The 138080-nt window shown below is 58.2% G+C and overlaps 4 protein-coding genes and 1 long non-coding RNA gene across 8 annotated transcripts; 4 read left to right on the plus strand and 1 right to left on the minus strand.

The window, feature by feature from the left end:
- Nucleotides 1–2525: 2525 nt before the first annotated feature.
- TACC3 (transforming acidic coiled-coil containing protein 3) lies at nt 2526–15960 on the minus strand. The gene is made up of 17 exons (XM_066279258.1): nt 15565–15960; nt 14281–14425; nt 14025–14187; nt 13720–13862; nt 9953–10870; nt 9221–9296; nt 8468–8603; nt 6471–6523; nt 5981–6084; nt 5440–5551; nt 5148–5234; nt 4708–4796; nt 4382–4425; nt 3848–4008; nt 3124–3230; nt 2926–3046; nt 2526–2741 (listed from the first exon to the last, which is right to left on the minus strand). Exons 3-17 carry the CDS (start codon nt 14184–14186, stop codon nt 2676–2678), a joined length of 2379 nt encoding a protein of 792 aa, XP_066135355.1. The 5' UTR covers nt 14187; nt 14281–14425; nt 15565–15960; the 3' UTR covers nt 2526–2675.
- Nucleotides 15961–16089: 129 nt separating this feature from the next.
- On the plus strand, nt 16090–22044 carry TMEM129 (transmembrane protein 129, E3 ubiquitin ligase). Its single transcript, XM_066279259.1, has 4 exons — nt 16090–16421; nt 19005–19479; nt 20213–20372; nt 20512–22044. Exons 1-4 carry the CDS (start codon nt 16217–16219, stop codon nt 20758–20760), a joined length of 1089 nt encoding a protein of 362 aa, XP_066135356.1. The 5' UTR covers nt 16090–16216; the 3' UTR covers nt 20761–22044.
- Nucleotides 22045–22999: 955 nt separating this feature from the next.
- Nucleotides 23000–34980, plus strand: SLBP (stem-loop histone mRNA binding protein). The gene is made up of 8 exons (XM_066281264.1): nt 23000–23158; nt 23241–23357; nt 25895–25999; nt 28204–28263; nt 28566–28703; nt 29530–29679; nt 31573–31657; nt 34075–34980. The coding sequence occupies exons 1-8, from the start codon at nt 23100–23102 to the stop codon at nt 34189–34191; spliced, it is 831 nt and encodes a 276-aa protein (XP_066137361.1). The 5' UTR covers nt 23000–23099; the 3' UTR covers nt 34192–34980.
- A 4936-nt stretch (nt 34981–39916) lies between these two features.
- FAM53A (family with sequence similarity 53 member A) lies at nt 39917–53493 on the plus strand. 2 transcript variants are annotated; one of them, XM_066280645.1, is made up of 6 exons: nt 39917–40595; nt 40703–41072; nt 46038–46278; nt 48515–48572; nt 49682–50328; nt 52647–53493. In XM_066280645.1, the coding sequence occupies exons 3-6, from the start codon at nt 46201–46203 to the stop codon at nt 52953–52955; spliced, it is 1092 nt and encodes a 363-aa protein (XP_066136742.1). In that variant the 5' UTR covers nt 39917–40595; nt 40703–41072; nt 46038–46200; the 3' UTR covers nt 52956–53493. The 2 variants fall into 2 exon arrangements, with proteins under 2 accessions (XP_066136742.1, XP_066136744.1); XM_066280647.1 differs by having other exon boundaries at nt 39918–41072; nt 49685–50328.
- A 40120-nt stretch (nt 53494–93613) lies between these two features.
- On the plus strand, nt 93614–103927 carry LOC136306159 (uncharacterized). 3 transcript variants are annotated; one of them, XR_010725613.1, is made up of 5 exons: nt 93614–93746; nt 93984–94193; nt 94296–94351; nt 102957–103101; nt 103735–103927. It is a non-coding gene; the product is annotated as an uncharacterized lncRNA (long non-coding RNA). The 3 variants fall into 3 exon arrangements; XR_010725614.1 differs by having other exon boundaries at nt 102970–103101; XR_010725615.1 differs by lacking the exon at nt 102957–103101.
- The last annotated feature ends 34153 nt before the right edge of the window (nt 103928–138080 follow it).

Genomic DNA, 138080 nt, shown 5'->3' on the forward strand with positions numbered 1-138080 from the left:
GCGTGGGTGGCTGGGCCTGCCTGCAGGGAGGGGCGGTGCTCTGTGAGGAAGGAACACCTATGCTGAGGCCTGGAGCGTCCCAGCCGCAGCTGGTTTGGGTTGGAGGGTGTCAAGGATGCCTCCTTGAGAAGTGGCTTTTAAGCAGAGAGGTGACGGTTTGGGACAGTATCCGGTTAGCCCAGCCCAAGACTTGGCACTTATACCTGGAGCTGGGAGCCACTGCACTGTGGTTCTCAGCCAGCAGTGCCCCCTGGTGGCACCCAGGCGTGTCACTGCTGCCCCGCCTAGGGCCAGTGACGGGAAGGGATGCTGGGAGCCAGCCAAGCTTGCTGGCCGGCCAGAGTCTTGGCCCTCATGGGCAGTCTGACTGGGCAGGTCTCGGCCCTGGTCCGGTGCAGGGACCCCTTCAGCGTGGATGAGAGAAACTATCCCTTTGTTGTGAGCGGCGCCTCAGCTCCAGCCAGGTGGTGCTCCCTCCCTGCCCTGTGCCCGCTCCTCCATGGAGCACGGCAAGGTCTGGGCCCGGCAGCGCCAGCCTTAGGCCTGCCTATGCCTCTGGGTCAGCACTCAGGAGCCCTGTGCCCTCCCGCTGGCTCTGGGGACCTAGGTGTGAGACATGGCTCCAGGGCTCAGGGCCACTCTCAGCCTGTGACCAGTGTTCAGCCAGCTCTGTGCCTGTCCGTGTCCAGAGGCGGGGCCCTGTGGTGCCCCTGTGTTCAGAAGGGCGCCTGGGGCTGCCTCACCCCTGCCGCTGCCTGTCCTAGGGCTTTGCTGCCACCCTGCAAGTGCACCCCCTCTGGGCCCCATCTCCTGCACCACATGGTCAGTGACGCAGGGTCCAAGCATGTCAGACAGGCTCCTCTGGAGCAGGCACTGTGATGCAGCCTGATGCCCCATGGGGACGGGCGTCCACTCAGACATTTGCTCATGAGCTTTCAGAGATCCTGTCGCCAGCTGCAAACATCTGCTCTGGTTGGTGCTCTCCAGAGCAGATAGCCAGGAGACCCCTCATCTCGGCTGCCGGGTCTGGCCATCCCGGACAAGCCTCATTTGGCACAACTGGCTCGAGATCATGGGGTGCAGCTGGGGAACCTGAGGTCTGCAGAGCAGACAGGCCTCCCCGGGGAATGTTTTGCTCTTAGGCATCACGGGACTGGACGAGGCCACCACAGCAGCCAGGACACTGCTGGTCCAGGTGTTAATCAGCCACAGCTAGCAAATCCCTTAGCGACCAACATGTCAAGGAGTGTTCTGTTCACGGGGCCGTAACCTGGCCAAACAATCCAGGGCTGACCACCCCCTCACCTGTTTGCTTTTTTTCTTTTTCCAGAGACAGAGAGTCAGAGAGAGGGACAGATAGGAACGGAGAGATGAGAAGCATCAATCATTAGTTTTTTGTTGCGACACCTTAGTTGTTCATTGATTGCTTTCTCATATGTGCCTTGACTGCAGGCCTTCAGCAGACCGAGTAACCCCTTGCTTGAGGCAGCGACCCTGGGTCCAAGCCGGTGAGCTTTTTGCTCAAACCAGACGAGCCCGCGCTCAAGCTGGTGACCTCGAGGTCTCGAACCTGGGTCCTCGGCATCCCAGTTCGACGCTCTATCCACTGCGCCACCGCCTGGTTAGGCACTTGTTTTACATGAAAACTTCAGCCTGACCTGTGGTGGTGCAGTGGATAAAAGCGTCGACCTGGAAATGCTGAGGTCGCCGGTTCGAAACCCTGGGCTTGCCTGGTCAAGGCACATATGGGAGTTGATGCTTCCAGCTCCTCCCCCCTTCTCTCTCTCTGTCTGTCTCTCCCTCTCCTCTCTAAAAATGAATAAATAAATAAAAAATAAATAATTAAAAAAAACAAAACAAAACTTCAGCTCAGTCTGATTGGCAGTGGCGCAGGGCCTAGACTGTCAACCAGGACACTAAGGTCCCCACTTCTAGACCCCAAGGTTGCCGGCTGGAGTGTGGAATCATCAACATGATCCCAAGGTCACTGGTTTGAGCCCAAAGGTCGCTGGCTTGAAGTCCAAGGTGGTTTTGGCTTGAGTCGAGTTGCTTGTTTGAGCAATAGGGTCACTGGCTCAACTTGAGCCCCTCGGTCAAGGCACGTATGAGAAGTAATCAATCACAACTAAAGTGAAGCAATACAAGTTGCTGTTTTTCATGTCTCTCCTCTCAAAAAAAATACAACAACAACAAAAAATAAAACTTGAGTCTACTGAATTCTGACTGGCCAGGAGGCAGACGGAATCGGCAGACGGAGGAGGCTACCCACCGAGATGGCAGCTCAAAGGTGTGGACGACAGCGCTGTGGCCATTCAGCCAAAGCTGGAAACCTCTGTCTTCATCAAGACAGCAACTTAGGTCCTGGCTGGACGACTCAGTAGGTTGGAGCATCGTCCCGAAGCACAGAGGCTGCCAGTTCGATGCCTGGAGTAGGTACATACAGGACCAGCTCAGTGTTCCTGTCTCTCCCCTCCTCCTTTCCTCTTGCTAAAATCAATAAACATTAAAAAATAAACACTTCAGTGTTAAACTTAAGGGAAACTTTATTTAGTCTTCTTTTTAAAGTAATCTAGTTTAAAAACAAACTGAGGTTAAGAGAGAAGAAAGAACACAAAACCTTCTAACAAAGACAGCACAGCAGGCGGGTGCAGAAGTGCAGGGCGGGGACCCCCACATCAGATCTTCTCCATCTTGGAAATGAGGTCATCACAGATTCTCGTCAGTTCATCGTTTTCTTTGGTCTGAAGGAGAAATGCCCAACCTCTTGCCGTCCCAGTGCTCAATGGCATCAGCACCCAGGTGGCGCCTGGCCCAGCCCCGGACAGGAGCCTGGGAGGAGCACAGGGGCCCAGCCTGGGACTGAGCAGGCCGCAGTCCCGCACCAGGGGGGCCTGTCCCTCCCGCTCCCCAGGGCCTCAAGCTCACCTTCTGCTCCACAGTCTTCTCCAGAGAGTGGACACGCATCTGCTCCTTCCTCAGGCTCGCCTGGAAGGCCAGCGCCTCTGCCTGGGCCTTGCTCCGGACCTGGGCGATCTCCTCGTTGGCCCTGGACGTGCAGAAGGTGGGCTGAGCCCCCAGCCCACCCCTCCCCAGCCAAGCTGCCCACATGCTGCCCACACTCACAGCTGGAGTTTCTCCTCTGCATGGGCCTTCAGGGCCTGGTACCTCTGGCCTTCCTTTTCAATTCTGACAATGTAGTCCTCAACACACTTCTTCAGGGACTCTTCATTCTTTAAGGAAGGAGGGAACGTTACTGTCAACAGCTGGCTACCCTGGGAGATGGGACCCAGGCTCAGGTGCGGACAGGCCACTGGTGTGGCTCTCGGACGTTCAGGAAGCAGCAGCTCAAATGAGGAAGGCCACAGGTAACCACACGTCCTACTTTTCTTTTGGAAAAGGCCCCTCCATAGAGCCCAGGCCTCCCCATCTCTGGGCACCTGGACTGACCCCTGTCCTCTCTGGCCACCACTGTCTCCTACAGGCTCTCTGTCTGTCCCCTCAGCCTGCTTTGCACTGGAGCTGTCTCCCGCCCGGAAGCCCTCTGTGTGGTCCTGACTCTCGCACGCCCCCTCAGGGGGCCACTGAGGTGGACTGGGCCCTCCTCCAGCCCCTCTGTGCATGAGTCAGGCAGACAGGACCCCCACCCACCCCAGGTGAGACTGACCTCACAGCCCCAGCACAGGGCAAGGCTTGGCCAGGTGCTGAGCTTAAGGGCCAGAGCACGGTGGGGAGGGAGGGCAGACTTCAGCCTGACGGGCAGGGGTCTAAGCCATGACAGGGCCGCCCAGCGTGGTCACTCACTGCTGCCCACCAGGCCCCGTGCGGGAACGGGCACAGCCCCACCTACCACACGGTAGCCTTCAATCGCCTCCCTCTGCTTCTCAAACCGCTTGAAGAGGTCAGAGAACGACTTTTCCATGGAGCTCAGATCTGCGGTCAGCTGGTCTTTTTCTTTCAGAACCTTCTGGAGCTCGGCTTTGGCAAGTTCCTTCTGTTTCTGAGCCTCCTCTTGGAAAGAGAAAAGCACAAGAGGTTAGGGGGAGCCCCCATGCTGATGCACAGGTGACCAAGAGCAGGAGACGGTGGTGGGGTGGAGGAGAGCTGGGCAGCACCGGCTGCAGCACGCAGAAGTCCTACTAGAGGAGGGTCAAGGCCCCTTCCTACCCTGCTCGCCTGGAGCAGGGTCTGAGGGCGCAAGTGCCCAGAACACAGCCACTCCCTCAGTAACGGGTCCACATGAACAGCAGCGCCTGCGGTGACACCTGTCCCCACATCTGGGGGCCTCTGCAGCTCGAGTCCCTTGCCTGGAGAGACCAGGTGCTCCCACCATCCAGCCCCAGCCTGGACATGCTCAGAGCTTGATCCGTTCCCCCACACTTACCCATAGCCTGGTACACGGCGCTCTCGAACCCGTCCATGACCTTCCTGCGGGAGGAGCAGAGGCGTGAGCACTGCAGCAGCCGCCCGGGCCCCATCACCCCATCACCCTGCGGCCCCACCCCATCACCCCGCCCCATCACCCCGCCCCGCAGCCTGCGACCCCATCACCCCTGCCCCAGGGTCCGCGGCCCCACCCCATCACCCCGCGACCCCATCACCCCCGCCCCAGGGTCCGCAGCCCCACCCCATCACCCCGCCCCGCGGCCCCACCCCATCACCCCGCAGCCTGCGACCCCATCACCCCCGCCCCTGGGCCCGCGGCCCCACCCCATCTCGAGGTTCTTCTCCTGCAGCTCCCGGCACTGGCTCCGCAGCTGCTGGTTCTCCTTCTGCATGGCCTCCACCTGCGCCTGCACCTGCACCAAGCACACCTCGAGCCTCAGAGCTGCTCGTGCCCAGGCTGGCCCCTCACGCGGCAGATGTCTGTGGGCAGCGTGACCTGGGGGCCCAGGCCTGTGTGCAGCTGTGTGGCTAGGGTGCTCCTCGCTGCAGGCGGTGCTGGGAGGGCAGCGTGGGGGTCGGGGGCAGTGAGGCCAGGGTCGGACATGCTGCCGGTGGAGGAAGTCTGGGAGCGCCCGCTAGCTGGGCGACACGGGCTGAGTGAATGGCGCCCGCGGTCCCACCACAGTGGCACCGGCACTCAGGACTGCAGCCGACAGGTGGGGACGGCCTGACAGGACCCCTCCCTCCCCACACCCCGCCCTTACCGCTGCGTCTAGGTCCTTCTGGCTGTACTGCAGCACGTCCACAATAGGCCCCACGGGCCTGAGGACACATGGAGGTGGGCCCAGCACCTGTAGGGCAACAGAGACCAGCTGGGCCAGAAGCTCCTCGCACAGTCAGCCCTGCCCTGTGGTCACGGAGGACAGGTCCTTGAAGGCAGGAGTCCAGGACAAGGCGGTGACCAGAGACAAGGAGCAGCCCACCATCCGCCCACTGACCTCTGACCCTTCAGATCCCTTAACGTCAAATACAGGCCCTCAGGGCACGTCTCCTTACACAACCGAGGGCGGGGGCGCCCCCAGGGAGGTCCGGGGCGCCCAGGAAGTCCAGGTCCACCAGCTTGGCCTCGGGCAAGTTTCCCAAGGAAGGGGTGTTGGCTTCCTGCAGACTGAAACCAAAGCAGAGGCCCATGTGCCCCTTCTCTCCAGAGCAAGGTCTGCCCGGGCTTCCCTCATGGGCCAGTCAGTGCTTTAGGATTTGTGGCCACTCGGCCTGTTGCGTCTGGTGACACTGCTGTTCTAGGGCAAAGGCAGCCAGGTGGACGCATGTAGGAAGGTGTTGCTGTGCCCCCAGAGCTCATGCAGAGCAGGCGTGGGCCGCTGTCCTGCACGCTGGCCGTCTGTCACTGTGACTGTTCTGGGTCAGGCCTCCCCACTCTTCAAAGTCACACGTGAGGTGGCATCGCCCTCTCGCACCTGAGGGACGTCGGCTCAGAGCCTGCTGTTCAGAGGCTGAGTCATGATCACCCCTAGTCTGGAGTCTCTGAGCACCGGCACACCTGCTGGGGAGCACTGAGCCCTCCAAGAGGGCAGCCTACCTGCTGGTCTCGGGGGCCACGACCGCCGGTCTCTGAGGGCTGTCCTTCAGGAGAGGGTCAAACTTGAGGTACAAGGACTGCTTCCTCAGGGCTGACTCCTTAAACTGCAGAGGGAGGGCTTGTCAGCAGGGTCTCCTGTCGCCCCCGACGCACACAGCCCTGAGCGTGGGTGACCAGAGGGCCCGGGAGATCAGTGCATACCAAGATGCCGCCCCCGTGGGGCTGACCCCAGCACAGAGCGGTGTGCTCTGGAGTTGGCTGTGACCCAGGATGGGGCTCTGCTGGGGCCATGGGATGTGGCTAAGAAAGTGGTTGCAGGAAGAGGCCCCGAGAGGCCCAGACAGCCAGGGTGCCACCAGGCCCAGCACAGCCTGGCGTTTGGGCTGAAGATGTCCATGCTGCTGAGGTGTGACCACAGCATGGGCTGCTCTAGAGGAAGCCCCTCCTCGAGACACACCCTCAGGAAAGGCTGTGGCAGGTGCACACTCACCAGGGACGTCCCGAACTGCTCCAGGTAGTCCACGTCGGCCCCCGTGCCTAGAACTGAGGGGCGCGCGTCAGCACTGTCTGGGCTCTGCCCGCACAGACTGCTTCCTCGGTGAGACAAGGCCAGCCAGCCACGTCGTCACTGCGCGGCGTGTCCCCAGAGCCCCGGCACTCAGACTGTGCCAATACTGAGCTGTCACCACCGCTCACTGCCCATCTGGACTTGGGTCCCAAGGTCCTAGGCTTTAAACCTGGATTTCTGGCCTCGCACTGATGACGCTTGGGCTAGACCAGAGTGTGTGGCTGCCTCACAGCAGGAATAAAGGGTCAAAGACCTAAACGTAAGAACTAAAACTATACAATTTCTAGAAGAAAAAATAAGGCTAAATAGCCTGGCCTGTGCTGGCACTGTAGATGGAGGGCTGACTTGGGACACTGAGGTCTCTGGTTCGAAACCCTGGGCTCAGCCGGTCAAGGTGCATACGACAAGCAATCACTGAATAACTAAAGTGAAGCGACAGGAGTTGATGCTCCTCATTCCACCCCCCCTCTGCAAAATCAATAAATAAAATCCTTAAGAAAAGAAAAAGTAAGGGTGAGTCTTCATGGCTTTGGCTTTGAAAATGATTTCTTAGACTGGACACCAAAATCACAAACAAAATAAAAACGTAGACTTCAAAATTAACGCCTTTGCTTCCAAAAACATCAACAAAGTGTAAATGAGGAAACCCACAAAATGAGAGAATTTGTGCAAATCCGGATCTCACCAGGGAGCCTTCTCTAGAACATGTCAGAAGCCCAATAACAAAGACAAACAAAGACAAACGTGGGCTAAGGACGGGAGAAGATGTTTCTCCAAAGACCTGTGACAGGCCAGCACGCACAGGAAGGGCACGCAGCACCGCCGTCCCCAGAGGCAGATCGTGCGCACACCCACGGGGACACGGGAACCCAGAGGCCAGGACGAGTGCTGGCGAGGACGTGGAGAGCTGGACCCACCTGTCCAGGATGGGGTGAGGCCCCCCGGGGACGCGGGAACCCAGAGGCCAGGACGAGTGCTGGCGAGGACGTGGAGAGCTGGACCCACCTGTCCAGGATGGGGTGAGGCCCCCCGGGGACGCAGGAACCCAGAGGCCAGGACGAGTGCTGGCGAGGACGTGGAGAGCTGGACCCACCTGTCCAGGATGGGGTGAGCCCTACGGGAAGGTGTTATGTGGGTGCAGGGGCTTACACCCTGCTCACAGAAAATGCAGGTCCACACCCCACATGTGCACGCACGTTCACGCAGCTGACAATGGAACCCCACGAAGCCTACTGCTGGGGAATGAATAGCAAGCCGCTCTGTCCACACGGCAACTCGTTCACGCTACAACGCGGGCCAAGCTGGCATGCTCAGCGAGAGAAGCTACTCAAAACCTCATGATGCCCGACTCAGGGTCCCCTGGGGGTGCCAGGCCAGCCCCAGCAGTCTCTCCATGGCTCACGGCACACCTGTGTGAGGACGCGTGCTTGTCCTGCCAGGCGAACCTCACCCGTTTCCCCACACCTGCAGGTTTCCAAGTAACCCACACGGAGACCCTGGTGGGCAGCCTTACATCTTTTAAAGCATACAGTCATGTGTTCCCACTGGAGGCAGCTTTGGTCAGCAACCGCCTGCGCCCCACGCGGAAGCTGTGAGCTCCTGTCTCATCGCCATGGGGGCGTTCGTTTCCCGTTTCTCCACGACCACTGAGGCCCATGTACCTGTAACTGGCACAGCCTCACTCACACGCACTCTTAAGTGGCTCCACAACCCCATTTCCAGAAGTCATTCACACCAAAGACACCTCCTGGAAATGCCAACCTTGAATAAACCAGTTTCCACATGAGTGCCTCAAACTCGGAGCTGAGCGGCCTGCAGAAGGCTTGCCCGCAAACACCGCTCAACACACGTGCTCATGGGACACGTTTCAGATGAACCTACAGTAGGGACAGATGGGTGACGACCTAGGGACAACGTACCCTCAGCTGGGTCTCGGAAGTGCTCCTCACTCAGGTCCAAGGTAGGCTCTGGGCCCTGCAGAGTAGGAGCCGCTGGGTCAGCAGGCAAGGCTGTGGGCTCACTGCCCAGACACCCTGAAGAAATTACAGTTCCCTCCTAGAAGGAAGGTGACAGTCACTTGGGTGGCTCAGTTTGAGCATCTTGTGAAGCTGAGGGTTCTGGGTGGGGCCTCTGTCTTGTCTAGTCTCGTCAAGAGGGGAGTGTGGGCCCTGGCTGGTTGGCTCAGTGGTAGAGCGTCGGCCTGGCGTGCAGGAGTCCCAGGTTCGATTCCCGGCCAGGGCACACAGGAGAAGCGCCCATCTGCTTCTCCACCCCTCCCCCTCTCCTTCCTCTCTGTCTCTCTTCCCCTCCCACAGCCAAGGCTCCACTGGAGCAAAGTTGGCCCAGGTGCTGAGGATGGCTCCATGGTCTCTGCCTCAGGTGCTACGATGGCTCTGGTTGTAACAGAGCGACGCCCCAGATGGGCAGAGCATCGCCCCCTGGTGGGCGTGCCAGGTGGATCCTGGTCAGGTGTATGTGGGAGTCTGTCTGACTGCCTCCCCATTTCCAAATTCAGAAAAATACAAAAAAAAAGGGGGGGGAGTCTGGAGATAGGGTGGGGGCAGCTGTGTGTCCCACCTGGTCACCACAGGTCTCCCTCCGCTTTGTTACAATACGCAAACAGTGGCTACCGTGTGAAGATGTGCTCATGCCTAGGCACACACACTCCGTACCTCTCCCGCCGTTCCCGAGGTCCCCGCTGTGTTCTGCATCACAGGTGTCCCATCTCCCAATGCTGGAGGCACCTGCCTGAAGAGATGGGGTCAGCAGGGCCTGCGCACCCTCTGCCTGGGCACTGACCTGCCACCTCCCGTGCACCCTCACCTAGAGAGCCCGGCACTGGGGCTAAGATGGGTGGCCAGCTTTGCTGGCCTGTGAGAGAACCCAAGCCTCGGAGGAGGACTCAGAAACAGGCAGGAGACCCGAAGGCCCTTCAATTAAATGGACAGCGGCCCCCGCAATTCACCTATCCTTTTTCTAAAAAAACTGGTCAAGAAGCCCAATGGGCAAGATAGCAGCCTCTCCGGGCAGTGCCAGGACTGGGGAGCAGCTCTGTGTATGGTGTGAGTACTAGGCACTGGCTAAGCTGCTCTCAAGACCCAACGCCTGCGGCCAGGAGGCCGCGGTCCCCAGAGCAGTGAGCAGGGCGAGGCGGCCACACCGGGACTCGAGCCCGAGGAGCCCCACGCACAGGCTGACAGCCCTCGGTGGCTGGGAGCCACAGCATGTTCCCTACTCGAGGCACCACCACAGGGGCACAGGGGTCGGGGGGCTGGTCTTTGTCCTGCTGCCTCACAACAGTCCCCACCCCAGGCCCCTTCTCCAGCACGTGAGTGGCATTTCTGGTCCCGGGCCCCCCACATGCACCATGGAGCAGTCACCCTGACACTGCCACCTTTACTCACTGGCTCGGAGGTGTGTCCCCTGTGGCCATAGGCCCTGCCGATGCGTTCTGGGGCCATTCTGGAAGCCGGGCCTCTCCGCTGCCTCCAAAAGGGTTGAAATTTGGGTCGTCCAGCTTGACCGAGTCCAGGTCCAAAGACCTCTGGGAAGGAGCAGGACCCTTGTCCCCCTCCTCGGGGGCCTGTTCCTGCCTTGCCTCTGGTCTCTCCCCCAGTCTGCTTGGTTGGGGTGACCTTTTGTGGGCAGCAGCATCAGAGAAGTCAAATTCTAGCCTTAGGGGCCCATTACTCAAAGAGTTGGCCGTGTGGTCACTGGTCTCTTCCTTCTGAGGACTTGGGGCTGTGGCCATGCCAGTCTTCAAAGGGCTGGCCGGGGCAGTGCTCCCAGGACCAGAAGTGTCCCCAAGGCTGGCCGGGGCAGTGCTCTCAGGACCAGAAGTGTCCCCAAGGCTGGCCGGGGCCCCGGGCAGGTCTACGAGTGGGCCTTCTCCGAAGGCTGCTTCGGGGTGAGCGGCAGGGGGCGAAGCAGGCCCAGCCGGGGAAGCAGGGGCTCTGTGTGGGCTCCCCTCTGTGGCTCTGTGAGGGTCCTCTGTTCTGTCTGGGCACACGACCCTGGGAGGATCCTCTACGATCTCGGAAGGGGACGTAATGGTCTTCTCTGGAGAGTAAGAACTAGTGTTTTCCTCCAAGCCTTGCCCGGGGCTGTCAGGCATTCCTTGTGGAGATGCCGTCTGGTTTTCAAGACTCTCCGGGGTCTGAGTACAGCTCAAGGGGTCCAGGTGGGCCGGTGGAGTGGAAGCAGGCCGGCTGGAAGACCCATCTTCAGAGACTGGTCTCAAGTCCTCTAGAGGGGGGTGGGCGTCAGACACTGCTGGTTTCTGAGGAATCCCATCAGCATCCACTTCCTCGGTAAACTGTTGGCTTTTAGAAACAGACTTAATTAACTCTAATGAACTCACCAGTTTTTTAAGTAGATTTTTGTCTGAAAACACTAGCTAGAAAGAGAAAAAAAGTGTTCACTGAATCTTCTCTGTGGGCCGTGATTTCACAAGTGTGTTTTCCCATAAGTCACTGCCAGTGGGCAGGGTCTGCCTGGGGCACAGTGGTCACTGAGGCAGTGGGCAGGGTCTGCCCGGGGCACAGTGGTCACTGCCAGTGGGCAGGGTCCGCCTGGGGCACAGTGGTCACTGCCAGTGGGCGGGGTCCGCCTGGGGCACAGTGGTCACTGCCAGTGGGCGGGGTCCACCTGGGGCACAGTGGTCCCTGAGGCAGTGGGCAGGGTCCGCCTGGGGCACAGTGGTCACTGCCAGTGGGCAGGGTCCGCCTGGGGCACAGTGGTCACTGAGGCAGTGGGCAGGGTCTGCCCGGGGCACAGTGGTCACTGCCAGTGGGCAGGGTCCGCCTGGGGCACAGTGGTCACTGCCAGTGGGCGGGGTCCGCCTGGGGCACAGTGGTCACTGCCAGTGGGCGGGGTCCACCTGGGGCACAGTGGTCCCTGAGGCAGTGGGCAGGGTCCGCCTGGGGCACAGTGGTCACTGCCAGTGGGCAGGGTCCGCCTGGGGCACAGTGGTCCCTGAGGCAGTGGGCGGGGTCTGCCTGGGGCACAGTGGTCCCTGAGGCAGTGGGCGGGGTCCACCTGGGGCACAGTGGTCACTGCCAGTGGGCGGGGTCCACCTGGGGCACAGTGGTCACTGCCAGTGGGCGGGGTCCACCTGGGGCACAGTGGTCCTTGAGGCAGTGGGCGGGGTCTGCCTGGGGCACAGTGGTCCCTGAGGCAGTGGGCAGGGTCCGCCTGGGGCACAGTGGTCCCTGAGGCAGTGGGCAGGGTCCGCCTGGGGCACAGTGGTCCCTGAGGCACAGCAGGAATATGAGAGTAAAAAGGCCCCAGCTGGACAGCTCGGTTGTCTAGAGTGTCACCCTGCAGCACAAAGGTTGCTGGTTTGATCCCTGGTCAGGGCACATACAGGAGCAGGTTGATGTTCCTGCCCCTCTCTCTAGCACTTCCTTTCTCATTAAAAATCAGTAACAACAATAACAATAGAAGATGTGAGAGATCAAAGGTAAAATTTTCTATGCTAGCCTACTTTCTTCTTCTACACAGTCAGGGACTGGCAAGGCACCTGAGGGTCAGCTTCTCCCTGAAGAGAGGAAGGAAGGACAAGAAGGTGGCCTTCAGCAGGGCAGGGTCCACCCCGCCCCCACCGGCTGCTTTCCCTGGGTCTTCTCTGGTCCTCCCCTGCCTCTGCTCCATGGCCCTCGAGGCAGGTCAGACCCGAAGCCAGGGGCAGCATCAGACAACCAGGTTTCCCTTCCAGGGTTGTTGTAGAAGAACAGTATCTGAGTCACTTTAATCTCCTTCAGCTGAGTTTCTAGAGAAAAGTACTAAGCGAAGTTGAAAAGTGAAAAGGAAACCCCAGGAGAGAAACACTCAGGTTCGAGAAGCTGCCCTGGGGAAACGGGACAGGGCCCTGAGCAGGTTTGCTAAGTTAGGTGAACGGTACATCAGTGCTACAGTATTTTGCTCAAATAACCTTCTTTGTATGTGTGAAGTCTTTTTAAAGAAAAACAAAATTAAATTGTTATTGATTTTAGTGAGAAGGGGGGAAAGGGAGGGAGGGGGAAGGGGAGAGGAGGGGGAAGAGAGAGAGAGAGAGAGAGAGAGAAGATAAAAACACCAATCTGTTCCTGCCTGTGCCCTGACTGAGGATTGAACTGGCAACCTTTGAGCTTTGGGATGATGCTTTAAATAACTGAGCTATCTGACCACAGCAGAGAAAGCAAATTTTAAATAGCTTAAGTCACCTGGCTTGTGATGGTGCAGTGGCTGTTAGTTAGAAGGGGTTGGGGGAAGGGAGGGATGCTGAGGTCACCAGTTTGAAACCCTGGGCTTGCCGGGTCAGGGCATATAGGAGAAGCAATCGAGGAACGAGTAAAGTAAAGTAACCATGAGTTGATACTTCTCGTTCCACCCTGCCCCTGCTCTCCTCTCTCTGTAAAATCAATAAATAAGATCTTTAAACAGCTTAAAGTCTAGCAAATGTCAGAATAGAAATGTGTCATGAGGCCACTCCCACTTCGGATGTAGGGTGTCCTTGACAGCCCGTTTGATCAGTTCAGCCTAACTCAGGGAGCCCCACTTCCAGGTAGAGGCAGAAAAGCTGTGGCATCTGCTTAGTTGACCACCACCCAAGCCAAACACCTAACGCCTGGTAAGGCTGCAAAGAAAATCCTTCTCATTCAAGTGTTTAAAATCTGGTTCGTAACCCTGGGCTTGCCTGGTCAAGGCACATATGGGAGTTGATGCTTCCAGCTCCTCCTCCCTCCTCTCTCTGTCTCTCCTCTCTCTCTCCCTCTCCTCCCTAAAATGAATTAAAAAAAAAAAAAAATCCAATCCCTCAGGCCACTGGATTCTGACCAGATTACACACAGATAATTCCTCTGCCTTTGAAAGCGAGATCTGTGTGCTTTCTCCAAGGCCTGATGGTAAAGAACCGAATTGCGAGCAAAAGGGAGACCCCAGGGGAGTGCAAGACAAGAGACAGAACCACACTGATGTGGTCAGGACACTGTATGAAGTCTGAGAAACAAACACTGAGGCTGATTTGTTGGCAAGGGCACCGTGATGCCGAGTGCCCCAGGCCACATCCTGCACAGACTCAGAGCAGAGGCCAGGAGAAACCCCACTGAGGTGACGGACAGCAAAACAAGGATCCTGCCAAGTCTGTCAGAGATGTTACAAAGCACAGGACATCAAAACCATGGACACTTACTTGTCTTTTTGGGTCCTTATTTGATAAGAGTTTTGTAATTCAATGGTGTCACCCAGAGCAAAACAAGGCTCAAGTTTGCTGCTCATGCTAGGACTTAAAATCCGGTGTGTCTGTGGATCCCGACGAGGTGTCTGAAAAGTCACCTGTTGGGGAGGGAGGGAGGAGAGCACCTGTTCAATAATTCAAGTCTTCAACCACTACTGTCACGCCACGCTCGGCCCTGCCAGCTCAGTTAAGTCGCCAGGAAAGTAGATCCCAGGGTGACCTGACAGAGGGTCAGTCTCCCGTAGGCAAAACGCACTCACCTTCACAGCTCTGGCTGTGCTCTGGGGAGGCACGTTTTCCCTCTGTGACACCCGGAGGGCAGGCGACCTTCTGAGAAGTTCCGGTGGTGAAAACAGGAAGTCACAGTTTTCTGTACTTTTGTCACTAGTGACATTTTCGTCATTGAAGATTAGCAGACTCATTCTGGAGAAGCAAACAGTTTGCGTCAGCGTGGGGGCCGCATCACCCGGATGCACAGACGTGAGAGTGAGAACCGGCCCGCAGGGAGGGTCGTACTTCAGGCAGTGTCCTCTTCCAGGCAGTCTCTGTCCTGCTTCGGGGGACTATGAGTCTTCAACGGGGCCGGGGAGCTGCCACCTCCCACGACCAAGGGCTAGAAGTGCCAAATGCAAGGAAGAAGAACCAGGTTCTTAATCAAACTCTGTGGGCAAAAATCAGGAGACAAGTAAGTGCTGGCCTGGGAGAAAATGGGAGGAGGCAGAGGAATCCGTGGCTCCTCCACAGGCCTCAGCGGGAGGAAGCCTCAAGGCACGGGCTGGAAGGTGGGGCCAGAATAGACAGACAGCAGGAGGGCTGAGGCTCAGAGGAACTGGAGAAAGAGCCGGAATACTAGCCAGGGAGTCAAGGAGCTTCTTCTACATCCAGGCTCGGAGTCTCAGAAACGCATCAGAGGCCCAGATAGTTCGAGAACGCCCCATGCTGCCTTCCCAGTCCTTGGGATGGTCACGGACTGACATTCCCAATCTAAGGAGTCACCATAGCGCTAAGCATTGACCTGCCTGGGGGGTGGGGAGGGTATGACGGGTGGGTGGGTCGCTAGCTGGGGGCAGTGGGGGCCCCGGGGGACTTGGGCTGGAGGGGCAAAGCGAGCAAGGGAGGCGTGTAAAGAAAACGGGGGTGAGAGCGGGCGGGACAAGAGGCCTTGGAGGGCGTGGGGGTGGGGCGGGAGTGGGCAGTGGGCTCTGAGGAGTCAGCCCGCTGGCCACTGCGCTCGGCGTGGAAGTAGGAGGAAAAACAAGTCCAGGGTGACTCGTTTAACCCGGTTAGAGGAGACAGAGGCCCCTTTCTGGCAGTCCCCGGCCGGTGGAGGGGGCACAGCGCTGGCGGCCTCTGCTGCCGACAGGGACCACGGAAGAGGCTGCCGAGCGAGCAGAGGCCGTCCGCGTGCCGCGTGCTGCGGCGGGGAGGGCGTGGGCCAGGTGGCGTGGCGGGCGCAGCTGAAGCCGGTAATGAGGTTTCGGCTTCCAGCTGGGGACGGGGGGCGCCGGCGGGCGCGGAGACGTGTCTTCGCGAGTCTGTAGCAGCTCCATACAGAACCTGAGACCGAACAGGCTCCCCGGGGAGCGGGGGAGAGGGGTGGAAGGCCCGCGGGCCGCCCCCGCCGGACAGACCCTCCTGGAGGACGACAGAGGAGACGGAGGAGCCGGGGAGGAGCCGCGGGAGGGGCGGTTCCCATCTGCGGTGGACGGTCGGCCGAAGACCCCCCCGCCTGCCGCCGGACGGGACGGAACGGAGGCTGGGCCAGAGGAGCCCCAAGCCCGGGAGCTCCCGCCGCCTTACCTGCTGGTCACCGCACGAAGCCGAGGACGGAGAAAAGACACCGAGTCCTGGAGGACGTCCTCCCGCCGTCGATTCAAATACAGACGGTTGGCGCGTGCGGCCAATCAGCGCGCGGCCGGGGGCGGGACAGACGGGGCTCCAGCGGCCAATAGGAGGGCGCGCCGGCGAATGTGCTTCCGGGGTGGAGCCACGCTGGGCGCGGCGGGAGCCGCAAAGTGTTTTGAGAGCTGAGGCTCCGGGAGCACGCGAAGGCGAAGGGCTGCTCGCGGGCGGGGGTGGCTGCGGAGCCCTCTGCCCACCCGGCATCTCGGGCTCTGCTGCGGGCGCGGCTGCGCAGAAAGGACGGGGCCTGAGGGCCGCCAGCCCGGAACTCAGTTTACCCAGCTGTAAAATGGAACCAGGTGCAGTACCGCCCTCAAGGCGGGTCTTGGGGGGGGAGGAGTCAAACACTCGCGAGGACTCCATTTCCCGTAGTGCTTTGCGGGGACTGCACCTCCCAGAGTGCTTCTCGTCGTCCGGTGGCGGAGGCGGGACTCCGTCCCCCAGAGCACCCCGCGCCCGGCTGACGCCTACCGGATCTGGACGAGGGCCGGTTCCCAGCTCCGTGGGCGGTGGCCTCGCCGGAGGGCTTGGTGGTGGTGGCGGCGGCGCGATGGACAGCCCCGAGGTCACTTTCACTCTGGCCTATCTGGTTTTCGCCGTGTGCTTCGTGTTCACGCCCACCGAGTTCCACTCGGCCGGGCTCACGGTGCAGAATCTGTTGTCAGGCTGGCTGGGCAGCGAGGACGCCGCCTTCGTGCCCTACCATCTGCGCCGCACGGCCGCCACGCTGCTGTGCCACTCGCTGCTGCCGCTGGGTGAGGCCTCTACCCTCCGGGCTGGTGTCCCCCTGGGTAGGCGGAGGCGGCCAGCCGGCCGGGTCGGGGCTGGCGGTGCAGCTCCGGGGTCTCAGAATTAGCTGGGCTGCGGGGTCACCTCCCTCTGGGGAAGAGTCGAGGGAGGGGTCCCGGACCCCCCATATATCCCCGAGAACCAGCCGCTCGTGTGTTCTCAGCCGGCTGCAGCTGGTCATTTGTGGGTGGCAGAAACTCCGGCTCAGAGCCCCGGGGAGGGGGTGCTTCGCCCAGCTGAGGCAGGTTGTGAGCGGTCAGAGGGGGTGGCAGTTCCCAGGAGAGGGGCATCAAGTTGACTGATTCCAACAGAGGCTCCCAGGCCTTGGAAGTGGGTGTGAGAAGGGCTGGCAGTGATGGATGACCACGCGGGGTGCGGGGCAGAGGCGGATTTAACTGCGGGCGCACCCGGGCGCGCCCTGGGCCCCGACTTCTGAAGGGCCCCGCAAAACGCCAACTTGACACTTTTTTCTGATGACACCAAGTTTGGTTTCAAAGGTGCAATTTTAACATGAATGGTACATAATGTATTTTATTTATTGAAAAATATGGTTGACCTGTATTTTTAGTTTTCCTTTCTTTTTTTTTTAAGGGGCCCAATATTTTCTTCTGCGCTGGGGGCCTCAACCGACATTAATCCGCCTCTGGTGTGGGGGGTGTCACAGGTGCAGAGACTGGAAAGCCTATATTTGGCCACGTTGCTCAGGGGCTGTGCTGGGCAGTGACCCAGGTGCTAGCTGGCCTCTGGGAGGTGAGCCTGTCAGCTGACTGGTCGGGGACAATTGGCTGAAGAGTGGGGTGGGGGGTGCCAGGCAGGGGATCTGGAGGACATAGGGTAGAAGCAGGTCTGGGACAGTAGGTGGCTGGTGGCTGCGGCCCCCCCCCCCCCATTCCGTGAACACAGGGAGAGGGTTTCACTTGGCAGCTGGATGCAGCAGCCATGGTGGGTATGGAGGGCAGCCAGGAGGAAGCTGGGCAGAGCCAGGGAGTACATGAGGGCTGTCTGTGGGAAACCAGAACTTAGGTAGTACAGTGATTCAAGGAGGCCACACCTGGAGGAGTTGATGGAGCCTATCTTAATACATTTTCATTTTTCAATTGCAGTTGATGTACAATATTATAGTAGTTTCAGATGTACAATCTAGTGGATAAACATTTATGTGGTATGCGATATGATTACCTGTTAAGTCTAGTACATCTGACACCATACCTAGTTAATACAATGTAATTGACTATATTCTCTGTGCTGTGTACTTTATAAGGCCCCTGACTATTCTGTAACCATCAATTTAGTACTTTTTTTTTTTTCATTTTTCTGAAGCTGGAAACAGGGAGAGACAGTCAGACAGACTCCCGCATGCGCTCAACCGGGATCCACCCGGCACGCCCACCAGGGGCGGTGCTCTGCCCCCCAGGGGGCGATGCTCTGCCCATCCTGGGCGTCGCCATATTGCGACCAGAGCCACTCCAGCGCCTGAGGCAGAGGCCACAGAGCCATGGCCAGCGCCCCGGGCCATCTCTGCTCCAATGGAGCCTTGGCTGCGGGAGGGGAAGAGAGAGACAGAGAGGAAAGCGCGGCGGAGGGGTGGAGAAGCAAATGGGCGCTTCTCCTGTGTGCCCTGGTCGGGAATCGAACCCGGGTCCTCCGCACGCTAGGCTGACGCTCTACCGCTGAGCCAACCGGCCAGGGCCAATTTAGTACTTCTTAATCTCTTCACCTTTCCCCCCTGACGGCCTCCCAACCCACCTCCTGTCTGGCAATTGTCAAAATGTTGGTGAAGCCTATCTTTTGGCCAGACACAGGCCCTTGTTTTTTTATTTGTTTGGAATAGCTCTGAAACTTTATAGATACAATATCTACTGCAACACAACAGATTATGCTAACGTGTAGTCGTGACTTGACTAACAGCAAATGTTTACTATTAATTTTGCAATCTCAAACCTGCCTGCGCAGCCCTTCACTATCTACCTCATTCATTTCTCCGTGCAAATTGGCCCTGGTCTGGCCTGTCACGTGCCAGGCATTGGTTTCCGTGTGGTGACATGCCACCATCCTTCTTTGCTGTCCAGCACGTGATCTCCCAGCTAGGGTGGGACAGGACTGACTGATCTGCCTCCTCAGAGGGGTGGGGTCAAGAGGCCAAGAGGAGGGCAGCTCTGTGTTGGGTGACACCAGAACCTTGTATGTATATATGTATGTAATCTTTCTTTTTTCCCTTGTATTTATTTTCTGCCTTTCTAGGTTTTGCTTGTTTTTTTCAGTACTCGCTCGTCTGTGTAAAACTAAAGTGGCAAGTTAAAAGTGCTTTTCCCTTGCCTATGTTGTCACTGCTAGGGGCATGGGCTGAGCGGGGCCAGCTGTGGAGGTGGGTGAGACCCACCTGGGCTGGGGTACTGACCAGGGCAGAGGGCCCAGCTCAGGGCTGGGAATAAGAGGAAGTGGTCTCCTAGGAGGTGCAGGAGCAGTACTGTGGCCTTCAGTGGGCACCACCAAGGCAGGATGAGGGCCTGGCCATCTGAACTCGACTGAGACTGCCCTGTCCCTTGCAGGCTACTACGTGGGCATGTGCTTTGCAGCCTCAGAGAAGCGGCTCTACTCCCCAGGCCAGGCCCCAGAGACCTGGCGGCTCTTCCTCCTGCTGGCAGTGACCCTGCCTACCATTGCCTGCACCCTGATCTACTACTGGTCCTGGGACCAGTGGGCCCGCCACCCGCTGGCCCGCACCCTCGCCCTCTATGCCCTCCCACAGTCAGATTGGCGGGCTGTTGCTTCTTCTGTCAACACTGAGTTCCGGCGGATTGACAAGTTTGCCACAGGGGCACCAGGTGCCCGTGTGATCGTGACAGACACGTGGGTGATGAAGGTGACCACGTACCGTGTGCATGTGGCTCAGCAGCAGGACGTGCACCTGACTGTGACTGAGTCGCAGCAGCACGAGCTCTCTCCAGATTCCAACCTGCCCGTGCAGCTCCTCACCATCCGTGTTGCCAGTGGCAGCCCCGCTGTGCAGGCCTTTGACATCCGGTAGGTGTGCCTGCGGCAGGGGGCAGTGGGGCTTCACAGTGGCCTTGTGCCCAGATTGCACTGGGTTCTGGTCTTTGTGTCCCTCTGGGACATGATGGGTGGGAGTGGCCCCTTCAGTACGACCCTCACTTAGCGGCCCCACCACCTACTCTGGGCCCCTCCCTGGGCCCCTGTTCCCCTGGTGCCCTCATAGGTACCTCCCACTTGCCACAGGTACCCCGCTTCCCCTTTGTTCATGCTGTCCTCTGAGCTTCCTTCTGCCACTTCTCAGGGGAGCACAGTGGGTGTATGGGGGCCAGGTGGGTCATATGTTTGGTGGCTGCCTGACCTCTGAAGCTTATGCTGGAGTTGATGTTCTCCTATAATACTATTCAAGCCTTGGCTGGCCTGCTGGGCCCTTCCTAGGACATGCCTCAGTCCTGAACCTGACAAGGGTAAGGTTTTCTGTCCCAGCAGTCCTACTTTCCCTGCGTCTTGGGGTGAGCAGGTGGTGCTGGATCTGTGGGCTTTGGCCTTAGGACCATTTTGGCGGCTGGTTTGTATCAGGCAGCTGGGCTGTGCCAAAGCCTCCATGTTTTATTTGGTTGTGAGCACCATGGTCACCCTCAGGGTGCAGTCTTGGCCTCCCCGGAGCCTGTCCCTGGGTCTTCATCAGGCCTCTGAGGAGCAGGGTCCTGCCCTACAGAGGGGCCTTAGACCAGTGGCCTTAGCCCAGCAACCCCCACCTGTGCAGGCTGAACTCCACGGAGTATGGCGAGCTGTGTGAGAAGATTCGGGCACCCATCCGCAGTGCGGCCAACGTGGTCATCCGCCAAAGCCTGGGCGACCTATTCCTGGAGACGTTTGCCTCCTTGGTGGAGGTCAACCCAGCCTACTCCGTTCCTAGCAGCCAGGTGGGGGGCTGGGTAGGTGGGTGGGATTGTGGGTGGGTTTCCACTGCAGGGCCTCCTTGGGCCAGAACCCCAGGGTGGGGGCAGGGGCCCCTCAAGGTTGTCTGAGTGGGCTCCTATGACCCCCTTGGGCTGCCCACAGGAACTGGAGGCGTGCATTGGCTGCATGCAGACACGCGCCAGTGTGAAGCTGGTGAAGACTTGCCAGGAAGCTGCCGAGGGCGAGTGCCAGCAGTGTTACTGCCGTCCCATGTGGTGTCTCACCTGCATGGGCAAGTGGTTTGCTAGCCGCCAGGATCCACAGCGCCCTGACACCTGGCTGGCCAGCCGTGTGCCCTGCCCCACCTGCCGTGCACGCTTTTGCATCCTGGATGTATGCGCCGTGCGCTGAGTAGTCCGGGCCAGGGTGAGGCAGCGGCTATGGGGTCCTGCCAGCGCTTCCAGTGCCCCCATTGCTGCCTCGGGGAGCAGCCAGGCCTCCAGCCCAGAGCTCCTTACCCAGCTGCAGAAGGGCAAGGGCTTTTGTTCAGAAAGGAAGTTCTCTGCTTAAGTTCGAGCAGTGGCAGTGGGATGGGTGTTGAGGGCCCTGTCTCCTTCATTTCCCACTCATCTGGATATGAGTGGGTATAGGTCACAGAGCATGGCTTGGGTTCATCTCCGGAGTGTTCTGGGCCCCCTCAGCTGTTTTTGGGAGGCCCTGGGGGCTGCTCCAGATAGCCCTAACCTGGGCCACTTGCCTTAATTTTATGGAGCACATCTGCTCCTTGGCAGATTTGTCCAAGGCCAGCTGTGGTCATTTCTTCCCCTGTTCCCAAGCTAGCTGCTGGCTCTGGTGCCTGCTCTGAGGACCTGGGGCAGAACCTGAAAGTGGAGGGGAGACCTAGGGTACCACTCCAGGGCAAGAGCACTACCTGGGGCTTCCTCGGGGCAGCTTCCGGATGAGATGGCCCCTACTTGCTCCCTGCTCACACAGACCCTGGCCTTCCCATCAGAGGTTGGGCAAGGGACCGGCTGCTTGCAGTCACCTATCCCTTAGCTGTGTGCTCCTGTGGCCGCTCACCCCCCTGGAGGGTCATTGCCTATGTGCCTTTTGCTGCCCCCAAGAGTCCAGGGAAAAGCCAATGTTCAGATTCCTGGCCCCCGGGAGGCACTCAGCTGCAGACCAAGTGCTGCAGTGACATACTACATCCACACAGGCTTGTCAGGACATAGCACAGGACTGGCCACAACTCCACAGGGCTCCCCTGGTTCAGAAGGGGTCATGCCCAGTGGTCAAGGCATTGATGGGTGTGCAGGTGGGGAGTGGGGAGGGCAGGGCCAAGGCCCAGCTCTGACAGGCATGGCTGCTGGAGCCCTCATACTTGTGACCCTAAGGCCCCTTAAAACTGGCCAGTTTAAGCAGAGGTGATGGACCCAGCTGGTCCAGCTCACCCAAGGCCACGCTGAACCCCAAGGATTTGGGAGCAGAAAATTTGTGGGCCTTTGGAGTACTGAGCAGATGAAGGTATTGGGGGGGGCAGCCAAAGCCACTCCTAGCCTCTGGCTTGAGTTTCAGATGCTGCCTAAGGAGAGCCGGTTTGGGGTTTTTATGACAAAAGATAGTTTTTTAAAAATAAGTCTATTGTAACCAAATGACACAGTATTTAAATAAATTATTAGCCTGAAGTTAAATATACTTTAAGTGGAATCTTTTGTGTTTTCCTGATATTCAAGTTTTGGTAACAGTTGGGGAGAAGCAATCTAAAAACAGCGGCATTGTACCCATTTCAACTCGGGTGTTTTGTTCAGAATGAGGAAGAAAAAGGAGGCACAAGCACCTTCCCTCTGATTTCCTAGCTGGGGGGCGGAGGTCTGAGAAGACCATTTCCAGTGTTCTGATTGAAGCGGTGATGGCCAGAGCCCGCGGGGGTCTGAGGTTGGCATACAGGACCTGGAGTCTGGCCCATATGGGACACTGGTGGGCCTTCTGGTCCAGGCCTCCAACCCCGTTCTTTCTCGTGCGCTGGGCCGGGCCTGGGCTGCGCACGCGCTCAGGTGGGGCGAGCCTCCTAACTTGCTGCTGGACCCAAAGCGAGTTTAGGGAAGTGGTACATAACAGCCATTAGGAAGCACGCGGTGGACTCGAGTTTCTGCGTCCTGAGCGGTTTTCTTTCCACCTGGGGCTTCTCGTCCCGGCCAGGGCTCTGTCGGGTTGCTGTGGGCAGGGGTCAGCGCAGGACGGCTCTCGGCCCCACGGGTTTCCGCAGACTTGCGAGGGACGCAAACACGCTTGCCGCACCGCCCCTTCCGGGTTCCCGTTCCCGCCAGCGCGGGGAACGCCGCCGCCGGCGGGCTGACCAATCGGAGACGGCCCCCGCCCAGCTCGGGGCCAATGGGAGCGCCGAGCCGCGCGCGGCCGAAATCTCCCGCCAGCGCCCCTACGGCGCCCGCGAAGGCGCGTCCAATTAGCAGCCGAGGGCCCCAGGCGCTTCCACTCCGGGGGGTGAGCTCTTCTGGGGCGCAGGCTCGGTCAGCACCACGGCGTCCGCCCGCCGGCGGCCGGCAGCGTCTCCCGCGGTCCTAGGCCGCCTGCGCAGCGCGCGTCCGAGCCGGCTCCCCCGCGCGGGCCCGATGGTCTCGCCCGGCCGGGCGCGGGGCGGGGCCGGGCCGGGCACATAAAGGCGGTTGGGGGCGGGGCGCGCAGTCTGTCCGCGCTGCGGGGGAGGACGCGCTGGCAGCCGCTGTCCCGCCATGGCCTGCAGCCCGCGAAGCCCGCCCCGGTTCCGGAGCCGCCGCGACCGCGACGCCAGGTGAGGCCGGGCCGCAGGCGGGCGGGCCGGCGGAGGGGGTCCCGCCCGCCTTGCTCGCCCTGACGCGGCCTCTCGCCCGCAGCCCGCCGCCCCCCGCGAGATGGAACCTCGGGCGCAAGCGCAGAGCCGACGGCCAGCGCCGGACGGCGGAGGACGCCGAAGGCCCCGCGAACCCGACAGGCGACCGCAGACCCGACAGGTGGGCCCCGCGCGCGCTCGGCCCGGGAGGCTTCGCGGGGGACGTCCCCGCAGTCGGCCCCCCAGTGCGCTCCGGCGCGGCGCAGAGGCTACCCCGCAGCTTAGGGGTGTCGGAGCCCCCGCGGCGGCCGCCCGGGCGCGCGTCCTGACGGCCTGAGTCCCGGTCTCGCCCACCGTCCCCAGGTTCCTTCTCCTCCGGGCCCTCTGCGGCGTCGGCGTGGGTTCCAGCCCGGCGGCTCGCTGGCGGGAGCCCGGCACCCCCGGGGTCCGCGTCTGTCGTGCCTGCGCCCGATGCGGTGGTGCTCAGGAGGGACAGAGCCCCGCCGGGCCGGGCGGGGTGAAGGCGGCTAGCTGCTCGGAGCCGGCCCCGGGGCGGGGAGGCCTGTGTGCGGGGACGGGGTGAACTTGGGGCGGCTCCCGGGCGGTCCGGGTGCCGGGACGCTGGGAGGAAAGGGCTCGGGGCGGACCTGAGGCCGGGCGCGCAAGGCCGCGGAGGGGCTGCGGGGTGCAGAGAGACGCCCAGGGTGACCCGGGGCGTCGAGGCTGAAGGCCTCAGTCCTGTCCCGAGATAGAGAGGGAGGATGGGGGCGCATCTGGCCGCGGTGGGGGAGGCAGCGTCAGTCTCGGCCTCCAGGTGGGCGGGAAGGTGTTGGGAAGCTCGCGGGTTGGGGTTGGGGGGCCACGCCTTAGGCACCCAGGTGAGGCAGGGGCGCGGGCAGGCGGTTTTCAGGGCTGGGAAGAGGTGTGAGCAGGAGGGGCTCTGGAGCTTGGGACTGGGAAAGACAGGGTGACCGGAAGTGGCTGTTGAGAGGAAGCTCTGAAGCTCAGACCTTCCATGGGCTCCCACTTAGATGGAGGCAAAAGGGTTGTGTCTCCCCTGTCTGGCTCACGGGCTTCTTCCCCAACGTGGGAGGCACGCTCCTGTCCTAGGCCCTGTCGCCAGCCGTCTGCTCTGCATACCGCTCTTCTCCTGCCATCCCCGGTGGGACTGCATGCGGGCTCCTGGGGAGTGGACCGACTCCACGTCCTCACGGGTACAGAAGTGGTTCCTCCGGAGGGCAGTTAGCTCAGTGTAGAGCGCAGGCTTTACTGTCCAATCAGGCTCTTGCCCCAAAAGTCCTTTGTCCCAGGATAGGACAGGTGGATGAATGAGACCTGCCTAGCGTTCCAGGGAAGAAAGGAATTCTTTGTTGTACTACCAAGTAGGAGGTGCACGGGGGCGTTGGTGAGCACCGTGGAAAGGTTCACGAGTCTGGCCGGGAGACCCAGACCTGAATTGAAGCGCATGAAAGGCTAGTGGGGGTGTTGGTGTCCATTCGTGGACAAACTTGCACTTCTCTGTATCTGTGACAGTTACTGAGTCAGTCTAGCTTTTTTTTTTTTTTTAACTTTTTTTTTCTCTTTTAAAAAAAAATATGTTGATTTTAGAGTAGTGGGGCAGGAAGCATCAACCTGTAGTACTTGCTTCTTGTTTGTGCCTTGACCAGTCAAACCCAGGGTTTTGACCTGGCGACCTCAGCAGTCCAGGTCCGCGCTCCATCCACTGCGCCACCACAGGTCAGGCTAGTTTAACTTTTGGTTTATTAATTTGATTTCACACCCTGCCAACCATTTTTAGACTCTGGAAACTTCCTTGTAGAAATGCAAGTTGAGTTTCTCTGTGGAGTAACTACAGGAAGAAATGATAATTACATGAAAGTGTTAATGATTTGTTTGCATTTTCAAAGCCTGTCATTGGTTGGCATGTAGAACATCCAAGGTTGCTTGTCACTGCCTTGATGTTAGCCTAGTTTTGCTACACCAGTGGGGCCAATAGAAAACTGAGGAACTGTAAAGATGTAAATGTACTTCTAATCTATGAAGACCAGCAATTCTGCCAGAATTGTTGGCGTCGAGCCTTAGGCTTTGAAATGGCCTAATCTTGACTGAAGAGTTCCTTGAGTTCTAGATAGAACTGAGCCCCTCGATTCCGCTGAACCCAACTAGCTTAGGGGGGTACCTTTCCCAGTAGTCCCAAGTCCTAGTGCAGTAAGGACGCAAATGTCCGTTCTTATCCTCTGCCCCCTATTTTAATTATGATGCGATGTGTTGTGAATTATTAATTGCATCTAAAAGTAAATAGTAACCACTACTGGGAAATTTGGCGGTGCTGGTCACTCTGCTTAGTGTTAAATACATTATCTGAAATCTTCTAAGGTCCTGAAAGAAATTAGCTTCTCATTTTGCAAGTGAAAGAAGTAGTTGGGTTAGTTCAGGCACCCTTCTCAGTGGACGCCTTGCTGGCTGGGCCTGCCCTTCCACAGCCGGAGGACTCTGTCCTCAGGATTTGGCCAAAGCTGGCACACCATGTGCGCACGGGAAAGGCTTAATGAGCGAAGCCCAGAGAGACGTTGAGCAGGTTGCCCGAGTGCAGTAAGCTGGAGGTTCCCTGGAGCCCCTTCCCTTGGTGCGCCCCATCCTCTGGCCGTTGCTGGAGTCTGATCTGAAAGGAAACTGGAAGTGTGCCACAGTTCACGGTGCGTTCCCACTTACCTGCAGCTTCACCACTCCCGAAGGCCCGAAACCCCGCTCCAGATGTTCAGACTGGGCCAGTGCCGTGGAGGAGGACGAGATGAGGACCCGAGTGAGCCGGGAGATCGCCAGGTACAGTTCAGACCACTGTGAAATGTTTCCATTGGTGGCGTGTGTGCGTGCGTGTGTGCGTGCGTGTGTGTGTGTGTGTGTGTGTGGTATTTTAAGTTATAAATTAAAGTGAGGTATGTGTTAGAGTGGTGGTTCTCAAAAGTCTGGCCCCCATGCCAGCAACAGCAGCAGATCCTGGCAACTTGGTAGAAATGTAGCTTCTCAGCCCCCCCCCCCCCCACTGGAAGGGAGACTCTGGGCGTGGCCTCTGGATGATTCTGCTCACGGAGGTTTGAGGACCCCTGTCTTGGTGCAGTCCCTCTGGACCTCGGCTGGATTGTAGAAGATTACCAGGATGTGCCCCAGCCAACCCCACTGGGTGTCACAGCCCTGTAGGCACATGGAGGTTTTCTCTGTGGACAGGGAGGCACTCTTGACTCACACCTGGCTCAGGTAACAGCACGGGAATCCCAGAGCCCTGGGAGGTATCCCTAATAGTCTGAACCCCTTGCAGTTGTACCCCAAGTTGTTGGTATATCCAGGTTCTTCTAAAGTCCAGGTCCTGTCTTCTTCCTGGACTCATGGTGATTCAGGTGATGCCTCCTGACCACTGCTCATCTCCCTCAGTGACATTATCACCAATTAGTTGGGGGTCTTTCTCCCCTTTGATACATGCCATCCAGCTTGGCTGAGTGAACTGAGTTGAAGCGTGTCATTCATAGTTAGCTGAAGTGTGTGGAACCCGCAGTGCACTGGTTCTTCATTCTGATGAGTACCTCCGGCCTCGGGTCAGCAGGGAGGCAGGGCGGGACTGCTTGCCCCACAACGCAGGGCTCCGGCACTGGTAGCTGCGTCCTCAGGAAAGGCACCAGCACAAGGGGTTGGCCGTTCAAGAGGACACGAGAGTGTGTGTGGGGTGGTAGTGACCACCCCAACAGTGAACTGGGTGTTCTGAAGGACTCGTCTTGGTCTGTCAGCTGTAACAGGTGGTTTGACCCGGTCTCTGCAGTTTCTGTGCTCAGCTCCAAGACTACACACCTTACAGTACACCTGTGTGCCCTGGCCCTCATCACCCCTCACTGCGGACCACCTGCAGCTCTTATGCAGGGGGAGCCCTCTTTGTTCCTCTGTTGTCTCACAAGCCTGTCTGAAAATTGTCCTACTTTGCAAAACAGGCCTGCTGTGTTTGGGCTACTCTTGCTCACACCCTTTGTGGTGGAATGCTGCTTTTGGTAATGCCCAGGCGATTGGGCCTGTTGGTGAGAGCAGTCTGCCCGCTGATCCCGGGGGAGGGGACTGGGAGAGCTCAGCTCACTGCTGCACCACTGGGACTGGGCACACCACACACCAGCTCTCTGAGAACTTGAAAATAGGTTTGTTGTTCTGCAGCTTGTCTTTCTCAGCTGGGGTCCTGGGGAGAATGGAGCCCGAAGGAGATGGTGTGAGGGATAGGCTCTCAGTTCTTACGGAGGCTCTGTCATCTGCTGTTGGAGTACACAGGAGATCATGGTTCTCTGCTCCTGGTGTCCAGACTGCAGCAGACTGGGAGGGGCGAGAAGTCCACACTGTGGGGGAGACACAGCGGTAGGTGACTTCTCTTAGTCACTTGCATGAGCTTATAGCTGAGGTGGCTCATGGTTTTAGTGTCAGATGGCACTGCGCTCCCATGGTGACGTCTGCAAAGCTAGGTTTGTAGTTGCTCTAACGGCAGCTGCCCGTGCAGCCCGCGAGGAACGGGGGGGGGGGGGGAGGGGGGGTCAGCCTCTTTCCAAGATCAGAGAAGGTAAGCAGTGTCCAGCAGGCACACGGTCTCAGTAGTGTCCTTGTGCTGTTAGAAATAAAAACTTCTTATTTCAACTTAGTGTTCTCTTTAAGACTGCAGGGTTTTGGGTATGTAAATTTCTGCGTTGCGTGGCTCTTGCTACTTAATCTGAAACTGTTAGGGTTTCTTTGGGCTCCAGAAGCTCCCTGTTGCAGAGGCCGTAGTCTTCTCTCAGAACCTGGCAGCTTTACGCACTTCATGTGATCTTGGCAAATAACATCTTATAAAAGAAAGGGAGTGAAGAAAGGTTCGAAATGATAAAAGACATGATATGCTCTGACCCCTCTCCACTTACTCAGACCGCTTCCCTCGGGAAGGCTTGATTCCTGTGTTGCTCTTAAGAGCATTAGGCATTATTTTTTTTATACTTTATTTTAAACAGCAACACTTGCTTTGTTCCCAGATACAAAAGGAAACTCCTCATAAATGACTTTGGAAGAGAGAGGAAACCCTCATTGGGAAGGTGAGTGCTGCTGTTTCTTCCCTCGTTGGATAGACCTGTAATTTGTTCGTGGAAAAGATTGTGACCAGGAGATGCCAGTTGTGTCAGTAGCATTTACTAATAGACCATTCTTCACTAATTTGGAATATCGTATCTATTATGTACTTGATTCTCATACAAGGAGGTTCTGGACTCTACTGGAGTTCATATGATTTGAAGTCCAAAGGATAGATTCCTTTGTTATTGTGTTTCTACATTCTCTTACACTGTGATCTTGGTTGCGAGGCTTGTTTTGGTGTTAATTTCCTTCTTTCCGTCTCCAGTGGAGACTCGAAGGCGTCTCCGTCTGCAGTGCCAGCTGACCTGGAGACGGACGAAAGTGTCCTGATGAGGAGACAGAAGCAGATCAACTATGGGAAGAACACCCTGGCCTATGACCGCTACATTAGAGAGGTCCCGAGGTAGGCCGTCGTGGGGCGCGGAGACCCCCAGATGGTTATGTAAATAAGGAAGGGGCTGGTGGTAGAAAAACCAAGAATGGGAAGATTTTAACTGTAACTTGTTTGCCATTTATAATGTCTGGTAAACATCTTGTTTCTCAGGACTCACAGCAGTGGATGTAAAGTCCACGAAGGGAAGAGTGTGAGGGTCATGTTAAAGGTCTTCCTGGGAGCACAGTGAGCGGCCCGTGTGCATAGGCAGCTCTGGCTCCCTGCTCCCACACAGACACGCTTTAGACCAGTGTTTTTTAGCTCTTGGTCCGCAAGAGAGTTAACCACCTGCTGTCGTATGAAGATTACAGATCTAGTGATTTTAGTCAAAATCACTTATGCTCAGGGCGATTGCCACTTACCAGCCTACACCATTGATGAAAGTACTATTGAGGTTGTCTTAGATATCTTTGGAACTTGTAGGCTTGTTCAAACAATGCGCCATGCAGAGCATATACAAGTCCTGCACGATAGAAAACATCCGGACAAACTTAGGTAGCGTTCAGTGCTTCGTACCTGTGGAGTCCGGGAGTCAAGCACCAGCTCGTACCCTGTTGCACTCAGTTCGGTCTGATTAAACTTAATTTGTGTGTGTTTCTAGCCAGCTAGGTCACCTGTCCCCAAGTGTACTGCTCTAGACGGCACACCACCTACACTGCAGGGCTGGGATTCAGAGGCACGTTTTGGAGCATAGATTGCAGAGGAACAGTAGAGTCAAAGAGGCTGCTTTGTTTAGTGGTTACTTTGCTCGTTTTGTAGAACGTTAGTCAACCTATAATTTTAATCTCTCTGGTAGGCACCTTCGACAGCCCGGCATTCACCCCAAGACCCCCAACAAATTCAAGAAGTACAGCCGTCGCTCATGGGACCAGCAGATCAAACTCTGGAAGGTGGCCCTGCATTTTTGGGACCCACCAGCTGAAGAAGGATGTGATATTCAAGAAATGTATGTCTTGTTACCTTCTTGTCCTATTTCTACACAGTGCCTGTTGCTTGCATGGCAGCCAGTTGCCATAGCATTGTGCTGTGTGCACAAGTGTCTACAGCAGGGGGCAGGCCCTGGGGGGCTGGGGGAGGAGCCTGCTTCTTTGGTTGGATTTACTTTTATTAGCTAGAAAAAAATAGAGCTTAGAAAACTAGAAATATGTGGGGTTTTATTTTTTGTTTATTATAAGGTCTACTGAAAAGTTCTGTCCGTTTCTATCACTACAAGTTTCGACACGTAAGCACATGTTTATTTGGCGCATGTGTGCCTATTTTTATCACTTAATGTATACATACTGACGTAGCAAATTAACTAAAACAAAGTTGATTCACGTTAGTCTTATGTGTGAAGTAATAGTATACCCATGGCTACTGATAAAGTTCATTCATGCCACTGTATTTTTACGAATTTCAACAAGGAGGAAATGCTACAGAAGCATGTAGAAATTTATTTAAAGTGTTTGGTGAAGGTACAGTTTCTGATAGGACATGCAGAAGATGGTTCAAAATATTTGAAACAGGTGATTTCAACCTTTCTAATAAGCCACGTTCTAGGCGACCATCTTTGATACATGACAATGTTGTTAAGACCGTGTTGGAGCAAGATCCTTTTCTGACAACATCGGAGATAGCAGAAAGGCTTAATTTAGCTCAGCAAACCATTTCGGACCATATTCGGAAGATAGGATTGGGGTGGAAATATTCAAGATGGGTGCTACATGAATTAAGTCAGAGAATTTTTTGTTTTATTCCAAAAACGGACAGAACTTTCCGGTAGACCTTATATTTATTTATTTATTTTTTTTCTGAAACGGAGAGGCAGACAGACTCCTGCATGCACCCGACCGGGATCTACCTGATATGCCCACCAGGGGTTGATGCTCTGCCCATCTGGGGCCTTTGCTCTGCTGCAACCAGAGCCATTTTAGCACCTGAGGTGGAGGCCATGGAGCCGTCCTCAGCGCCCAGGCCAACTATGCTCCAGTGGAGCCTTGGCTGCGGGAGGGGAAGAGAGAGACAAAGAAAGGAGAGGGGAGGGGTGGAGAAGCAGATGGGTGCTTCTCCTGTGTGCCCTGGCTGGGAATTGAACCCTGGGACTTCCACACACTGGGCTAATGCTCTACCACTGAGCCAACTGGCCAGGGCCTGTTTATTTATTTTTAAGATAAACATTCTAAAAATGATTTGAGGAATTTATTTTGAACTATGAAAATAGGGTTTTTTTATAACTAAGAAAAGTTTTTACCTTTTCCCTGCTGGGTTTAAATTTGTGCCAAGTCAGAAAGAGCTCAGACTTGAGTGTTTGCCATGGGTCAGGGTGCCAGTTGACCAGGGAGGTGGAGAGGATGGTCTTACACTTGCCTCCTGCTGTGAGGTTTCTTGACTTTGTGCTTGGAAATTGATTAAACTGTCATGTTTGAAACGAAGTCTAACATGGCTTTACAGTTTAGCCTCACAGGTGTCATACTGAGATTTTTCTATTGTGACAGTATTGTCCCATTCTCTCTCTGAGTAGAAAGTTTGGAGAATTAGTGACGAGGTGTCGTCTGGTCTGCCATGGTGTTCATTCTGCTATGCCCCAGATTGATCTAATTATTGGTGCTTCTACTTCAAGTTGCTTGTGGGTGTACATCTCTCCGCTGTGGTTGGGGTTGGGCAGACCGGTGCTCTGAGCTGTGGACTGCCTGCCAGCCGTGCAGTGGTGATGCGGCCCGTGGCAGTCCCTGAAAGTGGTTCTCGAGGGGCAGCATGGTGTCATGAGGTTTGTCTTTAGCGAACAGATAGGGAGAACTTTTCTGTATCACAGGTCTCCTGGCTTTGTTAGGTGGTGACTCGTGCCTGTTTGATTCCACAGACATCCCGTAGACCTCGGGGAAATGGAGACGGAGTCTGCAGAAAGCAGCTCTGAGTCCCAGGCGAGCTCTCAGGATAACAACCTCGTGAGTACCTTCCCTTGGTTGTGTCTCAGCATGGGTGTCTGGGTCACATGTTGATGGTATGTTCCCCTTTATAAGCTGTAGTTTCAGCGAAGTATGATTCTGATGCTTGTGAGAAAGGGGCTCTTACCCCTCCCTTTGTGGTACCCATCAGAATGATTTGATGGCGCTCCTAGGTAGTGGCCTTGACGCCTCCACGGTGCTGGTCACGGGACTGTCCCCTGGACGCCTCCACGGTGCTGTTCACGGGACTGTCCCCTGGACGCCTCCACGGTGCTGCTCACGGGACTGTCCCCTGGACGCCTCCACGGTGCTGCTCACGGGACTGTCCCCTGGACGCCTCCACGGTGCTGCTCACGGGACTGTCCCCTGGACGCCTCCACGGTGCTGCTCACGGGACTGTCCCCTGGACGCCTCCACGGTGCTGTTCACGGGACTGTCCCCTGGACGCCTCCACGGTGCTGTTCACGGGACTGTCCCCTGGACGCCTCCACGGTGCTGTTCACGGGACTGTCCCCTGGACGCCTCCACGGTGCTGTTCACGGGACTGTCCCCTGGACGCCTCCACGGTGCTGCTCACGGGACTGTCCCCTGGACGCCTCCACGGTGCTGCTCACGGGACTGTCCCCTGGACGCCTCCACGGTGCTGTTCACGGGACTGTCCCCTGGACGCCTCCACGGTGCTGTTCACGGGACTGTCCCCTGGACGCCTCCACGGTGCTGCTCACGGGACTGTCCCCTGGACGCCTCCACGGTGCTGTTCACAGGACTGTCTGCAAACAGCTCGTAGTCAGGGTTCTCAGTTGTCCCAATATTATCGTTTCTTTCTTGACTCAATTTAATCAAGGGTTATAGGCTTAAGTTGCCATGGTTAAATTTCCTTTATCTTTTTTTTTTTCCTTTTTTTTAGAGACAGAGAGAGTCAGAGAGAGGGATAGATAGACAGACAGGAACGGAGAGAGATGAGACGCATCAATCATTAGTTTTTCATTGTGACACCTTAGTTCAGGGGTTGGGAACCATTTTGGCTGAGAGAGCCATAAACGCCACATATTTTAAAATGTAATTCTGTGAGAGCCATACAACGACCCGTGTACGTTACGCATTATCCAATAAAAATTTGGTGTTGTCCTGAAGGACAGCTGTGATTGGCTCCAGCCGCCCGCAACCATGAACATGAGCAGTAGGAAATGAATGGATTGTAATACATGAGAATGTTTTATATTTTTAATGTTATTATTTTTTTTATTAAAGATTTGTCTGTGAGCCAGATGCAGCCATCAAAAGAGCCACAGGGTCCCGACCCCTGCCTTAGTAGTTCATTGATTGCTTTCTCATATGTGCCTTGACCGTGGGCCTTCAGCAGACTGAGTAACCCCTTGCTCAAACCAGCGACCTTGGGTCCAAGCTGGTGAGCTTTGCTCAAACCAGATGAGCCCGTGCTCAAGCTGGCGACCTCGGGGTCTTGAACCTGGGTCCTCTGCATCCCAGTCCGACGCTCTTATCTACTGCGCCACTGTCTGGTCAGGCAGATTTCCTTTACCTTGAAATATCTCTGCCCTTCCCCCACGACACTGACTTTTTTTTTAAACATTCATTTTAAATTTTGGTTATAGTTGGTATAAACATTGGGCTTCAACTGGTGTAAACTTCCTAAGTTGTAAACTAAAAATTTTAATTTATTTCAATGTGTGACCTTTCAATTGAACTTTTTAAATGAAAAAAGCAAAACCTGCTCATTAAAGTAACCAGAAGTATATGGAAGTGAACACTGACCTCTGTCCTGGGAGCGGCTGCTCAGTGCCGTCCAGCCCCTTAGCCTTCTCTGTGGGTACGAAAAGCGTGCCCACTTGAACTGTTTCGTAAAGCGCCCTGTATGTAGTGTGTTCATTCTCGCACGTGATGCCCACAAGGTGTGGGGTGTTGGAAGTGGCCTCCGCTTTTAAGGTGAGGCGGGCTTGGGAAGAGGCTGTCCGCAGCCCCCGTGGCTGAAGCTGAGGCGGCTCCTCCCCCGGGGAGCAGGTGCTCGGCTGTCTGGTACGAGGGCTTCACGAGGCGGGGTACGGCAGGTTTCTGGTCCACAGGGCAGCTCCTGTTTCTCCCGGTCAAGTTGAGTGGCTGGGACTGGAGGCCTGAAAGGGTCAGTTGTTTTCTAAATGGGGGGAGGTGATTAGTGGGGAGGAGTGGGACACATCCAGCTAAAACAGTTTGATGTCATCTGTGACTCTTAATTAGCTGCTGTTTTGAATTCCCTTCCTGTGCTCCAGCGTTGAAGGTCTTTGCCAGTGATGACTGGTTGCAGGCCTGGCGTGCTGTGGCTGTAGGCAGTGGCACTGAGGCACTTACTCTCAGTGGGGTTAGCTCCACTAGTTCCGAGTCTTCTGGGGGGGCTAGCTGAGACCCACGCTTCTGTTTTCTAGGATATGTACTCTGGCACACCCACCAAAGTCAGACACGTGGACTGCCGAGTGGAGGATGAGTTTGACCTGGAAGCTTGTCTGACTGAACCCTTGAAAGACTTCCCAGCCATGAGCTGACTGTGCCACGTGGAAGCCGCAGGTGGCCAGTTGCTCTTCCTGGCAGGTGGAGGCCAGCCAAGCATGCGTCCTGTGTTTGTCACGGTGGCTCCTGTTAGTAGTGTATTATCTCATGGTGAATTGTAATCCTTGCCTTATTTCTTAAACAGTTTTGTGTATAGTGAGTGTATTTTGCATGTTTTAAATTGTAAAAGCAACTTAATCCAATGAAAATCAAACTTGAAGCAATCTCACAACAGACTTCATTGCTTAGTCCCTGCCGCCCAAGTCCACCTGTAAGCACACTTTAGCTGGTCTCCACCAGTGTTTCAGACGTGGAGCTGCACTTGTTACTTGGCTGGTGTGGGTTTGGCTGTGTTCAGGGACCAGTTTGGCATTAGCTTTCCGTACTGGTATCTGATGATTTTCACAGTCGGATCCTTTAATATCTTTATGGAGTCTTAATTTTTGGCCTTTCATCAATATGTCAAGGTGGTTTTTTCCTGCACACAGAGCACTGAGTAGTCAGATATTGAAGTAATAGGTTTTATGTAAGTTACGCAGTCTTAATTGGGTACTTGTACATAGCGCGAGGTAGGCCTTCTACCAGTAATACTCCAAGAGTTAAAGCAGCAAGGGGATGTAGAAAGAACATTTTTTTACACAGTTAATTTACCATGTAAAATTGCTGTAAATGACAATGTATACAGATTTTCTGTTCTAACATTTGATTGTAAACTTGTTAAGACTGTTAAGTTTTTATTGCTTTTGTATGGAATGAGATTGAAGAAATAAAGAGCCTTTACCTGATTTATGACTTTTCCAGACAGGCTGGCTGCGGAGACAGTTCTGGGTTTGGGGCCGATGCTGGAGGAGGGTGAGGCGCGGAGGCCTGGGGAGGACTAGCTGACCTGTGGCAGGGGGTGGACGCGGCACCTTACACGAGGGCGAGGAGGCTGGGCTGGCGGGAGCAGGTGAGTGAGGGGAGGTCAGGGTTGGGGGCTGCATTGGGACTTGGGCTTTCTTCTGAGTGGGCTGGGCAGCCCGGATGGTCTTGAGCGGGGATATGGTCTCTAACTGGTTCTAGAAGAATCTGCCCTGGCTATGAGCTTTTGCTTCACATTTAAATTCTTGGACTTCTCTTAAGCCCCCAAGGAAATCAGTCTTGAGGCTTTTGAGCTTGTCTTGTAATGTGAACACGATCTAGTATTTTCTGTATGCACTGCAAATAACCGGGAAGCTGGGATTGAGTTGCCTTTATTCTTGACTCTTGTCCACGGGACCAGGAAGTGTCAGAACTGAATTGAGTTTGTCCAGTATGATTAATTCTTCACGACTCCAGGCTGATTGCTATCTCGGTCCCCCTGGTGGTTCATTTTCCTATCTTCCGTGTATAGCTGGACGTGGTCAGCTTATCAGGGTTGTCATCCTACATCCCCCCACTGACTCTGCCTCGTGTATTTTGAGGCCATTCTTGTTCCTTGCTGGGCCACCAAGGATCCTGTCCTGCAGGTGCTCTTCTCAGCAACTCCGCCAGCAGGTCGCTCATTCCCCCGTCTGTCGGGTAGGACGGAGTTGCTGAGCTGCCGGGGTGAGCGAGTCAGCAGCCTCTGCCTGAGCCTGGAAGCTGCACTCCGGCTTTCTGGGCCCACGTGGGTGGTTCTTCCAGTGGATGTAGAATTCAAAGGGTTCCCCTCCGGCCCCAAGTAGACAAATCTGAAAGGCCTGCTGGGCAAAGGCACATGACCATACTTGACCAACTGCGAGTGCCTTGGGAATAAACATGTGAGTTGTCTTCTCTGAACCAGGGTTGGTTTTGTGCATATGATGGGGATGAGGAGGAGTGGGACTTGGGATCATTAGGCTGCACATTAATTTTACGTTTAAGAATCTTGAGGGGGCCTGGCCTGTGGTGGTGCAGTGGATAAAGCGTCAATCTAGAATGCTGAGGTCACTAGTTTGAAACCCTGGGCTTGCCTGGTCAAGTTGATGCTGGGAGTTGATGCTTCCAGCTGCTCCCCCTCTTCTCTTTCTCTCTAAAATGAAGAAATCTTTTTTTTTTTGTGACAGAGACAGAGAGGGACAGACAGGAAGGGGGAGAGATGAGAAGCATCAATTCTTTGTTGCGGCACCTTAGTTCATTGATTGTTTTCTCAGATGTGCCTTGAGTGGGGGGCTACAGCAGTCTGAGTGACCTTTTGCTCAAGCTGATGAGCCCTCGCTCAAGCTGGCGATCTTGGGGTTTCGAACCTGGGTCCTCTGCGTCCCAGTCCGATGCTCTATCCACTGCCCACTGCGCCGCCTGGTCAGGCTGAACAAATAAAATCTTAAAAAATCTTGAAGGGTGTGTGTTTTGGGATTTTTTTATACATACATATATATATACATATATATATATACATACATACATATATATATATATATATTTTTTTTTCCCCCACAGAGAGTCAGAGAGAGGGACAGATAGGGACAGACAGGAACGGAGAGAGACAAGAAGCATCAATCATCAGCTTTTCATTGCGACACCTTAGTTCATTGATTGCTTTCTCATATGTGCCTTGACCATGGGCCTTCAGCAGATCGAGTAACGCCTTGCCAGAGACCTTGGGTCCAAGCTGGTGAGCTTTTGCTCAAACCAGATGAGCCTGCACTCAAGCTGGCAACCTCGAGGTCTCGAACCTGGTCCATCCCAGTTCGACGCTCTATCCACTGTACCACCGCCTGGTCAGGCGGGGTTATATGTATATTTTTTGTCATTGCTGTTTTGTTGGCTTTTTCACGTGCAGGCTAAGCCACTTTGTAAAACTCCCATTTCAAAGATGCGTGTAGTTGTGTGATGCTTTACCTGCTGCACCACCACTGGTCGGGTCCAATCCATAGCTTTAACTTAAAATGATGTGAACCATTACATGCTTTTATTTTATTATTATTTTGTATTTTTCTGAAGCTGGAAACGGGAGAGAAAGTCAGACAGACTCCCACATGTGCCCAATCGGGATCCACCCGGCACACCCACCAGGGGCTATGCTCTGCCCACCAGGGGGCGATGCTCTGCCCCTCCTGGGCGTCGCTCTGTTGCGACCAGAGCCACTCTAGCGCCTGGGGCAGAGGCCAAGGAGCCATCCCCAGCGCCCGGGCCATCTTTGCTCCAATGGAGCCTCGGCTGCAGACGGGGAAGAGAGAGACAGAGAGGAAGGAGAGGGGGAGGGGTGGAGAAGCAAATGGGCACTTCTCCTGTGTGCCCTGGCTGGGAATCGAACCTGGGACTTCTGCACGCCAGGCCGATGCTCTACCACTGAACCAACTGTCCAGGGCCACATGCTTTTATTTTTATCTTTATTTTTTGGTGGAAAATGTAGTTGTGTAAGAAGCAAAGGTTCCAGATATGGACACTAGGGGCTTCGAGGTTAGTGTCCCTGGACACTAGGGGCTTTGAGGTTAGTGTCCCCACCATGGCACCAACGGTGCAGAACCCTGGAGTGTGCTGCCTGCCAGGACATCAGGCGCTCTGTGTGGGTTGAGGATACAGACCTGCCATGCAGCCCAGCTCTGTTACAGTTGCAGAGGGCCACCTTCAGTGCCTCCACAAAGCCTGCACATTGTCAGTAGGCACATAAAGGGTGATCTTCAGGCAAGATTAATCACTCAGGCACTTAGGAAGAGGGAGGTCCACTACAGAGCAGTCCTCGTGGCTTCAGGGAGGCCTAGACTTTGTTGGGTCCTGGAACCTCCAGCGCATACTTCTTGCCCATGTGAGCACCAAGCCACATGAAGTCACGTGGCGTGTCCCCCAAAAGCCTCGAATGCAATTTAGGGAGGGGTTTTTAGGTGTCATGACCATCAGTGCACTTGCTGTGCTCTAGGGAAAATGCAGAATTTGAGTTTCCCAGGAGTCTCTTCCCCCCTGGGGCAGAAGTGACACAGGTAGGCGGAACAAGGCTGTAGAAGTTATCTTGCTGCATAACAAATTTCCCCAAACCTAGTGGCTCGCAAGAGAGATTTAATATCTCAGTTTCTGTGACTGAGTTGGGTCCTTCCATCCAGATTCTCACAGGACTGCAGTCACGAGGTCAGCAGGGGCCAGGGCCTTACCTGAAAGCTCACCTGGGGAAGGAGCATGTCCAGGCTCACTCGGGGGGCTGCTGGCAGGACTCGGTCCCTCGCAGGCTGTTGGCCAGAGGTCACCCTCTTCCTCGCCAGCTGGGCTTCTCCATGTGGCAGTTGGCTTCAGCAGAGCCACCAAGATGAATGTTACAGCCTTCTATAACTGATTTTGGAAGCCAACAGCCTGTCACTTCTTGGGTTAGAAGCAAGCCACTGGGCATCCCACCCTCAAGGAGAGGGGGTGACATGGAGTAGACTCCTGGGAGGGGCACTGTTGGAGCCATCCTAGAAGCCAGCCTACCACAGGGGCCCTTAAACGCTCAGTGACTGGACATCCACAGGCACAGCCCTGAACCCCAACCTATATCTCACACCTCATCCAACAGTTAACTTGAAACGGGCCACAGACTTTAAGTGTAAAAGGGTCAATCTGCAGAAATTTGTTGGGATTTAGGGCTAGGCAGAGGTCTTAGACTTGACACCAAGCACAATCCATAAAGGAGAAACTGAAACCCGGCCTTTTCAGAACGAAAAGCTTTTGCCCTGTGAACAACTGTTAAAGAGCATGAAGAGACAAGCTGCAGAAGAGGGGAAAAAACCTTTGCCAACCACATGGGACCAAGGATGTGTACCTGAAATATATAAAGGACTCTCAAAACTCAATGGCCATAAACAAACCCTATTAGAAAATGAGCAGAGGGGGCGTGAAGAGACATTCAGGGTTTGGGCGAGAACTGCCATGGCTGTACCGACTTTTCCTGTCCACCAAAGAGGCGGCCTGGCCATTCCATTCCGTTAACGCCTTCACCAGTGTTCTGTAACCTTGACCACAAAGGTCTTAAAACCTCGCGTTCCCTCGTAGGAGCCCAATTGTTGAGAATGACCCTTTCCCAAGCGTCCCATGTTCTGCTGGTCGCATGTGGACTCCACTGTGAATGTGATCTTGGGCTTCCCTCCCTTGCTCCATAGTATAAGCTATTCGCTGGCCCTATAGTCTCTTGGTGTTCCTTTGTAGAGAACCGTGTTTGGTATAATCACGGCAGTTTCAGTTCTTCCTTTCCAGCCCTAATTACTCATCTCTGCTTCTTGTCTTCCTGTGTCGGAGATGGCCTACAGCATGCTCTTGGACAGACTTGTTCAAGGTCACACGGCAGTCGCCCGCAGGGCGGGTAGGACCCGGAAAGTGGGAACCTAGTGCAAGGAGGGACAAAGAGGGACTTCCCAAACGGCCTGGCTGCTGGCGGGGCCAAGTCCTTCGCTCCAGCCCGAGCCACCGGCCTGCCCCACTCAGCGCCCCTCCCGCCGCCTGAGGTCGCCCCCGCCGCCCGCCTTCGCGACCCCGGAAGAAGTCGCGTCCAGCGCACGCCCACATCGGCGTATTCCCCGCCCTTCCACTGGTGCGGCACCGCCCCCTGTCGCCTCAGGCTCCGCCCCAGACGTACCCCCGTCCCTTCCAAGGGCGCTGGCCCGCCCATGCCGTCTTAGGTCCCGCCCACTCCGTAGGCGCTGGCCCCGCCTTTGCCGTCCTAGGCCACGCGCACCAGGACGCAGTCCAATCCCCGTGCGCGTTCTACCGGGGGCGGGGCGGTAGCGGCGGCCAGGCGGCCAATGAGCGCGGACGAGGGGCGGGGCCACGCGTTTTGTTTCCCCCGTGCTTGAGGCGCCTCGGCCGTTTTGGGAGGAGCGAGGCCTGCTGGGCCGGCGACTCAGTCGCTCTGACCGACCGGCCGTGGCCGCAGCCTCTCAGCTGTGCTCACATACCGGCCCGGCTTCGGCCCGTGAGGCGGCGGCCGGGCTCGCGCCCTCTGCTCATGCGTGCACGCTCCTCGGTGCCGTGCGTGCGCGCGCCGGCGCGGGGCCGTGCGTGAACTTGGGCCGGACGGTCCGCTGCTGTCAGCGCGCAGATCCCAGCTCGCGCGTGGCCCGATGCTTTGCCAACCGCGTCGGTGCCGAGCGTTTTCGCCGCTGGACCCCGAGAGCGCGGCGGGTGGGTCGCCGAGGGTGCGGGGACCTCGGGGCTCGAGACCGGGGGCTGGGACTCCAGCCGCGCCAGACTCCTCGGACCGGCCGCGGAAACCCCGCGCCCCGGGAGCAGCGCACGTGCGTCCCGGAACCCCGCGCCCTCCACGCACCCTCTGGGCCCGCGCCGCCACTTGTTGAACAGACTTGGGTGTCGCCTGTTGGAGCTGTCGTCATTCTGGGGGGCTCCTGTGCTTGTCCTGTGTAGCGAGAGAGAAGCAGGAAGTTTGCCGCTCAGGGAACCTCCAAGTTTGGCCCCGGACGACGTGGGGAGGCCGGACCCTCCCAGCGACCTGCGCCCGGTGATTCTGCGGGCACCGGAGAGGGCCGTTGAGCCTCTGGGACCTTTCCTGCGGGTGGCTGCATGGGTGTCTAGTGCTTTTATCTCTTTCTTTTCCCTTCATCTCAGCGCACTGGCCGATCTGAAGTGGACCCGAGGATTTGCGTTTTATCATCGCCACGGGGGGGAGGGGACTCTGCTTCCATCCTGAGCTGCCCACGACTTGGAAACACATCGAAAACCCCCTCCAGTTTTGACTCCTTTCGTGGGCGAAGTGGACGGTGATCGTTCAGCACTGAGAACTCTTTCCCGACGGGGTGAGGAGGCGTCCAGGATGTGCTTCGGTTCCACGGTCTTCGAGAAACTGAACTTGAGCAGAGAGATTCCGCTTTTCCAGACCCGTCAGCGGTCACCTCGCTCCCTGTGATCGGGTGTGACCCGGATGACAAGACAGCAGGTTCCCGGAAGGAAGTGCAGCCTCTCGCTCTGATCCTAGAAGGTGGGGAAACACTTTGTCTTAGTTAACTTGGAAGTTCTTGACGGTAACTGTGAAATTGCCATAGGAATTGTTTATACAGACAGTGACTTTCCTTTCATGACTTTGTTTACTTCTTGGTTTTAGAGAGAGGAAGGGAAGAGGAGAGGGGGAGAGAGAGAAGCATGGATTTGTTGTTCCACTTATTGATGCATTCGTTGGTTGATTCTTGTATGTGCCCTGACCAGGGATTGAACCTGCAGCCTTGGCATATTGGGACAACACTCCAACCAAATGAGCTAGCCGGCCAGGGCAACAGTGACGTTTTCTTTAAATTGGGTTGGTTAGTGCAGGAGTTCTAGACAGTGATTCTTTCAGATGGTTCTTTTACTTCCAGTCTTCACTGAATTTTCCTTGCTCAGGAATTACCCGGGTCCGACCCATTTCCCCTCCCAAGTCCTCAGTTTGCCCTAGGCAGTGGCGGTGGCTCAGTAAGTGATCCCCCTCTTTCCCCTTCCTGTCCACAGACTTAGAAATTGGCTCTGGAGCTCTGGTGCACTCTGTGATGCCACTTCTTTTGAGGGTCACACTACAGCGTGGCCATGTGTGATGCGAACGGCAGCCATTGTATTGGTTCCGTCCTATGCCAGAATCCTTACATTTTTTGACGTATGTTGGATTTGGGGGCCTCAGGAGGGAGAACTTGTCCTTATTGCTACTGGAAGTACGTAATGGAGAAAATGCTAGAGTTACTGTCTTTTATTTTAAGTGGGTGCATTGGGACCTTTCCCAGTTACAGAGACGTTTGCTTCTCTGCACTTATGGGCACAGGGAGCAGGCACATGAAGAGACTCATCTGCTTTTACTGGTGGGTAAAATAACCAGGGGACACTTAGGGGTTGTTTTTTGTTCCCCCTACAGGTGCATTGCAAGCATTCGAATAAGAAACTTAAAAAGGAAAAAATATATATAAACCTTTTTAGCTTTTTTGGCAGCAATATTTTTTTCCCATTGATTTTGAGAACAAGAGAGAGGAAGGTAGAAAAAGAGAAAGGTAGCGAAAGAAGCATTCACTTGTTCCACTTAGTTGTTTCACTTAGTTGTGCATTCACTGGCTGCTTCTCATTTGCGCCCTGACCGGGTATTGAACCCCTGACCTCAGAGCACTGGGATGACGCTTTGTCCACACTGAGCCTCACCTGGCCAGGGTTGCAACAATATTTCTGGAAGAGTTGACTTGAACAATCTCTTAAGCATCTGTTATAAGTGGTCATAATTTGAACGTGTATCAGGAACCCAGGCATTTTCATGCATGTTATTTAATTTGACTCCTTGTGGCCTCATGTAGGGGCTGGTTCTTCCTGTTTTCAATCAGGGGAACACAGGCTTAGTTAGAGAGCCCAGCCAGTGAGCAGGCCCGATGGAATCAGAACCCGCATCTTCTGTCCAGCCAGTCGGGCCCACCTCACGTCCTTCCTCTCATCACGAGATCACTTGCCGTGGTTTCACTTCTTCAGTGTGGCTGGCTCAGGCTGCTCGCAGCGGTAGAGCAGCACAACAGTGGTCTCCATTTTAAGAAGCGACCTTCTTTGTTGACTTGCAAAGCTAACACTTCAAACATGATTTCTGTGCACTTTTTTTTTTTTTTTTAATTTTTTTTTATTTTATATATTCATTTGAGAGAGGAGAGAGAGAGGGAGAGAGAGACAGAGACGGGGGGAGGAGCTGGAAGCATCAACTCCCGTATGTGCCTTGACCAGGCAAGCCCAGGGTTTCGAACTGGCGACCTTAGCATTTCCAGGTCGACGCTTTATCCACTGCGCCACCACAGGTCAGGTGATTTCTGTGCACTTTTAAACGGAATGTCCTGCTCTCCATACCTCGTTGTGGGTTTTAGCAGTAGCAAGATGCTGGCTGCTTAGGACAGGCAGTTCTGGTCTCTCGTGTTGAAGTCCTGAGAAAGACCTGGCTCCTCGTGGGCACAGTTGGTCAGTAGGGCCAGCTTTGTGGCATCGACACAGCGCTTTGTCTTAGACTTTTCTAGGAGTCACTGAACATCCACCTGACTGTGTCCTGTCAGAGAAGGGACCGAGCCTTGGACACGAGTGCGCCCTAGGCCTTGCCAAATGAAAACAGGTGATTTGGTGGCCTGCCGTAACTTCACTTGCGTGGCCACATCCCTTTTCTTCCCAGCCTCCCTGGGGCGCAGGAGAATTAATAGTGAGTGGCTCCAGCAGCAAGAGGGGGCCTTCAGCTCTATTTACCTTCAGTGTCACTTTTTGGTTACTATGGCAGCATAACAAATTGTCTCTAGAATTGGTGGTTTCAAACCACATCAACCATTTATTATGGCTCATGTTTTCAGGGGTCCAGGGTTTTGGAGCAGGAGCAGGTTGGCTGGCAGTCCTTGCTTGAGGGTCTTATGCAGGCTGACCAGAGGGGGCTGGGCGGGAGCATCCCCTCTTAGGGGTTCGCACTCTGCCTGGTACCTGGGCCAGAGGACTTGAGCAGCAGGGGCTCCCGGCCTCTAGGGCTCTGCTCGCCCCACATGGTCTTCCAGTCTGAGGGCTTCGGGTGGGTCCCAGAAGCAAGCCAGGTGGCTGCGATGCCTGTTCCACTCCCGTCTGGGAAGCCCCCTGGCCCCTCCATGTGCAAGGGGCAGTTAACCCCCCACCGCCTTTCCATGGAAGGAATTTCAAAGACTCGGCCGTCAGGCACTAGACCCACCACACTCACAGTCACCAGTTGATAACTGATGTCCAAGCAGGTGCTGAGTTACCGCCCAAGTGACAGTTTGGAAAACTGGGTAGAAAGGAGGCTCAGTAGACCTGCAGTCGGGCTGCTGTGCTGGCCATGCCGTTGGGCTCTGCTTGGATTTGGGCGGACCTCACTGTCGTCCGCTGTGAGACCCCTGGGAACCTGGTGCTCTTGTGCCGACACGTGGACCGCACTGGCCTTCCGTCCCTGCTCCTGGGAGACACCTGTCGACCGCGTGCCCTGGGCTCAGTCTGGACATGGTGGACTTAGCAGGTGGTCCAGGGTCCAGCTTCGAACTTGACGTCTGGTCTGTCGCCAGTGGAGGGTCCGGCTGAGGGCTAGCCAGGCCCCTGCCTGGGACTGGGGAGGTGGGAGGCGGCTGCCGCTTGGAGGTGCTCGTCCACCCCAGCTCCCGCCTGGATGTCCACACGAGTTTATTTACTCTGCACGTCCTTGCTGGCCCCTCCTGCATGTCAGAGGCCCGCTGGTGGCGACGCAGGGGTGACACACAACCGTGTGGACGTCTGTCCTCCCTCGGTGGGAACGAAGCCGAGGTGACAGGCACTGTGGAGACCCCTGCCTGAACGTGGGGACGGGAGGGACGTGAGGCAGTGCAGTGCAGGGCCGAGGAGACGGTGAGCAGACAGCCTTGCGGCAGGTCACACGGCCTCAGGTTCTTCCCAGAACTTTCAGAGGTGAAAGGGACGGGTCGGTGCAGATGGAGTGAGTAAGGATGCACGCCTCTCCCGAATGGAGCTCATGACTCCATCCATGTGCTCGTGGGGCGGACACGCGTGCCAGGGTGGGGTGGTGCTGGTGCCTCTGTGTGTCCCCCCTCCCCCCCGTGGAGAGCTGGCTCTGGGGGTGAAAGTCACTTGAAGGGTGTGAGCTGATTCCTGTCCCAAGAGCACTGTGGGTTCGGAGTGGAAGGCAGGTTCTGCATTTTGGTTGACATGCAGCATCTCTGGGGAGGTTTCCGCTCTCCTTCTCAGACCTGTGGGTGTATTTGCCAGGTGAGCTCCTGGTTTCCCCGGCAGGGCCTGCTTTCCAGGTGTGTCGTCCCCAGCAACCTCATGCAGCCTGTGCTGCTCACAGCCCAGGGCCTGGGGGCCACCTAAGTGAGGCTGCTCTCTGGCTGCTCGGGAGGGTGACACATGTTTTGGGGTGCGGCCTGGGCCCGGGGAGGCCTCCGGGAAGGGGGGGCGGTGAGGCCTGGTGGCGGTGGGAACCCAAACGTGGGAGCTGCTGGGGGTCCTGTTGCTGCCTGTGTTGTACGTTCCGGGATTGGTTTCCTTTCCTCTCATAACGTCCCATTTCAAGGTGGTCCCTATCTTCCGTCGTGGGCGGTGCCTTCTCCCTCTGCAGGTGGGATTGACGGCACTGTTGAAGGCTCTGTCTTCTCCAGCATCTGTTTTCTCCAGGGTGCTGGGCCTTCCTGTCTGTGTCCCTTGGCTGGGGCACTTGTCAGCTGCTCACACTCAGAGCGGGCCACCAGGAAGGGCTGGTGACTGTTTGTGGTGACTGTATGCAGGCTCAGGCCCTTTCCCTGTCAGTGTCCACAGGGCACGACTCCTCTGCCTCTGGCTGTGGCTTGGTCTGAGCCTCACTCCTGGGCTGGAGGGCTCAGTGCCCCTCCAGACATCTTTGTCACCTCCATCTGGGCGTGGTGCAGACTGCACCCTCCCCTCACCCCCACCCAGCTTCAGTTGGGGGACAGGGCTCTCACCCAGCTAAATGGAATGGGGGGGGTGTTTAATTCTGTTGGGCCATCATCAGTAGTGAGGTGGGCATTTGGGCAGCGGTCAGCAGTGAGGTAGTAGCAGTGAGGTGGGCGTTCGGGCGGCGGTCAGTGGCCAGGCGGGCATCCAGCAGTTTACAGGCAGGCCAGGCTGTCTCGGGTTTCTCCGTGCTGGCTGAGACGTGGCTTCCCAGCACCTTGTAGCTTCTGTGCGGTGCTCTGTCTCCTCCTCTCCTGGAGCAGAGGGGTGGCCTTCCTGGTTGCTTCATGGGAGGGGTGGGTTCTCAGGTGTGTGTGCCCTGCCGCCTTTCACTCAGCACACTGCTCTTCCTGATTGTGCAGGAGAGAGCTTGTCTGGTCATCTATGGTGGGAGGGCCTCTGTCAGCAGAGGTATCAGCAGTATCCACAGAGTTGGTGCTCAGCACAGGACAGAGACCTTGACCAGGTGGTTTTGCGTGTAGTCACGATGGTGATTCTCTTTGCTAATAACCAGATGGGAAGCGGTGAAGAGCCGGAAATGGATTGCTTACCTGCGACACAGAAATGCAGCCGTGAGGGTTAGTGCAGACCCAGCAGTGGCCTGGGCCTGCTGAGCCCGATGTTCCGGAACTCCAGTGCCCGTCGGTGTGGACAGAGGACCTGGGCGGGCCCTGACCATGGTCACGCTCATCACTGAGAAGCTGCAGAACCAGAGCCTGGATGACCTCGTCCACAAGAGCTACGATGCCGGCCCGGTAAGCCAGAGGCCTCGCGGGCACGGCCTGAGCCGGGCGGGGGATGTGGGCCTGGGTCTGAGGGGCAGGGGGCAGTGGGGGAGCAGTGTCCCAGGGCACACTCGGCCCCAGAGCCTGTCAGCATCGTGATAGTGGGTTTTCAGCATCATTAAAACAACAACAACTCACTTGAGTCTATCCTGTGCATAAAAGTGTGCAGACTCTGTGCCCCTGGTGCCCGTGGCCTGGTCACGGCTGTGCGTGTGTCCCTCCGGAAGAGCCCGTGTTGGGGTGTCACCACCCGTAGTGTCTCCTGGCTTTGGACTTCATGTATGTGGAGCCATGCTCGAGAGTGGTGTCCCCATGAATTTCAGGACACCGCCCTGCCCTGGATAGGGTGCAGGTCCAGAGGAGGTGGCTGAGTGCCGGGCCCCTGGGGGGTGGGGGGCCCCTGGGGGGTGGGGGGCCCGCACGGTCTCAGCCAGACGGGGTGCTCGGAGCTGCCCTGTCTCTGCACCCTGGCCTGGGTCTGTCTGTGGCCCGCTGCTCATTGAGGTAACAAGAGGGCGCCTGTGCAGGCTCAGGGTGTGTGGCCCCCGCACAGCAGACGGTGTGGAGGGCCCGAGGGTCAGCTGCAGGCGCGCCTTTCTGCAGAGGGGTGGCTGGCTGCGGCTCTCAGTGCAGGACAGAACGACAGGACAGAACGGAGTGGGCCACCCTGGGGGGCTGGAGGCGGGGCCCATGTGGGGGAAGTGGTGGTGGGAGGGGCGGGCTGAACAGGAACCAGGCAGCAGAGTTACCAGGACGCCTGTAGCTCGAAGGGGCAGCCCCTTCAGGAGCAGGAGTGGACACCATCGTGGATGTTGTTAGGCTTCTAAGAATCTTGACTCAGAAAAAAGGGGGGGGGGCTTGGTGAGAAGGGGAATGGGTAAGAAGTGCAGATTGTTGTTACAGAACTGTCGCAGGGTGTAAAGAACAGCACGGGGCCTGGCCTGTGGTGGCGCAGTGGATAAAGTGTCGGCCTGGAACGCTGAGGTCGCCGGTTCAAAACCCTGGGCTTGCTTGGTCAAGGCACATATGGGAGTTGATGCTTCCTACTCCTCCCCTCTTCTCTCTCTCTCTTTCTCTCTCTCTCTCACCTTCTCTCTCTCTCTCTTTCTCCAATAAAAATGAATAAATAAAATCTAAAAAAAAAAAAAAAAAGCACAGGGAACACTGAATTATACTCTAATGACTGTGTGGGGCCAGGTGGGTATGGGACATATCGGGGAGGGTCACTCTATAAAGTATATGATTGTCTAACCACTGTTCCATACACCTGAAACGAATACAAATATCGAATGTAAAACAGAATAAAAAAATAAAAATTTTAATCATTTAAAGAACTTTAGTTATTGATTTTGAGAGACAGGAAGGAGAGAGCAGGGGGAAGAGAGAGATGAGAAGCATCAACTTATAGTTGCATCACTTTAGTTGTTCACTGACTGCCTCTCACGTGTGCCTGGATCAGCAATATCAAGCCGAGCCAGTGACCCCTTGCTCAGGCCAGTGGCCTTGGGGTCACGTTGATGATTCCACGCTCAAGCTGGCGACTTTGGGGTTTCGAATCTGGATCCTCAGCATTCCAGGTTGATGCTCTATCCACTGCACCACCACCAGTTGGGCTGAAAAGTGAAAAAAAATTTTTTTTCTTTTTTGTATTTTTCCGAAGCTGGAAACGGGGAGAGACAGTCAGACAGACTCCCGCATGCGCCCAAGATCCACCCGGCACGCCCACCAGGAGGCGACGCTCTGCCCACCAGGGGGCGACGCTCTGCCCCTCCGGGGCGTCGCTCTGTCCAGAGCCACTCTAGCGCCTGGGGCAGAGGCCAAGGAGCCATCCCCAGCGCCCGGGCCATCTTTGCTCCAATGGAGCCTCGGCTGCGGAAGGGGAAGAGAGAGACAGAGAGGAAGGAGGGGGGGGGTGGAGAAGCAGATGGGCGCTTCTCCTGTGTGCCCTGGCCGGGAATCAAACCCGGGACCCCTTGCATGCCAGGCTGATGCTCTACCACTGAGCTAACCGGCCAGGGCCAAGTAAAATTTTTAAAAAGGAAAAAAAAAAAAAGTATTCTAGAGGTCAGTGCTTCTCTCTTTAGTTACGGAAAGAGACAGTGTTGGGGAAAATAGAATTTATCGCAGTGGGTAAAACAGGACCATGTCTTGACTTAGTACTGTTTCCGAAGTCTCATATGAAACTTGTCTTTCTTGTCCCTTCCAGTATTCTGCCAAGAAACTGGACAACAGAAGTGGCCATTTGTTCCCCTTTGAGACCAGCGGTGAGTGCGTAGAAGCCTGGCAGGTGGGGCTGCAGGCTGTGAGCAGGGCCCAGCTCTGGGTGGGACGCTGGGGGGGGACACCAGACTGGCTTCTGGAGTGAAAGCCCACTAACAGCCAGCAGCTCTGTACCCCGTGAGAGGCTGGTCAGCACAGCAGCTTCGCCCTCTGCGGGGTCTGTGGGTGGGGCCCAGGGAGGCCTGTCCCTCCAGGAAGATGTGGGTGGGGCCTGGGGCTGACTTGCCCTTACAAGATCCTGTGGCCACCAGGAAGGACAAGAAGGACAGACAGGACAGCGGGCAGGCCCTGCAGCTCTGGTGTGGTTGGCTGGCGCATGCTGGGCCAGCAGTTTCGGGGGACAGTTGTGCCCTGGAGTGCATGGGTCTGCCGGTTCCCCCTCCCCCAGGGCATGGCCCCTACGTATGTCCCCTGGGGTCTGAGTGGGGTGGGTGGCTCAGCCACCCCTAGTGTGAGTGAGAGTGGGAGAGTGTGTGATGTGAGTGTGAGTGTGCGTGTGTGAACAGGTGTGCAGGAGTGTGCGTGTGAGAGGCTGGATGGCCTGTGTGCTCCTGGGGAGCCTTGGCCGGTGTCTGTGGTCACCGTGGACTGTTAGTTGTACTACAGGCCCGGGCGGGACAGGACCAGCTTGAGTCCTGTCCCCTCTGGTCACTGGGGCCGTGGGTTGCTCCTGTGCGGAGTGGCACTGCAGACTGCACATGTGCTACAGTGCTGGTGCCAGCAGGAGGTGTGGCCGGTGCCAGGCCCTGACTGCCGTGTCCTCACCTGCGAGGGGACCCTCCTTGCTCGCAGCCCTCCGGCTCTGGCAGGGCCACGGCATCGGCCCTGCTGTTCCCTGTGCCCTTGGAGGAGGGAGGGTGGTGCGGGCTGAGCTGCCCAGGGAGGGTAGTGGGGCTGGCACTGACCGTGCAGGTACCCGGAGTGGGAGCCCCACAGCCCAGCCTGCCTGGCCCTCAGTGCCCACGGGGCCCCACTGCGTGCAGGCACCCGGAGTGGGAGCCCCACAGCCCAGCCTGCCTGGCCCTCAGTGCCCACGGGGCCCCACTGTGAGGCGGGCAGGTCGTCCCGCTCACCGGTCTCCCCCCTCTCTCAGCAGACAGGTGTCCCTGGAAGGCCCTGAGTGAAGGACGGCCCTTCAGAAGCCAGGCGGCCACGGGCCCTGCTCTCCCCTTCCCTTCGGGCCCCTGCAGTGTGCGTGCGGGCCTGGGCACGGTCAGCGCAGTGGACCTCAGGGAGAGCTCCGGGCCCCCCTCGGCGCCCCCCAGCAAGCGGCACTGCCGCTCCCTGTCCGAGCCGGACGAGCTGGCCCGCTGTCGGTCCCCGTGGCGCCCCGGCGGCTCCCGGGTCTGGACCGCTGTCTGCAAGAGGCGGTGCCACAGCGGGGGCAGCACCAGCCTGCTGGGCGGCGCCCTCCCCGCGGCCTGCCCCAGCTCGCCCCCGGAGCCCCGGCCGGCTTCCGCCAGCAGTGGCTTTGTGGATGGCCGCGGGGGTGGCCCGGGCCCGCCCTGGTGTCCCGCGGGGCCCTGCACGCTGTCCTCCCGCCGGCGGCTGTCCCTGTCGCAGGAGCGCCTGGTGGACGCGGACGCCCCGTCCACACCCGTGCTGGGCTGGCGGCTGGGCCTGCTCCGCAGCCGTTCGCAGCCCTGCGTGCTCGTCGGGAGGAAGAGCCGGCGGAAGCGCCGGCGGGAGGAGGACACGCGGTGGCCGCGCCCGTCCTTGGACTTCCTGAAGATGACACGGGTGAGGCTCCCGCTGGTGTCCAGGCGCTGCCCTGCTGGCGCCTTTGCAGGGCGGTCTGGGAGAGCGTGGCCCTCACGCGGCTGCGTTGCTGCGGAGCTGGGTCCTCCCTGGCGTGCCAGCCCTGGGTGTGCTGTGTCCTCGGGGGTCTGAACCAGGCCCCCCAGCAGCACTGCGGCCACACCGCCACCCACCTCCCCCCAGGAGCCGGACCCAGAGCCGAGCCGGCATTGCCCTCTGGGGTGAGCTTCCGGGAGGCTGCGCCAGCTCCACTCTGACCCAGGCTCCTCCTCGGGGTCTTGACCACGTCCTCCGCGGACGCCTCTTTGGAGTTTGGTGTGCTGGACTGCTGCCTGCCCCCCACCTGTGTTCTGCTCCCAGGCCAAGGTTTTTTTTTTTTTTTTTTTTTTTTGTATTTTTCTGAAGCTGGAAACGGGGAGGCAGTCAAACAGACTCCCGCATGCGCCTGACCGGGATCCACCCGGCACGCCCACCAGGGGTGATGCTCTGCCCCTCCGGGGCGTCGCTCTGTCGCGACCAGAGCCACTCTGGCGCCTGGGGCAGAGGCCAAGGAGCCATCCCCAGCACCCGGGCCATCTTTTTGCTCCAATGGAGCCTTGGCTGCGGGAGGGGAAGAGAGAGACAGAGAGGAAGGAGGGGGGAGGTGGAGAAGCAGATGGGCGCCTCTCCTGTGTGCCCTGGCCGGGAATCGAACCCGGGACTTCCACACGCCAGGCTGACGCTCTACCACTGAGCCAACTGGCCAGGGCCAGGCCGAGGTTCTAAGCAGTGACAGGAAACACTCAGAACCGAGGCCTGGGCCTCTGTTTCTAGCAGGTTCTGTCACTACAGGAGTGGAACCGGGCAGGACGGTCTCAGGGTCCCAGGACTCTCTGTGGGAGAGGAGGACAGGGACAGTGAAGGCTGCTGGGGCATGCGCTGTGGTCTTCTCATCAGAGCACAGGGGACCCCGTCCTCCATGGAGCAGTGTGGCCGCTCTTGATGTCACTGTCGTCGGTGTTTCCTGAATGTGGTTTACTGCAGATTCTTCCCAGCGGGCCCCCACCCCAGACGGGAACCGTGCAGAGAAAAGGGGCGTGCTGATGTGTCCCGGAGCCCCCGCAGCGTGGGAGAGCTGGGTGGTTCCCGCTGCCCCGCTTGCTCCCAGGGCTGCACACCGCAGGCTTCCCGCTGACGGCTCCCGTCAGTGGGGCAGCGAGAGGCGTTGCGCTGGGGAGACATGCAGTGTGACGAGGGGCAGCCATGGGGGCTGATGTCGGGCTTGGCTCGGAAGCGGGGTGCCCCGTCAGAGCACGAGGTGTGCATAGTGTAGATGCCCAGATGAGGGCGGGCAGGCATGGGGAGTGGGGAGGAGTGAGAGACAGGCTGCTGTCCTGTGCGCACATGTTATCTGTGGGGGGCACGTGTGTTATCTGTGTGGGGTGTGTGTCCATCTGCTGTGTGTGTGGATGGGACGGGTCAGGATCCTGGCCCAACGTGTCCCCTGTTGGTTCTCATGGTCTGCCTGGAGTGGGTGACGATACCTCTGCCGGATTCCAGGCCGAGGACTGCCATGGTCTTCTGCCTTCGAGAGGCCACTGTGCACAGAGGAGACAGCGAGGCCTGGGCCCTGGGCAGGGGCAGCGGGGTGGAGAAGGATGCAGAGTTGGAAGCGATTTTGGGGTCCGATTGTTGGCTCAGCAGCAGTGGAAGGGCAGGGAGTGAGCAGCACAGGACTGGGACAGACCGGGCACCTGAAGTCTGCCAGTCTTTTTTAAGTGAGACAGACCCCCGCATGCTGACCGAGACCCCCCTGTCTGCGGCCAAGCCTGGGAGCCCCTGTCCTGGGCCAGCTGGAGAGCTTGGACTCCCCGGAGGAGGCCCCGTGTGGCGTGTGTCTCAGGTGTTTTAAGATGAGGAAGATTTGAGATGTTCAAGAAGACAGAGCCACTGGGGCAGAGGGCTGAGGAGAAAGAAAGGTGGGGGGTAGGGGGAGGGTCCTGGACACGGGGGGGGGGCGAGACTCGGCAGGCCTCTCCTGAGCAGAGGTGGCCTGTGGACACAGCTGCCCACTGGAGTCCCTGGGTGTCCTGCTGCGTTAGGGTCAGAAGCTCACAGTTCTGGCACATGGCCCGGGTGGGGCAGGCAATGCCGGCTGCCTGGGACACAGGGCTCGGGATGGCAGCCCCGAGGGCGGGGCATGTCTGAGGCACAGGGAACCAAGGACGCTGTATGTGACGGGGACCTATCAGGGCCTGCAGGACACGCCCTCCCGTGAACCTTCCCCCAAGTGCCTCAAGCACGTGCCTTTTCTGTTGCAGACGCTAAAAAATTCCAAAAGCCTCGGCTCCCTCGACTACGAAGGTGAGGATGACGATGACGCCAGGGCGATGGCCGTGTCCTCCCCGCGGGACCCGCACAGCTGCATGGGCTGCGTCACCCCCGGCCCCAGCGCCCCCAGCGCATGCCCCAGGCCTCGTCCCTGCAGCCCCGGCCCGTGGGCCTCTCGGGAGCCCGTGGCCGGCGAGGACGGGAGCGGCGGGGACCCGAGCGACTGGGACAGTGCCGGGGAGGACGGCTTCCCTCCGGACCGTGGCGAGCTGGACCTGGAGCAGATCGAGAGGAACTGACCGCCGGTGGGGAGGGCCTGGGGCTGTGGCTGCCGCCAGTCTGCTCAGAGCCCAGACAGAAACCGGGCTGTGCGTTACTATCGAGAGGAACTGACCGCCGGTAGGTAGGGCCCAGGGGCTAGAGGAACTGACCGCCGGTGGGGAGGTCCCGGGGCTGTGGCCGCCGCCAGTCTGCTCAGAGCCCAGACAAACCGGGCTGTGCGTCGCTGTGAACGTGGAGCGTAGCTGATGCAGCCTCTCCTGAGGGGTGTGTTGCGCCTCTGGCTTTCCAGTTCGGAGTGAGCGTCTCGGTGTCGAGATGAGTTTCAGAGGCAGGTGTCAGGGTCTGTGCAGACACCAGGGCACCGGCCCCGAGACTCCTGCAGTGAAGGCGCAGAGTCCAGCTGCGGCCACCGCCTTCCCCACCTGCTGTGGGGAGTGGGTCGAGTGCTCAGTGGCCGTGGAGGGCGCCCTGGCCTAGCTCCTCTGGCCAGGCTGAGAGGACGGTGGGCCGGACAGTACCTGGTCTGTGACTTCAATAAAAGACGTTTGCTTTGCATGTGTGACTTGGTTTTCATTCCCAGATGCCGGGTGGGACTGGGAGGCCTTGGCCTGTGGGCCCTGGTGTGCCAGGGGCTCTTCTGGTGTTCGTCCCTGACTTCACAATGTCTCAGGAGGGATTTCTACGGAAGATGGTGAGCTAGGAGCTTTGGATGAGAGGAGGGAGCTTGTGACCCGAAAGGAAAGAAATATTCTTTGGAGAAATTTTCTTGATTTTTCTTTTTCCCTGAGAAAATTTGAGTAAGTCTCTCATAATGGCAGCCACGTTCTTCACTGGTGAGGACCATCGGTCAGTGGTGGGCAAGGGTGGGAGGTGGGGGCTCTCAGACTGGCCTTCCGCGGCCAAGCCGCCTGCCCATGCTGACGGGGGGACCGCAGCGAGCTGATGGCCACACAGGTGTGTCTTCTGAGTCACATCAGAGTTTTCTTCCTCCTAAATCTCAGGTGTGGCGTGAGGGCCGGTGTGCGCACAGGTGCGCCCTGCACAGCGTGGGGCTGCCCGGTGGGCCTTTGGGAGGTCAGGGCCGGCAGGGGCTGAGGGACCCTCCAGCCTTTGTCCTGGAACTGCTCTCGGCCACGGGGGAGTTTAAAAAATTACTTTTGTCTGGACAGCAGTGTTTCAGGGAGAGACAAAAGGTGAGAAATAAGGCCCCAGAGAACCAGGTCAGGGAGCTGCCTCAGATTCTCAGCCGGCCGATCGGGGGGCCTTGACGGGGATGGGAACCCACGGGGCACCTGGAATGCGAAGGAGCCTTCTGCGGCTTCTGGAAAGGGGCTTCTGGGGTCATGCTAGCACCTAAAAGTGTCACCTGCTTCCCAGAGCCACTACCTGGCCACATGTGAGGTGGAGGGAGCTGGACGAACCCCGGGAACTGGCAGGTAGGTGGGGGCTTGTAGCCTGGGACCCCGCCCTGGAGCCCAGCTGCAAGTGTGTGTACTGGGTGGTCATACTTTGGGTTAATGGTGGGAGACGGGCTCTATGCAGGTACTTGGGTGGTCAGGGGTCATCACCTGGCGTTTTGCTCCGAGCTGTGGGTGGGAGCAGGGTCCTCCTACTGTGGGGCCTGCAGAGCATAGCCCACTGATGGCCTCCAGACAGCAACAGTGCAGAGATGGGACTGGGGCCTCGGAAGGCATCATGGTGATGGTGTCAGGCTCGCTGGAGGGCCCTCCTGAGATGGCTTGTCCAATAGCAGGGACTGTGTCACTGGGGTTGGCCCGGATGGCGGGCGTGGCACAGGGGCAGGTGAAGAAGGTGAGTGTGGCCGGAATGAGACGGGTGAGTGCTGGTGCGTCAGTAAGCAAGGTAAGTGGAAACAGACCCACGTCTCCAAGGATAGAAGGGGCACCCCCAAATCTAACCAATTCCAGACATGTGCCGCAGCAAAAACTGACAACAGAGAAGCAGAAATTCACACATCCACCATCTAGTTGGAGATTTTTGGATAATCCTCTTAGTAGTTAATGGGTCAAGTCAACCCAAAAGAACACAGTGTGTGTGTGGAAGAGTCCAGCTCCCGCCGGTGGGCTCAGCCGCTGGCCGTGGAGGGGAGTGGGGGGAGTCACACTGAGTCCAGGTGAAGGCAGACGGACTGACCCCTGACAGGTCAGAACGAAGAGGCCAGTGAGCGTGAAGACGTTGCCATCAGCATATGGATCGTAGGTTCTGAGCAGAACTCAGTAACAAAACAATAGCAAACAAAACCTCAGATGTGTAGGAAGTTAAAAAAAAAAAAGAAAAGCTGTTTGGGTAACTCGTGGTGCCGAAGGAGAAATAGCACGTCAGGAAACACTTTGGACTGAATGACCGTGAAAGTGGCACCTACTGGGACGTGCCTGATGTAGTCAAGAGGAGGAATGTAGAACCCGAAATAGTCAGAAAAGGAGGAAAAGTAGAAAGATTGATGAGCTCAGCCTCCAACCTAGGAAATTAGGCCGAGGGCAGCAGACTCTTCCTTGGGAGGGCCAGGTAGAAGTACTTGGGATTACAAAAAAAATTTTTTTTTAATTGATATTTTAGAGAGGTGGGGGGAGGGAGGGGGATGAGGAGAGAGGTGAGAAGTGTCCACTTGTAATTGCAGCACTTTAGTTTTTCCTTGATGGCTTCTCATACGTGTCTTGACTGGGGGGCTCCAGCTGAGCCAGGGACCCCCTGCTCAAGCCAGCGACCTTTGGGCTCAAGCCAGCGACCATGGGGTCATGTCGATGATCCCACGCTCAAGCCAGCGACCCCATACACAAGTCAGTGACCCCACGCTCAAGCCTGTGATCTCAGGGTTTCGAACCTGGGACCTCAACATCCTGGGTCGATGCTCTATCCACTGAGCCACAACCATCTGGCAGAAATACTTAGGATTTTTTTTTAGTTAATTAATTTATTTTTTGTATTTTTCTGAAGCTGGAAACCGGGAGAGACAGACAGACTCCCGCATGCGCCAGACCGGGATCCACCTGGCACGCCCACCAGGGGGCGACGCTCTGCCCATCTGGGTTGTTGCTCTGTTGCAACTGGAGCCATTCTAGTGCCTGAGGCAGAGGCCATGGAGCCATCCCCAGCGCCCAGGCCATCTTTGCTCCAATGGAGCCTTGGCTGTGGGAGGGGAAGAGAGAGACAGAGAGGAAGGAGAGGGGGAGGGGTGGAGAAGCAGATGGGCGCTTCTCCTGTGTGCCCTGGCCGGGAATCAAACCCGGGACTTCTGCACGCCAGGCCGACGCTCTACCACTGAGCCAGCCGGCCAGGGCCAATACTTAGGATTTTTGAGGGCCATGGGGGTTCTGTTAGAATTCTCACTTCACCCTTCAGACACAGGGAAGCCACCTGGCCGCTCTAGCTGCCACTTGCTGAGTCTCAGGTAGTGGTGGGTGGTGGTGGGGAACCAGTCAAAGAAAATGGGTGTGGACCACCGATCGTCTGTCCTTGACCGATCGGCACCACCGACAAGGTCTGGAGGGTTTGACGGAGGAGAGAGAGCGAGCAGCTAGCCGCTGGGATTGGAAGCGACAAACCAGAGACGCAGCAGAGACCATGGAGAGGACGAGAGTTTTAGGGACAGCTCAGAGGAACCTCGTGGTGCCAGAGCTCCTGGAAAAGTCATCACCACAAACGGACTCAAGAAGAGAGAGAACTCAGGGATGGTCCTATTACTATGAAGTGCGGTGAAGCGGGTGTGTGTGTGTGTGTGTGTGTGTGTGTGTGGTGTGTGTGACCCCTTCCTCCAGAGGAGGCACAACCCTAGCTAATAACACAGACAAGTGCTGCAAAGTGTCAGCCAGATGGGGGCCAGGCCATCTGTCTGTCAGCTGCCGGGTGGAGGTGTAGAGAAGCCCCCTGGGCTGGTCTCCACCTTCCTCTCCCCATTCCCTGTCCCTCTCCAGGTGTGGAGGGGACCGTGGGGAGCAGGGATGGAGCTCAGCGGGGGCCAGGCCGGGCAGTGGCCCCTGCAGTGAGCCCCTCCCACCTGTGCCCCCACCTCTCCATCTGACCCCACACCAGGGTCCCGTTGCAGGCCAGTGGGGTCCGGCTCCTCCAGCGGTTACCCCAGCACTCGGACCTCAGCTGGCTGGAGAGAAGACCCTGACCCCTCACTCCCTCTCTCTGACCAGTTGACCTGGGCCCCACTCCTGAGCTGGGATGACCCTCCCTGTGCTGGGCTCTGCCCTGTGGCCTGTAAGATGGAAGTGAACCCACTTACCCAACCTCCAGTCACCACCTCTGTTTCTCTGCCCTATGGGGTTGTTTTTAAAGCCTCTTGATGTTAATTTTGGTTATTTACATGGCCTGAGGGAATGGCCTGGCTCACCGGGAATAGCAGTGCCTCCCTGGTCACTTAGGCCTCTGCAGGCCTGGATGCCCTGGCCTGGGTCTGTCCCCTCTGCTGTCAGGCCGGCCCGGGCGTTGGCCCATTCTGTGTCCCTATTTTGAGGAGCCAGCTCTGGGATTTACCGACGGGCACTCCCATCTTTCTTGTTTCCAATTCATTAATTCGCCTTTATCTGCACCCCTCCTGCTGCCCGCCTGTGCTTTATTGTTCCGTCTTCCTCCTTGTGTCCACGTTTACTTCATTTATTCTCCATCTCTCTGGCTCAGTAATAAAAAACACTTAAGGCTGTGAATTCTCCGCCAACTCCGGCCCCGCAGGCTCCGGACGGACGTGAACCTCTCCCTCCGTGTGGCTGTAAAAGTCGCCTGTCACGGCCCCTCCACCTCCCCTCTGACCAAGGAAGGGGTCATGCAGGAGAGGGGCTCTGGACCTCCGGGCTGCCTGGCTTCTCTTGAGATTCTCCTGGTCCTCTTCAGGGTCCTCCTGTTGGTTTAAGGGATGAGGCCTGTAGGCGTTTGACCGCCTGTCCAGTAGCGAGGTGCTTGCATGCACATGCGTGGTGCTCACCCCTGTGCCCACCTCCCCACGCAGAACCTGGGCTTCCACGTCCCCTGCGCCCCGAGCAGGGCCGATGTCACCCGGCGTGTAGCGTCGCCTGCCCTTTTACAGGAAACCTGTGGCCTCGTGTGCCGGGAGTCCTGGTGAGCAGACCAGAGAGCGCTCTTCTGAGCCCACCTGCAGCTTCTACCCTGAGCCTGTGGCCTGCTTCCGTGCACTGTGGCTGTGTCTGTCGCCGGCCCGTGGCCTGCTTCCGTGCACTGTGGCTGTGTCTGTCGCCGGCCCGTGGCCTGCTTCCGTGCACTGTGGCTGTGTCTGTCGCCGGCCCGTGGCCTGCTTCCGTGCACTGTGGCTGTGTCTGTCGCCGGCCCGTGGCCTGCTTCCGTGCACTGTGGCTGTGTCTGTCGCCGGCCCGTGGCCTGCTTCCGTGCACTGTGGCTGTGTCTGTCGCCGGCCCGTGGCCTGCTTCCGTGCACTGTGGCTGTGTCTGTCGGCGGCCCGTGGCCTGCTTCCGTGTACTGTGGCTGTGTTTGTCACCGGCCTGTGGCCTGTTTCCGTGTACTGTGGCTGTGTCTGTCACCGGCCAGTCCCTTGTGTCTCTCTTTGTGATGTGTAAGTTCCATTTCTGTTCCATAGGTGGCCCCCTAGAAATGGTAACAAGCTCCTTGTCTCGCAAAAAAACCTCGAGCTCAGCCAGGTGGACCCTCCTCCTGGACAGACCACGGCTGGCTGGATAGCACTTGGGTTCCAGCCAGGTCCCTCTGGGCTTTCCTGAGTCCTGGGCGGTTTTGTTTGTTCTGCCCCGTAAGGCATGTGCGGTCAGTAGTGGCCAGTCAGTGTCCCCACCCATGTCACCCATGGTGGCTCCTCCTCGTGTACTCTGCTCTGCAGACGTTCCCTCTGGGGTGGCCCTCGGGTCCTCGCCACGCGGGCCTCGCCGTGGGACGCTCACGTGTGGCAGCCAGAACTCCCGCAAGCGAGAGCATGCAAGACGGAAGCCAGCTCTGTGGAACCTGACATCAGAGGTGACACCTTCCCCTTTGCCACTCTGTTTACAGGAAGCCAGCCCCAGGAGGCGGGGGGGTCGTGGGGTCTCGGAGGTTGTCCTTAGCGCCCTGGACACGGAGATGCCTCTGCAGTCGTGTCCCTTTAACTCAGAGGTCATTCTCATGGGCCTCCGTGGGCTGCGTGACGGGGAGTTCCTCCCCCACCCCGTCCAGCCGGGAGCAGGAAGTCACTGTACGTACCACAGGCAGGGGAGACCCCACGACACAGTCCCTGAACCTGCAGAGGGAGGTGGCAGGTCATCAGTGCCTGTGTGACGGGCTGACAGAGACACTTGCTGTGCACGGCAGGGCCCAGGGTACCGTGGGGGTGGGGGGCACATTGCCGGCACCTTGGCAGCCAGGTGCTGTCTGGAGCGGGGAGCAGGTGAGCAGGCCGGAGGGGGCTGGGCTTGAGCAAACTCAGAGTCATGGGACCAAGGTCACATCTCTCTGGCAGTATTTCTAAGTGTTATAATAATTCATTGCACTTTTTTTTTTTTAATGTTAGGGCATGAGATTTATTAATTGGGTATTTCTTTTATATGTTACTATACCTGCAAACTATCTGTCTTTTTTGTATGTTTTTGAGGTGAAGTTCATATAACAAAATTAACCACTGACAAGGGGCATTTAGTACAGTACATTCACAGGCTCCACAGTGTGTGGCTCCAACAACGTTTCGCTCACCACGCTGAAAGCTCCTAACCTTGTCCGTCACTCCCCACCCTCTCAGCCCCCTGGCAGCCACCAGTCTGTTCTGTTTCTGTGGATTTCCCAATTTTGGACATTTCATGAAAATGGTCCTCAGTGGGGACAGCTCCACCCGTACTTCCCCTGGTGGCCACTGGGTGGCAGCAAAGATTGCCCTGGGGGGACGGAGGCATCAACCTGCCGGCTTTCGGGTCAGGATGGTGATGGGGGTGTGGGGACTGAGGGTGAGGGTGGCGAGATGGTCCTGGGTCCTGGGGAGCGGCCCCAGCTGTGGTGGTGACGTGGTGCCCCAGGCAGTCCCACCCACTCCACTGCCCTCGGGTGGCCCCTTCCACTTCCCAGCCGGGTCTGGGCCTGGGCCTGGGGAGGGGGGTCCAGGTGCCACCTCCAGAGGAGTGCTGGGCGTCCTCAGGGGACGTGGACAGGGGAGGGACAGCCCCAGCTCAGGAGGTGCAGCCACCAAGGACCTTTGTCCTGAGCCTGGATGGGGGCAGCAGCAGGGCGGGGCCAGGGCAGCTGCCCCTGGAAGTGAGGGGGGGTGCCCTCAGAGGGCTGCTCCAGGGCTGAGCCTTCCCCTCAGGCTGCTGATGGGGATTTTAGATCTGCCCACCCTGCACTGGGGACTGCCCCGTGGCCCCTCCGCAGAGCACCAGTGGCTGGTGGGTGTGGCCCAGGCGGCTGTGGGTGTGGTCCAGGGTGTGGGCGTGGCCCAGGCTGCTGTGGGCGTGCCCCAGGCGGCTGTGAGTTTGGCCCCCGGTGGATATGGGCGTGGCCCCAGGGGTCTTCCTCAGGCTCCTGGTCCCGCAGAGGTGATAGGTGCCCCCTTACCCCTCCACCTCCATCCAACCACAATAGCAACCTCAATGCTGACCCCCAAACCCTACCTGAACCAGAGCCCCAGCCATGACCACCACCTGCTCCAAATTCCAAAGTGTCCAAGAGAGACCTCACCCACAACTCTAGAGGTCAGGAGGCCCACCCTCACCTTATCCTGATTTCCCGCCTCAACACCCCACCCTGACCCCTCCTGTCCCCACCCACTGCCCTTCTGTTAGCTCACTGAGACAGCATGGCCACCCTCCTCGCTGCCACCGGGGGTCAGGGCCCAGGACCCCTCCTGCCCGTTTTCCCTAGCGTCTCGTCACCAGAGAGCCGAGGTACAACCTCCAATGAGTTTGACTATGATGGGTGTTTGGGGTTTGGTCCCAAGCTGGGGGCTGCCTGTCCTGTTAGGCTGCAGGATTAGAGGTGGGGGAAAGGGGCAGGAATGGGGAGCTGCCCCAGGGTCTGTCACCTGCCACCTCGCTCATCCCGCAGCCTCCGGCTGGCCTTGCTCTGTCTGGGGCCACTCGGGAGCCGTCCAGTTCTGCAGTCCCTGCCCTGAGAGGCCTGTCCCCCTGGAGGCCTGGGGGCGGGGCTGGCCCTTCCCACTCACAGGTGCACAGAGACTGTGGCCTGGGCCTTGGTGGGTGAGCGTGACCCGATGAGCAAGTCTGCGTGCATTTCGGCGAGGCTAGGCTGTGGGCTTCGGGGACCCTGTGTGAGCTGCTGCTGGTCTGAGTGGACCCTAGGCCCCAGACCTGGGCACTTTCTCATCTATCCTGAGCCCAGGCAGCCCCTGGACAGGCTCTGTGGTGAGGCAGCCATGTGACCTCAGGGCTGAGGACGCCGATTACCACCCTGTCCTGCTCCTGAGGACAGAAAGCACCTCTGTGGGCTTTGCCTGGACTCCCTCTTCAACCGGCCCTTCTCCCGGCAGCTGGAGGTTTGCCTGGTGACTCCAGCGTCACATGGGGGCTCGGTGTCATTGCCTCAGGAGCTCCCGTCCTTGTCTCTTGTGAGCCTTGCTGTCTTGTTGCCCAGGCCCTGTGGCAGCTTCTCCCTAAACCACACAGCTGAAAGGGACACTGGACATTCTCAGGCTCCAGGAGGGACTTTGGGCACCTGCCCTCTCCCTGAGTTTTTTTTTTTTTAATTTAAATTTTTTTTTAATTTTTAATTTTTTTTACAGAGACAGAGAGAAAGAGTCAGAGAGAGAGAGATAGACAGAGACAGACAGATGGGAATGGAGAGAGATGAGAAGCATCAATCATCAGTTTTTCGTTGTGACACTTTAGTTGTTCATTGATTGCTTTCTCATATGTGCCTTGACCGCGGGCCTTCAGCAGACCAAGTAACCCTTTGCTCGAGCCAGCGACCTTGGCTCCAAGCTGGTGAGCTTTTGCTCAAACCAGATGAGTCCGCGCTCAAGCTGGTGACCTCGGGGTCTCGAACCTGGGTCTTCCGCATTCCAGTCCGATGCTCTATCCACTGGGCCACCACCTGGTCAGGCTCTCCCTGAGTTTTGAAGACAATTTACTGACCCTTCCGAAGGGCCTCAGGGGCACCTGATGCAGGGCATCACTGCATGAACCCTCAGCCTGCAGCGTCCTGGGTGGTGGGCACTGCCCGCCTCTTTCACGGACGAGGAGGAGAGACCGAGCAGAGTGGCAGGGGCCCCGGCGACCTGAGCTGAGCAAGGCCCCCCCCCTCAGCCTGCCCGACCCTCCCCCCTCATCCTGCCTCAGCACCTGAGGACGGCAAAGCCCAGCGGTCCGACGGGCCACCCAGAGTTGGCCAGGCCCTGCCGAGACTGGAAGGCTGGGCACCACGCCCCTTCCCAGTTGGGTGCTGTCCCCGGGGGCCCTGGGACGTCCTGGGCCAGGGGCTGCGTCCAGCTGGGCACCTGAGCTTTTCTCACCGCCCACCAGAGACGGAACCCATCAATGCGGTCCCCTCGACTTTTTTCTCCTCCCCAATTAATTAATTTAAATTGACCATTAAGTCAGCCGAGTTTTTGATTGATATTTTCATTAGCGGTGCTGTCCGACGCCCCAGGAATGTATGGTAATGTCCAATCTGCGGGCGGGCCGCGCTCCTCCTCGCCGCGCTGAGTTATGGCTGGCACCGGGCGCGTCTCTCAGGGTAATTTGAATTCAGATGAGCTGCCGCAGTGTTCCGGAGCCTGGCGGCCGGCCGCTGACGGATGGCACTCGGGTTATCACAAGGTCACCCGCACAGCCGCGCCCGCCGCCCGCAGGAGGGGCCGCCCGGGCTTCCAGCGCCGGGGAAGGTGGGCAGCCCAGTGGACTCCCGAAAACTGCCCGCCCAGTTCGAGGAAAGCCAGGGCGAGCCCCTGGCCTGTGTCCCTTGAGGCCGTGGCCGAGCCTCACAGCCACCGTCCCCGGAGGGGATCTGGAAGCTTCTCATAGAAGTGGCAGGGTGGGAACTCGTCCCTGGGAAAGCACTGACCTGCCCGGAGCAGGGGCAGGTGCCTCGTGTCCAGGGGGCTTACGGCCAGGCCGGGGAGCTGGTGGTAACTGAGGCAGGGACCTGCCCGCAGCCCCGTGTCCCTGTCCCAGGGAGGGGCTCTCGGCTCTGGTAACGGCCAGTTCTGAGAATGGGACTTGCCTTCCCCCCTGCACCCCAGCGCGGGGAAGGGGCATCAGGCTGGTGACCACCATGGGAGGCTGTCCAGCTGCGTGACCATGACGGGTTATTCAGGGCTCTGTGCCTTGGTTTCCCCATCTGTATCCTGACACAAGGGAGGCACAGGGGCTGCAGAATCCCTCAGTGTGTGTGTGGGGAGCCACTTAGCAGCAGGCCACAGTCACCCACAGGTCACCAAAGAGCCTTTTCTCCCGTTTGTCCTGCCTGCAGGTGCCAGGCAGCCCAACAGCCTGGGTGCAGCCCCACCGTGTCCTCGTCTGTGGTGGCAGCCACCTCACGGCTCTGCTCAGGCCAGAGGACACACCCAAAGGCATCCTTACCCGGTGAGCTCTGTCACTGAGGATGCTTTCATCTGCTGTCAGCCCCTCGGCCCACGGGCGGCATCTGCTGCAGGGCTTGGTGGCGGCTGCCTGTGGCTCTGGCACCTGACTCCACGGCACAAGCCCTTCCCGTCCCTTTCCTGTGTGCAGGGGGACACATACTGCTCACCAGCCCCGCTGGGGGCCAGCTGACAGGCGTGCTACAGTTGGGTATGGGGACACCCGTCTCATGGTCTCGTATCCTTGTGGGTGAGACGACACCCGTCACTGGATTGGGGGGGTGTCGTTCCTGTGGGCATGCCATCCACCCTGTGGTTCTGCCATTTTCAAGTGCTGAGAGCAGAGCGGTCAGCTTAGAATTTTATATCCTCAGGACGAAGGGGTGACCAAGACCTTCTCAGGTGAAGGGAGCTAAGAGGTTTGTGCCTAGCTGCCCCGAGAACATGGCCAGACGCCGGACGCCAGGCGGGAGGGGCTGGCGCTTCAGGTGGACGGACCTGGCGCAAGCAGGTCACGGCAAACACAGGTCCCCTCCTGGGTCTCCCGAGTTCTGTGCAAGAATCACGACACGACTCAGGTGGTTCTCGGCGAAGGTGAGAGAAATGTTTAAGACAATTCTATTGCACAAGGTGCTCAGACTCGGACGGGGAGGAAGTCTGCACATCTCGCCTCAGCTGTCAATTTGTCCAAATAAAACCCCAACCCTCTATAAAGGGACCCCTCACAATCACTGTAGAGAAATCCACCCGTGATTCCCAAAGCCATGGAGCTGTTATTGGTGGCCTTTTTCTCCTGGGAGATTCAGTTTGGTGCAGCCCTGTGAGTCGATCTGCAGTGTGTGGTGTGGAAGGAGGTGTGGGCCATCTCTCCCCCGCCCACGTTTCTGGGACAGACTCTCCCCACTAGCGAGCACAGGTGTCTTGTCGAGAGTGAACTGATGGCACACGTATGGGGCCTGTTTCTGTGTCCTCTGTTCTGTCTCAGTTATCTATCAGCCTGTCCGCACCCTGCTTGCTGACCTGGTTACTGTTGCTTTACAGTGAGTCTTTTTTTTTTTTTTTTTACAGGGACAGAGAGAGAGTCAGATAGATGGGTAGATAGGGACAGACAGACAGGAACAGAGAGAGATGAGAAGCATCAATCATCAGTTTTTCGTTGCAACACCGTAGTTGTTCATTGATTGCTTTCTCATATGTGCCATGACTGCGGGCCTTCAGCAGACTGAGTAACCCCCAGCTCAAGCCAGTGACCTTGGGTCCATGCTAGTGAGCTTTTTGCTCAAGCCAGATGAGCCCGCACTCAAGCTGGCAACCCCGGGGTCTCGAACCTGGGTCCTTCGGCATCCTAGTCTGATGCTCTATCCACTGCGCCACCGCCTGGTCAGGCCTTTTTTTTTTTTTAACAGAGAAGGACAGACAGGGACAGACATACAGGGAGGGAGAGAGATGAGAAGCATCAATTCTTCGTTGTGATATCTTAGTTGTTCATTGATTGCTTTCTCATATGTGCCTTGACCGCGGGCCTTCAGCAGACCGAGTAACCCCTTGCTTCAGCCAGCGACCTTGGGTCCAAGCTGGTGAGCTTTGCTCAAACCAGATGAGCCTGCACTCAAGCTGACGACCTCGGGGTCTCGAACCTGGGTCCTCTGTGTTCCAGTCCAACGTTCTATCCACTTCACTACCACCAGGACAGGCTACAGTGAGTCTTGAAATGACATAGCATCTGTCCAATTTTTCCTTTATTTCCTAGACTTCCTGCATTTCCATATAACTCAGCAAATTTTATTAAAAAAAAAAGAGGGGGGGGCCTGGCCGGTTGGCTCAGTGGTAGAGCGTCAGCCTGGTAGAGCGTCGGCCTGGCGTGCAGGAGTCCCGGGTTCAATTCCCAGCCAGGGCACACAGGAGAAGCGCCCATCTGCTTCTCCACCCTTCCCCTTCTCCTTCCTCTCTGTCTCTCTCTTCCCCTCCCGCAGCCAAGGCTCAATTGGAGCAAAGATGGCCCGGGCGCTGGGGATGGCTCCTTGGCCTCTGCCTCAGGCGCTAGAATGGCTCTGGTTGCAATAGAGCGGTGCCCCAGATGGGCAGAACATCGCCCCCTGGTGGGCATGCTGGGTGGATCCCGGTTGGGCGCATGCGGGAGTCTGTCTGACTGCCTCCCGTTTCCAACTTCAGAAAAATACAAAAAAAAAAAAAAAATGTCGGCATTTCGATTGGGATTGTGTCAAACCTATATACCAATCCGGGGAGAATTCATGGACATGGTCTGTGCCTCTGCAGATTTGCCTTTGTTCTCCACAGAGATTGCTCACATTCAGTTAAGTTTATTCCTGTGTGTGCTATTTTTGGGCTCTAATTTAAATAGATTTTAAAAACTCACTTTCTGAATGTTTACCCCAGCCCAGCGATACCAGGGAGTTCTGTGCGTGGAGTGCGTGTCTCGCTCGTGCCGAACCCGCCTGCCGGCTCCAGCCGCTTTTGGGGGGATCCTTAGTGTGCGAGCGACACGTTCTGCAGCAGATGACCCCCAAAGGTCATTTGCTCAGAACAACAGCTATGTGTGGCCTCATATTTTCAGAGGGTCACAGTTCGAGTGTGGCTCAGTGGGGCTGTGGAGGGCGGATCCATTTCCAAACTCAACCCTTCAGACTGTCCCCTGGGCGACTCCCCACGTGGCAGCTGTCTCCCTGGAGGACAGCAGGGACACCCCATCACTGGCTCCTCAGAAGTGAGTCACTAGATCCCGCCCGCACTGAAGAGGAGGTGGCTCGCGCCCGGGGCCCATCTCAGGGGCAGGTGCCAGGTTAGCGGCATAAACAGGGATTTCATCCAGGACGAAGCTAGGGGATTTTGAAAGAAGATTCTGATGGAGTCACTCTGTCTAGATGGCTTTCCTAATGAGTGACACTTTGGGGACGGATTCTCAAACAGGAAAGGACTCACCCAAAACCCCACCACGACCCTTCTTTTAAAAAAATGACTCAACGATGTTCTCCAGAGAGCTGAATCCAAATAGGAATTGGGTTCGAGTTCACGTTATTATTATTTTTTAATGCAAATATAACCACCATATAAACTTAAAGGCACAGGACACATGTTTACTTTTATTTTATTTTATTTTTTTAATTTTTTTTTTTTTTTACAGGGACAGAGAGAGTCAGAGAGAGGGATAGAAAGACAGGAACGGAGAGAGATGAGAAGCATCAATCATCAGTTTCTCATTGAGACACCTTAGTTGTTCATTGATTGCTTTCTCATATGTGCCTTGACCGTGGGGCTACAGCAGACTGAGTAACCCCTTTCTCGAGCCAGTGACCTTGGGTCCAAGCTAGTGAGCTTTTGCTCAAACCAGATGAGCCTGCACTCAAGCTGGCGACCTCGGGGTCTTGAACCTGGGTCCTCCACATCTCAGTCCGATGCTCTATCCACTGCGCCACCGTCTGGTCAGGCACATGTTTACTTTTAAAATCACTAAGAAGAGGCCCTGGCCGGTTGGCTCAGTTTTAGATTGTCGTCCTGGCGTGCAGAAGTCCCGGGTTCGATTCCCGGCCAGGGCACACAGGAGAAGCGCTCATCTGCTTCTCCACCCCTCCCCCTCTCCTTCCTCTCTGTCTCTCTCTTCCCCTCCCGCAGCCGAGGCTCCATTGGAGCGGGGATGGCCCCGGGCGCTGGGGATGGCTCCTTGGCCTCTGCCCCAGGCGCTAGTGGCTCTGGTCGCAACAGAGCGACGCCCCCTGGTGGGCGTGCTGGGTGGATCCTGGTCTGGCGCATGTGGGAGTCTGTCTGACTGTCTCTCCCCGTTTCTAGCTTCAGAAAAATACAAAAAGAAAAAAAATCAGTAAGAAGAAAATAGCAAAGAAAACATAACTCTTAAGCCGGTGACAGAGCAGGGAGCTCAGGAAACAAGAGAAGTACCTGAAGGGGACGTCATGATGCTGAGTGTGAGCGGCCCGTGAGGACAGAGCGGCTCTGTGTGTCCACAGCTGGAGCCGCGTGGCTCGCACAGGACGCAGCCCGGCTCACCCAGAGTCTGCACATGTCCTTCCAACACCATCTTGTCACCGGCCTGGGCTGCCATCTGCTTCTTGCTGGAATAATCCTGACATTTATGCTCCAAAGAGAGAATTACCTGGGAAGTTACAGGGGGAACGGGTTGAACCCTAAAGGGAAAGGGGGTACACACGGTGTCCTCACGGAATCAGTTCCCCTTTGCTGCTGACAAATCACCCCGTGCATAGCAGTGTAAAAAGTGGGCACTGATGAAGGCCCTGGCCGGTTGGCTCAGCAGTAGAACATCGGCCTGGCGTGTGGAAGTCCTGGGTTCAGTTCCCGGCCAGGGCACACAGGAGACATGCCCATCTGCTTCTCTACCCTTCCCCCTCTCCTTTCTCTCTCTCTCTCTCTTCCCCTCCCTCAGCCAAGGATCCATTGGAGCAAAGTTGGCCCGGACGCTGAGGATGGCTCCATGGCCTCCGCCTCAGGCACTAGAATGGCTCTGGTTGCAACGGAGAAACATCCCAGATGGGCAGAGCATCACCCCCTCGTGGGCATGCCAGGTGGATCCCAGTCGGGTGCATGCAGGAGTCTGTCTGACTGCCTCCCCGTTTCCAACTTCAGAAAAATACAAAAAAAAAAGTGGGCACTGATGTCCACACAGCTTCTGTGGTTCAGGAATTTGGGAGCCATGGAGCTGGGAGGTCCTGGCTCAGGGTTGTCATAAGGTCACAGATTAGCCTGCAGCCAGGGCTCTGACTCCTGCAGGCTGGACGGGCTGGGCTCTGCTCCCCGGATGCCCCAGCCACGCAGCTGCCCCTTTCCACAGGGACCTGTCCAGCAGCAGGAGGCCACGGCGCTGGCGTGACCTGAACACACATGTCGTTACTTCTCTTTTACTCTGTGGGAAGTGAGTCCCGGCGTCCCGCCCACACTCAGGGAGGAGAATTAGGCTCCAGGTCTGGCAGGGAAGAGTCAGTGGGCGTTTAGGAAAGTCCACGGACCACATATAATTACAGATAGGAAGCATTCACGGGGAGAAAAGTAACACTTATCCTGATAAGAGTAAACCTACTGTGAAGAGGTTAGACGGACAAGAGAGCAACAAAGTATTTGAAAGAAGAACTCTTCTATTCACAAAGAAGGCAGCAGTCGGGATGCAATTGTCATGCAAGGCTTTGGCCAGGTCAGATGTGTGCAAGTCCATGTCTGTATATAAGATTATCTGTCTATTTATTTATTTATATTTATTTTTCTTGGGAGAGAGACAGAGAGACAGGAAGGGAGAGAGATGAGAAGCATCAACCTGTGGTTGTGTCATTAGTTGTTCAGTGATTGCTTCTCATATGTGCCTTGATGGTGGGGGGGGCTCCAGCTGAGCCAGTGACCCCTTGCTCAAGCCAGCAGCAACCTTTGGGGCTCAAGCCAGCGATATCGGGCTCATGTTGATGAGCCTGCGTTCAAACCTGTGACTCTGGGGTTTTGAACTTGGGACCTCAGCGTCCCAGGTCGATGCTCTATCCACTGCACCACTGCCTGGTCAGGCATAGTGAATAACATCATTCGGAGGTAATTCAACATCTACCTGTATCAAACTTTGTACTTGACATGCAAAAGGCCCTTCTTTTAAGCACTGAAGGAACATTATCAAAAAGATTTATCTAATGGTCCCTGAGGAGAATCTCCAGGAAGTCCTCACAGAGGGATGGCATGTTTACTCATTGGCTACAAAGTAACAACACACCAGGGATCAATAATAGAAGCTGAAGCAACCACAGCCTGGCCACCAGTTTAAAATGTAATCTCTTCCTCCCTTCCTTAAATAACCATTGATTCAAAGAGGAGACAAAAGCTCGATCATTAAGGGCAATTTAGAAAACAGTGATTTTGAGAATATTACACATCAAAACTCATGTGCTCTGGCGTTAAACGTGGATATTAAACTGCACGACAAAGGAAAAATAATGAACTGCCTTCGGACCTTTGTCTCCTACAGCGGGTTCTGTGGGACCCGTGAAAGGGAAGGCCGGACCAGAGGCTCAGGGACAATAACCTGTGTCTCCCACGTTGGTGGTGACTTTGCAGAGCTTGACAACCCCCAGGGAGAGAAGGGATGCATGTGTGAAGTGTGCATGTGTGGCACGGGCCACGCGTTCCTGCTTCCCACGTCACCTTCGCAGTTACGATCCGCGGTGTGGCTATGTCTCCCTCATCCCTACCCTGGTGACAGACCCCCGGGTGGCCCCTGACCTCACGGTGCTGCTGGGATCCCGTCCTTGGTGGGGCTCTGGGAGCCCCACTTCCCCAGGTCTCCGGGGTGCGCCGTGCGGCTGCAGCCTGACCTCCCACCATCCACGACCACAGGGCATGGAACACCCGATTCCACATGTATCTGGCCCAGGGGGCCCACCTCTGTGTGAGCGGGGGCCATGGAACACCCGATTTCACATGTATCTGGTCCCGTGGGGCCCACCTCTGTGTGAGCGGGGGCCATGGAACACCCGATTTCACATGTATCTGGTCCCGTGCTGCCCAGCTCTGTGTGAGCGGGGGCCGGTGTGAGTTGCCTGCTCGTTTACTCCCCGGGAGCTCCGGCTCTCCCGTCCCTATGGCTCTGCGTGCTGCCCAGCTCTGTGTGAGCGGGGGCCGGTGTGAGTTGCCTGCTCGTTTATTCCCCGGGAGCTCCGGCTCTTCCGTCCCTATGGCTCTGCGTGCTGCCCAGCTCTGTGTGAGCGGGGGCCGGTGTGAGTTGCCTGCTCGTTTACTCCCCGGGAGCTCCGGCTCTTCCGTCCCTATGGCTCTGCGTGCTGCCCAGCTCTGTGTGAGCGGGGGCCGGTGTGAGTTGCCTGCTCGTTTATTCCCCGGGAGCTCCGGCTCTCCCGTCCCTATGGCTCTGCGTGCTGCCCAGCTCTGTGTGAGCGGGGGCCGGTGTGAGTTGCCTGCTCGTTTACTCCCCGGGAGCTCCGGCTCTCCCGTCCCTATGGCTCTGCGTGCTGCCCAGCTCTGTGTGAGCGGGGGCCGGTGTGAGTTGCCTGCTCGTTTACTCCCCGGGAGCTCCGGCTCTCCCGTCCCTATGGCTCTGCGTGCTGCCCAGCTCTGTGTGAGCGGGGGCCGGTGTGAGTTGCCTGCTCGTTTACTCCCCGGGAGCTCCGGCTCTTCCGTCCCTATGGCTCTGCGTGCTGCCCAGCTCTGTGTGAGCGGGGGCCGGTGTGAGTTGCCTGCTCGTTTACTCCCCGGGAGCTCCGGCTCTCCCGTCCCTATGGCTCTGCGTGCTGCCCAGCTCTGTGTGAGCGGGGGCCGGTGTGAGTTGCCTGCTCGTTTACTCCCCGGGAGCTCCGGCTCTTCTGTCCCTATGGCTCTGCGTGCTGCCCAGCTCTGTGTGAGCGGGGGCCGGTGTGAGTTGCCTGCTCGTTTACTCCCCGGGAGCTCCGGCTCTCCCGTCCCTATGGCTCTGCGTGCTGCCCAGCTCTGTGTGAGCGGGGGCCGGTGTGAGTTGCCTGCTCGTTTACTCCCCGGGAGCTCCGGCTCTCCCGTCCCTATGGCTCTGCGTGCTGCTCAGTCCTAGTTCCGGAGAGATTTAAAGAAACACAAACATTTTCTAGTTGGATATACATAAAACAACCAACCAACCAAACCACCCCCCACAAATAGAGGTAGAACTTTACCAAATGCACTTCCTGAAATTTTAGAATATTCATGTGGCTTTTTTCCTTTAGGCTTACTATGGGAGCAAGTCACAGGACATTTCCTGAAGTGTGTTCCTGACCTGCCTGGGCATTAGTTACCGTTTAGAGAGCATCAGTTAGATGTATTTCACTAAGATGTACGCAATTGTACTTGTGATACATACATGCACATGTGTGTGCACACACGTATACATACATATACACCTGTACACACATTCCTGTACACACACATACCTTTATATACACACATGTACACACATGCATACATGTGCACTCACACCTGCATATATATACACATGCACCTGTACACACATTCCAGTACACGCACATACCTTTATATACACACATGTACACACATGCATACATGTGCACTCACACCTGCATATATACACACGCACCTGTACACACATTCCTGTACACGCACATACCTTTATATACACACATGTACACACATGCATACATGTGCACTCACACCTGCATATATACACATGCACCTGTACACACATTCCTGTACACGCACACACACCTGCCCACACACATGTGCGTGCACCCATCTCACCCATGTACACAGCTCTCCGTGCTGTCTGCATGTGCCTTGCTTTGGCGTCAGCGTCACCCCCAGCTTGTGAGTTGCCTTGGAGAGAGAAGGGGCGGAGAGAGACAGGTGTGGAGAGCCGGGATGTCCCTCTCCTCTGTTTTCTGGGACAGCTTGTACTGGGCAGGGACTCTGAGCAGGTCAGGGCTGCCTGGTGGGGCCATTTCCTGGGGGTGGCCGTAGTTTTCAAAGTGCCCGTTTTGCTGCACTTGCTGGCTGGCCTCTGAGCACTTGCTGGGGGCTGTGGGAGGCCACCTGGGCGAGTGACCCTGGTGGGAGGTGAGCAGGGAGAGTGCAGGGGCCTGGGGCTTGAGGACGTGGGGGGCCTGGAGAGGGCAGAGAGTCAGAGTGGTCTGGGCGTGCTGGCGCTGGGTTGGGGGTGCTGGCTAGACGTTGCCGGGGCGGGGGCTATAGGTCAGCCTGGCCTGTGGCCTGAGCTCTGCAGGACTGGGGAGGGAGGCCCTGGAGAGGGGACACTGAGGCCTGAGTGCACAGAGGTGACCAGCAGGGGGTGCCAAGGAGGGAGGGTCAGGGTGCCGCCCGCCCGGAGTGAGTGCCCTCTCTGCTCCGAACAGGAGGATGGAGAAGCCCCGGGACTCAGAGGGGTTGGCGGGTGCCGCCCGCCCGGAGTGAGTGCCCTCTCTGCTCCGGACAGGAGGATGGAGAAGCCCCAGGACTCAGAGGGGTTGGCGGGAGTGGGCTCAGAAGAGAACCAGTGGAGTGTGCAGACTGGAGGGCTGACGGGAGGGGCCCCGAGAGGTGGCCCATCCAGCGGGGAGGTTTGGCCTCTGGATAAGTGTTGGGAGCCTTGCCCTCGCCCTCCGCCTGTAGCCTCAGTTTTCTCTTTCGATGTTTCCAGACCCACACCACCAGGAGTAGTCGGGTTTTCTCATGGCCGGTGGGCAGCAAAGCCCCTTCAAGCCTGAGTGGTCAACTGAGGGCCAGAAACCCTTAAGATTCACACATGGGCTTGGACAGAGGCTCACAAGATGGACAGGCCTGAGAAAGTTTCTCAAAAAGATGGTCTAGCTAGTAGTGACCACTGGCCAGGAACCCCTCCCTCGTCCCAAACCAGAGGAGGGAGACTATGCTGGTGCCATCTGCCCAGCACAAGGTCGCCTCCTTCAGGAAGTCTTCCCGGGTGCCCAGCTGGCACCTGCATGTTGCTGGTGCTTGGCCCGGCTCTTCCTGGAGAACGGAGTCGTTTGCCAAAGGGTGGGGCTACGGGGAGTAGGAGAGCCTGTGTGTGGGTCCCACCTGGTGTGGGTGATTGGGGAGCACAGTCTCACGATGGGGGGGCTTCTCTCAGCGCCCAGACACCGGGCTAGGTGGGGTGAAGCCTACGGTGCTGGGAAGGTGCGATGTGGAGGCTGGCCGGGTGTGGAGGGAGCCCTGGGTGGAGGGAGCCCCCAGAGGAGAGAGATGGGGTGCACAGAGATGGCATGGCTCCTGCTCCTGTTGCTGCTCGGACCCCTGGGGGGAGCTGTGAAGTGAGTGCGTGTGCCCTGTGTGCCCATGCGCAAGTGAGTGCATGCTTGTTTATGCGTGTTCATGTGTGCGCACAACAGACCGCACGGGGCATGCGGCTTGAGCCTCACCGGGCAGCGTGGTCAGAGGCCCTCACGCGACCTGGTATAAATACAGCAAGCCTCACTTCAGATAAATACAAGATGCATCAAAAGATTTAAGGCACCTGTTGTGTATTTAAAAGAATTATATCTTGTTTATGGTTCGGCATAAAACGCGCAGCTGATTTATACCACGGCTGGTCCATCGCGGAGGAAATCTCATTTCAATCATAAATGGCAGGGTTTGATTTAAGAATTCATTCTTTAATGGGTCTGCAATGTTCAAATTTAAACCCATTCAATTCATCAGCCAAATATTCAATATGGGCACTGGGAACTCATTTAGGCAAACAGAGACTTTAATATAAATTTTCCGGGAGATTTCTCCATCGATCCCGCAGTTTAGTGCAAAATGATTTGTGCGATACATCCTTGAGGATCAATGCCGCCGGTCAATGGCTCCTATAAAACCGCCGCCTCCGCCGGCGCGGGTCAAGGAACTCTGGCTCTCGGAGGCCCGAGTCATCACCTTGGTGTGCGCCCACCGCGACCCGCCTAACTTAGAACCAGGGTTGACCGGGTGTGGGCGGGGTCCTCACTGCCCCCTGTCGGCCTGTGGTCCACCAGGTGGGTGAGACCCACGGACTCGGGAGCCAGGCCTCCACGGTGGTTCCGCTGTGCCGTTAACACACGGTCCTGCCCAGCTCAGGGACTGCCCACCTGGACCTTGGGGCCTGCCCACTTGTGTCAGCCAGAGATGCTGCTGTCCCCCTGTGAGCCTGGGGCCCAGGACAGGCCCTGCCAGCTGCACCGGCCGAGGCCGGCAGGTCACCCTGCGAGTGGGTGAAGGGGCATTCGGGGCCAGGCTTGAGCTGCCCTGCGTGGCTGGTGGCCCGGCCAAGGGCTGGTTTCGGGGACACACAGGGTGGGGCTGGGCATGGACTGACTGCTGACATCAAGGCACTAGACTGGAGTGGCCTGGACTTGGGGCTGCCAGCAAGAGGGTCTCCGGGGACCCAGGGTACTGGACCCTCCGCCTGGCCTAGGCTGACCAGGGAGGGCCAGGCTTCAAGGGAGGTGGGCGCAGAGCCCGGCCACCCTGGGAGAGCTGAGGGACAGTACGGACCTGGCCTGCTGGGGCTGGTGGTGTTGGGGCCCCAGAGCCCAGGGTCTTCCTCCCGGGAGGTGTGGACCCCGGTCAGGGGACGGATGGTCAGGGGACAGATGGCTTCTGCAAGGAGCCCACAGTGAAGGCTCCCTGTCACCAAGGCCACGGGAAGACTGGGCAGCCACCTTTCACTGAGGCACAAAGGGCATGTGGGGGTCATGGGCCAGAGGTCAGAAGCCAGGGTCCGCGGGCCAGAGGTCAGGAGCCAGGGTCTGCAGCCCCGCGGCGAATGCAAGACCAGCCTAGGTCAGGTCAGCAGACCCACCCGGGCCGCCAGTCTCTCTGTCCCTTTGTCCCTCTGTCCGAGTGCACAGGGACGGTCCAGGAATGAAAAGCAGAGCCATATTGATTTCATTTCCAAATTATTAATCAACTCTACAGCTCAACAGAGATATTGCATTGTTCAGCTTGGGCAGGTCCAAATGGCTCGCCCTCGGGCCAGGAGTGGGGGCCGCTGAAGGACGGTGGGTGATGAATGTCCCAGCCTCCCCGAGCCAGCATTGATGTGTCCCCGCGTGGGTGTGAGGCCCGGAGTGAGGGACCCCGCCAGGGGCCTCCGCTGCCTCCTGGGGACCTGGAAGGGGGCGTGGGGCGAGGGGAGCAGATCCCCGCGCTCAGAAGCCGGAGCCTGACTGGGTGTAGTCTTCTCCTCGGGCCCTGGCACGGCTACCCTCCCCTTACCCTCTGGCCTCCTCTGCTGTCCTGTCCCGCTGTGGCCGGGCTCAGGGCCTCTCTGTCCACTTGTCCCCCTGTCTGGGAGCCTGTCCCCACTCCCCCGGTTCTCACTGACTTCTCCCTGACTACAGTTCCCGGAAACTTGGAACCTTTAAAGGCAATTGTTGGAGCTTTTATTGAGCACCTACTGTTGTCCCTGCCCTGGGCCTTGCTCTGTGGCTGGGCCCTGTGGGGTTTTGGCCTTTTGACCTTGTACCATCCTGTCCGCCTGCTAGGCCCTCCTCCTGGGGCTGGGCTCATGGGCTGCTTACGGAGCCTCCTCCTCACAAACCAGCCAGGTAGAGCAGGGAGCAGGGGAGAGGGCTGCCTGGCCAGGGAGGGGGTAGCGGGTCACACGATTCAGGGTGTGATGGGGAGACCCTCATGGGGGATTTTGTTTTCTGAGTTCAGGGTGGATGCTAGTTGGGGGCTTGTGTGACTCAGTTTCCCTGTGACATTGGGTCAGGAGACACACCAAAGTGCTGCTGTCTGTCATGTGGGCCTCGCTGGGTATAATACTTGCACTCCTCATTGCTGTCAGGGTAGCAGATGTCACCACCCCTAGCGGATGGCGCATTGAGGCTGAGTCTCCTCACGGGTTAGAAATGCACCCCGAGGCACGAGGACGGGGTGGAGGGTGGGTGGATGGAGCGGTCAGAGTCCTGGAGCAATGATTGCTGACCGGCGGGCGGCGGGGTCACAGGGATACAGCTTCCCCCGCCCCCGTGTACGCACGTGTTCATGTCCCCACGGCAACACACAGAAGTCCACGTCAGCGCTGCAGCGAGACGTCGCCGTGGCGTGAGGACCCGAGAGACGGCTGCTCTCAGAGTCCGAGAAAATGAGTGTGGGCGGGGGGTGGGGAGGCCTGTCCAGCGGGGCAGCCGCTGCAGAGACAGGACAGAGGTCCCTCAAAGAATTAAGAATAGCCTGACCAGGCGGTGGCGCAGTGGATAGAGCGTCGGACTGGGATGCGGAAGACCCAGGTTCGAGATCCCAAGGCCGCCAGCTTGAGCGTGGGCTCATCTGGTTTGAGCAAAAAAAAAAAAAGCTCACCAGCTTGGGCCCAAGGTCGCTGGCTCCAGCAAGGGGTTACTCGGTCTGCTGAAGGCCCACGGTCAAGGCACATATGAGAAAGCAATCAATGAACAACTAAGGTGTTGCAATGCGCAACGAAAACTAATGATTGATGCTTCTCATCTCTCCGTTCCTGTCTGTCTGTCCCTGTCTATCTCTGCCTCTGTAAAAAAAAAAAAAAAGAATTAAGAATACAGCTACCCTCCGATCCAGCCATCCCACTTCCGGTGTTCACCCCAAACCGAGAGCAGGGTCTTGGAGAGACAGCTACTGCACACCTGTGTTCACATCAGCGTTAGTCACAGCGGCTGAAACTGGGAGGCCCCCCAGCATCCCGACGGATGACGGGCAAGCAGGACGTGGTCCTTCCACGCGATGGCACGTCACGCAGCCGTAGAAGCAAGGACACCCTGACGCCTGCTCCAGCGTGGGCTAGCCTGGAGGACACAGCTCCACGAGACGAGCCAGTCACAGGGGACACGTACTGTCTGGCCCTGCTGGTGTCAGGCCCCGAAAGCGCTCAGAGTCACAGAGGGGCGGGGGCGGGGGCGGGGGCAGGGGAAGGGAATGGAGTATTTAGCGGGGATGGTGTGTGTCACTTTGGGAAGATAGAAACGTCCTAAAGGTGGCGGTGGTGACGGCTGCCCAGCAGCGTGAATGTGCCTGATGCCACTGAGCTGTGTGCTTAGACACGGTCCCAACGGTCAACGGTATGTCATGTGTGTTTTCCTATGTTAATAATAATAACACGGTATACCAGAAGCTGTCAGTTGTGTTGTCTGAGTGGGTGACCTGCTTGGTGTGTGACTTGTATCTCAGTGGCCGTCTACATAGGTAAATGTGTGTTCATGTGAATACACGGGCCAGCTGCTCAGGGTCGGACCCAGCCTCTGTGAGCAGGGGCCAGGCAGCCTGCTGGCTAGTCCACACCCCTGCCTGACCAGGAGCACAACAGACCGAAGGCTGGTCATCTGCAGTCAATAATGGAGCCCCCAAGAGTGAGTGTAGACAGAGAAGAGGCCGACGGAGCCGGGTGGCGTGGGGTCCACACGCACATGGAGGAGGAGGGTCCAGTGAGGCAGGAGAGAAACAGGACCTGCACCCTGGAGGCTGAGGGGAGCAGGTTCAGCCAGAGGGGAGACACGGGGGTGCCCGGGTGCCCGGAGGCTGCTGAGTGGGGGCAGGTGGATGCGTGCAGGTGTGGAGGGCTGACGGCGGAGCTGAGGAGGGAGATCTGGAATGCGGCCGGTGGCGTTGGGCTGTGAGGAGGGTGGAGCCAGGGCTCTGCTCCAGGTGGGTGGTGTGGCCGGGCCTGGGGGCTGTCAGCGGACCCAGGTCTGCCACTCAGGGGCCTGGGGGTCTGAGGGCAGAAGTCTCGGTTTGCAGACCTGGTTGTCACGGGGCAGACCTGTGCCTGAATGGCTCAGTGGTGGAGACCCCATTCCCGGAGAGGACCCTGAGGGACACCGGGCAGGAGGCAGGCCTGAGCAGAGTGCCCACCCAGCTCGGGGACGTGCTGGGCCCTCCCTGGGGTGGGCTGCCTCTGAGGGACACCGGGCAGGAGGCAGGCCTGAGCAGAGTGCCCACCCAGCTCGGGGATGTGCTGGGCCCTCCCTGGGGTGGGCTGCCTCTGTGTCCAGCAGAGCCTTGGAGGCTGCCCCCTCCCCTTGTCCCCCCATGGGGCCCCTTCCCACAGCAAGTCCTGCATTCAGGCCTGGGTAGGGTGTTGGGGCCCTCTTGGCAGGGCCATCAGGCTTGGGGGTGGCGGGTTGGGGCCAGCTCCCAGGGTGGGAGGGAAGTAGGAGGCATGGAGGAGAAGCTGGCTCAGGGCGGGGTGGGGTGGGGGCCCCCAGGGGAGCCAGGGGCCCTGGGGCAATGCCCGACATCACCTGACGATGAGACGGGCTGCAGCAGGCGGGCTCCAGTCGTGGCACCTGTGCCAGCACAGCCAGGGGCCCTGGGACGTGGCCTGTGCCGGAAGGAACCGGACTGGAGCCCTCTGAAGCCGGATTTGGGGCTGTTCCGGGGGAACCAGGGCCAGCTCTGGAGGGTGTCGGGGAGGCGGAGCCCAGGGGAGACCCACGGTCGAGGGGTGCTGTGCTGGGCCCTGCCCCATCTCTGAGCAGCTACAGGTGCGTCCCTGCTCCCTGGGGCCTCCTGTTTCTCCTGCTCAGGTGGAGGCTGGCCCACGGGGCCAGAGTCCTGTGCAGGTAGGTGGCAGAGCCCAGGATGACAGACCTTGTCAGCTCAGTCCCACGGAGCCAGAGTCCTGTGCAGGTAGGTGGCAGAGCCCAGGATGACAGACCTTGTCAGCTCAGTCCTGCTCCCAGCCCTCTGTGAGCAGGCTGGCCTCTGGGGGCCCTGTGCTCCTCTGCAGAAGGGGTGTCCTCACCTTCGGGTAGCTGAGGCCGGGCCTGGAGGGCGCTCATGGGTGGCAGGCCCGGGTTCGAGACAAAGACACGGTTAAGACAGCACCTTGGCCTGGGGCCTCCCACTCAGCCTCACAGCAGGCCCACACCTGCAGGCTGCTGTCCTCTGCTGGACCCAAAGAGACGAATACACAGGGAGGGTCCCTGCTGGCCCCCCGGCCCCCCCACAGCTAATACGTGCAGAGCTGGGCTCTCAGCGGCCACTGCCCTCAGAGCCCCAGCCTGTGCCGTGGGGCTGGTCTTGGGGAGGTGGGTGGTGACCAGCTGCCCCAACAGCGGGGAGGGTGGGCTGGTGCTCCTGGTGACAGCCCTGCCCTCCGGCCACTGTGTGAGCCACAGTCCTGCGGGGCAGTCACCTCAAGGGCTGGTGAGGGCTGGTGGCCGATGCATCCGCTCCCGAGAGCCTGGGGTTCCCCGGGGGCCGGCGCCCTCCACTGCCCCCTTGAGGGGAAGGGCAGAGCTGCAGGCTCTGAGTGACTCCCTGGAAATAATTCTCTCCCCACCTCCCACCCCGCCCCAGGGATGGAGCCAGCCAATTTTTTCCAACCACATTTGTCTCTTATTGTTTATTTTCGGGCAGCAGCAGCAATTTCGACACCCACCTCAGATGTGGTGCGGGTCACCTGTCATTCCAGAAAGGTCAGCGATTCATTTAAAGTTTCATCACTCTTCACATAAGCAGGCAAATACCGTTTCATTCGCGTTAGCCTTTGTGGCCAGAGACCCCCAGCCTTGCCGTCTGCTTCCTGGCCTGGGAAATGACAGCTGGCCGTCACCCTGTGGTGGGTCCACCCAGCCCAGGCCCCCCCAACAGACTTTCATTTAGAGGTAATTCCAGGAGCGGACCCTGCCTGGCCATCTCTTAGGATGGAATTATCCAATTACACACCCGCCCTGCGCCATGGTCTCCCCAGCCCTGGACCCCCTAGCCCAGTCCCCTGGCCCCCCAGCCCTGGCCTGTGCAAGGTGAGTGGGTCTGCTCCCCAGAACCTCAGTAGTGAGGGGAGCTGACCCTCAGACATGCGCTCTGCCCCCAGTTTTTTTATGTGACCTTGGTGGTGGCCACACCTGCAGCCCGTGGCCTCCTCCTTGTACAGCCTCTCCTGACCAGGTCCTGACAGGATCCACCCGTCACCGTGGGGCTGCCGCTCAGCGGGAGAGTGTCTTCCGGGGTGTCCTCCTCCCGGGAGCACCTGTGGCCAGCCCGGCTGGAGCGTCTTGCATCTTTGAACCCAGGTAGACCTGAGCACCAGGCTCTGCCCAGCTGCACCGCCTGCTCTGAAGTGGGGTGATGGGGGGCAGGTGGTCTCCGTCTGTGAGGGTGCTGGTGCCTGAGCCACAGCAGGGCTGATGCCTCCGGTGCAGGGGGGACCGGGCTGGGGTGTCGGGGTGGACAGAGCTTCCTCAGGGGCCCGCTGGCCTGGGTCAGGAGCCGGAGAGGGGTGAGGGGAAGCGTGGTCTGTGGGCACGCGTGTCTGTCTGTGGTGTGTGTGAGGGAGCGTGGCCTCCAGGCTGGGCCAAGCTGGGTTCTTGTAGAGGGGCGGGTGTGTGTGTGTGTGTGTGTGTGTGTGTGTGTGTGTGTGATGGGAGGCCAGAGGACTCCTGCTGAAAAAATATCCTACTATTTGCACAATTATTTTTCATTGAAAACATTCTGGTTCTGGCCAAGGCTGGCAGGTCCACAGGCCTCCGCCAACCCCGCTGCCCGGGTCTTGGTCTGGGCCCTCGCCAGCCTCCTGTCTCGCTCTGTCTCTGCTGCCAGGGTCACCAGCTGGCCCTCTGCCTCCTCTCCTCGTCTGTGAAATGGGCCGTGTTCTCATCAGACTTCTTCTGGTCCAGCCCAGGGGATGGTCCAGTCAGTTGGCTGGCTTATTTCCCCCTGAGGTGGGGCTTCCAGAAGATTCCAGGACCTCAGTGGGTCCCAGCACCAATGCTGAGACTGCCGAGGTCTGGCCCTGCTGGTCACTCCCACCCTCGTTTCTCCACCACCTCCATTGCTGCTGTGTGTCTGGCTGGCCCCTTCTCTCCACCTGCTCCACTGGCCAGGGAACCCTGTCCCACAAGTTGGCCTGAGCCCCTAGCCACCCTCAGGGACCCCAGTCGGTCATGTCAGTCTCTACCCTGTCCTGGAGCTGACCTGTCTACCTGCTGGAGGACTAGAAGCAGAAGGTAGGCTGGAAGAAGACCAGAGTGGGGGTGGGGGTGGGATGGGTGGGGGGAGTGAGCTGTCTGATGTCTGAACAGGGCAGGCTCCCAGCAGGGGTGGGCGCCAGGCAAAACTGAGACCTCGGGGGAGAATGAACCCTTGGAGGGGTAGAAGGCCTCTGTCCTTGGGGGGGGAGGGGGACCCCTTGCTCAAGCCAGCGACCTCTGGGCTCAAGTCAGCGACCATGGGGTCATGTCTATGATCCCACGCTCAAGCTGCCGACCCCACGCTCAAACTGGTGACCTCGGGATTTTGAACCTGGGTCCTCAGCGTCTCCGGCCGATGTTCTACCCACTGTGCCACCACCTGGTCAGGCTGAATTGCTTCCAGAATGACACTTCTTTACAACCCACCCACCCATCCATCCTCCCACCTGTCCACCCCACTCACACCCACGATTCCCCTCTGCCTCACCGCACCAGCAGCTCTCGGTCCCCCAGCCTGGGGCCTGTCTCTGGGACAGATGGCCACGGGCATGCTGCTTGTCCCCTGAGGCCCCACGGGGCACCAGCAGGGCTGGCCTGTTCCCCAGGGAGTGAGGCGCTTGTTTGGGGGTAATCAGAGTACCCCCCCCACACCACCAGAGGTTCTGTTGTGCTCGGCTGAGGACCAGGCAGGGTTTGGGGCGGCCGCCTCTGCCCACCCCCCACACCCCCATCCCCATCCCTGCAGAGCCGCTCATCTTGGTGATGAAGGTTCTGCTCTGCCAGGCGAGGCAGGGACCGAGGAAGCAGGACGGGGTGGGCAGAGGCGGCACCCACCCGCACGCACCCCGTGCACGCCGCAGAGAGGAGAAAGAAAGATAACTGATGGGTAGTATTTTAAGGCATATTAACCCAATTACAAGTATATTTTTACAATCGTGGCTCCGACATTTATCACGCGGCGTTTATTAGCCCCCGGAGCTGGGCTGTGTCACACGGAGGCTATGAAACGGGAGCATTTCATTACGTTCTGCCCGCGCCAGGAGCTCCAGCCTGCGACTCTTAAACCGCATGATTTTATCAAAATCTTCGGAAATTGAAGCAATCACTAAAAGGTGTCGGGGAATTAAAATGTTCTGTCTCGGTGAAAGAGATACACTTCTTGTAACATATATCAGTGGCTTTTTTTTTTTTTTTTTTTTAAAGACACATTACTATGAAGAGAAAAGGCATCAAATGCGGGAGGTGGTGGGGGAGAGGGGGGGAGGCGTTCCAGAAGGATCCGGAGACAGTCATTCTTCACGCTTAAAAATCGTCTCTGAGGGACGTGCCTGCCGCCCGCGAGGGCCTTTTCGCAGCATCTCTCTCTCTTCTCCCTGCGTTCCTCTGATTTCCCCTTTCTGCCCTCACGGTTTAGGGGGGGTCACTTCGGCCCCCTCCCCCCACCCCCGACATCAGCCTCAGGGCTGAGGAAATGAAATCCGGGCAGCACCAGGAACTGGAGTGGGGTACCGGCCCCTGTCTGCACCCCTCTGTGCCAGGAAGGCTGGCGGGGAAGGCAGGGCTGTTTGGAATCCACTCGATTTCCGAAGCGCTCAAACCCGCTGCTGTCTGCGGGCGCGCAGAGGACAGCCACGGCCCCCGGGTCTGGGGGGGCGCTGCTCCCTCATTGTTTCTGAGCCGAAAGAGGAGCCATGTGCCTTTCCCCTCGTGACCCCACGCGTAGCCTGAGCGGGGCGAGAGGGGGTGGCTTGGCCCCCTCAGAGGGCGCCTTCGGGATCCTGCTGTGGGAATGGTCTCAGGACCGCAGGGCCCGGCTCTGTGGCTTCCTCACCCGTCTCCACGAGAGTCTGTCTGTCTGGCAGTTTTGCAAGATGCCCAGTCCGTTGGGGACACCTGGTCGAGCGCTGCCCAGGTCAGTCCCGAAGTGTTGAGAGCGTAGGGGGGGGCCTGTTGGGGGTCGCAGGGGGATGGGCTGGAGGCGTGTGCAGGGGCCCAGGCCTCGGAGGGCGGAGCGCCCCACTGAGGGGTGAACCCCGCTGAGGCGTGAGCCGCTGCAGCTGCTTCCTTCCCCACCCGCCCCACGGCAGAGACACCGCGTGGTTTGTCCCAGTCAGTTCTCAGGGAGGGACGTGCTCGTGGGCAGCTGCCATGGGGGCACTGTGGTCAGCACCGGTCAGTCCCTCCCGCCTCCGGCAGAGACTGGTTCTATTGGCAGATGTTTGCAGCGGGGCTGGTGTCAGAAGCAGGAAGGTCGGCGGTGATGCCCTGGGCTGCGGCCAGCCGAGGACCCTGGCCTGGAGCTTATGGCTGGCCTTACCGTGGTGGCCTGGGGCAGCCCAGTTGAAGGGGACAAAGCTGGTTTTAGGCTCACAGGAGGCCCCCACGCCCTGGCAGTGATGGGGAGATGCCTGCAGAGGGAGGTGTGGAAGGAGGCTGAGTGCCGCCCCTACGAGATCCCGGGGGCCCGGCCGCACTGTGGCCCTGCACGTGTCCCGGTGGGAGCTTTGCCCGGACGCGAGGCTGTCTCAGTGTCACCGGCCTCGGGGGCACCCGCTCTGCCTCAGGCCCTGGGCTGCTCCCAGAGGAGCTGTCGGCCTCCTTAGAGTGGGAAACAGCCAAGCTGACTGACCTGCATGGAGCACCAGCCGAAGACCGCATTCTGCTCAGGCGCATCCCAGCACAAGCCTGTCAAAGCAGCTGAACGGTCTCTTTCTGTCTCTGTGACTCTGTCCCTGTGTCTCTTTGTCCTTGTCTCCCTGTCCTTGTCTCTCCCTGTCTCTCTGTCTCCCTGTCTCTGCTCCTGTCTCCTTGTCCCTGTCTCTCCCCATCTCTATTCTGTCCCTCCTTTGTAAAGAAGTGTCATTTCGGAAGCAATTCAGCCTGACCAGGTGGTGGCACAGTGGGTAGAGCATCGGCCGGGGACGCGGAGGACCCAGGTTCAAAATCTCGAGGTCACCAGTTTGAGCGTGGGGTCGGCAGCTTGAGCGTGGGATCATAGACATGACCCCATGGTCGCTGACTTGAGCCCAGAGGTCGCTGGCTTGAGCAAGGGGTCACTGGCTCGGCTGGTCAAAGCACGTACAAGAAACAATCAATGAACAACTAAAGTGACGCAACTATGAGTTGATGCTTCTTATCTCTCTTCCTTCCTGTCTGCTTCTTGCTAAATAAATAAATAAAATAGGCCCTGGCTGGCTGGCTGGTTGGCTCAGTGGATAGAGAATCCGCCCGGCATGCGGACATCCTGGGTTCGATCCCCAGTCAAGGCACACTTGAAAAGCACCCACCTGCTTCTTTTCTCCTCCTTCTCCCCTTTCTCTCTCTGTTCCCCTCTCACAGCCAGTGGCTCGATTGGTTTGATCGCTGGCCTCAGGTGCTAAGGATAGCTCGGCTAATTCGAGCATCAGCCCAGATGGAGATTGCTGGGTGGACCCTGGTTGGGGTGCATTCAGAAATCTGTCTCACAATTTCCCCTCCTCTCACTTAAAAAAAAAAAAAGGGAGTGACAACGACCCCAGTCCCTGTGCTCGTGTGCACCCCTGGCAGCTGTGCTCCTGTGATCTTCCTTCCCATGACTCCCGGCCCTGTGCCCAGAGTCCCCTCAGGCACTAAGGGTTGCATTCAGCTTTGGGCATGTGCTGGACCCTCCCCTTTCTCTCTCCCTCCACCTTGTCTATCTGTGTGCTCCTCCAGGCTGACCCTTACCACCACCACCTCCAGGAAGCCTTCCAGGCTGTCCGATGAGTCGCAAGCTCCTGGGTTTGCCCACCTTTGGAGCCTTGTGGTGGGAGCTCCTGGAGGCAAGGTCACTACTGAGTCCCCAACTTCCCAGCTCTTTTCTCAGGGACGAAGGGAATCTGGGAGGAGGAGGGGGCTTGAGGACGGTGGAGGGGCTGCTCCCTGTAGTGCTGGTCTGGCTGGTCTGCTCCGTACACAGGGTGGAGGAGGTGTTGGGGACCCTCTGAGGCACCGCTCCCTGCAGCCAGGGTGCTCCCACTCTCAGCGGAAGCGCGGGGGCAGGAACGGCGGCCATGACGCTGCAATCTCCAGCCAGGCTCTGTGCCCTGTAAATTTCTGGTGGATGGCAGGCCTGCCCAGACCGTATCTCCTGCTTGTTGGTGTCACAGACTTTGCCACGCTGGGGTCAAGAGTTATCCTGCTCGTCCTTTGTGTTCTAAATTTAATTGTTCCACTCCTTTTCTCCCTTAAAAAAAAAGATCAGTAAAAACTGTTAATTTGATCAATACTTAATTTTTTCACCCGGAGTGCGTTTCTTCTGCTGGCCCGTGATAAGCAGGCGGCGGGCCACGGGGACAAGTAAATTGTCAGGAGTGCTCCCCTCTCCCGCGGCCACTCCGCCACTTAGAGCCGTGTAATTTATACCCTGGCCGTCGCTCCGCAATTACCCTGTCTATTGCTGTCGACAGTATCGCGCTATCTTTTAAATAGATCCGGCTCGGCGGGTCCAGACGAGCCGGCAGGACAAATGACGCCATCCCTCATCCCGCGGGCCCTAAAGAGATAAGTCCCTTAAAGAGGGGCCCATTTATCAGCTGATACAAGCCGGGTACTTACAAGCCTACTTCTTTGTTTGGGCTCTTTTCAGATTTCCAAAGCTATTGATCTACCGAGGGGGGCGCCAGGCCGGGACTGGGGGGGGGGCGGGCGACGAGGGGCCCTGCAGAGAGCTGGACACAAGTTGTGGGTCTCCTCCCCCGCGTGGCGGCGTCTGGATTGGTGAACTTAGAGAGGGTGGGGAAGTGGTGCTGCCCCGGGTGGTGGTGGTGGTGGTGGGGGCTGCCCGATGACCCTCACTCAGGCCTTGCAGGCTGCAAAGGGGCCTGCGGACACCGCAAGGCCTATGTGGGAACTGGGAGGGGCTGAATGAGGTGGAGGCTGGCCCTACCCCATCCTCTTACCCCTGGCACCTGCTCCAGGGCGTTGGCACTGTGACCAGTGGGGTCTGGGTCCAAAGATGGTCGGGACATGAAACAGGGAGATAGCCGGGTGCTGGGGGCTACTCACAGGGCTTAAGGCCAGGAGGGTCTGGTGGGGTGCAGTGTAGCCTGTCTGGGGGGCTCAGTGAATGGAGGAACCATGATCATTATCCCGGTTTTGGGTCCGTAGCGTGGGAGGAAGGGCTGAAGGATGGCACTGCCCGGGATGCTGGGAGTGAGTTCAGGGTCACAAAGGGAGGCGGGGGGTGTGCCAGGCTCCTGGGTGCCTTGGGGAGCTGAATGGCGGGGCCGGGGCACACGTGGGCAGCCCGGGAAAGGAGACCCACAAGGATGCCAGCTTCGCACCAATGCACCGACCCCACAAGGATGCCAGCTTCGTGCCGATGCACCGACTCCCCCCCCCCAGTCTTTATTCTGCGCCTTCAGGCAGGGTGAGGCTCTTCCCAGACCCTGTCTTTATAGCTGTGGGCCAACTCCTGCAACCAGCACCCCCGGAGAGCACCCCCTGACCTCAGTCATGGGCAAGGGCAGGTGGGCCACTGCCCTGGGGCTCCCAGCTCCAGCGTCTCTGCAGCAGGTCTCTCCTCTTTTGCCTTGTGGCTGCTGCCCACCTGCCCGCCTGCCCCCTGACTCCGTGGCTTCTAGACTCCCTGGGTCCTGCAGTTGCCCGGGTCTGGAATGGGAGCCGGGCCTGGGGGGATGGGCATGTGAGTGATATGAGGCTGTATGCAGGAGGAGTGGGATCAACTGTGGGTAAAGGGAGGGCATATCCTGCCGTTGGGGTCAGTCATGACCCCTGGCCAGCCCTCAGTGACTTCTGCACCCTCTGAGGACCACTTCTCAGCCCTGAGTGAGGGGCGGTCCGACTGGGCGGGCTCTTTCCCGCCAGCAGACTGGGGAAGGATCTGTGTGGTCTCCCGGCAGGAGCCAGGCCCTCCCTTCCACACTGGACACGTCCCAAGCCACGTGGATGACTTCCAAGCCTCTTCCGAGGTTGCCTCCCGAGCCTTGGCTCCGTGTCCGCGGAGATGGATAGGAGCGCCGTGTCAGACGCGGCTGGTGCTGCGATACACCGCAGGTCATCTGTTTGGTCTTAATTTAGAAAACCTTCGCGAGATTATTACGCGGCACTTTTTTTTTTTTTTTTTTTTTGCCGTGGTGCTTGATGGTATCGGGGGTTCAGGGCTCTCAGCCTCCCTGTTTGTCTTCCTCAGAGAGCTGCATTAATGTGTCGGGCACCACGGCCCAGACGAAACCCCACGAGAACAAATAGAAATGATCTCTGCAGCGTCTCTCTTTAAAAATAGCATCCATTTGTCATCCGGCCGATGGTGCTGGGCTCACGCCTATGGTCAGGGGCCTGACAGCTTTGGGCTTAACTATCTCTCCCCACTTAACTCTCTTTTCTAGTGTCAATCTGGGCTCTCTGCCCTGCGTCCGCAAGGAGGCTCTGGATACCTGAGCTGGCTGCCAGGCAGGGGTGGGCATACAGGGCCAGGAACTCTTGGCCGAGTGTCCCCGGCTTGTGAACAGGGGAGCCCCAAGGGTAGGTAGCCTTAGTGTGCCCTCTGCTGAAGTCCCAGTCCGGGGACTCGGGGTCCTTCCACTGCCGAGACCCTCCTGGTTACCTCCGGAGAGACTCCCATTCTTGCCCCTTGGGACTGACTCCCCGGTCCCTGCATGGACCCTGAACCCACACCTGGAATGAGCCACCGGTGAGGTAGGGTCTCAGGGCAGGCCACGTGTCCAAACTGAGCAGGGACTTACTCATTCACTCATTCAGTCACACTAATGGACCAGGGCCTCAGGTGTGCAGGAGGGCACTTCCCTGCTGGTGCGGTGGGTGGTAGGACCGACTGTCCTGTTGTGCTTGCAGAGCTCACCACAGCCTGCCTGGCACCCTTGGCGGGAACAGCACTGTGGGGCATGTGCTCTCTCCACTCCATTGCCGACAAGCACAGGGGTGAAAGGCTTCTCGGGATGGACAGAGGGTCCTGGCTGCGGAGGCCATGGTGTATCCAGAGAAGGGCAAGCAGGGCGGGGAATGCCTAGAGGGCCAAGGTTACTCAGCCTGGAGTGAAGGGGGCAGGGTCTTTGCAACCCTGGCGACCCAGAAAAGGAAAAAAAAGCCTGACCAGGCGGTGGCGCAGTGGATAGAGCATTGGACTGGGATGCAGAGGATCCAGGTTTGAGACTCCGAGGTCGCCAGATTGAGCGTGGGCTCATCTGGTTTGAGCAAAAAGCCCAAGGGGTTACTTGGTCTGCTGAGGGCCCACGGTCAAGGCACATATGAGAAAGCAATCAATGAATAACTAAGGTGTTGCAACGCACAATGAAAAACTAATGATTGATGCTTCTCATCTCTCTTCGTTCCTGTCTGTCTGTCCCTGTCTATCCCTCTCTCTCTCTGGAAAAAAAAAAAGGAAAAAAAAGAAAGAAAGAAATAAACCAAGCGTAGAAGTTAACACACAAGGTGGCATAACTCAACTCTAACAGAACAACAGGTACAATAAACGTAAACGAGTTAGACTCAGCAGTCTGACAGCAGAGGCTCAGAGATTGGATGAGAAACAAGAGGCTGCAGTGTGTTGCTTATAGAAGAAACACTGAAAGGAAAGGGTACAATGAGGTTGAAAACCAAGGAAGGGAAGAAAGATCCGGCAGGCAAATGACAACTGAAAGGAATCTGGAGTAGTAATTCTAATATCATAAAAAATGGAATTATGGTAAGAAATCATAAAGGACAAAGAAGAATACTAGACATTGGTTCAAAGGAATAATAGATCAGGAAGAGATAATGATCACAAATACATGCATTAAGTGATACAGTCTTAAGATACATGAAATGATGCCTGATCTGTGGTGATGCAGTGGATAAAGCATCGACTTGGAACACTGAAGTCTTCGGTTCGAAACCTTGAGCTTGCCTGATCAAGGCACATACAAGAAGCAAATACTATAAGTTGATGCTTCCTGCTCTTTCCCCCTTTTTTCTCTCTCTCTCCATTCTATCTAAAAAACAAACAAACAAACAAACAAATAAATATATTTGTTTTTAGTGAGAGAAGGGGAGGCAGAGACAGACTCCCACAAGTGCCCCACTGGGATCCATCCAGCATGCCCACCAGGGGGCGATGCTCTGCCCATCTGGGGCGTTGCTCCATTGCAGCCGGAGCCATTCTAGCACCTGAGGCAGAGGCCATGGAGCCGTCCTCAGTGCTTGGGGCCAATTTTGCTCCAATCAGCCTTGGCTGCAGGATAGGAATAGAGGGATAGAGAAGTGAGAGGGGGAAGGGTAAAGAAGCAGATGGGCGCTTCCCCTGTGTGCCCTGACTGGGGATCGAACCCAGGACCTCCACACACTGGGCTGACACTCTACCACTGAGCCCAATAAATAAAATTAAAAAAAAAAATTTTTTTTTTAAATATATGGAACTACAACTGAGACAATTGCAAGGAGAAATATCTAAGTTACGGTAGTTGAAACTTTTAACAAACTTTTATAAAATGACAGGTTGAATATACAAAAGAAGTTTAGATATTTAAATCTGAATGGTAAATTAATATATCTCTATTATCTCTTTTATCAATTTACATACCTTATAAAGAACACGGATTCATGGTGTGCACAATTTATTGTTCACAGCAACGGGCCATGTACTGGTCCTCTGTTATGGTCACTTGCGGAGGCAGGCAGAGCTCGCCCCAAATTTGGTTAGAATATTAAGACTGAAGAAGACACTCACGCGCACCCCCCCTCCCCAAGAGGGTGTGAATGAGACTGGATTGCTTGCACAGTGTCGCACCTGTACCTAGAGAGAAACATCATGGCTCTAATACATCGTGTGTCAGAAGACAGATATTAAAAAGGAGTGAGCTAAGTGTCCAGCTCAAGAGGCGATGGAAAGAACTAAAGAATACAGCAAAGAAACAAGATGGAAATAATAATAATAATAAAAAAGAGATAAGAGCAGAAATCACTGAAGTAGAGAATGTCTTTAACAACCAAGGGAAGCTCCAAGCGGTCCTTGTAAATATAATGAAACAGGCAGACTCCGGCAAGACAAATGACAGAACAGAGAAGAGGCAAATAAATGAACGGAAAACAAATGAAAAAAATAATAAAAGAAAATTATGAATGACTACACACCAATGTATTATAAAAAAACAAACAAACGCCAGATAAATGGATACATTTCTGGAAGAATATAAAATGCCAAACTTGACACCCGAGTAAATAAAAAACTGACATGCTCCCAAATAACAAATAATTTCCCCTAAAAACCTTCACGAAAGGTAAATTATTTGTTGTGCCAACTCTCCCCGAGGGCGGAAAATGAGGTAAAAGTCTCTCAACACCGTTTATGAGTTATCCTATTGCAAAGTCGGAAAAGGCAATGATACGCCTTTCCAATGAAAAAGTCATATATAATATGTAACCACTCGAAGTAGCTACTTTTTTTTCCTTTACATTATTATCCCATGGGTTTATTCCAGGAATACAAAGATGGTTCAACATCAGAAAATAGATCAATGTGAATGGGTAGAAGGGGAACAGTCATGTGATTATGGTCACAGATGCATAAAAAAAAGGAGGATTTCATTATTATGATGGTTAATTTTAGGTGTCACCCTGACCAGATGGCCAACCTTCGGTCAGACGTGATTCTAAGAGTGTCTGATGGTGTTTCTGAGTGGGATGAACGTTTGAGTAGAGCAGACAGCCCTCCCCTGGGGTGGTGGGTCTCATCCAATCAGCCGAAGGCCTGACTGGAGCAAGGAGGCTGTGTGAGAGGGAGCCCCTGGCTGCCTGATTGAGCTGGGGCGTTGGTCACTTATTTTCCTGCCTCTACAGGAACATGACTCTCCCGGCTTTGGGGAGCTCACTGACCCACAGCAGCACCAGGGATCACCCTCGTCTTCCAGGATCCATCTGGATTTCACAAGGGACGGCCTGGCAAATGGGTCCGGGGTACACGGGGACCGCCACCCACACTTTGGTGTTGAGAGGAGGTGGCGTGAGTCCCTGCTATTCTTCCAGTTCCTTCCATGGCTTTGGTTGTCTGTCCTGGTGTGGGGGGTGCAGTGTTGAGGCACCAGGATGGTTGCCTTCTCTCGGCGCCCACAAGAGAAGTGTGGGTCTGCCCCTCCTTGCTCACGTCCTTTGGGGGACTGGAGCGTGCCACCAGAAGGCTGGTGGGACAGGCGGTCCTGCTACGAGCCAGACCAGGGCAGGGCTCTGTGTGTCACTGTCTCCCACCTGTCCCTGCTCCACAGGGAACCGTGTCATCACGCCCACCTAGACTGTGTGTGTGTGCCTGTCTTGTGGTATCCTGAGCAGTCGGCTGTGGTCTGTTTGGGGACGGATGGGCGATTAGGACACCCTTCCACCTGGGGACGGCTTCTCCTCGGTCAGCCGGTCTCAGGTCAGACGTCCTGCAGGGAGCCTGGTCTCTATCAGAGGGACCGCGCTCGGCCTCCAGACCGGCCACCGGGCTTGCTTTGGTGCCCCGATGGGCAGCACCGCGCCGGCCCCTGGGACACACGTGTATAGGCCTCGCCAGGGCTCTCCGTGTCTCCTACTGACTTGCCGCTCCTCCGCTGACTGGGCCCCTCCTGGTTCTGGCAGCCGCCTCCTCTCAGGGAGCCCGAGTTGTCACGGCCTCCCCTGCCGCTGGCCAAACCTTTGGTGGGATTCTGGGAGGTGGATTTGAGATGGGTGTGTGCGTGCAGGACGCTTACTAGGGAGGCCCTTGGGGTCTGAATCTGTGAGGAAGAAAAGGAAGCAGGTGGTGGAGGAGAAGCTGGGGGGCGATGGGGCCTTGTCAAAGGCACCCCGCAGAGCCGCCCCCACTGGGACAGGGGCCTTTATATCCGCCATCAACTCGCCATCGGGTGTGGGTGTCCGAGGAAGGGAGGCTCTTGGGGTGGGAGGTGGCTGTCCGCAGGTGAGGTCAGCCTCCAGAGGGGACCTCAGTGCCGGCAGTGGGACGGTCCTGTCGGACGGGTGGTAGCCAGGCTGCGAGGCGCTCACCCGCGTTGCCATGACGACCCACGTTGCCATGTGACCACGCCTTTCCCTGGGTGCCGCAGGGCAGCGTGTGAGGCTGCGGCCGGGCCCTGCGCTGGCGTGGTGGATTGGCGGTGGCTGGGGCGGGGTGGGGGGGTCCTTTCTTGCTCAGCAGTCAGTCCTGAGGTGCTGTTAGTCTGGCTGTTTCTGCCCCCGCTGACTCAGCCCCCTGTGCACCAGCCCGGCCCCCAGAGCTCAGAACGGCACCTGGACACATGGTCAGTGTGGACCCTGGGTTTTTGCATGTGTGCCCTCTGTGGTCTAGGAGCCCTGGGCCTCTGCCAGCTCCTGCCCGCCTTCTTCAGGAAGCATCTCCTGGCACCGGGACACCGGCCCACCCTGCGTTGTGTGGCCTCGTCCGGGAGTCAGTGTCAGGCACAGGGTCAGCGTGTCCTCCTGCAGGGACCCTGTGGGGGGCGGTGGCGGGGAAGCCTGTGTGGAGGTCAGAACACGGCGCTGCCCCACCCGCTGGAGCCGCCGGCCGGGGAGGTGAGCCCGCGCTGCCCTGCTGGGGCGTCTGGGCCCAGGTCACGCGTTCAGCAAAGGAAGGAAGGGGACCATGGAGGTGGCGTTCCCGTGACACCAATGCTCGAGCATCCAGACACCATGTTTCAGGAAGTTCGGGGAACCGAGAACCGGGTCCCCGCCTGGCGGCCTGAGCTACGCCGGGCCGGCAATGGTGCCTGTCGCGTGTGCCCCTGGCCAAGCGGCGCCCAGACGGGCAGTCACAGCGGCCGAGGCGCCTTTCAGATGAGGTTCCATCTAAGTCAGTGGACTTTGCGTGAAGCCGCTGTATCTCCCTACTGGGAGCGGCCTCCCACAACCAGGGCAAAGGCCAAAGAGAAAACAGACCAGCCTCCCCGGAGAGGGGGAGTCCTGTCTCCGGACGCCTTCAGACTGCGCGGCCTTGCCTCTCACACCTGGGGGCAGTCTGGGGTCGACCCCAGGAGTAGAGACTCGCCGGCCCCTCCGTCCAATGAGCTGATTCCTTAAAATAGCACCATCTCTCTCTCATGTGTATACAAACTCTACATGCACATACACACATGCACACGTATACACTCGCACATGCACACATACCCTTACACACACATACACTCATGAACACATGTGCACGCACACACACACACATACACAGGCAGACCTCACTTCCTTGCATTTGACAGATGTCATCTTTTTTACCAATGGGAGGTAAGAGCCTCCACCACTGAAAGGATTATGACTCACTCTACTGCCCGAGTCTGGAAGCCAACCAGCAATACCCCTGAGGAGTGTGTGCACACGTACACACACACACACACACACACACACGTACCAAAGCTCAGGATTCTGCCTTTCCCCACCACTTCTCTAAGGGAGGGTCGTGATTGTAAAATTCTGCTCAGTCCGAGCACCACATACAAGGGTCCCCGCACACTGCAGGGGACAAGAGGCCCCGGGGTTGGAAGGGCCTGCCTGGAGGAGGGGGCCTTTGGGCAAGAGGAGGGGTTGCCTGCTTGGCCCAGGGACAGTTTCTGTCCACCCTTGCACTGACCTCCACCCTCCACCTGATTCCCAGGGGCCTTTCTTAGCTACACAGGTGGCCTGTGGGGGTCTGGATGATTCCACCGGCCATGTCTTCTCTCTGCCCAGGAGGCCGGTGGTGGGGTTGCAGTGGGGCCGGGGGGCGTGGGGCAGGGACAGAGGGCTCTTACCTCCCTGGCGAGCAGCCTGTTCCTCGAGATGGACCCGGCTGGATGGCCAGGTGACCAGCGGCCCGCCTGCCTGGCCCAGCGCCCGGCCTCCCTGAGACCGGGTTTGGCTTCAGCTCCCTGGGCGCCTGCGGCAGGCGGTGGGAGCCCCCTTCGCACGCACTCCATCATCAGCGGGTGACAGCGGGAACGGTGGGAGTTCATTACAGGGACCATGAATTGTTGGAGGTAATTTAGATTACAATTTAAAGTTTAATTTAAAAATCTATCAACAAATGTGAAAGTGCTGGAGGAACATTTTAAAATGCACTTTAATCTCAGCAGCACAAATAGCTTTTCGGGGCTCTAAACATCATCACCTGGAAAAACAGTAAAACTTTACTGCATCTTTAATTAAATTACAAACACAAAGGATAATTAACTTTTTTTATTTTTATTTTATTTGTGCCATTGTTTCTCCCGGAGTCAATATCTTCCGGCTGCAGGAGCCAGCTGTTAGGGGGAAGTTTACAGCCGGGCCCCTGATATGATGCCGCTGCCACAAGGGAGGGACGCCCCGTGGGGAGCGGAACGTCGGAACGTCGGATGCGGTGGTCCCTCTCGGCTGTCCCCGAGGTCCCCGGCCTCCCTGTAGGTTCCAGCCGGGCCGGAGCTGGAGCACTGAGCCCACACCAGGTGAGCCTGACCGCGGCGTGTGTGCTCTGGGAGTCCTGAGCATCAACTCAGTCAGCCCTCTCAGCAATGCCGGGACATCGTCCGTCTCCTCCCCTTCCACAGATGGGGAAACTGAGGCACAGGGAAGCTGGGAACCCACAACCACGGTCACACGGCTGGTAAGTCCGTGCAGAAAGGAGCCCGGGAGTGCTGTTGTAGGAGCAGATCCCACCTCTGACCTGGGTTAGAGGGCAGAGGGTGGGCACATGGACCCTAACAGGGGCATGCTGGTCCCCAAGCCACAGGACAGGGGTGGGAGGGCCCTGGGGGGGCTGGGGGGGGAGGGGGCTACCTGAGCAGCACTGGCCTTGGTCCACTGTTGTAAGACGCAGGGTGTCCACCAGGGGCCCCTGCAGATGTGGGAGTCAGGGTGTGTGGGGACTGGGGATGGCCCCCCCCCCCAAGGATGCAGGGTGGAGGGCTCAGGGTTGGGGACCCCAGGGAGCCTTCTAGGGGCAGCCCCTCCCAGGTGGGAGAGTCCATGAGGAGGTACCTGAGCAGGAGCGTGGTTGGGAGGAGTCGGAATGCAGTGGGGGGTTCAGGGTGAACTGGCCCACCCAGTGCTGTGAGTGTGGGGTGGGGGTGGGAGGATGGAAGGGGGTGGAGGGGGTGGGGTCCTGGACCATGCCCCTCCTCCATACTCACTCCCCACCTCCTCCTCCCTCACTTCCTTCCTTCCTATTGGGACCGATGGGGGAGGGAAGGGGCATGTGGCCCTGACACCTTCCTTACCTGCCTGACCGGTTTTTCCCACATCAGCAGCGGGAGTTTGGGGAGGAGTTCCAAACATTTAGGGCACACAGGGGGGCAGGGAGCTCTCACTAGGGCACAGGCACCTGGCAGTTCTCACCTGGGATGCAGAACACCTGGGCTGTAGTTGTCCTTGAGCCAAATCATAGCGTGCAGGGAACCCCCCCCCCAGTAACAGCCACGCCTCTCGGGGGGTCTTCCCAGAGCCCCAGCATGGACTGGCTCTTCACCTGATCTGTTCTGTCTCCCAACCCAAGCATCTGAGGGACTCCCCACCCCTACCGCAAACAGGCTCCCGTGAGGCTTCCAAGCTGTGCCCTCTCTCACCCACATGCGCGCACTCCCATTGCTCACACTTACACACATCTGCAGCCATGCCCTTGTGCCGCAGCACACACCCCGCTCACCCTCACCCTCCCATGAGCACACTCACAGACTCACACAACCTCACAGACCCACACAGACAACCTCACAACCTCACAGACCCACAGGGGTCCCCTACAAGGTCACTGGCTGCCACAGTGCCACCACCAGGGGAGGCCGGCAAGGGTTCCAGGGGTGGGTCCGCCACCCTGTGTCTGGACAGCAGGGCCAGGCCCTCCCCATGCCTGGCTGGCCGGGCGAAGCCCCTGGTGTGGAGGCAGGGGGGTGGCCGGCTGTGTAGGGTATTCAGTTTTAGTGCGGTGGCCGCTTAATTATTGGTTAATCTAGCAATTTAGCATGCTTCATTTAATTCTAATTAGGAGAATTAATAGGCAGGGAATAGCGATTTCAATAGAGTGGCACAAAACAAAACCCAGCGGCCAGTCCAGGCGCGGAGGTGTCCTGGGATGTGGGCGAGGGACTGACCTGCAGAGACGCAGAGGTCGTGGTGGGGGGCTGGTGGGTGGGTGGGGGGGCCGGTGGGGGGTCCGCGGCAGGCAGGAGTTGCTCCAGCGCCTCTGGCCGGGCCTCTGAGGGCCCTGGACAGCCGGGCTGCACCGTGGCAACGGGGGTGGGGTGGGGGGCAGCCCCCGCCTCCCAGGCTGGCCGTGCCTGTTTGCTCAACTCATCAAGCCAGCTCTCTGACAAGGCCCGACATTGGACAAGACTGTTCCTCTAATTAAGGTGCTAATTGAATTAAATGGCCGCGGTAATGAGCAGATGAGCAGCATAAAAAGTAAAGAGTCAGATAGGCCAATTAACAAGCGCCCGAGCATAATTATAACAGCGGAGACACGTGCGCTGGGCGCCAATGTCGCTAATTGTTACCGCGGGATTTATGGTAATTGGCCCCACAACAGGCAGCGGCCAAACCTGCCCAGGGCCGGTAATTAAAAAAATGATATTCTACACAAATGCCGGATGGGCTAATTAGGCCTTGATTTACATAAAGGCCTGCCTGCGGAGTAACCATGCCACAGCAAACCCCGGGGCAGGCCCAGCGCCTGCCGGACAGCTCTCCCAGCTCCTGCTGGGTGTGCCGCTCTGGGGGTTCACAGCCATCCTCCAGGACCAGCCTGCCCCATCCCGTCCTCCACCCCTGCACCTGTGCATGGTTGTCCTTGCTCAGAGTGTCCCCAGTGAGTGGACCTGGACCTGGGGATGTGGCAAGGTCATGGGCACATGGCCAGTTAGACTGACCCGGGCCTCCTGCCTCCAGCCCCTGAGGTAGGCTGTGGCCTCCTTTCATGCTGCCTCCTCTAAGGACAGCTGCAGACCCACCCCCTGGGGTAAGATGCACACCTCCCTCTACCTCTGTCAGAGAGGACCAGAGGGGACATGCAGACAGTCAGATGAAGGCTGGAGGGAGGTGGCCAGAGACAGCACCATGGAGGGGAGAGAAGAAGGCAGACATGAGCCCCCCCCTCCCCGTGCTGGGTGGCACCCCAGAGAGGCAGGGAGGAGGCAATACCGACTCTGAGACCTCTGTCCTCCAGTCCTGCCCCTCCTCTCCTACGAGGCCACCCTGTGCCCCATTACAGAAATGGCCGTGGGGTTCAGGGATGCTGCCCAGGGCCCATCGCGGGGAGGCCAGGCCGAGAAGTCCTTGTCTCTCTCTCTCTCTCTCTCTCTCTCTCTCTCTGGAGCCGTGTCTCCGGGGACACAGTTCCAGGCCTCTCCTCATTGTGAACCCCCACCCGTGGTGCCCCCACCTCCCTGCTGCCCCTGTGCCTCCACCCCCTCCCACCCCGCCCCCAGCCCATGCCTCCTCTGTTGAGGACTTCTCAGAGTCACCGTGACTTCCCGCTCCGAACAGAGAACTCTGCCTCATTTACAAATGTCATTTCAATTGAGGGTAGTTTTCCAATCTCCTTTCATTTGAGTCCCCATTGAGCCCCATCTCGGGCGCTGATGGCGTGATTAGACAGCGCGCGCAGGCCGCCGCCGCTTGGTCAAGCGCAGCCGTAAATTGGGAAGGATGTTTTATCAGGACGCGTCGCCGCCCGCAGGCCGCTGTGGGGTGCTGCGGGTTGTCCCCTCAAATCACGGTTATGGAATAATTTAGCTGCGGTTCTGCAGGGCGGGGTGGCGGGGGCGGGGGCGGTGCGCCCCCCCCCCGCCCCCCCCCGATCACGCTGCCACAGCCCGGTGAGCACTTCATCCTGCGTTTATTCATGCCAGATCTGCTTTGCTTTCGTAATGAGCGCAAAGAGGGCGCAGACGTCCGCGGTGATAGATAGGCGTGAGATTAAATAGGATCTTTATGACTTCTGCAGCCATCAGTTCTGACTGTGCGATAAGACCAGTCAGCTTCAGTCCTGATTTGCTCTTTATTGGAGCCAATATTAGCGTGAGCTCACCGGTGCGCAGGCGGATCGCAGCCATTTAAGGTGGAATTGCAGGAGAAGGCTGCAGCGATGATAGGATGATAGGGCCGATGGATTGGCCGGGAGGGCTCACCATGCACAGGACAGTCTCCCAGCTGCCCCAGGCCACCCACCCCTCGGGCAACCTCTCTCTTCCAGCCCACCCTGGTTCCCACTCCTGCACCTGGCTGGTAGGACCAGAGGGTGCCAGACCACTTCCTGTGTGGGGACAGGAAATTGACAGCACAGGCCTTCTACCCTCTGGCTCCCCAGGGGGCAGGTGGGACGCAGCACAGACCACCTCCCATCCGCTGGGAAGAGACACTCACGCAGGCCCATAGCCTTCAGCCTGCCCCCTACCTGCTGTCACAGCTATCACTGGGGGCCCTGGGTCACCACCCAGCACCATCCTCTCCTTCTGTGCCCTCCGGACCCCCTGCCTGCTAGACAGAGCCCTTCCCACCTGTTCTCAGCTGCGGCCATGGGGAGGCCTCCAGGGACACTGTCACTGGTCCAGACACAGGCCAGGAGTCCAAGTCCCAGTCCTGTCTTTCTCCTGAAGGAGAGGACTGGCTGGCCAGGTGACTGCCACGTTCCCCTTCCCTGGAAGGGCCTCTCTGTGCAGGGACAGGTGGACAGCCACTGCCTAGCGGGCTCTGTGCCCTGTCCCTCCTGCCAACTTAGTGGGTGCCTCTACTAGGTGGGGCGACACTCTCACACAGCAAAGCAGAGTCTGAGGCCCGGAGGCCGTGCAGGACGCCTTCCCGTGCCACCTGGGCCTGTAATGTGTCCCACCATGCCTTTTTTTTTTTTTTTTTTTTGTATTTTTCTGAAGCTGGAAATGGGGAGAGACAGTCAGACTCCCGCATGCACCCGACCAGATCCACCCGGCACACCCACCAGGGGGCGACGCTCTGCCAGGGGGCGATGCTCTGCCCCTCTGGGGCGTCACTCTGCCGCGACCAGAGCCACTGTAGTGCCTGGGGCAGAGGCCAAGGAGCCATCCCCAGCGCCCAGGCCATCTTTGCTCCAATGGAGCCTCGGCTGCGGGAGGGGAAGAGAGAGACAGAGAGGAAGGAGAGGGGGAGAGGTGGGGAAGCAGATGGGCGCTTCTCCTCTGTGCCCTGGCCGGGAATCGAACCCAGGACTTCTGAACGCCAGGCTGACACTCTACCACTGAGCCAACCGGCCAGGGCCCACCATGCATTTTAACCTCTCCTGTCCCCTTTGTTGAGACTGTGGGAGGAAGAAGTGGTGAGATCGCACTGTGGCCCCTCGAGGGGCCCACACAGCCAATGCATGCAGGTACAGGTGTCCCTGCTGTCTGGGAGCCCCGTCCCCCAGCCCTGCGTCCCCCAACCCCACGTGTGGCTGGCTCTGTCATCTGCTGACCACCGTGGTCACGTCAACCCTGCCCCCCATTTTACCACTCACAGCCCCCCTAGTCGCCTGCTACACCTCCCGTAGGGCTGCGTGGACATCAAGGGGCGGCAGAGGGCCAGTGTGTGGGGTCATGAGGACGATTAGAGAACAGAGGCTTTGTGGAGGGTGGGGAGTCACTGGTGCCTGGCCCAGCAGGGACCCTAGAGTAGGGGCGGGGCCAGCAGAGGCCTCAGGGTCCTTGGGGTGGAGGGCATAGGGGGGCCCTGGGTGGCCTGCTCTGGAATGTCCTAGCTCCCCTGGAGTGGGGTGGCACTTAGGGACCGGCCTGGTGCAGGGCCTGTGCGGGGCAGCAGTCACTGTCCCTGAGCAAGTGACACAAGGGGAACAGCCCCTCCTGGACCTCTGGGTCCTCTCTGCTGCCTGACTGTGAGGCAGACCTCAGGCCAGCCCAGACTGGAGGGTCCGCGGGACACGGGCAGCCCCAGCTGTCGCGGCCTGAGGGGCAGTGAGGGTTCTGGGGCGTCCTGGGCTGGAAGACGGACCTCTGAGGGACACAGAAAAGGAGAATCAAGTCTGGGGGTTTTGCTGAGGGTGATATGGACTCTGAGTTCTTCGTTGTGGCCCATGTACCCGTGACGAAGGGGACACACCAGCATACGGGGCTCTGTACTGTCTGCAACTTCTAGGTCCAAACTCGTTTAAAAAACCCCTCCCGCTCCAGGGGTGGAGTGCCTACTGGGGGGAGTGGCCTGGTGAGGGCGGGGCTGTGATGGGGAGGGGCCTGGTGAGGGCGGGGCTGTGATGGGGGAGGAGCTGGGGGAGGGCAGGGCTGTGATGGGGGCGGGGCCTGGTGAGGGCGGGGCTGTGACGGGGAGGGGCCTGGTGAGGGCGGGGCTGTGATGGGGGAGGAGCTGGGGAGGGAGGGGCTGTGATGGGGAGGGGCCTGATGAGGACGGGGCTGTGGTGGGGAGGGGCCTGGTGAGGGCGGGGCTGTGATGGGGGAGGGGCTGGGTGAGGGAGGGGGCAGAGGTGTGTTGGAAGCAGAGCCCTCTGGCTTGTAGAGGGGCTGTGTGTGTGTTATGTGTGTGCATGTGAGTTGTGTGTTCGTGTGTGGTGTATGTGTGGGTGTGTGGGCATGTTATGTTGCGCCTGTGAGTCGTGTGTGAGTATGTTGTGTTGTGCATGTGAGGTGTGTGTGTGTTCATGGGTCAGTGTGTTATGTGTGTTCATGCATCAGTGTGTTCCCACGCCTGTGAGAAGCTGTCACCTCCTTTTCTTGACACCTGCCCCCACCCCCTTGAAGAGTGAGAGGGGATTAGAGGCCTCCTCTGCTGCTGGGGACGCCCCCATTGAAATCTCTCCCCAGGAGTTTTCGAGCCCTGGCTGTCCCCATAGCGGTGGCTGGGGAGGTGGGGGGTAGGGCTCCTGTAGGTTCCTCCCCCTCCACCACTTGTCGCCACCCCTCCCTCAGCTCTCTCTGTCCCTGCAAGTCCCAAACCATCGCTCTTAATAGAAACCCCTATATATCTCTACCTGCTCGGGCACAAAGGGGGCGGGGCTGATCATGGGCACCCAAGACTGACTGACATCTGTGAGCCGAGAAGAAGTGACCACTGACGCTGGCTGGACAGTGCCAGTCAGCAGCCCCGCGGCTGGGCCGCAGGGCTCCCTCCGCAAAAAGGGAGCGTCTCCTTTTCTGATGCTAATTTCAAGCCCGGTACTACCGCTGGAGCAGGGACAGTCCCTTCCTCTTTATCTTAAATGTCACTGCAGTGGGTGCGCCTAGAGAGCCAGCCAAGCCAGGGCCGCCGCCCGCGCAGGTTTTGCTGGGCTTGCGTCGGGAGTTTCTGCTCAGCCGGCAGCCCTGGCGCGTGCGCGGGTCCCCGGGGACCCCAGCGCCGCTGCCTCGGCCGCCCCGCCGCGGAACTGCGTTCCAGTTCCTAATTCCCATCGGGGCTCGGGGCTCCGGGCGCGCAGAGGAGGGCGGCGCGCGGCGCCAGGCAGCTAGAAAATTGAAGGAAGAGCTGGGGCTCCCCTGTGAGGTGCAGTGGCCCCTCACTTCTCTCTCCGTCCATTTCCTTTCAAACTACTTCCCGGGAAATGGACGGTGGACGCGTCTGACAGTGGGATGACGGATGGCCACGGCACACAGCGGCACGGGGCGCTCCGCGCTCCGAGTGGCCGGGAGAACCCCGCACTCCCAGGGAGCAGGGTGGCGGGGTGTGGTGAGCCGGGAAGGGTTTCGGGGCTCCGTGGGCAGAGGTGGAGCAGAGGTCCACGGAACGGGTGGGGCAGCCCTCGGTGTGTGTGTGGGGGGGGCCGGTGCCTATGTAGGCTGTGTTGGGGAGCAGGGCGTGGAGAGCCAGCCTGGGCACAGTGCACCCAGGGCAGTGGTGAGGGGTATGGGGACCTGAGATCCGCTGGCCTGGTCTGGCCTGGATTCTGCCCCATGTCCAGCCAGAGATCCGCCTCTCTGTGCCTCAGTTTCCTCACCTGTAGGCCACCGAGCAGTGCCTGGCACAGGCGCCAGCCTGCACCAGTGCAGCCTGCCCGCTCACCGAGCACCCTCAGCCGAAGGGTGTGGGTGGGGGTGCCTGCTGCAGACTTCCACCTTAAGGTGTGAACAGCTGAGCCCCCCTCCACCCCCGCCACCCTAGTGACAAATACTAATGTCTAAATCAGCAGCCCGCCCGGCCAGCCCGAGCACTCATGTTCTTTGCTGAAATGTCACCTGTTCCTATCTAACGATTTGCATAATGCAAAGCTTCTCACTCGTAAAATACAGATTAAGAGGGGAAGCGGAGTCATTCCGGAGCCAGGGAGCCATTTCCAGGGAAGGGGAGGGAGGCCAGCTCCCGCTCTTAACCCTGTCCCTGCCGGCCACCCTGCTGGCCGGCTGGCCTCCGTGGGCTCCCTGCGCTCTGCTCGCCCCTCGGGGTGTCCGCAGCCCCCGGGGCCAGTCCCCAAGGCCGCCTGGAGCCGCTGGCTGTGTGCTGCCTGCCCGGCCCTTTCTGGAGCGTCTCCCGGGCAGCAGAGGAGGGTGTTTTCTGCTTCTCCCGGAGCCTGTGGCTTTGGGAGCTGAGCTGCACTGGTGCACAGAGGCCACAACGACAGGGCCTGCCCGGGGAGGGGGGGGGGGGGCTCCTTCCCGTGGCCGTGGTGCTTTCAGAGGGTTCAGTGTCCTTGAGCTTGGAGAAAGGCCCCCAGGTGCCCAGGAGAACTTCAGGGAATCGGCTGCATGACCCCCACCACCCACTCCGTTCAGCCCGATTAAGGGCGCAGCTGCCAAAAGGTCAGGCTGGCTCAGCCCTCTGGAGGTGTGGGGTGCCGGACAGCCAGCTGCTGCCTGACTCGGGGGGGCTTCCAAAGAGGCCAAGCTCAGGGGCTCCGGCCAGCTCAGCCTCACCGCCAGCCATGTTCCCTCTCCTTCACCCCACATCCCCTGAACGTCCTCCCTGTCAAGGTCGGCCTCCCGCCCACCATTCCCAGCCCTGGGACCCCACCCTTCATCCTTCTGCGGTCTGTAGAGCGCCTCTCTGTGGAGGAAGGAGCCCCCCACACTGGGTGGCCTGCCCCATGGTGTGGGTGGGTACTGGGAAGCCAGGGGTTGAGGGTAGAGTGAAGGCAGGGCCCCTACGGGCACCAGGAAGCAGGGGGGAGGAAGGGAGGGGGGAGACCGAGCTAAAGCTGGCCTCCTGCCTGGACCACGTGCGGAGGGAATGGGGGTGCTCAGCTGGGGGGGCCCTTCCCTGTTCGGGGTGGTTGCCTAGGCCTCACAATGGAGGGGCTGACGTACACACAGGCCTTCTCAACAGCCCAGGAGATGGGACCGGAGCCTGAGCCCGAAGCTCCCTGGAGCTCACTGCAGTGTGCAGAACCCTTCTGACCACAGCCTTGTGCTTGCTGCTGGACTTGCCTGCCCCCCGGCCCTTCCCCCTGGGCTCCTCGTAAGTGCAGCCCGATGCCACGGCATCCTTACCAGCTCACAAAGCCCTCGCACCCCTTAGCTGGTCTTGTCACCATCCTGGTCCTATTGCCAGGCAAACTGAGGCGAGAAGGGACTGACTCAGCGAGGGTCTGAACTTGAGCCATCCCAGCCGCGGCCTCAGCCGGCGAGTGGGGAAGAGGCTGCTCATGTGAGACTTGCGAGTTCAGCCCCTGCAGTGACCTGGGCCTCATCCCGAACCCCCACCCAAACTGTCTCTGCTCCTGCCCTTGTCTGGGAAGGTGAGGGGGAGGGAGACAGATGAGTCAGTGCCCCCGAGCGCGAAGTGGGTAACCCAGGGCCAATTCAAGGGGCTGCCCTGCCCCTCCTGGGGCCCCAGGACAGGCAACACCTGCTTCTGCTGCCCAGAAGACCCCGATCCCAGATCCACACACACTCTCTGTAAGGGCTCTTCCTCTGCAGGTGAGGCCCCCTCCGTCTCCCATCCTGGGGACAGAGGGAGTCATTTTCCAGGATCTGACATCCCTCCCAGCACAGCAGGACCCCAGGGTGCCTTGACTGCTCTCATCAGCTTGGGGCTGACCAGTGTTGGTGAGCACACATGTGACACGGCTCATCCTTCCTTTTGCCTTAGAAAGACCCAGCTCCACCTTCTCCATGGTGCGGGGCAGGACGGAGGCCGGACTCTAGCCCTGCAGAGGCCTGTGGACACTGTGAAGGTGGCCTCAGCCATCTCGATGGACACCAAGACCAATATTGCTCTACCAGCGTTTTGGCTCCTATCTGTGAATGTCAGGCCAAGGGGCCATGAGGTCAGTCACAGCCAATTCGACTGCAAGGTGTTGATTTGTGACCAAGAGATTGTGTGCCTCCCCCCCCCCCCCCCCCGCAGGACCTCTAGCCCCACAAGGAGCCCAGGTTTCGGGCTGGGATTCCCACCCACACAGAGGCCTCTGTCACCCTCCTTCCCTGAGGAAGGCATCACCGAAAAGAGCAGCCTCCCCTGAGAGGGCGTCTCCCCACCTGGGGTCCTTACAGCCATTTCTGAGCAACTAGCTACAGGCGGATGGCAGCTCCCAGAGGGGTGGGGGGACTTTGAGTGGCCCCAGTCCCTGAGCTGCCACGCTTCCCGGGGTCACGCAGCCAGGAGCAAAGGGCCTGGGCTTCCCTGGTGCGGAGTGCAGGTGGAGCCTGGCTCAGGAGCCCACCCGGGGCCCCCCTCACACTCTCGTGGGTGGACTGGCTGCACTACTGGGGGCACGGCACCTGAGCTTACAAATGGAGACAGAGCGGCCTCAGGGTTTGGGTGGTGGTGACACCCCTTGGTCCTGGCTGGCTGACCCTGGTCTGGCCTGGAGAGGCTGGAGCAGCACTTCCTGAGAAGGGAGTGGGTGTGACCCTCATTCATTCGCTCCCTGGCTTACTCATTTGGTGCTTAGGGGGCAAACTTGCCTGTGGCAATGGGTCCCAGGGGGAGGAAGTCACCATGAAGGACTGAGACCTCAGCTGCTGTCCTCTGAGAGCAGCCAAGAAGGGCCCCAGGCAGGACCCGGGGAGGGCGCCATGGTCCCTGGGGGGACTCCTGACATTGGCCCGGGTAACTGGGGAGGGACAGTGACTGCAGGAGGGTGTTGAGCTGGGGTGGGGAGAGTTCTTGCCTGCAGGCAGGCTGGCTTGCTAGGGAGCTGAACAGCCCTCCTGGCTGCCCCTGCAGGCCCTCCGGGTCCAGCCCAGCCGCTGCCCCCCAGGCTTCCCCTCCCTGCCCCAGCGTCCATCGTCCATCTTTGAAATTCCACTCCCCGTAACCTTCCTGAGCTTGTCCGGTTGCCATGCGTTTCCACGTCACTAAATCCCATGGGACCTGGCCCCACATTATATTCCTTCACAAGGTCAGTTTGGGGTCATCAGGCCCAGCTGACCTCTCCCTCCTGCAAAGGCCCTGCATCTCCCCTCCCTCCTTCTTCTCCTCCCCACCCCACCTCCTTCACCTCCAAGTGCCTCACCCAGCCCAGGGTCTCTGGTCTTGTCCCCACCCACCTATGGTCTCCACCGTGCTCAGCCCCCACTGTCACTCTGCTGGAGGTCACAGCACCTGTGTCCTGGATGATGCCCATCCTCTGCTCAGGGCTCCCCCTGCCTCCACCCGCCCCCAAAGGCAGGCACACAGGGAGCACCTAGAGTGCCCTGGGCCCTGTCTCTGCCTCCTGTCCACCGCAGTCCTTGTTACCTCCCAGAAGTGATGCGTTTGGACTTCTCCGCTCACCCCGGGTCCACGCAGCCACCAGTGCCTGGGTTGGGACCTGGCACAGAGCGGGTACCCCTACGGGTGTCCCGTGATCTGTGGGAGGGACTCCACATGGCTGAGGGCCTTGGGGATTGTCCTTCGCGGGGCAGCTCAGTAATGTCTGGGGCTGTTTCCTGGGACCCCAGCTCAGTTCACCCCACGTTCTGGTGTCCAGTGTGCCCAGGGCAGGGGAGGTGGGAAGGGCCAGGCCATAGGTCATGGTTGCACCTGCCCTCTGGAAGGGGGTGGGGGTTGGGGGCACCCCGGAGGACAGCCTGGAGGAGGCAGCTGGCCAGGCAGGGTGTGCCGGTCGGAGATTCCTCCAAGCTGCTGATAAAACACATTAATGGCTTTTTGCTAAGGAGAAGAGCTGGGATGATTATGACAGATCTCTGGGACACATGCACAGCCCTCCCTGCTGGGAGGGTCTGCTGTTGCACCCATGGGGGCTCAGGATGCCCCTCGCCTGCCGCCCAGTCCTCACACCTGCTCGTCTCCCTGTGCCCCTCCTTCCCACTGCACACGGTACCCACACTCCCCTGGGTGTGGCCTGGGTCTGTACCTGGACAGAGTAGGGGCGCCCTGGGGGGGACTTGCCTGCTGCCCACACTAGGCCCAGGGGCTTCCTGGACTTTTCCAGGCTTTTCCCAGCAGAAGGAACAGAGGGAAGCCTGGCTCAGCCTGTGGCTGGGGGTGCAGGGCTGGAGGCAGAGTGAGTGGTAGCTCACTGCAGGGAGCTGCAGGGAGAACCGGCTGGCCATCTGGGGGACCCCCCTGGAGGAGAAGACTATGGTCCATGGTTGGGGGACAGGGACAGTGAGAGTGTGGGTCCCAGGAAAGCTGGCCTGATGTTCCATGGCCGGAGAGGGTGGCCCACACTCTGTGCCTTGATTTTCCAAGGGCACCCCGAGACGAAGGGCCTGTTTCCTCGCCTCCCCCAGGGTGTCTTGCTGGGGACACACTTGTACTGTTCTGGGTCTGGAATCCTGGTCCCCCTCGTGCCTCTCAGGTGGCCACTGGTCAGCCTGGAGGGGGTGTGGGGTCAGGGGGAGACATGCAACAACAAGATGCGTCCAAGGGTACGGGGTGCCCAGCATGGCCACCCCTCCCTGCCCTGGGTGTGGCTTTTTATGTGAACCTCCTAGTGGGGACAGACAGACTGCCGGCCATCCATCCATCTATCTGTCCATTGGCCCACCTCTATGCCCATCTGTCTGCCTGTTTGTATGGAGTCCCTCCTGGGCACCAAGCATGGGGTGCCCTCAATATCCAGCTCTTGCCGAAGGCGGCCACTTCATCCGGCTGCCCACTCGAGGCCTCTCTGCGGCGGCTGTCCCTGTCCCCGCTGCCTCCCTTGGTCTTCAACCCACCGCAGTGTCCCCTCCAGGTCACTGGTCATAGGCTGTTGGACCCTAGAGCATACCTCGCTGTGTCCAGCAACAGCTCTGCCTCCGACACTCCCCCGACACCCCTCTCAGTCCAGCTTCTGGAAACTTCTGTTCTCGGTTGCTTCCCTGATCACCGACAGACACCGGGGTCTTCCCAACGCCCCCTGCACCTGGGTGCTCTCTGAGGGCCAAACCCCAGCCCCGCCCCGGTGGCACCGGGGGTTTGGGGAGGTGCGGCCGGCCTATTGGGCGTTATTTAGAGGGTGAGGGCCCGGGCAGAGAGGCATAATGGGATTCTCCATGTGGAACGATCGTCTTATCTCGGAAGTGCGTGTCATCCATTACCGCTAATTACGGCGGCCCAGCCTTGCACCGAGGCCGCTCCCGGCCGGGCGGGCAGCTCTGTCCTCATTGTCCTCTCGGGGCCGCCCCTCTCGGCCGGTGGGAAGGGCTGGGGTCTCCCTATCGGGCCGGAGCAGCAGCCAAACGTCCTAGGGCCCCCCGTGATAGATGAAGCATGGAAATTAGTTCCAGAGTTTAACTGATAAGCAAGAGCACGGCTACATTCGGTTATGGCAGCCCTAATTGATGAGCTCATTAAGTCCATTATTAGAGAAATTGATTTCAAATAGGCACTTAGAGTGGTCGCAGGACAGCAGGTGGGGCGGGAGGGGGAAGGCGGAGGAAGTCGCGAAATACATAATGAGGCAAGTAATTTTATAGGTTTGTTTAATGAAAAGCCCCAGCAGCGTACTCTGGCCATGTGGGTTTTAAACACTCATTTTATGTACTAATAAAGCTCCCGGCGGCCGCGGCCGGGTCCCTCTCCGCCAGCCCACATCCTCTGCACCGCCCCTAATTAATTAATTAACCCAGCCAGGCGATCAATGAGGTAGTCGCACCAAGTCGACACCGGAGGCCGCCCGGCTTCTCTCCTCAGGAGGGGAGGCCCGTCCGGCGCTTGGAGCAGCTCAGCCCCCAGCCCTGCCCACCCAGAGCCCACCCCTGCACTGGGACACGTGCAGCCCGATGGCTGCAGGAGTGGCCACCATAGGGACCTGGGCCCCCCAGGCCGGGAGCCGGGTTTGCTGTGGGAGAAGCTTGCAGGCTGGGAGCCTCCCTGTGGGTCTTCTTGTCAGGTTTACCCAGCACTGTCCCTTAGACCAGGTGACTCTGACCTGACCTGCTCTCTGGTCCAGACTCATAGAGTTCTGCCCGGCTCAGTCTGGGTAGTCCTTGGGGCTCTGAGCCCAGCCTCCACCCTTCTGTCCTTGGACCCAAAGCACCCAGATGGAAACAAATACACGGACCTATGTGGACACGCAGACGTACACGTGGACACACATGTCACACAGGTACGCAGAACCCCACAGGCAGGCTCACACGGACACACGGGGGGTGCACAGGTAGGCACGTGTATGGACACACACCCGGAGGGATGGACATGGAAGCACACAGAACCCACACGCAGATTCACCTGCAAACACACACCATGGACATGCAGTGGATACGGGCAGGAATACACCACACCACCTGTGGCCGTTCCTCCTGTCCCTTCGCCTGTCCCCTGCTCGGTTTACAGAGCCCAGCTCTGTCCCTGAGCCTCTTCCCGCCTCCCCATCCCACCCGCTGGTTAGTCCAGGGGCCATTCCTGGGCTCCGGGCTCTGGGCCCCTCCACAACTCATTCTGGGCGTGCAACCCGGGAAAACCAGCCTGGACCCCTCCACGCCCCCCTCAAACCCGCCAGGATCCCTTCATGCCCCCCTCAAACCAGCCTGGACCCCTCCGCACCCCCCTAAAACCAGCCTGGACCCCTCCACGCCCCCCTCAAACCCGCCAGGATCCCTTCACGCCCCCCTCAAACCAGCCTGGATCCCTCCACGCCCCCCTCAAACCAGCCTGGACCCCTCCACGCCCCCCTCAAACCAGCCTGGATCCCTCCACGCTCCCCTCAAACCAGCCTGGACCCCTCCACGCCCCCCTCAAATCAGCCTGGACCCCTCCACGCCCCCTCAAACCAGCCTGGACCCCTCCACGCCCCCCTCAAACCAGCCTGGATCCCTCCACGCTCCCCTCAAACCAGCCTGGACCCCTCCACGCCCCCCTCAAATCAGCCTGGACCCCTCCACGCCCCCTCAAACCAGCCTGGATCCCCCACGCCCCCCTCAAACCAGCCTGGACCCCTCCACGCCCCCTCAAACCAGCCTGGATCCCTCCACGCCCCCTCGGCCGTCCCTCAGGGAGGCGGCCAGTGTTCCGGGGAGCACACTATGGGGAGCACAACCCTCCGAGCGCCATGTCTGTGCTCACGCCCCTCTGGCCGTGCCAGCCCCGGGCGCTGGCTCAGGGCTTTGCTGCTGCTCTCCCCTCTGCCTGGGACCACATGCCCACTCCCCTCTTCCATGGTCAGCGGCAGCCCCTCGCCCGCCTTTCCCCAGGGCACGCCTTGGCCCGACGTGGCACAAGTGTCTGTGTTATGCCCCCCCCCCCACTGGCATGTGACCCTATGGGAGGGGACTTCTGCCTGGTTTGCTTCTCCTGGCGCCTGCAGGATGCTCAGGGAGGCTCTGTGGCCGGGCGGGGCACCTCCTCCCCTCGGTTCACAGGCAGGGCAGGGACAGCGCCTGTGGCCACCCAGCGAGAGGTCGGCCGGCCGTGGTTCAGGTCAGGAGCGCCCTGAGAGCTCAACGGGCCCGCTGGGAGGAGGGGGACGCAGAGGCGGGAGGCTGAGCCCGGGCTCAGAGAACAGGATGCTAACCCGTGATGTTGAAAATGGAGAATTCAAGGAAAGCAGAATCAGTCTGTTCAAAGAGGCAGAGTGGCCCAGAGCAGTGGTCACACAGGGGCCGCAGCGTGGACGTCAGACAGCAGGAAGCTACTGCATCTTGGTCTGGAGGGACCGTGCAGCCTGTCCCTGGCCTGCCTGGCAGGAGTCCCGCCGAGGGGGACGCTCTGTCCCCCGGTAGCCACCAGAGGTGCTGTCCAGCCCTGCAGGCTGCACTAGGGCCTCTCCGTGGTGGAACTCAAGCAGAGGCCAGTGGCCCAGGAGCCTGGGAACACAGGCAGAGCCGCAGGCATGGTTTGGAGATGACAGCAAGCTGGCAAATGGCAGCACTGTGCCCCACGCTAACTTCCCGTGACAAAGCCTGACACTGCTCAAGCGACCATGGCTTCCCACTGACCCTGCCCTCCGCAGGCGGCAGACGCCCACCTCGGCAGGCAAGTTCCTCTTCAGTTGGGACACCAGCTGGACAGTCTGTGACCTAAATCCACCAGCAAACACTCAGAGACGAGAGCAGCGTGGGGAAGAGAAGGGTGACGCGGACAAGGACACGCCTCTGGTCCTGTGCTGCGCGTGGGGCCGCGGGGGCGCGATCGCTTGCTCTTGTCGGCTGCTTGTCTCGCCCACCCTAGGGTAGCACGCAGGACGTCCCCTCTACTCAGTGCCAGGGAGGGGTCCATGCCAACTCTCAGCACCACTCCCAGCGGCTTGGGAGGGAAACCGCGATCCAGACTCCCGGGCAGATGGGCCCTCCTGGTCCAGTGTCCTTTGCTCCTTCGTGGGACCGCTTAGTTAGGACCTACATCCACACCGCTCCCCTCGCTGGTACGCCTGCTTCCCCTGGGGTTCTAGCTGCGCCCAGAGAAGCCAGGGCCGTTTCCCTCTGGGTGTGCCAGCTCCGATGTTAGCGGTAGGTCAGGTGCAAAGGTCAGGAGGGTGGACAGAGATGAGGACGGCCCGGGGACAGAAGCACAGAGAGGGCTCCTGGGGCCTGTGTGTGGGGGGATTGAAGTTTCCACGTCCATCTAGGTCCACCCCCACGTCCCACCCTGTCTCAGGACCCCAGCCCTCCTTGATCTGTGTCCCTTCCTCCACAGAAGCGCTGCTGAGACCATGCACTCAGCTCCAGCTGTGGCTCTAAAACCCACACCTCTCTCTGGGTCACTTCCTCAGCTCCTCTGTCCTGGGGCCACAAGCAGAAAGATCAAGTTCAGACGCACTGCGGACCCCCGACTCTCTGGCTGTACCTCGGGCTCTGTACGTTAAGCCTCTCTACACGCTTTATTTTTATTTTTATCTCTTTGCTCAGAGAAAGACCTCTGTGATCAGACGAGTAAACCAGTGAAGGAAAACAGCAATGCCGGTGAGAGAGAGCTCCGGCACCCCACTGGCATCAGCCAGATCAGGGGCTGTCACCTGTCTTATCTCCTGGCACACATAAACTAATTACTAAAATCCTCTGGCACACCGAAAACTATATTTATATTTTTGCCGATTTGACACAAAAAAGTATCATTTTGATTGATTTACAAAAAAAAAAAAAAAAAAAGGAGTGATAGTAATTATCTACCCTTTTTGGCACCAAAGTGATTTTTTTTTTTTTATAATTTTTTTTATTTTTTATTTATTCATTTTAGAGAGGAGAGGGAGAGACAGAGAGAGAGAGAGAGAGAGAGAGAGAGAGAGAGAGAGGAGAGACAGAGAGAGAGAGAGAAGGGAGGAGGAGCTGGAAGCATCAACTCCATATGTGCCTTGACCAGGCAAGCCCAGGGTTTCAAACCGGCGACCTCAGCATTTCCAGGTCGACGCTTTATCCACTGCGCCACCACAGGTCAGGCTCCAAAGTGATTTTTTAAAAAAAATCAGGTACCTAGGCTTGTATATAAAGAATTTTAGGGCCCTGGCCAGTTGGCTCAGCAGTGCAGCGTCGGCCTAGTGTGTGGAAGTCCCGGGTTTGATTCTCGGTCAGGGCACACAAGAGGAGCATCCATCTGGTTCTCCACCCCTCCCCCTCTCCCTTCTCTTTCTCTCTCTCTTCCTCTCCCACAGCCATGGCTCTGTTGGAGCAAGTTGGCCCCGGGTGTTGAGGATGGCTCCATGGGTTTGTCTCCGGCACTGGAATGGCTCAATTGCCAGATGGTCAGAGCATCGCCCCCTGGTGGGCATGCCGGGTGGATCCCAGTCGGGGAGCATGTGGGAGTCTGTCTCTCTGCCTCCCCATGTCTCACTTAAGAAAAAAAAAAAAGATTTTTGGTACCAAGAATCAACCAATCAACCAATTTTTGGTACCAAGAACCACAGACTTACTTGATGTGACCAATAAGCTTATTATATGACATATATTTATGGTTCAAGACAGGACAGTCACACCGGATGGCTACTGTTGTCAGTTTTTATTTGACAGTCTAAGGGAAAGGAAGACAGGACTAAGTAGTTGAGTACTGCATGTTTTAAGAAGTCTGTGGCACCCTGGGTTGAAACTCGCTAGCTGGAGCGTTGGTCATCTCCGCTGTCCCGTCTCAGGCTAGCTGGAACGTTGGTCATCTCCGCTGTCCCGTCTCAGGCTGGAGAGGTGGTCCAACCAAACAAGCCTGTGTGTGCAGACCTGTGCCCGGTGACTGGCGTTCCTGTCGGGGGCGAGTGTGCTTGTGCAGAAAGGCCGCCCACTGCCAGTCTCAGCCCCAGCCAGCTCCTGGGCCCCTCTGGCTGTCACAGCCCGTCCCCCGCCCCCCCAACCCTGTGGTCATTCTGATGCCTGGTGGTGGGAAGTGGGCACCTGGGCATCTCCAAGTCCTCTGGACGCCTGGGAAAGCACCTCCAGCCCCTCTGTCCACCCCCCAGACCAGTGCCCAGCTGGCACAGAGCCAGCCCTCATGCCCATCCGCCCCGGTGAGGGAGGCCGAGAGCTGGGGCTGTTGGCCCCTCTATTCCCCAGTGAGCACCTGTTCCCCTCACAAAGCCCTCCTCACTTCGATGGGAGAAGAAGAACCCAGGGCACATGTCCTTTGTAAAGCACATCCCTGGGTCTGCAATGTTGTGGGTCCCAAACACCTACTGACGATTTGCACCAGTTTGTGGATGTGTTAACATTGTCTTCTCCCCAGCTCCTGGCCTGGCCCTGGGGAAGGACCAGAAGTGACCGGGTGTGGAGGGCAGGTCTGGGCCCCCCCCCCCCCCGGGAGGGGCTGCTGCCCAGCGAGCTGAGGGCTCCCTCCAAGTCCTCCATTCCCAGGGACCAGCATGGACACAAGACAGATGACAGAAAAGCGATTTACAATTTGGCCTGTTCTATTTCCAATTAAAGCGCGGACATTAGTTAATATGCAGGGCCAGGAATCTCGGGGCGGAGATAATGTGCAGATAGCACTATAAAACTCCGTCAGGAGCAAATAATTTTGCACAGATTTGCAAACGGCACGGTTTTTGTAAATAACCCTAATCTTTCTACCGGCCCTGCTGCCGATTATGCATTTTTTTTCCTTGTGATAATTTAATGACAACCTAATTTACCTATTGTTGCCTGGCCTTGGGTGCCGCCAACGCGATTGTCCAATTTAGTCTCAAATCCATCCTGATGGTGTTAATTCATATTGACCAAGTGTTTACAAATTGAGCTTTCTCCCTCGTTCTGGCCTGACAGTGAACAGCACAGCAAGCCCATCCGCGCATCTGCACTGGTTTGCCCCGCTGAGCCCATGGGGTGGGGTTGTGCAGCCACCAGAGAGCCCCCCACCCAGTGCACACTGGGCCTGGCTCCGCTGGGTGGTCTCAGGAGGGGAGTGGGCAGAGATGAGCTCCCTGCTGTGGGGGCACAGAGCAAGACCAGGCCAGGTGGACAGGAGTCTGCAGGGCCAGGAGAGGGGGAGGGGAGGGCAGGGAGGAAGGGGAGGAAGAGGCTTTGCTAAGTGTATAAAGGGGGGTGGGTGTGTTAACAGGTACCTGGACCCCCACCCTGCTGCATAACAAGGGTGGGGCGGCATGGGATCATACCATTGGCTGAACTTGTTATTGCTCAGCCAATGGGTAACCAGGGGGAGAAAGTGGGTGGGATGATTGACTTCCGGGAAGTGAGTCCGTGAAGTTGGGGGGCTGGAGGGGTTACTGGGTGTGGGCTTGGCAGGTGGGTAGGCAGGGAGGAGGCTGGTCTAGGGAGTGGATAGCTGGGTGTCCTGATGGCCCATTGGTTGGATGAACGGATGAATGATGGGTGGGTGGACAGGTGGAGAGCTGGTGGGCTGGTGGGCTTGGCATCCAGTGGGCAGGGAATGACTAGCTAGACTGTGGGCGAGTGGGTGGGCAGGCGGGGGGTTGATGAGTGGGTGCAGCTGGGTGGCTGACTGGGCTGGATTAGAAGGGGGTGAGCTCAGGGAGGGGGCGGGCCAGCACACGGTTAGCTGGTGGGCGGTTTGTGGGGTGGGTGCTGAGGGGAAGCCCCATTAGCTGGGCCTTTCCTGACTCTGTCCACAGGGACAGAAGCCACGGGACCCAGGGTTGTCACTTGTGTTTTATTTAGAAACAGAAGCAAACCAAACGGGAACGTGCTGGCTTTGGTGCTCAGACAGGCTAGAGGGGTGCTGGGAGGAGGGGACCCTGGTCAGACGGGTGAGATGGAGCGTGGCCACGTGGCTGGCTGGTGGCAGGGGCAGTGTGGGGTTCATCGGGGACAGAAACAGTGAGCAAGTGACCATGTGGTCGACAACACCCTGAGTCCAAATGCTTGCAGGGTGTCTGGGTCAGGGAGCCGGGTGACCTGGGTTCGGGTCTGGGCTGGGGCAGACCTGACCGCTGAAGGGTAGGCCTGTCCAGAGCGAGGGGAGGTCCCAGGGCTCTGAGGGGGTCGGTGCTATGGGAGAACACTGTCCCCCCACCCTTGTCCCTGTCCCCCAACAGCAAGAGCAGAAGGTCAGCCCCACACTAACCCAGGCCTGGGGGCGTCTCCTCACTGCCGGCCCTCGTCCTGTCCTGTCCACACTGCCGTGTCCTCGTCCCGTCCACACTGCCGGTCCTCATCCCGTCCACACTGCCCGTCCTCGTCCCGTCCACACTGCCGTGTCCTCGTCCCGTCCACACTGCCTGTCCTCACTGCCGTGTCCTCGTCCCGTCCACACTGCCGTGTCCTCGTCCCGTCCACACTGCCTGTCCTCGTCCTGTCCACACTGCCCATCCTCGTCCCGTCCACACTGCCGTGTCCTCGTCCCGTCCACACTGCCGTGTCCTCGTCCCGTCCACACTGCCGTGTCCTCGTCCCGTCCACACTGCCGGTCCTCACTGCCGTGTCCTCGTCCCGTCCACACTGCCTGTCCTCATTCTGTCCACACTGCCTGTCCTCGTCCCGTCCACACTGCCGGCCCTCGTCCCGTCCACACTGCCGGCCCTCGTCCCGTCCACACTGCCGTGTCCTCGTCCCGTCCACACTGCCGTGTCCTCGTCCCGTCCACACTGCCGTGTCCTCGTCCCGTCCACACTGCCGTGTCCTCGTCCCGTCCACACTGCCGTGTCCTCGTCCCGTCCACACTGCCCGTCCTCGTCCCGTCCACACTGCCGTGTCCTCGTCCCGTCCACACTGCCGGCCCTCGTCCCGTCCACACTGCCGTGTCCTCGTCCCGTCCACACTGCCGTGTCCTCGTCCCGTCCTCACTGCCGTGTCCTCGTCCCGTCCACACTGCCTGTCCTCGTCCCGTCCACACTGCCTGTCCTCGTCCCGTCCACACTGCCTGTCCTCGTCCCGTCCACACTGCCTGTCCTCATTCTGTCCACACTGCCGTGTCCTCGTCCCGTCCACACTGCCTGTCCTCATTCTGTCCTCACTGCCGGCCCTCGTCCCGTCCACACTGCCGTGTCCTCGTCCCGTCCTCACTGCCGTGTCCTCGTCCCGTCCACACTGCCTGTCCTCGTCCCGTCCACACTGCCTGTCCTCGTCCCGTCCACACTGCCTGTCCTCGTCCCGTCCACACTGCCTGTCCTCATTCTGTCCACACTGCCGTGTCCTCGTCCCGTCCACACTGCCGTGTCCTCGTCCCGTCCACACTGCCTGTCCTCGTCCCGTCCACACTGCTGTGTCCTCGTCCCGTCCACACTGCCGTGCCCTCGTCCCGTCCACACTGCCTGTCCTCGTCCCATCCACACTGCCGTGTCCTCGTCCCGTCCACACTGCCGTGTCCTCGTCACGTCCACACTGCTGTGTCCTCGTCCCGTCCACACTGCCGTGTCCTCATCCCGTCCACACTGCCCGTCCTCGTCCCGTCCACACCGCCGTGTCCTCGTCCCGTCCACACTGCCCGTCCTCGTCCCGTCCACACTGCCGTGTCCTCGTCCCGTCCACACTGCCGTGTCCTCGTCCCGTCCACACTGCCCGTCCTCGTCCCGTCCACACTGCCCGTCCTCGTCCCGTCCACACCGCCGTGTCCTCGTCCCGTCCACACTGCCTGTCCTCGTCCTGTCCACACTGCCCGTCCTCGTCCCGTCCACACTGCCCGTCCTCGTCCCGTCCACACTGCCGGTCCTTGACCTGCAGGCTCCCAGCTGGCCCTCCTCACCTGTCCTCAGCCAGCCACCCTACCCTGAAGTCCAGGGTCCCGCCTGGGGTAGAGGCAGGGGTGGGGTGGGAGGTGGGAGATGCAGAGAAGAAAGGTCCTGGGCTGGTCCTCACCTCTGCAAGGCCATGCTGCGGACAGCAGTGTATGCGCTTGCCCCTGACCCCGAGGGTGCCGCAGCGCCCCCCCACGCCGGGCAGACCCTCCTGCCCGACCCTCCCTCCTGCACCAGCCACCGGGGCTGCCGGCCTTCTCCCGCGCCCCCTGCCCCCCTCACCACTCCCTCCTGCTAACAAGCTGGCATTTCCTGCTATTTGTGCTGCTTTTAATCCATAGGAAGTCAATTTCCACTCATATATTAGTTTATTTTATATTTTCAAATTGATTCGACCGTACATTGATTTCCTGTTGTGGGTATTGTGTCCCGAGCGAGGATTACGCCGTTGGAGAAGTGGGGACTTGTGGCTCATAAAGGTGGCTCTGCACCGGGAGCTCTTATCTTGAAAAGGGAGAGTCCAATTTTATTGAAACAGCTAAAATCCCACTTAATTGAATTTTTTTTTCCCTCTAAGATGTACAAGCTTAGAGACTTTTGCTTCCAATTCAACTCGGGCGCCACGGTGTTTAAATTTCCAAACCCATAAAGACCTTTATGAAAAAGACCCCGAGAATATTGTATTTCTGAGCGGGCGCCGTGGCGTGTGCCCCCCGGGCGGGCGGGAGCAGTGAGATATCAATATTCTGTAGAACATACCTTCTGATCGTCCGCCTTTCACGCCCGTTTAACAGATCACGCACCTCGGAGGCTGGGAGCCGGCGGCTGGGCCAGAACAACCCTCCCTGCTGACTGTCGGGGTGGGGTGTCGTTCCCTGTGGCCCCCAGACTAAGCCAGTGAGGGGCAGCTGACTGACCACAGCCGTCCAGGAGGGCAGCTCAGAGCACTGGCCGGGCAGCTGGCTGCAAGCAGTGTGCCTGGCTGGCTGTCTGCACTCCCTCGGGACCCTCCTACGCTCTGTGGGCTTGCACTGACCCCGCCCGAGCCCCCTTGCACTGGCCTGGCCAAGCGGGCCTGGTCCCTCTGCACTGGCCTGGCCAAGCGGGCCTGGTCCCTCTAGGGGGGCCCTGGAGCCTGGCTTCCCTTCCCTGCAGCCTCTCAGAGAGGCGAGAAGAAGCCCATCCCCACCCAGGGCTCTGAGGACCAGCTGGGTTGGAGGGCGCTGTCCCTCAGCCTGGCCGCAGGGCAGGGCACCCCAGGGCAGGTGTGCCGTGAGCCTGCACTCAGGTAGGTGCCTTCTGTGCCTGCTGTCCTGCCCTGGACCTGGGCCCCTCAGCCACCAGCCACAAGTGGGCACCATGGCATCTGCTAGGTGAGTCTGGGGGACCCTCTGTCAGGGGGTCTGTTGAGTGAGCTGGGGACCCTCTGGGGACAGTGTCTGGGTGAATGTGGGGGACGCTGTCTAAGGGTGTCTGTTTGGTGAGTCTCAGGGATCTCTGTTTGGGAGACCCTCCAAGGCTGGCCGCCCGGCTCAGCCTGGTAGCTACACACATGTACTGTCTATGTATGTGCGCATCCGTGAGCACATGCTCCCACATGCTTCTCTCAGACAGGCACCACCTCCTCACCATATCGTCCTTCCTCTGAGGCCCCATGGTTACAATTCCACACCTGCGTCTTCACCTACCTGGGGACTTAGCGCCTGGGAGCTGAGTGGGGCCTGGCAGAGGGGTCCAGAAGCTCACTCCAGCCATGCCCCTTGGGGTCCCAGACCCCACGAGGGAAGGTGGTGACCCTGAGTATACGTTTGTTCATCTGGGGGCCTCCCCTCTGGCTCCCCTTTACCCAGCCTCAGCTTCCCACCGGTGCAGGGGCGGGGGCGGCACTATACTGCTGCTCCCCACCCAAGCGGCTCCCAGCCCTGGGACCTCCCTGGTGGCTATGGACGGCAGGGCCTTTTGGGGCCTGAGAGAGCAGATCCCCAGCTGCCTCCAGGCCTGGCCTCTCCTCCCATTGTTCTTGCCACCTCCAGGCGGGTTTGGAGCCTCTGGGCCTGGGGAGCCTCCTTCTGGGGAGGCTGGGGGGGGGGCTCTCCTGGGCCTCTCCCTGTGGCTGGTCACGGTGGTGCCCAGGCGCACGCTTGGCCGGGCCCTGACCGTGATCTTCTGCCTCTTCACGCGCAGCTGCACAGACGACAGTTTAATGGCGCTCTGTAACGGGCTCTCCGTGTCTCTATCCCGAGGAATGGCTAATGGTGATGAGGAAGAGGAAACAAAGAGGTCCCCTGGCCCGCCCTGGCCCGCCTCACCCCACCTGGCTCCTCCGCTCATGGGCACTGCCCCGCCTCACCCCACCTGGCTCCTCCGCTCATGGGCACTGCCCCGCCTCACCCCACCTGGCTCCTCCGCTCATGGGCACTGCCCTAGTCCGTCCCTGGCTCACCACAGTCTCGGAACCGGCATCTGCACTGAGGGCTCCAGCTGGTTTAGAGCCGGGAGGGGGTGTGGGGGTCGGGCCACTGCCTCCCAGATGCCCCAGGAGCATTGAATCCAGCGGGTAGGGGGAGGAGCCACGAGGGCTGGGACCTCAGGCCTGGCTGGGTGACAGTTTGCACCAAAATAGCACTGTGTGCCCTGACCCCCGTGAGCGGAGTCAGACATAACTCACAGACCTTGCCCTCCTGCCCGAGGTGAGCCACCGACCGGAGGGCCGCCCGGAGTGGCCGGGGCAGGACACCGAGGAGAGTGGGATTGGGGGTCGTTCAAGGGCCATACCCTGGCGGCGGGCCTCAAGCATTCACTCACTCGTTCATTTACTCATTCAGCTCCGTTCCCCTGGAGAGACTCTGGGCGTCTGCCTGTGACGTCCCCAGTACTGCAGGAGGCAGACAGCATGGTCCCAGGGACAGAGGGACCGCTCCCAGGTTGGTGGGGCTTAGGGCGGAGGTGGCCGGCTCAGGCGTCACCGCCGGGCAGGTGGGTGGGCTTCCTGGGGGGACGTGGCCTTGGGCCTCCAGACCCCTCAGTGCCCCACGGGCCAACCCCCTGAGCCACCACGTCTCCCACGGGGTCATGTTCTCCCTGAAACTCACCATCGTGGACACTGCCCCCCACTGCTCCCAGCGAGCCCCCCAGGGTCGCAGCTCTGCTCCTCCCTCCTCCCCACCTCGGCCGCGTAGGGCTGTCTGCCGCGCGGGCACGGAGCCTCTGTGTCCAGCCCACCTGCACCCGAGGCTGGGTTTTACAGGGGTGTAGGCAGAGACACCCCCGCCCCGGCCTCAAGTTCTGTTGAGGGCCTGTCCCTGGCCTTGTGCTTCCGCAGGGAGGGTCCTGATGAAGGGTGTCTGAAGACCACGGGGACCAGGGTTGGGGTGCTTTCCCCTCTGACCTCACACAGGCTCCCCCTGCTGCACCTGCGTCCCCCCTGGGCCTTCCTGGATTGTGTGCTTCCTGACCTGGGACAGTGCACCCCAGGCCGCAGGAGAGGGTCCCTTTAAAAGGACCAGTGTGACTGCCCACAGGGCCAGACTCCAGTTGCCTACAGGGACCTGTTTTCTCACCTGGCGGGAGGTGGAGGAAGGTGTGGGTAGCTCCTCCCGCCAGCCGGCAGCTGCAGCGCTCAGCATGTCCAGCAGGGGCAGCGACGAGGCCCCGTCCGCACCGGGCCTCCGCCCAGCGTCACCCTCTAGGTGTCTGAACAAGCAGAGGTCGGCGGAGGGGCGGTCACCACACATTTTAATAGCGAATTGTAATTCCCGGGCGATGGTAGGAAAAATGAAACCGAGAAGTCTGTGAATTATCACGAACGCACTCCATCTGCGAAGCCGGGTGGCGGGTGTCGGGGCTGGAAAGCCTTTTTCTGGTGTTAAGTTAGCGTGGAAGATGAAAATCGTCGCAGGGACACACTGGCCTTGTGTCCCTGTTACCGTGGAGTCCCTGTAAACACGCCTCTGGTTTATAACCTCGCGTCCCTCGGCAGATAGGAGACCCAGCAGCGCCTTCGGGCAGGACACCGGGGAGAGTGGGATTAGGGGTCGTTCAAGTGCCATATCCCGGCAAAACCCTCACACCGGTGCCTCCTCAGCATGCCGCCTGGGCCCCTGCCAACCTGGGCTGCCCGGAGTTCCCAGGATGGGGGGCCCCAAGGAACAGCTCCCCTTCTGTGACGACAGAGAGCGCAGCAGCACATTCTGTTTATTTTGGGAAGGAGATAGGTGCGTGGACATCACTGGTCACCTTAGCCCCCCACCGGCGGTGTCCAAAGGGAAGCAGTGTCCAGGGCCTGGACCCTCGTGTGTCTCGGCTTCCCAAAATCCCGTGCGCTGTGACCGGCCAGGTGTTCAAGCCAGTGAGTAGCCACCGGGGGTGTTCACGCTGGGCCAGGTAGACGGAGCCTCCCCGGAGAGACCAGCAGAGTGACTCCTGCCCAGGGCCACACCTGGGTGTGCCGGACAATTCTATCTGCCTGCAGGGTCCAGGCTGGTGCCCGGCCGCAGAGAGAGCTCAGATATTAGCTGCTGACTACGGTTCTTACAATACCCAGTGTGATAGGGAAACTGAGTCTCGCAGAGGCCAAGTCATTTGTCCCAAGTCACGCACGTGACTCCCAGCGGGCCAGCACCCCGGGAGGAGCAGGGAGGTCATGTGTACACTGTGTCCCCCCAACAGGCAGTGTACACAGCAGTCCCCTCGGAGTCGGCCGCATGGGGCTGTCCCCAGTGGTAATGTTGGGATGCCCCCTCAGCACCCACAACCACCCCCACCTTGTCCCCGAGACTATTCATGACATCAAGGATTTGCCGGACAACTTGTTTGGGGTTAAAAAAAAAAAAAAAAGGGCCTCAGGAGGCAAGTGCTTGGTGTTGGATCTGCTCTGTGAATGTTTGAATCATCTCGAGACTGTGAGCATCTCGATGAAAAGCACGACTTTGTGTTATGAACCAGAAAGTCACGGGCTCTCGGGCCACGGAGCGGGCCAAGGTCCCTCTATAATGTCCCCACCGTTCCCGGAAGGCTGATGAGTAAACAGGCCATTCAGCCTTTAGAGCCTGCGCCCCCCACCCCAGGCCCCACCCATGCCCCCAAGTGGGCACAGGAGCCCGTGGTGGGCAGACGGCCCGGGGCATCTTTGCTTCCTGAGTCAGCACCGTTCTCTGAAAGGGACCTCCAGCCGCACGCGGAGGCCACACGGCTCCTGTCCTCAGGTTTCTCTCCTTCTGCCAGCGCAGCTGGGGACAGGAGCAGGAGGTGAAACTGTCACCTCCCAGTCGAAGAGCGCACTCACACAGGGCAGACAGGCAGGCTTGGCCACCGGGAGGAACCATCCCAGGGCCCAGGTGTGGAGCGGAGAGGCCGCACCCTTGGCTGGGGTGGGTTTTACTAGCAGGCCTGGAGCAGGTGCCCTGTGGGGGGCTGCAGTGCTGGCCGTGCTGAACTTGGTGGGCAGCAGGGGATGGGGGGGTGCCTGGGAGCATCTCCACCTGGGGCACCAGCAGGCCACGCAGTCCCCTGTGCCCACTCCACGCAGGCCCTCACCCCCTCCACCCAGTCCCCACAGGAAGAATGAGAACAAATCACGTCGTAAGGTTGTAGGCCTGGCCGTAGGGAGCGATGTGCATGTTGTGCTAGCTTGCCAAGTGCCCCAGACGGGCGGGTTCACCTCGGGAGCGACCCCGGTTTCGGCAGGCGGGTCCTGCCAAGGCCGTGAGGAGAGCCTGGCCCGCCTCTCCCCTCTATTCGAGTGGCGGCCCCTTTGCCGTCCTTGGCTCGTCAATGCGTCGCCTTGGTCTCTGCTCCCACTTCCGACAGCTCTGTCCCTGTTGTGTCTGTGTCCAAATGCCCCCCTCTCGTGAGGACGCCGGTCACGTTGAATCAGGGCCCCCCATGAACGGTCGTGTCTTTGCCTGATCACTTGCAAAGACCCTATTTCCAAATAAGGCCCCACTTGAGGGCGTCAGGATTTCAGCATCTTTAGGGGGTACACAAATCAACCTGTAACGGATGCTATTCCAAAGTTTAAAAATTTTTTTTTTATTTTGAGCTAATTTTACAGAAGATTTTAAAAGTATGGAGAGGTCCCACATGCCCCTCTTCCACTTCCGCAATGTGACACCTTATGCGCGACCACCTTCCGAGGACTGAGAGCGAGTGTGATGTGAGTAGCTGAACTGCAGACCTCCCTTGAGCTCCTGCCGGGGTCCTTCTGTGGCAGGACACCTCCCCAGGACCCTGCCTTAGGCCCCCCAGGCTGGGTCAGGCCCTCAGGTTTGTCTTGTCCTTCACAGCCTTGAGTGGTTTGAAGGTCAAGCGTTGTGTAGAGTGTCCTGCGATTTGGGCTGGTCCAACATTTCCTAATGACTGGCCACTCATCCTTCCATTGTCCACCTATCCACCCATCCACCCATTATTTATTCATTCTTCCATGCATTCACCCACCCACCACCCACCCATCCATCCTACTGTCCATCAATCCATCCATCCATCCACTCATCAATCACCTACTCATCCATCATTCATCCACCTATCCCTCCATCTAGCCACCCACCAACCACCTACCCATATTTCCATTTGTACATCCATCCATCCATCCATCCATCCATCCATCCATCTTTCCATTCATCTATTCACCCATTTCTTCCCTCACCCATCCATTCATTCATCCACTTAACCCTTCACCTATCTACCCACATCCGTCTTTTCATCCATCTGACCAACCACACATACACCCTCCTACCAGCTTGGCCTGGGGTGGGCATCAGCCTAGTCTGCCAGGAGTTTCTAGTCCAGCCAGAACACAGAGATGTGGGGGCTTCCCTCGTCGGGGTGGCAGCCCAGGTGGGAGGCCTCGCCCTCGTCACGAGTCTAAAGCAGCATGTCTGTGGACATGTCCCAATTTGCTTTATGTTGTTTATCACAAAAGAGTTCTGCATAAAACCAAAAAGACCAGAAAGGATTTTATGAAGAAATGACATCAGTCTGGGTTTGAAGAGCTGAACTTTGCCCATCAGAGAGAGAGAAAGGAGAACGGCAGCCCGGGGAGAGGAAACACGCAGAGGCGAGCCATCGTGAGGTGCGTTCCGGAAGGTGGGGCTGGGCACCAGGCGATGGCGGTCGGGGGGTTGAGCAGCCAGTTCCCAAGGGCTTTGCAGGTTCTGAACCTCGTCCAGAGGGTGGTGGGGGCCGGGTCAGACCGAGGCTCCTGTTCTGGAAGACCGAGCAGGCTGATGCGGAGAGGCTTGTCGGGGGAGGCAGTGCGGGGTGGACAGGTGAGGAGGCAGACAGGTGGAATGCAGTCGGGAAAGGGGCAAAGCTGGCCAAGGATGAGGGGGGAGGGAGCATGTGGGCTAACCCTGGGCCCCACCCCTGCCCCCGCCCCTGGCCTGCGTGCCTTCTCCGTGTCACCCGTCCCAGACCTCTTTCCTAGTGTTGGCTCACACCACAGCCTGCCCTCGAATGCTTGATCTGGTGGATAAGAAGTGTGACCTGTCCCTGCAGTGGCCCGTGATTCAGCCGTTACAACACGGAGGACCCCTGAAGACACTGTCAGGTGAAAGGAGCCAGCCACGGAGGCTGCCTGGTGGATGGATGGCGTGACTCCGTTTCCAGGAAATTCGTGGGATAGGAAGACCCACAGGGACAGAGGGTTCAGGGAGGGAGATGGGGGTGTGACTGCTCCTGGGAGGGACAGGGACGTGGAGTTGTGGGCGACGGCAGAATAGCACCAGGTGTTGGACCGCGCTGTGGTCAGACCGGACCTTGGTTCAGCACCTCGGAACCTGATTTCTGGCTAGGAAAGAGTCGAACGATAAGAGAAGGTTTATTTAGAAAGTCGCAGAGGTAGAAGAAGACAGCTGTAGAAGAAACGGGCTCAGAAAACAAGTTACAGCGTCAAAAACAAGGACCTCTGGGGCTTAGGAGAGGGGCAAGGAAAACAAACCGGGGGGCTGTTGGGGGGGTCATTAGTCAATGCAGCCGGTCTGGAGGTCAGCCTGGTGTTGCTTGTCTGGTTTTGCTGCTTTTCTGGGCCTGGAGTTGATACCCAACCACAACCTCAACCAAGGCCTAGATGTATTTGATGTGGGTCAGAACTTCATTGTCCTGGGGGGCTTAACGTGTAGGGGCTATTCTCCAGCCCCCTTGATGGCTGCTCCTCTAAGGAGTCTAACCTGCATGAGCAGCAACATGCCCGGAGAGGAAGGTCAGGGGAGAATCTGACCTGCTCCTCCAGAGATGATCGAAGGGAGGAGAAGTCACCCTGGGTGCGGGGTCCTTGCTTCCCCGGGTGTGCCCGTTGCTACGTGCCCGAGGCTTTCCCATCCTGGTGACCTGCTCTGCCTAGCCAGTCTTCCTTGCTCTGCTCCTGACTGCCCACCGGAGTCAGACGGAGGACACAGGTGCACCACAGTACGATGTACTTACTGCCACAAATGGTACGGGGCTAAATGGTTAACTTTAGGGTGTGTGGGTTTCATTGGATTTAAAAAGTAAAATAAGGCAGTCGAACTGGACCAGTGAGAAGGAGGAGGAAGTGGAGGTTGCTGGGCCGGGTCTGGGACCCACGGATTTGCAGGAGGTAGGGGCCCCTGATGGGCTTTTGGGGTTTTTCTTTGTCCGGGGGTCACTTGGGGCCAGGTATGGCTGATTGGTGTGGTTCTGGGTGGCCCTTGGTGGCCTGCACCCCTTGGAGTCAGGACTGACTGAGCTTTACTGGTATCCTCTCCCCAGGGAGGGGGTGGGGTGTGATAGTAAAGGGTTTGGGTGCAGCCCAAACCTCTCTGAGGGAGCACCCCCCCCGGCTGCTTTTCTGAGGAGCACTCCCAGATGACAGGTCCCTCTGGCCTAACTGGCTGTCACACCCACGGGAAATAAAATGGGGCCCAGATGACGCTGGACCCAGGTGTGGGAGGCTAGACACAACCCCCCAGGACGGCCCGTAGTCAGAAGGCTGAGGACCCTGCAGTGCAAGCCAGAGACCACGCCTCCCCGGCCAGTGTCCTGGGGCCGGGCCCTCAGCGTTTGGAGAACTCAGCTGGACTCCAGGGCCAGTGTCCTGGGGCCGGGCCCTCAGCGTTCTGGAGAACTCAGCTGGACTCCAGGGCCACTGTCTTTGTGGGGTACCTGCAGGGGAGCAGGGCTGCGAGGCCCTTCTCCTGGCCCTGTTAGTGGCCATGTGGGGTTGGTAGGGCTTCCAGCTCCTGGGCGGGGCCCCCCAGCCAAGGTGGGGCGAAGGCTGGGGTCCTGGACCTGCCCTGCCTCAGCCAGTGTTGTGGGTCTGTCCCCATTCCACATCTGCTCCTCTGACTTGTCACCGTCTTTCCAGAGACAGTGGGGGTCCTTTCGCTCCAGATCACGGGGGCCGAGGGCAGATGCTTCCAGCCTCCGTCCTGTGTTGGTGGCACCTGAGACTCAGTCTCCTCACCTGAAAAAGGCCGGTCAGCGTGGTCCGTTCTTGGGGGTTGTTTTGCCGGTGAAGAGGGAGAGGAGGTGTGAAGCCGTGCGGCCACCACCCCAACACTCAGCCAGGCACACAGGGCCAATGGCAGCAGGTGGCGAGCTGGGACCCCAGGTCTGCCCGCATGGCGCCCCGAAACCCCCAACCCAGGCAGAGCAGTGGTAGCCCTTCCCTGCCGGAGGGCCAGGGCCGGGGATGAAGCAAGGAGCAGAGAGCAGCGTCCGTCCGCAGAGGTTCGGGGCCAGGCGCTCCATCACCCGGGGTTGGGGGGGACTGGGCTGGCGCACAGGGCCCACCCGGGCTGCTCCTGCGCGTGGAGTCATGGGCCCCGTCCGTGAGCGCGCGCGACCTCCGGTCCACCCCGCCCAGCTCGGCTCGGCCCGGCCCGGCCCGCTTAATGGAGCTCTGACAGGACCAAGCCCGCGCGCTGAGCTAATCGAAGCTGAAAAGGTGGAATCAGCGTGCGTCGTATCCTTTCGCCGCCTTCATCAATCCCGCTAACTGGGTTTGAGCTGCGCTCGGCGAACGCTCAGGAAGGGAAATTAATATGTAGGACATCTGAGGCCTGACGGCCGCGGGGCGCCCCCCACCCGGCCAGCGCCCCCGCCGCCCACCGCCCCGGGGCCTGGGGAGGGCGCCGCCTGGCCCCCCACCCCCGGTTATCAATTCAATTACTGAGGCTGATACATATTCAGGCCGCGGTGGAGGGAAGGGAGAGGCCAGACAAAGGCGTCTGTATTTACCCAATAATAAGTTTCATTTGGAGTCGGTTTGAAAACAATCCCCCGTCACATTTGTCCCTGTCAGATCACATTATTCACAAATGAAGTTCACAAAGTATCAATTCAATTTCAATGAGGCGCCCCTGCAGGGCTCCCTGGGATGGGCCGGCGCTGGGGGGCGGGGTGGGAGGGGGACCCGGGACGCCGCGGCGGCAGAGGTAATCACAGGCGGGCGCTGCCGCAGCACTTTCCATTTCACCCCTTTCGTGCACATCTGTTCCTGGATAATCCCATTTTCTACACTCCCCGAACCGCTGCAGACGCGGGCGGGGCGGCGGAGGGGGCGGCGAGGGAGCCCTGGGTCTGCGGGCGCCTCGCTGGGCCCTGGCACCCTGGACCCCCGGGCCGCCTCTCACCCCTCCCCGGACAGCACAGGAGCGGAGGGGCGAACTTGATCCTGTCCAGGGATTATGGGGCAGTGTTGACCTTCTTGCAGCCCCCGCCCCCATCTGTCCACACCCTTCCGGAGCCCCTTCCCACCTACTTGATACAAGCCCAACCCCCCCTTCCCCCCCCCCCCCCCGAGGCTGGGGGCGGGTGGTCCCGCCCACTTATAGACTGAGCCCGTGGGCAGTTCTCTGCTGCACCCCCACCAACAGTGACCATGTGCTCAACTGCCCCCAAGCCTGGACATGCCCCTCTCTGTCCAGCCCTTCCCTTCAACCCCAGCCCCCTGCCTCCCCAGGGACTTTGCCAGGGCCCTGGACCCATTGACCCAGGGTCTCCTGTCTGTCCTTCACTGCATCTCAGGAGGTGGATGGCCGCTCCCCACAAGCCCCAGCCCGCCAGGGGGCTCCCCTGGGACTCAGGGCGGTGGGTGGGCCCGGGTCAGGCTAGCCTTGGCTCACAATGTTACCATCTCAGGTCAGATTCTGCTCTCCTACAACCCAGGGGCTGCCCCTATGTGTCTGGCAAAGGAGGCAGCCACCAGCCCCATGTGACTGGCCACACACCATGCCTCCAGGCCTGGGATCCCCACCTGATAAGTGAAGGGGCAGACCCTATCTGTGCTGGGCCTGGGCCTCAAACAAAACCCAAGGGACCCTGTGGGGCAGATACCACAGACCTGCATAGGACCTGGACTTCGATGTCAATAGCCTGGGACAGGAGTGGGTGTCCAGCGACACCCACCGCGACACCTCACCCTGACTGCAGGTGGCCGCTGGGCAGCTCTTCTGGGCCTGGCCTGTGGGACGTGTTGCCCATGTGGGGCTGCTCTGGGGCCTCTGGCTGCAGGCCAGGGTCTTGCAGGGCAGGAAAGAGGGGAGCCAGGGAACCGCACCCCAATGCACACAGGCAGCTGGTGCACTGTGCGTGCCGGCTGTGTGTTCAGGGGCGTGTGCAGGGTGGGAGGCAGACATGAGCCCTGTGCCTTCACAGCAGCCCTCACAGGCGACCTGCAAGCACATGGCTGCAGTGGGGGTCTGGGGCCTGGGCTGTTTGGGCCACAAGGGCCCGGGCAGTACTCTTTCTGCCTTCCCTGCCTTAGAAATTAGCCCCCTGCTGGGCAAGGAATGGCTTCATGCTCAGGAATTGGAGGCACCTCAGCCAATGTTCTGATTGATTTTACACTTGGAGGCCCCAAGACTCCGCGGGGCTGAGCTGGGGTGGGCCACCTGTGGGGCTCCCGGCACACAGCCCCCCAGTGTCTCTGTCCATTGACGGTGCCGAGCCTCAGAAATGAGAGAGAATCTCCATTTCACAGTGTTCTCAGCCAAAGCTGGACAAATGTCTCTTGGTTGCCTCAGTTTGACCACCTCGCCAGCCATGAGCACACCTGAGACTGTGGAGGGGTCCTGGGGGTTCAGATGGTGCTGTCCCCACTCCCACAGCACCTGCCACAGGTGCTCACCAGAGGTGGGTCTGGCTGCCTGCCCTGAGCGGAGGTGGGAGAGCTTCGCTCTGGGGGTGCACACAGGCCTGGGGGCCCCAGCAGCCCCGTCCCTCAGGAGAGTCCTGCTGGGCATGGAAGGGTGAAGAACGGGGTGCCAGGAGCCAGACCCCACATGCTTGTTTGTAAGATGCCACTATTGAGTGACGCAGGTGGTAGAGACTGCTGGGGCTCCTCTCCTGGCTCACCTTGGGTGACATTTGGGTCTTGGTCCCATGGCCGTGGCTACCCCAGCACCCTCTCTTTCACCTCCTTTCTAGGTTCTCCCGGGCAGATGTGTCCCCAGGGCGGGGATGCCCAGGCGGTTAGGAGAGGCCTGGGCGGGCGCTGGCCTTGGTTCATCTGCCCTGGCCGGGTCATCCCTGGCACTCGGCTCTCTTGATGTATGAACCCCAGGACCAGAGCATACTGAAAAAGTGAGGGATCATAATGGGATTTGAAATTATTACGGGTGAAGCCACAGGAACACAGAGTGTGGTCTGGGCAGTTTCATTTACCACGGGCTCTGCCAACCCCTGCGGAAGAGAAGGCTGGGCCGGGCCCTGGACCTGCGTCTGCCTGAGAGCGGAACACAGACGTCTGTGGCTCAGTCTCTGTCGTCTTATTTTCTGTGAGTGAATGGCTGTTTCTTCACATTAAGAAGAGGAGAACCCATGGCACAGCCCGTGGGGAAGCCTCAGGCTGGGCCTGGCATGAGGACGGGTTCCACGCACCCTCGTGTGCACGGCACACCTGTACATTCACGCACGTCCACACTCACACAGACATGCAGAGCGCACCTGTGAACCCAGACGTGCCCACGCAGCCCAAGCCTCGCTTTCCCAGCCCCATGCAGGGTCCTCAGCTCCTCTGTTCTGCTGACCGAGAACTCCCTGCCTCTGACGCTGACACACACGTGTCTGGGCTCACACCCAGGGCATCTGGCAGACCCAAGCCCTGTCCCTGGAGGCCGGCCTCGGTCCCTCTGGGCCAATGGTCCCTGGTGGAGGTTTGTGGAGGCCTCCAGGCACCCTGGGGTCCTCAACACACTCCCACGTGCTCAACAGCCCTGAGAACAGTTGCTCCCTTTATCAAATGCTTGGGGCTCATGGGGGGGGGGCTCAGCACACTCTGCTGCGGAGAGGAGACCACACCCAGCATCCGTGATGGTGTGGGTTCACCCCCACCCCCAGGGCTTCTGCTCAGATGCTGTGCCCAGTACATGGCTGAGGTGAGGGGCTCCCTGGCTCACCGCCATAGGCAGTGGTGACCCCCAGGAGGGGCTGGAGAAGGTTGGGTCCAGGAGGCTTCTGGGAGAAGGCAGTGGCAGAGCTGGCTCCAGCACTGGCCCCCACAAGCCTGCCCACCTGGACTCCTCTGTGCCCCCTGCTGGGCAGTTTGTGTGACCTGAGGGAACAGAAGCCTAACTGCTCCCCAAGTCCTGGGGCACCAAGGAGCTTGGAGGCAGTTCTGGAGGGTCTGGGTGTGTTACCCTGCTTGGCCTACTCTACTGGGTCAGGACAAGGTCGTGGAGCTGGCAGGACTCGAGCACCTCGAGGCTAAGGAGCACCCAGAACCGGAGCTGCCGGGGCCAGCCTGGTCCGCAGCGGTCCTGGCCTGTGCACCGGCTGGCCGGACAGCAGGAAAGTGGAGATGTATCGAAATCAGCTTAGCAACCCAGGCATGAATGCCGGCCTTTAAAGAGAAACTTATCTGTAATTAAAATCATGCACAAGTTTTAGAAAGAGACTGTTTACAACCGGGGAGAAAGCTGATTGTGAAAATGAATAGGCTTCCATTGGGGCCGCCCGTGTTTAATTCAGAAATAAATCCCCCCGCGGGCGGCGCAAGCTCTCCCCGGTGCGCTGGGGCCGAGCGCACGGTTGCGGCTGGGGCCCACGCCGCCCTTATCCGGCTGCCATCGCAGACGCGGGCTGGTCGCGGGCTCCCGGGTGGCTGCAGAATTTGCCGCAAATTCCGCTCCTCCACTCGTGAGCAATAAATTAGCCCAGTTAAAATCAGGACGCGCTGATTTCAAGTTTATGTTTCCCGTGAGCAGGTGGTGGCCTCAGCATGCGCGAAGCAGGCGGCATCAATCACCCGCCTCGGGATTTAGGGCCAGTAACGGCCGTCCCCGCGGAAGAGGCGCGCCCCGCACGTGGTGGCAATAAGGCGGTGATTTACACCCTCCGGGGCGGGCGCGCGCGCGCGCAGCTGATTGAGGACTGCGGCCGGTGCCGCCTGTTAATTGGAAAAGCCGCTGATGGATAATTTGGGGCTACCGCACAGGGAGCCCGGTTTTTGTCACCATATCTGCATAATCCTCCCTGCCTCCTCCTGGCCCTGGTGGACGCTCCGCTGGTTGGAATTGAACTGTTTTCCTGGTATTGATTGCAATTAAGAGCTCCGTCGCGAGCCAGAAGATAAGGGGTTCCAGGCCGTGGCCTTCTCCATGTCTCTGGACAGGCCGGAGCCTTGATCTTTCTGTCTGCCTGTAAGGACCCCAGGGAGAACCCACCGCCAAGACCCTGGGGTCCACAGTGAGCAGGATGGCTTGGGGGTGGGGCCATCACAGGGCACAAGGGTTACCACTTCTTGGAGGGGGGCCAGGCCCCTGTTCCCAGGCCCCCCACTCTGGGTACTCCATCCAGTGGACGTCCAGCAGGGGAACCCGGTCCCTTCTATTGGGGACACACAGGCTCATCCTCATGACCAGGTGTCTTGGAGCATGGGGAGCACGCAGGGTGGTTGGGGCAATGGGGGCACAGTGGTGGTCACTAGGGCTTGGCCCAGAACAGGACTGGTCAGAGCCAGCCTGTGAGGTGGGGTCAGCAGGACCTGCCACTCAACACCATGGCCCCAGCTCCCCCTGGGTGTTTCCCACAGGCCAGGACAAATGGCACTTTCCCAGCCCAGGCTGTCGGACCCCTGAGAGTCACTACATCCAGGACAGACCCCCTCCTGCGACCCATCTCCCTCTGTTCTCCCGGACGTCCTGCCCTTGACCCTGTGGGCACGGCAGTCCCTGGGGCAAGCACTTGCTCTGTGTCTGGCATCTCCGAGGTCCCAGCTCTGTGACGAGTGCTTAGCAGGAGGCCACGTATCGTTTTTGTGTTGGTGTCACCGTGGTGCTCGCTGGCAACTAGTGTCAGGGTTCCAGGTTTCCCGGGTCCTCTGGTGCATCCCTGCGTTCTTGGGCATGGCCCCCCCCCTATGGCCTGGGAAGTGCAACCACCTCTCCATGTGTCAAAGGCAGATGTGGCTGCTGCTGTGCTGATCGGTGGTGACCCGTGACTGCGGGATGCAGTGGCAGAGAGGAGGCTGGAGGGAGGGGTGAGACCAGGGAAGGCAGTGCCCACAGGCGGGTTCTTCCCAGATTTGCTGGCAGGCTGGACCTAGGTGGTGGGTTCTGTGGATGAGAAAGTGGCATGGAGCTGGGTGGCCTGGCACCTCTGTGGCCCTCTGGCCACTGCTCTCCAGCCCGTGGCTTTCGTGGTCTTTTCTCTTGTCACCCCCCCCCCCCCCGCTGAACCCATAGCCCCATCCTGCCTGTCACTTGGCCGCTGCAGCCCCTGTCTCCCCAGGAGGGACCAGCCTGTGGCTGCTGGTGCCTGAGTAGAAGTCCTCACCTCAACTCCAGGGAGCAAATGGCAGGGAACACAGATGGGAGGCAGATGGAAGAAACAGCAGATCTCTACCTCCAGCCCTGCCTGAACATCCTGGACACCCACCTTGACCTTATTTCCCACCCTCTCGGCCCCTCTCGAGAGCTCCCCAGGAGCACCTGAAACCACTAAGTGGGGGACTTCTGTCGCCCAAACCTCAGCAGACACATACACCTGCCACGGCCTGGAGGTGCTAAGAGGGGGTCCCCACCAAGGACAATATGACTTAGACCAGGGGTCCCCAAACTTTTTACACAGGGGGCCAGTTCACTGTCCCTCAGACCGTTGGAGGGCCGGACTATAAAAAAAAATTATGAACAAATCCCTATGCACACTGCACATATCTTATTTTAAAGTAAAAAAACAAAACGTGAACAAATATAATATTTAAAATAAAGAACAAGTAAATTTAAATCAACAAACTGACCAGTATTTTATTTCAATGGGAACTATGCTCCTCTCACTGACCACCAATGAAAGAGGTGCCTCTTCCGGAAGTGGGGCGGGGGCCGGATAAATGGCCTCAGGGGGCCGCATGCGGCCCGCGGGCTGTAGTTTGGGGACCCGTGACTTAGACCCTGAAACAGAGACGAACCTATGACCCCCAGTGTACACTTCCAACTTCTTCCAGAGACTTGACTTTTATCCCAGCCACACCTTTGTGGGAGTGGCCTGTGCCCTGGTCCCGCCTGTGGGTAGTGGGTGGGGTGAATGAGGAGCTCCTGGGAGTCACCCAACAGGTGGCCACCTCTATTGATTTTAAGTCCACAAAGAAACACATAGAAGTCATTTTCAGGCTAATTAAAGGAGAAAATGTGGCAGAGGAAGGGTCCTTGTGGCCTCAAGGGAACACTTGATTCCTCAAACAAGATCCCAGGAGCAGTGACCACTGAGGAGATGCGGGCGAGAGGGCCACGTCAGCCCTCAGGACGTCTCTTCAGGGAGGCACCGGGGTGAGAGGGAGGCCCACACCCTGTGCCCGTGGTGAGCAAAGGACTCGTATTCATTTAGAGAGCGTTCTTAGAGTCAGCCAGATGAAGACAAACAACTGAATATCCAATGCCGGAAGCAGGAGTAGGTCTTCGTGCCATTGCGGGGGGTCAGGCGGGGGGAGCAGGCAGGACCACAGTCCTGATGACAGTAACGTCCAGGTTGAGGATGCACAGTGTCTTGAGCACATGACCAGGCGTTCAGAACAAGAACAGCAGCATGGACCACAGTGTCCTGTGATGTTGCAAAGTGGGACCACTGCCCCTGAGCAGGGTTTTCTGTTTTTTGTTTTTGTTTTTTTTTTCTGAGAAAGAGAGAAAGAGACAGGAGGGGAGAGAGACGAGAAGCATCAATTCTTTGTTGCAGCACCTTAGTCGTTCACTGATTGCTTTCTAATATGTGCCTTGACCGGGGGGCTCCAGCTGAGTCACTGACCCTCCTGTTCAAACCAGCAACCTTGGGCTCAAGTTAGTGACCATGGGATCATGTTGATGACCCCACACTCAAACCAGTGACCCCACACTCAAGCTGGTGAGCCTGCACTCAAACCAATAACTTTGGGGTTTTGGTTCTGGGACCTCAGCAGCCCAGGTTGATACTCCATCCGCTGCACCACCACCAGCCAAACTAGGGTTTTCTGACTCTGTATTGCAAATCACAATCTTTTGTAGATATCAAACCCTTCAGAATTAAACGCCGAAGGATGAGCCACCACTCAGTGTGAACAAACCCCGATTTGCAATGCTAGCTGATTTCCATGGTGTAAATGCTCCCACTGTGTTGATTTCAAGCACTGCTGTGATGTCTTTGAACACGGAGGGGGAAGAGGTGGTACCTTAGCTCTGTGGGCCACTGCACACGGCTCCAGCCTCCAGTTAGGAGCAGCCGGGACACCTATGTGCTGCCGGTGCATGAGGATCCGTCCAAGCATGTCAGAAAAACACCTGGCAACGTCGACAGAAGCTAAACATTGGGCGCTCTCAGCGGGGCTAGGCTTGGCACATCCCCAGCAGCAGTACACGCATGTGTTCACCAGAAGATATGTACAGGGATGTCTTAGCAGAGCTGCCCACAATAGCGCCAAACCTTCAAATCCCTAGAGGGCCGCCCACAATGGAATGGAAAAGAGGCCTGGTCCACACAGCCCCATAGGTTACCCTCCTGAGCCCAGCGCTGAGCAGAGCAGCCAGAGACAGTCTCTCACTGTGGTCCCTCATGTGGAGTCCCCACCAGGCTGAGCGTATCTGTGGATGTGGACGTCAGGATCATGGTTTCGTCTGAGGAAGTGATGGCAGGTGGGCTGCTGATACTGCTGTGGCTTGACCCAAAAGAGGATATGCATTTTTTCCATTTTGTGATAACTGAGTGGCACATTCACATTTTATCTACTGCTCTGAATGTGTGCTCTGGTTAAATCTGAAAGAGTTTGAAGGATCATGAGGATTTTGATGTACTTATGTTGACTATACCAGTGGTTTTCAATCTCCGGTCTGTGAACCAGCAGGTGAATACCACTGGATGATACAAAAAAGGAAACGAAGAAAAAAAAATTCCATTAACAATAAGGTAAAGATGAAACAAAATACTTCGGAATAAACTTAACCATTGTATAGTGGAAACAGTAAGACGCTGCTGAAAGAAATGAAGGGAGATACAAAGAGGAAGACATACCATCTTCATGGATCAGAAGACTGCGTCGCATTAAGATGACAGCGCCACCCCAAAGTGATTTACAGATTCAATGCAATCCCTATCAAAATCTTAACAACAGCCTCTGGGCAGGTAGCTCAGTTGGTTAGAGTGTCATCCCAATACGTCAAGGTTATGGGTTCAATCCCCAGTCAGGGCACATATAAGAATCAACCAATAAATGCATAAATAAGTGGGATAATAAATAGAACTCTCTCTGTTTCCCTTTCTCCCTCTCTTCCTCTCCCCCCTTCCTATCTCTCTAAAAAAATAAAATTTAAAAATCTCAACAACATATTTTGCAGAAATAGAAAAACATATCCTAAATTTCATATGGAACCTCAAGGGACCCCCCAAAAAAATTTTTTTAAAGAACAAAACTGGAGACTTCACATTTTTTGTGTGTGACAAGGACAGAGAGAGACAGAGAGAGGGACAGATAGGAACAGACAGGAAGTGAGAGAAATGAGAAGCATCAGTTCTTTGTTGTGGCCCCTTTGTTGTTCATTGATTGCTTTCTCATATGTACCTTGACCAGGGGGCTGCAGCAGACAGAGTGACTGACCCCTTGCTCAAGCCAGTGACCTTGGGCTCAAGCTGGTGAGCCTTGCTCAAACCAGATGAATCCATGCTCAAGCTGTCGAGCTCGGAGTTTTGAACCTGGGTCCTTCGGGTCCCATTCTGATGCTCCAACCACTGTGCCACCACCAGTCAGGTTGGAGGCTTCACTTTCTGATATCAAAACTTATTACAAACTCACTATAACTCAAACAGTGTGTACTGGCATAAAGATGGACCTGTAGACCCAGGGAGCAGAATGGCGAGAAATAAGCCCTTGTGTATGTGACCAGATGATTTCTGACAAAGATGCCAAGAACATTCATTGAGGAAAGGAGAGGTTTTTCAACAGATGGTGCTGGGGAAACTGGAGATCTACATATGAAGACTGAAGTGGGACCCTCACCTCATACTATGTGCAAAATACTAAAACTATTTACCCAAAAGACTTAAATGTAAGAGCTAAAACTATAAAACTTTTAGAAGAAAGCACAGGACAAACGCACCACAACATTGGACTTGGCTGTGACTTCTTGGACATAATACCAAAGGCACAGACAACAAAGAAAAATCAGGCAAATTGGGTGTTATGAAAATTTAAAACTTTTTTTTTTTTTGCCTCAAAGGACATTGTCCATTAAGCAGAAAGTCAACCCATGGAATGGGAGAAAATATTTGCAAATTATATATCTGCTAAGCCTAAGGGATCAAGATTCAGAATATGTAGAGAATTCCCCAAACAACTCAATTAAAATGAGCAAAGGATCTGAATAGACACGTCTTCAAAGATGATTAATACATGGGCAACAGGCACATGAAAAGATGCTCAACGTCACTAATCATCACGGAAATGCAAATCAAAGCCACGATGTGACGGCCCCTCACCCCTGTCAGAAAGACTATCATCAAAAGGACAAGAGACAACAAGTGCTAGTGAGGCTGTGGAGAAAAAGGAACCCTCCTGCACTGTTGATGGGAATGCAGACTGGTGCAGCCACTGTGGAAAACAGTATTGAGGTTCCTCAAAAAGTTAAACATAAAATTACTCTATGATCCAGCAATTTCACTTCTGGGTATTCACCCACAAGGATCGAGAGCAGGGTCTTAAAGAGAGCGCTGCACACCCGTGTTCACAGCCGCGCAACTGACAATAGCTGAGACAGGAAAGCGACGCAAGTGTCCTTTGGTGGATGATGGACAAGCAAAATGTGGTCCATCCGCATTTTTTTTAAAGTTTTTTTTTTTTTAGATTTTATTTATTTATTATAGAGAGGGAAGACAGAGAGAGAGAGAGAGAGAGAGAGAGAGAGAGAAGGGGAGGAGCAGAAAGCATCAACTCCCATATGTGCGTTGACCTGGGAAGCCAGGGTTTTGAACCAGCAACCTCAGCGTTTCCAGGTTGACGCTTTATCCACTGTACCACCACAGGTCAGGCTCCATCTGCATTTAACGCAGTAGAATTCAGCTTCAGAAAGGAAGGAAATCGCTACAGGGTGAGTGATCCTTGAGGACAACGTGCCGAGTGAAATAAGCCCGTCACAAAGGACAAATATTGTATGGAGCCACTTCTAGGGGGTCCCGAGCGTGGTCAGATCATAGCGACAGAAAGTAGATGGTGGTTCACAGGAGCTGGGAGAGGGGTGGGGAGTGAGTGTTTAATGGGACAGAATTTCAGTTTGGGAAGACAGAGAGTTCTAGAGAGATGGATAGTGGTGGTGGTTGCACAACACTGTGAACGTACTTAAGGCTCCTGAACCGTGCACTTAGAAATGGTTAGGATGGTAAATTTTATGTTATGTCCATTTTACCACAGTAAGAAAATATGAAGGAAAAAAAATCATGAAGAGCCTGACCCGTGTTGGTGCAGCGGATAGAGTGTCGACCCAGAACTCTTGAGATTGCTGGCTCGATCCGAGGTCACCAGCTTGAGCAAGGAGTCACCAGCTCCATCCCCGGTCAGGGCACATATGAGAAGCCATCAATGCACAACTAAGTGGAGCAATGAGTTGATGCTTCTTTCTCTCTCTCTCCTTTCCTCTCTCTCTCTTTCTAAAAAAAATCATGAGGTTGTATCAGTCAGGGTCCGATCAGCTGGTGAACAGGTTGCCATCATTCTCCTTGAGGGCAGAGATACCTACCTGCACAGGGGCCAGTGGGGAAAGCTGCTAGCCGTCCATCACTGGGTAGCTGGCCTCACCTGGGACCTCCTCTCAGCTTCCTCACCAGCTCCCTCCCCTGTCACATGGCTGCAGGGCTCTATCTCATAACCCTGTCCTCTCATCACCTTCTAGGTCCCCTGTCCTGGTTCTCTCCTCCAGGAAGCCCACCAGGTGGTCTCCTTTAGCCACCCAGAGCCCTTCTGCTCTCTCAGCCTCATGGAGCTCAGAGCAGGGAGGAAACTCCCACATGACTGGCTGGTGCTGACAAACAGTTGAATCAGACCCTCAAGACCAGGCATCCCCAAAGGAAGGCCCTCCCGCGGGCCTCATGCAGCCCCCTGAGGCCATTTATCCGGCCCCCACTGCACTTCCGGAAGGGGCACCTCTTTCATTGGTGGTCAGTGAAAGGCGCACTGTATGTGGCGGCCCTCCAATGATCTGAGGGACAGTGAACTGGCCCCCTGTGTAAAAAGTTTGGGAACCCCTGCCAAGACTTTTTAGCTCCTGACAGGAAGTAAGAGTGAGGGAGGCACACAGCCTGGCTTCCCTGGAGACACCCGGGCTCAAAGCGTTGGGGAGGGGCTGGCACAGTGTCCCAGGCCGAGGGTGTGAGGAGGACTAGGGAGACCAGGGACACTTGCCTAGGTGCTCTCTCCTGTGGGGCTGGGCATGCCCTCAGCCAGCTGACAGCAGGATGGGGCAGTTCTGCCCGGACAGCAGGAAGAGCTGCTGTGATCAGGGAAAAACTGCAACCCCTTCCTCCTCACAAGGGATCCCCTTTTCCGTGGATCAATGGGGCTCAGGGTCTCCACCAGGGTGAGGGTCTGGGGGCC

The sequence above is a fragment of the Saccopteryx bilineata genome, chromosome 5 (assembly GCF_036850765.1).
Source record: "Saccopteryx bilineata isolate mSacBil1 chromosome 5, mSacBil1_pri_phased_curated, whole genome shotgun sequence".
NCBI lineage: Eukaryota > Metazoa > Chordata > Mammalia > Chiroptera > Emballonuridae > Saccopteryx > Saccopteryx bilineata.

Coding starts and splice junctions, on each gene's coding strand:
- TACC3 (XM_066279258.1), bottom strand. CDS start 14,186: ATGAGTCTGCTAATCTTCAATGACGAAAATGTCACTAGTGACAAAAGT. Junction 6,085..6,470: donor AGCAGTTCGGGACGTCCCTG/GTGAGTGTGCAC, acceptor CTCCCTCTGCAG/TTTAAGGAGTCAGCCCTGAG. Junction 4,009..4,381: donor CGCCGTGTACCAGGCTATGG/GTAAGTGTGGGG, acceptor TCTCTTTCCAAG/AGGAGGCTCAGAAACAGAAG.
- TMEM129 (XM_066279259.1), top strand. CDS start 16,217: ATGGACAGCCCCGAGGTCACTTTCACTCTGGCCTATCTGGTTTTCGCC. Junction 19,480..20,212: donor GTGCAGGCCTTTGACATCCG/GTAGGTGTGCCT, acceptor CCACCTGTGCAG/GCTGAACTCCACGGAGTATG. Junction 20,373..20,511: donor ACTCCGTTCCTAGCAGCCAG/GTGGGGGGCTGG, acceptor GGCTGCCCACAG/GAACTGGAGGCGTGCATTGG.
- SLBP (XM_066281264.1), top strand. CDS start 23,100: ATGGCCTGCAGCCCGCGAAGCCCGCCCCGGTTCCGGAGCCGCCGCGAC. Junction 28,704..29,529: donor TACATTAGAGAGGTCCCGAG/GTAGGCCGTCGT, acceptor TCTCTCTGGTAG/GCACCTTCGACAGCCCGGCA. Junction 31,658..34,074: donor GCTCTCAGGATAACAACCTC/GTGAGTACCTTC, acceptor TCTGTTTTCTAG/GATATGTACTCTGGCACACC.
- FAM53A (XM_066280645.1), top strand. CDS start 46,201: ATGGTCACGCTCATCACTGAGAAGCTGCAGAACCAGAGCCTGGATGAC. Junction 48,573..49,681: donor GTTCCCCTTTGAGACCAGCG/GTGAGTGCGTAG, acceptor CCCCTCTCTCAG/CAGACAGGTGTCCCTGGAAG. Junction 50,329..52,646: donor ACTTCCTGAAGATGACACGG/GTGAGGCTCCCG, acceptor TTTCTGTTGCAG/ACGCTAAAAAATTCCAAAAG.